Raw genomic sequence first — 136,938 nt, forward strand, 5'->3', positions numbered from 1 at the left:
AAAGTGATGAGAGCTAATTAAAAAAAAAAGAAAAAAAAAAAGTGGAATTTTGATTTGTTTTTTTGGTGGTTTTGTGATTTGGTGATTTGGAAGGGTCACTAATTAGTAATTATGGTAAAGCTGTCGTCCTTTTCTCGCCTTCCCCATGTGCCCAATAATGTGCTCCTGGGGACCTCCCTTCCATCTTTTTACATATTATTTCTTTTCCAAAATAAACAAATTTCTCATTAATAAAATACCAATCTTTTTATTATTTCTTTTCCTAAATTAAAAATAAAGTTTAATCAAATAAGAAATGAAACTGAGAGTCCATTGGAAAGAAGAAAGATAGGTTTAAAAATCTTACGTGAAAATTTGAAAGGAAAAACTTTAAGAGGGTAAATATCTTCTAGCGTTGGACTTGGACTGTTACAAATAGTATTAGAATCAGACATCGAGCGATGTGCCAACAAGAAGGCCGAGTCCCAAAAAAGATGAATACAAAGTGGTGTGCGAGTGAGAATGAGTTTGAAAAGAAAGGTATGAAAATTAGGTTTGAAATTAGGGAAGAGTATCTTGTTGGGTATTGCAAGTGGGAAATCTGTATGCCCATCTGCTTTTTTTGGTCCACAATTATTTTGGCTTTTTAACTTGCACATAAAAACTACTCCCCTATTATTATATTATTTATTTAAAAAAAGAAAAAAAGAAAAAAAAAGGCAAGTGGTGGGTGTGTGTGAACTAAAAGAAAAGAAGAAAGATTAGATATGTGTAGCTTTCCAAGCTGTAAGTTAGCTGATTTTGGAACATAATTTACTCATTAATTCTCATACCAAACCAACCTCCATTTCCAGGTATGCAAAATAAAAATAATAATACCATACCTTTTATGTCAAAAATTTATTCCAATATGGTACTAATAATCGACCTAAGTTCTCGAAAATAAATGGTTAATTCATTTTTTATTCTTTTTCTAACGCTCTTACTCGATTTGATATAAGCTAAACTACGTGTATTGGGGCAAAATATATTTCCGTGACTTTGCTTTATTTTAAAACATTAATATAGAGTTTTATTGTAAATGCTAATACTTTGTCAAAATATATTTTAAGAAATAAACCAAAATTTTTAACTTCAAGAAATATAGGATGGAATACCCATTGAGCTATTTTTTATAGAGTAAAAAAAAACATTATTTTTAAAATATAGTTATCCAATTTTTTTTTATATATTTTTAAAATAAAAACACTCTTCATTCTTTTTTTTTTTTTTAATTATAAAATTTTGTATGATATTAAATTTTCTTTTGAGTTAACTCATTTGATGACTCCTGACATTCTCTTACATGTGTTGTACACGCCATCCCTACTTTAACCTCTTGCTTTTAGGAGTGAATATTATCCACACATGCCAACCAAAGTTAAAGTTCCTAACATATCATTCAATATAGAATTGATTCAATCAAAACATACTTAATTTTGGAGTCTTTATAATTGAGTCATCGAAAAAAGAAGATCGCGCATCGTTGGAATATGTAGTAACCTTCAATTCTTCTAACTTTTTCTTGGTCATCCTATCTTCAAGATTGCTCCCATTTGGATGTGGTTCCGATTCATTTATATACCTCTCATTTAATTGGATGTAATATAAAATATGAATATTTTTTATTTAAAAAAAAACATAATTTTGGTAGACAATGAACATGTTTTCATAAATGATGGATGACAACTAAAGCCAACAGCTACTTTCATGGTGTTCCACTTTCAAATTTTTTTTTAATGAATGCATGTTTTTTCTCCTTTTATTAATATATATATATATATAATAAAACTTTACAATGTATGATGGTATGAGATGGTGAGTGCAATTTTTTTTCCAAGTGGTAGTCTCCATTTTGAATTTTCTTTCTAATCTAATTTTGACTTTTTGCATCTAAGTTATTGGGGAAATTTTCTCATTTTTTTTTAATGTCGATGTTTTTTTTTTAATTCAACAAACATTTGACTTTGATAGATTTCTTTGTTTTTTTAATATTTTATTTTTTGGATTGTTTCTAAAATTAAAGATTTATTTATCTATTTATTTATTTTTGTTTGAGAATGAATTCAAATATATATTTAGAAGAGATAAAAGTTATTGTAAATAAATAAAGAGAAAAAGTGCAATATTTAAAAGTTAAAAACTAAAAAGTATATTATTATCGAATAAAATTTTAATTTTCATTAATATTTTTAAGTGTTGTATAATAACATTATAATTTTCCAATATTTTGTTTAATTGTTTATTATTCGCTTTATTTTTTTTATTCAACTAAATGTAAATTGGATAATATAATATTTTAGTCCATTTAATTATTGCGATGTGTAATAAATTTATCACAACGAAATTTAGTTATCGTGAGACTTGATTAATTTATTATAATACTCATTATTTATACATTAAAAAAATTCAACAAAATCATTTAAAAAATGTTGCAACTTTTTATATATATATATATAAAATAAATGTATCCTATGTTAGACTTTTATTATTGAGTGTATACTATATTATAATATGAGTAGAACTTTAATTATACGACTTTTATATTGTCAAAATAATTATAATTTAACTAACATAAAATATATACTCTAAATTAAGAGGTTAGAACATGTTCTCAACATAAACCAATGCATACCGTTGATCTAAAAACCTGTCTTATTTGTAAATATATATTTCAAGTATGCTAATTACATAAATACCTTTTTAATTTTAAGAAAACCCTGGTGAGATTAGAGAGGAGAACAAAACATTGATTAGAAGAGTGTGGAAACTTCTCCCTAATAGACGTGTTTTAAAATTATAAGGTTGATGACGATATAGAACAGTTCGGATTGTTGCACTCATGATCCAATCTAATCCATAATTTTTCATTCATTTGTACCAAACTGAATCGAAATAGGTTTATAACACAAATTAAATTAGGTTGAAATGATGTTTAAATAGCATATGGGTTGTACTCTCTTCCTCAATAGATTTGGGAAAAAAAGTGATGAAATGTGGAATAAATGAATATGAAGAGTAGGAAAAATAGGTGGGGAAGGAATTTTGATGGCTCCATTATTCTATGACGAAGGAGACATGTTATGGGCAAATTTCAAATCCCCTTTTCAAACCGAATAGATCCCATTCTTATTTCCCCTTCAAAGCTAAGAAGGGAAGAAAAATGGGACCAATTTATCCGACTCCCTTTTTAAGTCCTCCTCAAATTTATAAGCCATTCAATGCGAAAGACTTTTCGAACCCATAAAGAATGGCTCACAACAATGGAAATGACTCGCCTACCTAATTGTTTTCAGCTAAATATGTTTAACTTTGGAGTTCCTGTGATGAACTACCGAAAAATATATTAGTATGCGTGATACCTTTCAATTTTTTAGTCATCTTATTTTTAGTATCGCTCTTATTTAGATGTGGTATTGTTTATTCATTTACCCATTTTTGCTCAAATGTCACACTCATAGACTCATTGGTACATATTTAGGAATCAAACTTGCTATCGAACTAATTTAATGCTCTAACACGTTTTAAATTTAATTTTTTCAAGGAGTCTTTTCGTTCCTAAAGAAAAAATATTAGATAATTGATTTAGAGTCAATATTGATTATTGTATCGTACATGACGCTTTTAGTATTTGGTGTTAACTTTCAAACAATTATTTTAAAATAATTGTGATGTAATTTTCAATTAATTGTAATTGTGATGGAAATAAAATGAAAACTAAGTTAATTGAAATTAATTAATACAAAATTAGAACTAAGTATTAAAAGTAGGCATAAGCTTAGCTTGGATCCAATGAATAAACGAATTGGAGTCTAAACTTAAAAACTAAGAAATAAAAGATAAACAGTTTGAAAATTAAGAACCAAATGAAAATTATAATAAGTTAAATTTATTTAGTAAATCTGCAACAAATGGAATAGAATTTACTAGAAATTGTTCGGTTGGAATCTTAGGCCTCAAACTAAAAGATCGTCCGGTTGGAATTTACTAGTAAACTAGTCCTAAAAGGAAACTCGAAGTTATTTGACTCGTGATAATTGCCCCTAGTGAATGTAGTAACGGCTCCAAACCCCAACAAGACTTATGGCATATAAGAGAGCCGCTCAAAATTTTGAGGTTTTCCTAGAAACTCAGATACCTGAACGAGACCCACACATTCTAGACCCGTGCTAACTTACTAGGATAAATGTTATCGCATTTTTCATATTTTATTTTATTTTTCTGTTATTTTATTTACATTTGTCTTGCCTTTTTAGTCACAGTTCGAGATTTGAAGTCTCGGGAATCAAGTCATAATAGGCCTATAACATTGGAATCTTACTTCTAATCTTGTTAACTTATTTGAGCTCTAATGTGTAGTCTTATTTCAAGTTCATATATTACCAATCATTTGAGCTTATCTTAATTATAAGGTTCACCCGGTTTTGGTTATAGTTATGTTTTTTTACTATTCTCTCAAATCATTTGGAAAAAAAAAAAAAACAAACAAACATATATACACGTGAGTCATAACCTCGTAATTGTTCCAACTCATTTATACTATATACTATAATCATACATGAGGGAGCAACTCATTTACCTACTAACTACTACAATACTATATACTATACGAACCCTTGTCAATCTAGATAAGTTCATTGTTATAGGATAATTGGGGACCCTCTAATAGTCCCCACACATTAACGCTAAATCATATGCATCCAAGGCACAACCCTATATTTACCAATATGGATTCAAATGTGCCTAAGCATTTTAAAAGCTATTCTTACTTACCTCTAATAAACCTCGAAATGTGTGAATGGTATGTTTCCTCTTTTACCATTCTTAAAATATCTTAGACCTAAAATCATATTAAAATTAATAGAGTCAAAATGGCTCGAAAAATGAAGAAGATAGTATGAACGGGTCAAATTGGACAAAATTGGTCTAGTTGAACTAAACTAACCGATCAGATCAGTCTAATTGAATCGGTCATCTTCAATCTCTTACTTTGTAGTGCATATTTCTCACTTTGGATAAGCTAGTTTCATTCCCCAGTAGTTATAATTCCAATGACGATCAATCACGGTCACCATAGAACGTTCTATAATCAGGGAGATATTAAAGATAAGAGAAAATTGTTCAACAGAAAATAAAAATCAATGTTACTTTACATGAAATCAGATATAATGTTGGAATGAAAATAATTTTAATAACTTCATTTATTAGTAAAAACATTAAACTATAAGAAGGATAGAAAGCCAAAAATTCTCAATACTAGAGGATAGTTTACATATATATTATATTTAATATTTTATTATAAGATAAATATCTACGTATTTGCTTGTCATAAATAGTTATTTACTCTTTTCCTGACTGACACGCCATTTAGGTGAGGTGAATTAAGTAAATATTCTCAGTTTATATGGACAATTTTAGATAGGAAGAAAAAGACTTACTGTTAAAATATAATCTAAACTAATAATAATAAAAAAAATACATTTAAAATTTTTATTTTTTTCAAAATATCTCAAAACTTTTTTTAAAAAATCTAAAAATTATGGTGGTTAGTATTTTATTCTAAAAATACTCCGAACCTTTTAACATGGTTTTAAAAAAAATATTAATACCTTTCACCTCTTTTTAAGGAGTTCAAAATACTTTTACCATTATTACCATGCTTAAAAAATACTCATAAAATTTTAAAAGTCACATTTACCCTTTTTACTTTTACGCAAAGAAGTTCAAAAATGCTTACACTCGAATCGCCTATCAACAAATTATTTTCAATTGAAAATTTTTAAAAAGTTTATAGTTTTTTTTTATATAGAAATAATTGAGTATAAATAAATAGTTTTTTTTTAATGTTAAAAATATAATGCAAATTTGAATGTTTATATTTTTTTTTAATAATTTCCTTGGGCATAGAACTTATTTTGTTACTAAAATAAAATATTAATGCTAATGGTAATAATATTTTTTATTTAACTTATTTTAATGTCTAAAGCTATTAATGAATTTTTTTTTTAAGGTAATAGAAAATTTTAAAATAAAGTACATCTTTTTTTTATGTCAACTTTAATTTAAAAAAATGTTCCAAACAAGGCCTACAACATTACATACTGTAAATTATATTTTAAATTTAAGGATAGAAATTAAATGGTACTTTTGGATGTTGCTGGCACATCAGCGGCCGACACGTCGTCCAGGTGTCAGTACAATAAAACAAAATCCACACCAATCAAATCGGTTACAAGACGACAAACCTAAAAACAAACGTCTATTATGAACGGCTGGCCGTCTAGGATGTTGTGCCGTCTGACCTGGCAAATCCAAACTCTCATTTTTTAATAATTTCCTTCTTCAAAATATTTTTTTTTTAAATAAACCAAATTGATTTAATAACATAACATTTTTAGGTAAACTAAAGTTTGTAGGGTACAAATAATGCTCGTGTTATCCATGTCCACGTCACCCTTGCAACCATACGGTGAAGGACTTTGTTGGATGATGAAAGTCCTACATTGACTAATTTAAGAAATGATCATGGGTTTATACAAAAGAATACTTTCTCCATTGGTATGAGGTCTCTTGGGGAAGCTCAAAGCAAAGCCACGAGAGCTTATGCTCAAAGTGGACAATATCATACCATTGTAGAGAGTCGTGTTGTTTCGTAATGAATATATGATGGTTAATGACGAGAGATCAACACGAGATGGTGAATTGTTTCTCGAGTACGTTCTCCAATCGGTTTCATACATGTTACATAATTAATCCTAGTTCCCTCGCCACTAGGAACCTTTGAAAGATTTAAATGATAATATAAGATATAGAATTTATTTGGAATACATTTGGAATAAATAAAAATAAAAATAAAAAATAAAAAGAAAGTTGTCGGTGAAGTAGAGAGACAAGTATTTATTATGGATGTAAATAAAAATAAAAATAAAAATAAAATGGTTGAAAATGGAGAGATGCGTTAAAAAAGCAAAGGGGCAGAGGGTGGGCAGTGGGGGCAGGAAAGAAGGGCAGGGGCAGAGGGTGGGCAGGAAAGAAGGGCAGAGTCCTCGCGAAAAAAGCAATAACCAAAAGAGGAGAGAGAAGGGGTGGGGCCCGCAGGATGAAATGAGATCCCGTGCATCATGTGGCAGCTTTCCATTTATTTATTATTTATTAATTTATGTGGAGTGGTCCCCACTTAACATTCATTATTCACGTGGTCCCCATACCTATCTGTCTTCCCCTTGGATTCTGCCCACCACTGTTCTCATTTACCGGACACCGCGCCCCAAACCCACTCCCCAATTCCTCCCTTTTTCTTCTAATTATACTTTTTATTACTTCCTTATTCAAAAAAATAAATTCTTTTTATATTTTATATTTCCTTCAATAATATTTTTAATTTTTTAACAAATAAAAAAAAAGTGATTTTATACCAAAACTATTAATACTTTATCTTTTAGAAAAATAAAAATTTTAAAATATATAGTTTGAAAAATAGTTAATCTTTATAGTAAAAACTTTTTAAACTTTTTTAAAAGTGTTACTTTTGATAATTCTATTAATGGTAAATATATATTTTTTAAGTTATAAAAGTTTACAGATTTTTTTTTTAATATTTTTTAAACAAAATTGTGATATTTAAAGTTAAACAATGGAAGAATATTTTTAAAATAAAATGAAAAATGAAATATATTATTAAAATAAAAAATCATTAAAATTAGATAAAATTTGGAAATAACCAAAGATAGTGGGACTCTGCTTATGTTAAAATTTTTATTTGATACACTTTCAAATCACAATTTCTACTTATTGTTGTCAATAATATTTTTAACATATATACATTTTAAAATTAATATCGCATATAATGTGTATTTTCTTTTTTAAATAAATAAAGAGATGCTATTTTTATTTATTTCTTTTGTAATTTAACCTACTCTATTTTTCACAAGCAACTATCGGATATTGTTTTTTCTTTTTCATCTCTCAATTTTACATTAAAAAAAATATATTTAGTTCTCAACTTAAAAAAAGAAAAAATAAAAATAACCTTAATTTTTAACAAAAATTCAAAACTATCCTTACTGGTAATTTTATATATAAGCCATTAATAAATCCAACTTTTAAAAGGTTTCATTAATATTTTTAAATTTTTTAAAAATATTTAAAAATATTTTTACGGTTAATAACGTGTTTCAGAAATACCCATAAACTCGATACGTTAAAATATTTGAAACAATATAAAAAAAAATTTAAGAAGAAGATGGAAGGTTGAGGTAGATCTAAACCCTATTGAATAAAAGATATTGTTTTTGTTGTTTGGAGGGGTGGGGGGTGATGGTGCAGGGTAACGTTATCATGGCACTTAAAGAAAGTGGGTGGGATTCCCCACTTGGCAGCCCAAGTGGTTTTTTTTTTTTTTTCTTTTTTTTAGAGAGGAAAAAAAAATAAAAAAGCTGTACTTTTTGTAGTCCCGACTCGCCTCCGCTCAGGTACTTCGTACGGCTCTTCATTCTATACACTCCCCTCTCAATATTATTTTTACCTTTTCCTTTCTTTATTATAAATTAATTTTCTTTATATTAATATAAATATATTTTTTTAATTTGTCAACTTAACTTTTGCTATTTCATCATATTCACCCATTTTACGCCACTTTCAGGTTTTTCTAAACAATAATAAAATAAATTCAGCCTAAAACTTTTAAATTTCTTATATTTTTATAATTATATTAAATGTTGACTATATTATTTAAGAATTATGCACTTATTCTTTTTTTTAATAGATTAATAAAACAAATTTAAATGTGAATCTATTTAAAATGTACAAAGGGGAACAGTTTGGGAACGCCTGTGCATTATTTAATATAATTTTAAAACTATATGACAGAGTATTTATGATAAATCTAGAAGATATGACGTGGCTCTGTTTGATTGGCTAGGATGACTGGCCAGCTTTTTTTTATCATAGTCAAAGTCAAAGGTATTAACAAGCAATCTAATGTTACAGTCAGAGATTAGGAAAGGCAGTGTGTCAACCATATTAAACTACACTTCGCCAATTAAATACTGCCACGTTGATAGTTGTACTTTTTTGGTCATTTTATTAATTTATTTCCAACTTTAGCTTAGTTTATGTTATTTGGTTTCAATTCAAATATATGTAAGAGAAAAATGTTACATTAAACAAGATGACATTATTTTCTCGAATTATTATTATTAATTCATTTATTTTGTTTTATTTCGGTAAGAACTGGCATCAGATTCCACATAAATGCACTTTTAAATATACTTTTTAAAGCTAATTACAATTTTTTTTTTAAACGTGTGAATGAACGTGTATTTCCAAAGTTTCATTTATAAATGACTTTACCAAAGATAAAAAGGAAATTAAGATAAGATTCTTACGTAATCACTTTTAATTTATGTTTCAGAATCAATTCCAATCTCAAACTACTTTTAAAACGTTTTAAAATTTGAGTTTAAATCTTTTAGTAAATTATACGAATAAATCTTAATGACATTAATTCCTACGTCACTCCCTTCCCACATTCTTACATCTTATGGAAAAAGAAATTAAAAAAACAAAGTAAGTAAACTCTTATAATTTACTATGTTAAAAATAAAATATATAATAAGTATCATAAATTCTATTCATTTTTTTTTGGTTAAATTAAAATATGTATAATATGATATATAATTTACAATAAGATATTAAATAATAATTATACAAAATATTAAAAAAAATTAAGCTTTATAGTTTTATAAATCACGTATGAATATGTTAGATTGATAAGTTGGACGATATAAATATGTATTTATTGAGATTTATTATTAAATTTAAAAAAAAAATGTTTAGAAAACTATTTGCATTTTGAATGCTTTTGACGTATTCTGACATTAAATTTCGGAGCAATTGGAAGGCAAAAAGGAAAAGAAAATAAAGTTCATGTTATCCAAGTAAGTTTTATTATTTTTGGTTTGTATTGACGTGTCGGAGTTTCATTGGTGAGGACACGTGGATTGTACTACTTCTTGTGTCACAAGAAAAGAACGAATCCCTTGGACCACGTGTATTTTTTTTTTCCCTTCCAAAATATTTTATTTTTTTTAAGGATATTTTGTAAATATATTTTTTAAAATTGTATGGAACTTGGCCATTCCCAAAGGATGCATGGTGGTTGGCCCATAGATGTGTAACCTTTTCATTAATATCTCAAAAATTAAAATAGAGGTTTAATTAAAGAAAATAAAAATTGAGGACCGGGTGGAAAGGTGGAAGGTAAAAAGGTAAAAGGTAAAAATAGAATATAGACATTTTTCAAAAATAAAAGTAAAATAAAAAGAATACGATGCCATATGGAAACCCAGCTACTTGCACAGAGGACAATGGTGTGGAGACGACCCGGAAAAAGAAAAAAACGGAAATAAAAAAAAAACCGTATTATTTATGGTCGACTGACTAGGCCGGTGGGTCCGGTTTACCGGACTTGAAGATGTTATACAATCCAATTAATTCCTATAAAATTATTTTCTTTTAAAAAAGATAAAGCCAAAAAGTTGATTGAAAAAAATAAATAGAAAAAGAAGACGAGGCGTCCGTGATGTAGACTACGCATTCTCTACCACGCGCCTGGTGTCACTATCATAACCCAAACTCTCTCTCTCTCTCCTTCTTTCTCTCTCTTCTCTGTCTCCTTTATATATCCATCTTCGCCGCTCTGCCGCCGCACCCTCACCTCTGCTAGTACCCTCTCTCTTCCATTCTCCGATTACCGTTTCCATGGAGGATCCTTCCTCAAACAAACGTCTCCGAGTCGACTCGGAGTCCGACTCTCCGGAGGTCAAGCGTCTTAAAGACGACCTCCTCGATCTCCTCGACGGCGCTGATCCCGATCCCGTCGTTCAGGATCTCGATTCCGTCATCCAGAGTTTCGCCGACGAGATCTCCCCGGTTTCTTCTCCGCCGCCGTTGCCGGCGGCTCCCGGTGAGTCGTTGCCTGAGCTCGGGTACCTTCTCTTAGCCTCCGACGATGAACTCGGTCTCCCACCTTCCGACGCCTCCACCAGTCAAGGCGGTGAGTCGGAGGTCGCCGAACTGACACGTGCGTCGTCGGAGTCGTCCGGGATGGGAGAGATTTGGGGATTTGAAGATGCGATTCCGAGCTTCGAGTTGGGGGAAGGAGAGAGATTCTACAGTGACAGTGAATATGTGGCGTTCGATGGACTGTTTGAACATTCCGATGTGTACTCCGTTTTCTCGTGACGGCGAATTAGGAGGGAAAGAGAAAGAAAACCAGAAATTACTCTCATCTCTGAAAATCAATATAAAACCACAAACCGTTTGTAAATCTTTTTTTTTTCCATTAATTCTATCACAGGAAAACAAAATAGGAGAAGGTTCATTTTAAAAAACCACCACATAAATTATTATTATTATTATTATTGCTACAGATAAAACTATTCATTGTTAAAAAAAAAAAAATGACGATTGGGCTCTGGATGTGGTTCCGAATTTTGATGTCCCCAATTTTATTATACAACATTTCTTTATTTTACTTAAATTAAAAATATAAATATGTAATAAATTTAATTTTAAAATGTTAAAATGTGAATTTTCAATTTTGAATTTGGTTTTACAGTCAAATTATTATTATTATATGTATGATTTTTAATAATTCAAGGATTATAAGTTAAAAAGAGCAATAGGGGCGGAGATTAAATCAAGTTTGTGGAATAAACTTGATTTGTATTGATTTTTGAATTGAAACATTTGAATTGAAACATTTGAATTTTAGGGTTTGGACCTAATCCTTTGAATTTAATCGATATTGAAGTGGTTTGGTGTTGGGTCCAATTTCAAGGTGGGCTACACTTACTTATCAAACCCTCAAAGTATAGACGAGATTGGTTTTTGTACAAATTATTACAAAATTCAATCAATTATTTATTCTCTAACAACTCTTTTAACATTTTTAGATAGGTTTTAAAATTCATCAATTATTTATTCGTAACCATTAATACGACCAATTAAGAGGAGATTGCAACACATTTTGTATAAATTATTATACTCTACTTTGTGTGTTAGGATTGATACCATTTGTTAGAATCACTCAACCACGAACACACTCAATAAAGATGAACATTGAACACAAAAAACAAGAGAGAAAATATAAAGAGGAATATTGGCTAAAGCTTTTTTTTATTGACGGTATGTACAACAAGATAGAATACAGAGAAAAGTATCTTTTGAGAGCACGGGGATATATATAGTTTCAATTTACTAAATATAGCTTTATAAAATTTAAACCTACGAGATATAATCTAACCAATATATCTCTAATCAAAATTTTAACTAAATATCTTTCAAATATATATGTAGGCATCAGGGCTTCATATCCCAACATTGTGTACACTAAATATTTTTTATTCCACCGTATCTAAATATTTTTCCTAAAATATATAAATATCTTTATTTCTAAAATATCTATAAATCTAAAATAACTAGAAATCTTTATTCCTAAAATATCGAAATAAAAATATCTAAATAATTATTGTTAACCCTATTTATAATAAAATTCAACACTTTGGAATTTACTGAATAAGTTTTCAAATTTTAATATGATCTACTAGACATAAAAATTGATAGGTTATAAATTTTTTTATAGACATTTTAAAGTACTATTAAATTTATAAAAGAAAAAAATTAGAAACTGATTAGACTTACATAGGTGCATTTATAAAACACTACTGATTTGGAAATTAGGTTTATAATTAAACATAAGGTAGGAGACCCAGTTGTTGATCATAAGTTTGTCCAGTGATGTGTTTGATTTATTGAATTACAATCTGATATGAAAACTCATAAAACCACCGACCAGTGATGTGGGAAAGAGTGGAGGTCTTGTCCTTAGGAGGAGCATGGAGCATGGAGCAATCAAGATCACGTGCATTTCTTTTTTGTTTTTCCTATGATTTCACCTCAATCATAACCCTCTTCTTCCATGTCTCTCTTCTCACTCTCTTTTGCTGGCTACCACAAATTTCCCCTATTTAAATACAAATAAAAATTGTAACACAAATTCCCCTGAGGCTCGACTCATTTCTTTGGAGTCCTCGAACTAAGCTTAGGGCACTGACAATTCTATTGTCATGACTAAGCTTAGGGCATGACTTTGAAAGCATGTTAGGAATCACGAATTTTCACAATGGTATGATATTGTCCATAGTTGTTTAGAACATAGCTAACTTTATTTAATACTAATTTCTCTACCGTAGTTGTTTCAATAAAACTATGGTTAAGTGACGATTAGTGTAAATTATTTTTCACGACTTTATAATTTTAATTAATATTTATGAATACCTTTAATTTTTCTATAAAAAAAAAGAAAATAAGGATGTACCAAGTGAATAAAAAAAGTTACTTTTAGACTATTTCTCTTTTACTATTTTCGTACCAATTTTTTACTCATAAATACATGATAAATATAAATATAATAAAAAAGTGGGTACAAGTGTGAAAGAATATATATATATATATTTTATAATAGAATGTTTAAACTTATTCTCGATAAAGTTTAGAGTTTAAATTGATACCATTATTAATTTCGAGTTTTAAATGTTAACTGACAATCCAACTCAAAAATATAGGACCCAAAATTTTGAATTGGTCCAAAAGATTTTATCCATCATGTTCCAAGGGCCGGACCTAACTGCGTTCCATGTGGCATCTTTATCCATCACATCTGCGTCTCACTTATTTGATTCCAACTGCTTTGATTTCACTTTAATTTCTCAATAATGAAAATACGGAATTTATTATTGGACTAAACAAATCTTCAAAAATAAATAATTGAGATTCTTCCCCCTCCCATAAAGTGATTCTTGGAGGTGTCTCATTCATTTACTTTGACCCTTATTATATTAACATCTATCACATTTAATATTTTAATCTTCATTCATCGTATGTTTCCACACAAAAGAAGAGTCGACAGAAAAGTAAAGGGTATATAAAGAGTTTTTAGATTTTTTTTTTTTTTTTTTCAAAATAGTAATAACAATAAAATATTTTTAAAATGGTAAATTACCAAAATACCTCTGAAGTTCGAGTTAATTACGAAAATGCCTCGTACCAACGGAGATTGTATTCCTTACTTGTAAACCCATGATTTCCACTAAATTAAACAATGTGGGACTCACTCCCAATAATCCTCAACAATCCTCCTCTCGAACAAAGTACATTACAAGCCTCCCCTGAGGCATATGGAGCTCTCGAATAGCCTCTCCTTAATCGAGACTTGACTCCTTTTTTTGGATCTCTCGAATAAAATACACCATTTGTTTGACACTTCAGTCACTTTTGACTACATCTTTGAGGCTCACAATTCTTTGTTCGATATTTGAGAATTCTATTAACATGGCTAAGTTTAGGGCATGACTCTGATACCAACTCACGCAATATCTACCACTCAAAAGTGTGAATAGATTTGAAAATATTATTGCTCAACTAAACAATACAAAGTTAAGTATGAAAAAATAGAATTGGGATCGTAAAATTTAATTATATTCACAACCTTTAAATATGATACAAAATACTAATTAATACCTACAAAAATATAAACTAACTAAAAGTGAGAATAAAATAAAATATAGTAGTAATCAAATTTAACTGGAATATCCTATATTTCTTAATTAATATATTCTTGAAATATTAAATGATTACGAATATCATATATTCCATAACTAATTCAAACTAGAAATAAGTGACAAGTTCTGACCCTTTGAGATACCTTAACTTTCAATATTATAAACTCGAACGTCACATGTTTTATAAGATTTTTCTCACAAATCAACTCGAGGTTGGAAAGAAAAACATATCAATATGAAACATGTGGTTTTGATATCATCATGCCAAACCGCGAAAAGAAAAGTAGTAGTGGAGGAAATGACAAGTGTTGTTGAACATATGAACACGCAACGTAAGCACTAGAGAAAGAGAGAGGGAGGTAAGGGGAAGGCGAGGGAGGGTGGGCGCGCGAGGCATCACTTTATGGCCGCCCCACTAACGCACTACAAAGGGTCGTACCCAATGCCATGCCATACCACATGGACACGCAGCGCTATCAAATTCAGAAACAGAACGAAACCTCAGTCCACAATCAAAGCTATCATGTGGTTCCACTTCAACAAAAGAACTCTTTTCACAAATACATTAAATGTCGTGAGAAACACATACTAATTAATATGGATTATATGTACAAACGAACTATAAATAATAAAACATTATTTAGGAAATTGAAATAATTGGAGAGAAAGGCACTTGAAATGGAAAGTATTTGGTTTTTCATTTTTTATAAGAACAAAAATTCCTGTTAAATCCAAAAAGCTTAACGCCTAATTTTGATGGGAGATGACAGATATTTTCCCAAAGTGGAACATGATCTCTAAACAAAATCCTATGGTCCCTTCATAAGATTTTGTGTCCTTTTTCACTTTTCACATCATCAACCTTTGTCATCTCCTTCCATACTTTACTTTTACTTTTCTTTGCTTCATTCAAATGAATTTCATATTTTTAGTTTTTTTTTTTTGGTACCCATGACATTACCTACTTATTTTGAATGTCCTTACAAACAAACACCAGTTATTAATTTGTCCTCACTCACATGTAGTAACTAGTAATTTTAATAATCAAATTTTTAGAATTGCTCTCGATATGATGTCAGTTTACTGATGTATCTCTACCTTAGGCATCGCAAAAACATATTTTCAAACGCCTAAAAATATTATTTTTATTTTCTTACTTAGTTTTCATTCTTTAAATAGTAGAAAACATAAAGTAAATGGTTAGATTATAACTCATTCAAAAAGGGTATGACCATACCTAAAATATGGAAAATGTGTTAAGGTTATGTAGCTTAGTTATAAATATATATATAGTAAAACTATATTAAGTTAAAGTGCGTGTAAGTTGTCATAAATAGTAAATAAATATTTAGGGTAAATAAATGAAGCTATATATATATAGTAGATAGTTATATACGTTTATATTATATATAATAAACTAAACTATATATATATACTTGGGCAGAGCTTTGAAAATATGTATTTTACTGTACATGCTTGGATTCATCCATACTTTAGTCAATATTCTCTTACATTTTCTCTATTTTGTTCTGTCTGTATTTTATGTTCTTTGTGTTCTTTGTATTTTTGTACTCTCTCACGATACATACTTGGAGTCATCAATACAAATTCTTAGCAATATTCTCCTCACATTTTCTCTATCCTATTCTTTGTTGAGTGTGTACGTTGTTGTGCTGTTGTGCGATCTTAACAAAATCAACCTGCAATTTTGACGCCAAAATTTTGGCAACTTGTTGATGACCAGAAACAACAATGAGGGACGGCCAATCGATGTCCCTAGTGATATGATTAATGCAGAGCCTAAATAGATAATTGCCACAATAAACACACGAATTATAGACTAATCATCTACATGTACATACATATCTAACCATGTACATACATATCTAACTGTTTCAAAACTTTAAAAAAACAACCATTTATTTACTCAAACTTTAGTCTAAATCTTATAACAAAGTATCAAAATTAAAATCACTCAACCTAATTAAGAATTTAGCATATTATTTAAGGCTAGGTATCTCATCCTCAACCCGTAATTAATATCTAACTTTAAAAGGTTAAAAGCTTATCCCCATCATTTATTGCATAAAGATATTGAACCAATACACAAAAAAACTCATTTTCCTAACTCGATCAGATCTAATGTAAAATAACCACAACCAAACACGAATGGAGAAAAACTGATATGAATTGAAAAGTCATATGCATCGTGCAATAAATCAATAATGCCAATAATGAGTTATTAAAAGTTCATTAACTAGAAGTTCAAGTATTTCTATTAGAAATATGAAAATCATAATACAAAAATGGAAAGAAAACAAATATAATTTTCAAAAATAGAAAATTAAAACTCAAAATCTTAACTAAAGAGTCGTACATTAATTGATCACATGATTATCTAAAAATTGAGAGGGACATTAAACCAAAAAATAAAAAAAATACAAAAAGGATAAGTTTTAAATTTGGAGTAATTACTATTAACATTTGCATTTAAACAAGGTTAATTAAAAGTAATTAAGTGGTGTCGCTTTCAAGTTTCAAACATGATTAAAAGAGATGGATGAATGATCATTTGTTCATTATGACATGTTTGAAAAATGAATTTGAAATTTCCAAGGTACCCCACAAATTTATGAGTCAGAAAAGGATTTATACTTTTAAATTTAAATATTTTTTTTATTTACTTATTGATAGTGAGGTTGAATTTAACCCATTAAATTATTACATTTTTGTATTTTTGTGGGGGAAGTCATTAACTCTCCAATATTTTGCCAAAATTTCTACCTAAAGTTTATATATTTTAAATAAATAATATATCAAACAGTCTGGAGAAAAAAAAAACTTTTTAAGTATGAAGTACTACGTGCATGATTACATTGTATCATGATTTTAGATGTAGGACCTTATGTATGTTGTGATACTTGAGTAAAGAAGGAGTAAACTACATCTTAAATGAAAGTTATTATCTATACCAACAATGTGTACCTTCCTTTTCGGTGGTTCAATTATAGGAAATTTATGCTTAAACGTGCTCTACTTGGAGCAATTTTATATTGAGTGACCTTATTGGAGTTTTCTTGAGATGCATATGAGTGAAGATAAAACATGCTGGAATGGTTTGTGTTAGTTTGTGAGTATATGTATGGTATGTTCTCAGCGGTTGAAGACTTAGTACCCCCCTGCAAGCGAACGAGGCAAGGGTAGAGGGAGTCTAGTTCGCAAGGGATCTGTGATTTGGACGTATGCAGTAGTGCCACCCCCAGTGACGCCTACAGCTAGAGTAGACCCCACAACGGCTTCAGCTGAAATGATGTTTTATGAAATGATAGATTCAAAACATGATTACATGTAATTGCATTTCCTGACATTAGTTGTGGGGTCACTTATTGACTTAAAGTCATGTGTTACTTTTACTTTTTAGTTAAAGGCAAGATACATATGCATGGATAACACGTCGCAGTGAAAACCATGGAACTGAAGCCAAGGTAGATACATTCATATTGTTTCCATTTCTATTTCAATTATGCTTTTACTATGTTTGTAATATTTATAAACCTAAAGTCCACGAAAACTTTTAAGATGAAATGTTTTAAATAGTTTGCCACACATAATAGTCATAACATACATGTAGTAACGATTTTATTTTAAAAGAAAAAGTAAGGTCGTTACAAATCAAGTTCTAGTTTTAGCGATAGGTCCCAGCTACAATATTCCAAGTTAAAATTTTTGTCAATCTTAACAAATTTTCAATCAAATAATAATTTTGAAACGTTCTTTGTAATTTAACCAAAATATAATAATAATGAATTAATATGAAAGAGATAAACAGGAAATCAAGACGGAATCATTTTTGTCCCTTCAATCATGCACAACAATAATAATATTAACAAATTTGAGCGCCCAATACCGCCACCGGCCGCCGTTTCTTATCAAAGAGTTCCCGGCCACCGCTTCTCTCCCTTTCTAAAACATACGTAGTAGGTGAACTCACTGGTTTCACTTTTCGCTTTAGGTAATCTTCCTATTAATGCTGTAACTTGTAAGCAATCATACATAAGGAGCCATTTAACTAACACACATTTATTTCATTTCTTTTAAAAAATAAATAATAAATTGAAGAAAATTCCCGAAATACTACTTGTGGCCAGAATTAGTCACAGGAGCTGCAAAATTTGTCTTCATCTCTGTTATGAAGATTTGTGAAGAGTGTAAAATGTTGTGATAACGATGAGGTGCCTATAAACAGGGAGAGCTCCCCATAAGCCATTTCCACCACCACTGCCCCAACGCCTTCGAGGAAGGAAGAACCCAACAATGGAGGAGCATCAAAGCACTAGAAACCATGTGGAAAGGAAGAAGGGCGGCCTTATTACTATGCCCTTCATCTTCGGTACTCTTCTTCTTCTTCCTCTTCGGTTAATTAATTGTTGTTTAAAGTGGGGTTTTGATTTTGGATTTTGTGGGTTTATTGTGGTGAATTAGCTAATGAGATCTGCGAGAAGATTGCTGTGGTTGGTTTTAATACCAACATGATTAGCTACTTGACCAAGCAGCTCCATATGCCATTAACCAAAGGAGCCAATACCATCACCAACTTCAATGGAACCGCCAGCTTGACGCCCCTCATCGGAGCCTTCATCGCCGACTCATACGTCGGCCGCTTCTGGACCATCACTGTCGCCTCTATCCTCTACCAGATAGTAACTCCTCTGTTTCCACTCCATATTTTGCTCTGTTTTTCTTCTTACAAACCCATATCATTTTTGTGGATTATTTATTTATTTATTTCTTGACAAAATTTATAGACATGGGAAATAAAAAAAAAACGTCAATTTTTAGTGAAAATCAATCAAAATATTCCATTTTTTAAGTTCAACTCAATTAGAAGTTATTAGTTTTGTTGTGCATTAATACTCTGCTTTATTAGTTAGAATTATGTCTATACTAAGTAGCGAAACTAAGATAATGTTTGTGGGTGTAGGGAATGATAAGCCTGACGACGTCGGCGGTGGTGCCTGGACTGAAGCCGCCGCCGTGCAAGGGCGGAGAAATCTGCGAAGAAGCCAGCGGCAAGCAGTTGGGTATACTATACTTTTCTCTGCTGCTAACGGCGCTGGGGTCAGGGGGGATCCGGCCGTGCGTGGTGTCGTTTGGGGCAGACCAGTTCGATGAGTCGGATCCAAAGCAGGGGAAGAAGACGTACAAATACTTCAATTGGTATTATTTCGCGATGGGGGCTTCGATGCTGGTGGCGGTGACGGTGCTGGTGTACGTGCAGGACAACATAGGGTGGGGTTGGGGATTTGGAATTCCCACCATCGCTATGTTCCTTTCCATTATCACGTTCGTTTTGGGGTACTCGATTTACAGGCACTTGGACCCCTCTGGCAGCCCCTTTACACGGCTGCTCCAAGTGAGCGTTGCAGCGTTTAGGAAAAGGAAACTGGAAATGGTTCCTAATTCAACCTTGCTTTATCAAAATCATGACATTGACGACCCAATTTCTCGTGATGGCAAGCTTCTCCATACCAATCATATGCGGTAATTCTTGTTTTTCTCCATAACAACCATATGGGTTAATTCCGTAGATTAACATGTGAAAAACGATGCAGATTTCTGGACAAAGCAGCCATAGTGACAGAACAAGACAAGGTGAAAGTGGGGGAAAAACCCAATCTTTGGAATCTAAACACAGTCCACCGAGTGGAAGAGCTGAAATCCGTAATCCGAATGGGTCCAATTTGGGCTTCTGGAATCATTCTAATCACAGCCTATTCCCAACAGTACACATTTTCACTCCAACAGGGCACAACCATGGACAGACGACTCACAGATTCCTTCAAAATCCCAGCCGGCTCTATGAGCGTTTTCACTCTTCTCACAATGCTCATAACCATCGCCTTATACGACCGCATCTTCATCCCCATCGCACGCCGCTTCACAGGCCTCGACCGCGGCATTACCTTCCTCAAGCGCATGGGCATCGGTCTTGTAATCTCAATCTTCGCCACATTGGTAGCCGGCTTCGTTGAGAGAAAGCGCAAGCATGTGGCCTTAATTCATGGCCTTCAAGATCACCCCTCCTCCACCATCCCCATTTCCATCTTCTGGCTTGTCCCCCAATACAGCCTTCATGGCATGGCCGAGGCTTTCATGTCCATTGGCCATCTCGAGTTCTTCTATGATCAGTCCCCTGAGAGCATGAGGAGCACTGCTATGGCTCTGTTTTGGACATCCATTTCGGCTGGGAATTATTTGAGCACCCTTTTGGTTACGTTGGTGCATAAGTACACGGCTGGCCCCAATGGGTACAATTGGCTAAGAAATGATAATATTAACAAGGGGAAGTTGGAAAATTTCTATTGGTTGGTTACCCTTTTGCAGGTTTTTAATCTTGTTTATTACATAGTTTGTGCTAAGATGTATACTTTTAAGCCTTTGGAGGTTCAAAGGAAGGTCGTGGATAGCTCTAAGGTGGATGAAGTTCAACTTGTGAACCCAGATGTTGAATAGTCGTTGCTAGTGTTATTGCATAGTACGTGCTCTAGTGGAGAAAATATATATGTTTCATGCTTTCAACGATTTTAGCGTTATGTCATATAGTCAATAGTATAGTGAATAAGACACTAACAATCATTTCGAAGAATTATAATTTGATCTACACTAATTTGCTAAATACATATTTGTAAAAATATTGGCCATTCAAGCAATCTGAGTACACAAGAATGACGTACACAAGAATGACAGGGCATCAACTTCTACCGGTCCTTATTTTTCTTCCGTGGGTCACTCCTCACTTCACACTACTAAAAGGCATCACAATCATTTGCTAAAACATCTACCATATCTTGAGTAGCTAAAGATCTCAATCCGAAGAACACGAAGAACCAAAGAGCAAAAATGTAATGAGAAAATATACGTGGTCAAAAGGTAAACTCCTGGACAACTAGGAGTTGGTGACTAGGAGTTGGACAACCTGGACCAACCCAACCTGAACTATAAGGGTTGGGTTGGGTTGTATTAGTATTTCGGGTAGGGTTGAATTCATTTTCTGAACCCAAACTGAATCGGTTCGGTTTCGGGTCCATGGGTAAATCTCGAACCAAATACAAATATATAAAATATATTAAGAATTTTTTCATACTAATGAGTTTATCATAATGGTACTGAGTCTAGTTCAAAGACACTCACGACCGAGTTTGACCTTAGCTAAATATTTTTTATTTCTTTCTTTTATTATTTTTAATTTTATTGTATTTTTTATTTCTTTCTTTAATTTTATTGTTTTGTTTATATTATTTTTTTATTTTTATTTTCTTTTTTTAGTTTCTTTTATACATATACATTTTGTTTAATATTTTTATTTTTAATGATTTCTTTATTTTGTTATTTTATTATTTTTAATTTTTATTGTTTGAAATATTTTTAAAATTTCTAAAATAACATATAACTATTATTACAATTTTTTTTTTAACACTTTATTCTAAAGTAACATATAACTATTAATACATTTTACCTATAATATAAATGTTTTTTTTTTAATTTCTTTGTTTAGTTTCTTTTATATATATATTTTAAAAATATCTTAATATTTCATACTTTTTTAAAACACTTTAAAATAAGATAACATATAACTATTAATACATTTTATACCTACTATACAAATGAGTTATAATACATTTTATACATATAATACAAATAATACAAATGAGTTATAATACATTTTATACCTATAATACAAATATTTATTAATTATGATTTATATTTTATATTTATTATCTATTTGTTGCAACATTATTATATTACAATGTATAATATTTTTATTTTTCTAATAGTGGAAGGTAACATATAAATAAGCATATTTCAATTAAAATATTTTTAAATATTTTTTATTTTTGTTATATACAGTACTCTTAAACTAATTATTTTTATTGTTTATTTAATTTCATGATCTATGTGGGTATTTTTGTTATATACAGTATTCTTAAACTGATTCTAAAAAATGTAGGTATTTAATTATCTTTCGTTTTATGCCAATTATGTTAATAGGTTACAATTTTCGCTGTTGTTTTTTATTATTTTTTTTGTCAACCATTATAGATGAATTTGTGTTTGTTTGTGAACTTTTAATATATTTTATCCAATATCGGAATAATTATAAATTGTGGATAAATAAAATTTAAAAAAATTTGACAACCCAACTCAAGAATAGAGGGTTGAGTTGGGTTGCGAAAAGTTTCGGGTTGGATTGGGTTACTAATCCAACAAACCCGAACTTTTGGGTTGGGTCAAAAAAATCTCCCAACCCGATCCAACCTAGACCATATACACCTCTACTTTCTTAGATCTTCGGGAACTACTGATCACAGCAACAACAATATCTTAAGACTCGGATAAATATGACATCAAAATTAATGTTTTAATTCTATCGGCAAAATTAATTTTTACATAACTCAATTGACTTACAATCATATTAAATTCATTTATATGATCGGTAACAAATCTACCTCAAACATTTATAAATTGAACAATCTATGCATCAAATATACCTTGTTTATAGCTGACTATTTTTTTTTTTTACATATTCGACAGTGACTTCAACAAATCCGATGTTGTCTTTCTTGTTGATGATGTTAACACCACGTTTCTAGGCAACATCAACTGAATCAACCCTAGAGCTTGCCGATCTTTGAGCTTTCATTACTTCGTGGTCATGAAATCTGGCTTCACCCCGGATAAGGGTTCATGATCTTTCTAGTAGAAATAATCTTCCATTATCATCTTCCAAAAATCAAAACCGGATCCATCAAACTTCTCTATTCCAATCTTCGAGTTTCCATCGTCATAAACTGGGATGAATCTCTCCTAACTCTGATATCAATTGTTAGGATCATGCAACTCACCCTCAATTCTATATAAAAAAACGAAGAATAAGAGAGATAAAATACAAAAAAAAACATGGTAACACCAAAATGGTAAACGTCATGACGGCTAGTAATTTAAATGAATGATTTCAAGCACGTGCCGTTACAAAGAATATCTTCTAAAACACTATTTAGAAAATATATATGAAATCAGTTTATTCAGGTGTTTATCTCGAAAGAACTTCATTCGAATATAAGTCTAACCGTTAAAAAGACAATATTTTAAATTAGTTTGTGCTTAGTTGGCATCTTTTTTAATAATTTTCTCTGAATTTTTAGATTATACATATTAACCCATCTTTAAATTTTTTATTTTGCGTTTATTTTATATTTTAAGGAAATAATACAAACTTATAAAATTAATTAATTATTTAATATAGAATTAAAAATTCAATAATGGGAGGACGTTTTATCCACGAATTGGAAATTTGATCGATTATTAAATATAGACTTCTAATTAATTTTTAAATAAATATCTAAGAACACAAAAAAAGGAAACCCGGCGGCTCGGCGCCCAAGGGTGGGGCCGGCTTAGCTGTCTTTGGCGGCATTTTGGAACCACTCACGTCATCATTTTTGCCTTTATTCCCTAGCCCCTCACTTTTCTCTTATTCTTCTTTCCACCCCCTCCATTTTCTTTATTATTCTTTTACTGCCCATTTCGTTTTTAAATACTTCTTTGACATTTCCAATGGCAGGAGATATACTTGTCTGCTTCCACGTCTATTGCTCTTCATGTGGATTCTTTACGCGGTTTCTGACGTGGCCTGAACGTGTGTGGGCCCTGCTTTCTACCACGTCATCACTCTTATCTCTCAACCCGTTTCTTCCTTTATTCTTTTTATTTTAATTTTTTATAAAGGGAATTGACCGTTCGTTGCGGTCGATTGCGTAACGTTGCAAATTACAATTACTATTCATTGGTTGCCATATTATTGGCCTTATCTTTTCCTTTAAAAGTTTTTTTTTTAATGCTTTTAAACTAATTTCATATTTAATAATAGACTGGAGCCCGAAATGGTTCTAATAAATTATCTTTTTTTGCACAGAGAAAAGAAATATATATGCTCTAGCGACTCTCCTATCTAAATCGACTCAATTATAGTATATACACTTGAAATGAAAGCGGTTATTGTCGAAAGAAATCGCAGTCATACATTACTTTAGTTGAAACAAAAGAGGTTATAGTTCACCATACCTCTTTTACATCAGCTCTCTTTACGTATAAAGAGATTTTTCTATGCTCTAGGTAACAAGATGTGGTCGGTCTCTTGGTCAACTCATATAGGTCATTCTAGTGGGTCTTCAATCAAACCTTAGGTGGTTCGACCCTTAAGCTTGTGAGTGATGGACTTGAGCCAATTGGCCTTATCAATTGAGTTGGACCACTCGCTTCATCTTTGTGCATGTCCAATTACATCAAATTTAACGTCCAATACTCAACTAGAGAGCGTAGTAGTGCAATATAAGCATAATTTTCTAATTACTTTTTAAATTTTAAATTTAAATTTGTTGTACTAAAAAAAACTTTTAGAAATAAAATATTGTTTATTTTTTGAGTTCAACATTTTGAGATTTAGATCCAACTTTTTCCAAAGTCATATAGCTCTAATTAGTTTTGGCCTTGGAAACTCATGTGTCATTTAAAAACGTATTAAAATTATAGATTTTTATAATAGAGTATTTATTAAGCTTTATTCATCCAATTATATTTACCCTCAAACGTAACAATTATTCACCTAAGCTTAATTGATTTAACTGTGCAAATTAGTTAGAACCCGACCATACCAATTAACCCAACCAAGCTGCATCCCATAGTAAAATTAACTACTTAGTTGACCTGAACTGAATTTAATAAACCTTTTTAATTCTACTCCTTAAATTCTAATTTCACTTGAAGCGGTTCCACAGCATCATAATTTATAACATTATTATGGAAATTAGCTCATCTAATGGTATGAACTAATCCAAACTTGCATTCAAATATCAACGAGTGAAATAGAATACCTAATAAATTGATAGTTATAATTAAGTGAATGACGATGACATGAATATTGCTAAAAGTGCTATTTGATTGCTATAGCGTTTATGTAATTAAAAGTATTTGAAAAGTCTTTTTGAATTATTTGTATTTATGTTTCTATTGGGTTCATAGGTTGAATTTGAAGTTTTAAAAGATAGAATTACATTAAAAAAAATATATAGTTTTTATGATATTTTATTTTTGTTTGGTTATGGATGAAGGTGACTTACTACTAAAAACATGCATCAAATGGACTTTTAAAATACAGCGGAAGCTCAAGTAAACTAAAAAGAAAAGTACATTTAAAACTATCAATGTCCTGTCAATTTTAACTCCTCAATCTAAAAAGTCGCAATCGTTGAAAGAGAAGCTTGATCGCTATTTATATCCTATGTCGGAACTGTTGGATATGGAAGTCCCCCACATCGACTAATTTAGGGATTGATCATGGGTTTATAAGTGAGGAATACTAACTCTATTAGCATGAGACCTTCTCAACTCCAATTTAGCGGCAACAAAATCATTTACTCGGTCAACCTTCAAAAAACCGGTCCTATATTTCTCAAGCTACATCTGTTCGCACCGTTGTAAAACCCTCCTAACCGCACGTGACACCACACCTCAGACACGCTTCGGCTCTCATCGTAAATCGCCTCACTTCGCAGGGGTGTTTTCGGCATTCGTAAGATGAAAGTAATACGCGCGATTTCTTTGAGCCATCCTCGTCGATTCAATCTTAGCCGTTCATCGCTATCCCTAAATCCGCAATCTCGAAACCCTAGCTTCTGCCATTTATACTATTTCGATAAATTTTCAATCTTTTAATTTCGCTTCTCCAATCCCTCTCCTTCTTATATATATTTCGAAGGGAGCCCTGCCTCAGGATTCTTTAATTTTATACAAGAATTTAGGAAGAAGAGGATACAATCAGAGTGATATCCCAATTCTTCTTTCTGGGTTTTTGCCCCATCCCCTGTTCTATCTATTTCAAGGTTTTAATCGGGGATTTTCAGATTCTACCAAGGTGTCTATTTTTGTGGGTTTTGATTTCTCGAGCTGGTTCCTTCACCGTTTTTCTGTTTGTAAAGAGGTTGTCGGCGGTGGGTTCAGTTGCTTCACTGCCGGAGAGGACAACAATGGCGTCGGTGGCGTGTGGGTTTGTGAGCTGGTATGAGGTCTTCGTGTCGAGTGATAGAGGGAGAAGAGAGGTTCATTATTATCTGAAGCGAGGCGATGGGGGTTCAGATCTGGCCGTCGTGGGGAAGGAGAAGAGTTTGAGGCACATGTCTTATCACTATGCATTGCGGGATCGCTTCCTTAGTTCTTCGCTCACCAAGCTTAAGTCTCGCAGAGAGGTCGTTGAATGGCTAAGCTCTGTTGTTTCTGGTACTACCGCGTCTCTCTCTGGAATTTCCATCACGGGGTTCCTAAAGTTCTTCTCCTCGACCCTTTTTTTTTTTCTTCCCTTTTCCATTTTAGCTTACTGTCTTCCATTTTTTTGTTCTGTTTTGATTATTTTGTTTTGAGTTGGTCAGGGGTTTTTGGTTTGTGGAGGGCGTTATTCAGATCTAGATAATCTATAACGGATTCTTGAAGGGTTTGTCTATTTATTCATTTTCGACCCTCAAATTCGTTATCTTTCTCCATATTTGAGCTAGAGGATGTCGTAAGATCTTGGGGGAAAGATTAATTTTTTCCAGAACACAAAACAGAGGGGGTCAGTTCATTTGTGGGTTCTCTGGAACCTCTCTTTATATCACCATGTCGAATGGCTTGGTGCTATGAAGAGAGGAAATTTTGTAGTTTCTTGTCCTCCAATTTCCCGATCTATCAAAATCTTGACATGGTCGGGCCATGGTTTACTTGTTCGTCTTCGACTTTGTTGAATGCTCAGGAGGTTTCTCCATTGGGGTTTTCATTCCTTACGAAATTCTTGAAACTATGCATTTCACAGTTAAGATTATGTCTTCCTGTATGGTTGGGATCCAGCGGGTTGCGTTTGTTTTTGAGCTTTTAGCAGCATTTCGATGAGCCACTCTGAATCCATCTCTCCTAAAATCGCCTTTGTTTTGATTTTCCTTCTGGCCTCATCGGATCTCTTTTTCCTTTTCCCTTTCTCATGTGTCTACTTTTGATTCGTCAATACCGTTGTTATTTCTTCCATGGATTTCTGGTGTTCGTGTTCATGTGAACTGACAGTTATCTGGGCTGCAGGCACACTTACTCAAATTTTAAAGGGCTGATTGAAGCAACGGAATACTTTTGGCCTCATAATTATAGGTTATGATCTTTCATGGCCAAAATTGTTATGTGTTTTTGATTGCTAATATTCCATTTTCGTTATCTGGGTTTTCCCCCGTGAACCTTTCTGTTTTCTGCCTGAAAAGATTTTAAATTCCGAGCACCGTAATTCTTCTCGTCTTTTTGATTCCAGTTCATCCATCTTCATGTCTAGTCTTCCCCTGTTATTTGAAATTTTCATGCCTTCTTTATCATTTTTGTTATGAGTTAGCAAAATCTGTGCATAGTTTAATCAATGCAATTATTTATTTTTACCAGATTTGCAACGTAAAACATCACAACCATCCGATCGTTTAATGGACATAGAAGGTGAAGATGCTTGCCCGTCGACTGTTGTTTCTCAGAAGGTAGTACTTTAAGAGGGTCTATTTCTTTGTTTAACCAGTTGATGGTTCCATGTTCTATTCATTTATGTGTTCTGGCTTCCAAGTATTTGAAAATTGGCAAGTTATTTAGCATTCTCCAGTTCTATTGTTTTCTTATTGCTAGTTCTCTTCTCAGGACATTCAACAGATAAAATTGGATCAATATACCAGAGATTTTTCATGGCTAGGATCTCCATGGACCTGTAAGCGAAAGCGATGGCACTATCCATCTTTCAGTCGCAATGGTTTTAAGATCTCGGTGAGTAGTTCTGTTTGTTCTCTGACATCCCTTTTTGTCTATCCGAATGGTGAATCAAGTTTCTGTTCATTTGTTATTGCCTTGTATTAATCTTGCATTTTCTTTTTCATAATCTTTTAGGTTCATGACTTTGTATACGTCTTAGCCGAGGAAGGCAAACGTCTTGTTGCATATTTGGAGGATATGTATGAAGACTCTCGAAGCAACAGGATGGTTGTGGTACGATGGTTTCACAAAATTGATGAGGTTGATATTGTTTTGCCACACAATTTTAGTGACAGAGAGATTTACTTTTCTCTTTGTCTTCAAGATCTCAGTGTTGAATGCATAGATGGGGCGGCGACTGTTCTCAGTCCCCAGCATTTTCAGAAGTTCCAGAACGAGGCGAAACATACTTTATTGGAGCCGTATGTATGTGAGAAGCAATTCGATAATGATGATATCAAACCCTTTGATATTACACAGATCAAAGGCTATTGGAAGCAAGAAATACTCAGATACATGTACGCTCTTTCTTCTTCGAAAGCCCACACGCACTCTCAGCAGTCAGAAGATGACACGAGTGCTGAGATGAGGCCTCGAAAGAGGTATCGACGCTTGAGAAAAGATGATGCGCAAAATACTGAGAAGAGAAAGCCTGGAAACATATCTTCTTCTCTTGACGTGCGCAGGAACAGTGGTGTTGTTTTCAGTCCCAAATGGGGTTGTGCTTCTAAAACTTTTATAGGCAAGGAGTTGAACAACGCTTCTTCTGGCCAGTTATCTGTAGGATCTGAGATTGAAGTTCTCTCACACGACAGCGGTATTCGAGGGTGTTGGTTTAGAGCTTCAATAGTAAAAAAGCGCAGAGACAAGGTCAAGGTGCAATATCACAATCTTCAGGATGCCGATGACGAGTCGAACAAGCTTGTGGTATGCTTTCCTTTGGGTGATTACGGTTCTCTTTGGCTTCTCGTTTTCTGATTTTTAATATGAGCTTGATGGTCATTGCTTGCAGGAATGGCTTTCAGCATCCAGAGTTGCAGCTAGTGATCAATTGGGTTTACGCATCAATGGACGATTAGTTATTCGTCCACAGCCCAGTAAGGATAGCAAAGCTGCCTTGGTTTACAATGTCGGGACAATCGTTGATGTATGGTGGCACGACGGTTGGTGGGAAGGAATTATAATTCAGAAGGAATCCGAAGACAAGTTTCGAGTTTACTTGCCAGGTTCGCATTTGTTTGAGTGAAAAATGATATCCATGAAAAAGAATCCTCCTCACTAAATTGCATTTTCAATATATACGTTCAGGTGAAAAGCAAGAATTGGTTCTTGGGCGAGACGATTTGAGGCATTCTCGAGAATGGATAGGAAACCGGTGGATGCATATGCAAGAAAGGCCAGATATCGCAACTTCGATTCTGTCCTGTCCAGCAAATGATGGCTTCCCTAACAAGACGTTGACCTTGTTGAGCCAAGATGCTGTTTGTGACAGCAAACAACCAGGAGAAGATCGAAGTCAATCAAGCGATCGAGTGAAGACTAAAGAATTGAGCACAGTTCCAGATCTGTCGAAGGACGGTTTACTTGCCAAATTACGGTGGACGGGTTCGAAAAAAAGAAGCCAACCCAGTGGGAGCGGTTCATTGGCGAGTAGATCAGTTTCTTCTCCATCAACTTCTTCCAGTCCATGTGAAAGAGGTGCAACTCCAAACTCCATGAAAGTGGATCATGAGAACTGCAAATACCTGGGGGATTCTCTGTTCACTTCATCAGTCGTGCCTGCTCTCTCAAGCTTGGTAATGTCGAGATGATGATGATTTCTTTTTTGATATTTTGTTTGTTAATAAGTTGAAATTTATTTGAGTTTTGTTAAGTGGGTGGGTGATGCTGCATCTATTGGATGCTTATTTTTGCCTTGTAATTTGGTAGCTTAGAAATGTTAACCATAGGGAGAGGGGTCAGTCTTTGTATCAAATCGCTATCTAAATGTTATTTTGTATGTATAACACAAAAGATAACCTAATGCTATCACAAAGCTCTCCCCCTCCATGTTGAGAGCATCAAATTTTGTATCTAAATGTTATTTTCCATAATTTCTAAAAGAAAAAGGAAAATAATAAATATGATTGAAGAAGAATGTGGCATGAAGGCAATGCAAAGAGAAAGGCAGAAGAAGGAAGCAATGCTAAGTTTGCACAAAAAGTAAAAATATGGAAGTCAAGAACTATAAGACATCAACAAACCCTAAACCCCAAAACAGAATCAGATTCCATTGTATAATCTCCACAAATATAAATCAAATCCAAACAAAACAACTCCACCTTTTCCAATTCAACATAAGAACATCCCTCCAATTCATGTCTCACCCAAAGGCAAGCAAATCCATTTCTCCTCCTCCTTTCTTGTGCTTTTCTTATAAATTTCCCATTGTTTTGCAGCAATTCTGTATGGTTATGAAAATCAACGTCGATTGCAATGCTTGCTGCCGGAAACTTCGAAGGATTATCTTGAAAATGAAAGGTATTAATAAGAGAAACTAAAATTTTAAAAAATGTTCATCAAAATTACTATGAAATTGACCCTTCTTCTTGTTGATTTCGATGGCTAAGCGATCGAGAAGCATTTGATAGAGAAGGATAGTCACAGACTGATCGTGTTTGGCAGATTCAGGCCGTCCGACATTGCCATTAAGATCCGGAGGAAGATGAATCGCAGAGTCGAGATTCTCGACTACGAAGAAATGGAACCCGAACCCATTGCCGATCAAAACCCACCGCCACCGGTGGAGCAAGCTCAAGTAGTCCCCGGAACCATTACCGGCCACAATCCCAACCCCATGTTTCCTTCGTTGGAGCATGATGATTGGAGGCCGCCCGTGTTTCCATCTCTCGCCGCCCACCAATACCGTTCTTTTTCATCTTCTCGTCCTGATTTCGCCGTAGCTTACTTGCCGGAGCCGGAGATGGAGGACCGTTTCTGGCATTATGGTCATGACTATGAAGTTGTTGGAGATAGAGATCACACCTTCTCTTGTCACGATTACTACCATTACTAGCTAGTTTGTCTCCTTTTTTTTAGAGTTCTATTATACGTAATATTAATTAAAATGATTAATTTATTCCTATGAAAATTATATGAAATATAATTACATTAGCACGAGCATTAGAATCCCGAGCCCAACCTCTCATTCTTTTCACACCCTCCGAGCATGAATCCCACCCGTCAAGGTAGCACCATGGCTACCTATGACCAGTCAAGCTGCTTTGCCCTATGGTTGCCAGTTGGAGCTGTCATAGCTTATGACTAGAGCCATAGAAAGCCCAACAAAGATAAGAGTAAGGATAACGAGCACGAAGCCCGCCAAGCATTGTCATCAAACATATCCTTATTATAGTAGTTTATCCATAGTCGTAAACTAGTTTCTTATAGTTTATAATTGTGGCCTTAACCATTGCGGACGTAGACCATTCGCAACTAAAAAGAGAGAACCAAGATGATAAGGAATCATTTGCAGCTAGAGTGGAGCCTAAACTCTCGTAGCTTTGAACGACAAAACAAAAAAAATTAATAATTAATATAGATATGATTACATTAATCTGTATATAACCGTACCAAATTAAGCATCCAGAAAATTATATGGAAAAGAAAACAAAAAAAACAGGACACTTATTTGGTAACAGAACAAAGTGAAAACCAAGTGGGTCAAAAAAGGTTTCAACTTGCAGCCCATAATCCCTTAATATTGATAAAACACAATAAGATTGTTAGAACAGTTCTCAAAGTTTGATGATTCTGTTCCAAGAAGCCATGTTCTTGCCGTAGATTGCCCTTCGTCTCATGTCGATATGGCTAAGCTAGATATCACTCTCTTGGTCGTGCTAACCATAGTGAACTGAGAGCTCGAAGACGTGAAATGTAATCACTGATAACAAGAAGCGCTCGTGCAGCTTGACGAGTAGTTAATATCCTATGCATCTGTTGGAGCGTTTGTTGCCTCAACAGATCAGCCTAAAAGAGAAGACATGAAGGATTCCTTAATTAACTGCATACATACTCGTTTGTCTATTATCATTCTAAAAGTTGACTTAACGGTTGGAAGCGTTAATAACCTGATGTAGAAAGTTCTCGAGCGTCGTTAGCTTGCTCATTGCAATCGCCATTTGACCCATGTAATCAGCAACATTCCCTGAACTGGCTGGACCTATAGAAGCAGTGGAAAGAGTTTCTACAAGAGATTGTTGCAAAGCTTCTATCCCTTGTGACAATGCATCTTCAGCTTGTTGGGATGATTGCTGCAAATTGCATATACCCATCAGCTGCTGATCTGTTAGAGGCTCCAAATGGCTCCCAACTATCTGAATTCATTCAAATCCAAGAGCAGTGAGTTAAACTAAAACACGACTCGGTCGATTCGTGCGTCGGAACAATCTCAAGCTTACGAAACAGTTTTACCTTTAGAAGCTCGGACGAACGGAATCCTCCCAGCCACATGAAACACCTCTCAGCAGGAGTCTTCCACATGCCTGAAAGAATGTGAAAAACGTCGGCCTTGGCGCCTATGCTCTTCAGCCTGAAGAGCTCATCATAATGTGCCATCACCCCATCAACAAGAAATCTCAATTCCTCATCTCCCAATTGAGAATTTGCAGATGCTCTTAGATCATTGACCAGCCGTTGATGCTCGTCGAGCCACCGCGCGTAGTCGAGATCAAAAGCCAAGGCACCTAAGGATGATATTATGAAACAACGCAACTAGTTCATCCAGGAGTTCATATTACAAACTAGCATACTGTAATCACCATCGTTTCATCTTTGCTTACCATTTCCTGCCATTGATAAACAATGGTCTCCAGCCCCAGAAGCCACAAACGTGCCCTGCTATCAATCAAACACAAAATTGTAAGGAATGATTCGTTTAATCTCACAATCCACTCCTTTGTGGGCCCAGCGTCCTCGCTGGCACACAGTTCGGTGTTTGGCTCTGATACCATTTGTAACAGAACAAACACACCACTGTCAGATATTGTCATCTTTGGACTTTTCTTCCTAAGCTTCCCCTCAAGATTTTAAAATGCGTTAGAGGTTTCCACACCCTTACAAGGAATGTTTAGTTCTCCTCTCCCGTTAATGTGGGATCTCACATTAATCATTTAACTCGGGAAATCTCAGTCACCCAAACACCTGTTGGCGCGCTCGATGAAGCTCCTGCTCTAGCTGCGCAAGCCTCTGTCGACTACTTTCCAGCTGCTGGACATATGCCTATCCAAAACCAAAACCTATAAATGTTCCAAATATATTCCCTTCATCAACTTAAGACATCAAAATTCTAACTTTAACAACAGCACAACAATGACGACAACGACATCATACAACTTTCAGCCACTCAAAAAGCAAAAACGCATTACTTTCTTCCTCAATCGACTCTTCCGAGCTGCTTCTCGATTCTGAGCAAGCCTACGAAGCGTCTGTGAGCAAATTCAATAGTTACATATTGAAGTTTTCAAGCACTAAATTGTGAAAAATGTAAAACAGGGTAGGGAAAGAGCTTCATGAGAGGACCTTCTGATCTACAGATTTAGCTCTAGATTGACCCATGGAGTCCGCCATGAGAGTTCCATGTGCAACTACCTGAAGCTAAACAAGAAGCAGACATAAAAACCATTCACTGCAAGAAACTGGAAAGAGATAAAGAACGAGTTCTTTTCCTCTGTTTCTTCTTCCAATTTATGCACCTGGTTTCTTTCATCGGTGTCGATGTCTGTGGAAGTGTCAGTCTGTTGGCTAGTATCTGCCATGGCTGACTCGCCCCAGTTGTCAAAGCTCCCAGCCGCCATCGTCTGCGGCGGAGCCAGCTTCTTCAACCGCATCGATTGCTGTCCCGTGTCTAAATACCCTGTTCCTCCTATTGAACCCACATCCGTCCTCTTCACAACCATTCAACAAAAACCCACAAACCCATTAACCCTCAAAAGCTTCATAGATATACAACGACAAAAAAGAGATGATTGAAATACCCCGTACGGTAGGTGGATTGGAAAAGCTGTATTGTGGGTCGATTTTAAACCGAAAACAGAGCCTAGAGAAAAAGAATATATATTAAAAGACAAGAAAAGAAACCAAATCATTTTAAAATCAGAAGGTAGTTAGAGGAGAGAGAATACTTGGGCTTAAATCAACAGCATCATCTTGATGAAAAGCAGCAACAGCAACAGCGGATTGTTGAAGCTCCATATCCGGAAGAAAACGCGTGTGGAATCGTCCATTGTCATCTCCCCTGTTTTAACAACAAAAAAAACAGAGAGCCACCATGGACGTTAAAAAAAACATCATCAAACCCCCCAAAAACCAAAACCCATTAATGTCGTTGAAGATCCATTCTACACTACCAGAGAACAACGGAAGAAGAAGAAGAATGGACATAGAACTGATCTGGGTTTTCAAAGCTCTGCATTTTTACTAGAAATAACAACACCCTTTACTTTCCCTGTCTTTCTCAGGAAACAAACAAGAAAAAAAGGGTAGCAAAAGCAGAGGAATTGAAAGCAAATTCAGGGTAGAGAAGAAGAAAGAAAGCAATCGCTGTGCAGTGGAAGAAAATCTGTTGATGTATGTTTGTAAGAACAGAATAGCGTATCAGTCCTACAATTACAGAGAGAGAGAGAGAGAGAAAGAATAAGACTTTTCATTATTGCTATCTGAGTTGGGATTTTAGTTTCCCAATACTCTGTTTCCAGAGGTAAAACAGAATTCACTTTCTCTCTCCCATCTCTGTACGTAACCTTCGTTTCTATCTCTAACGTCCAATCCCCCATTTTCGACCCTTTTTTCCTTTTACCCATTTCTTCTTCCTCGACTTTACGCAGTGCAACAATGGCGTTTAAAGACAGAGCCTTTGTTGAAGATCATGGCACTGAAGAAAGATGAAATTGGAAGAGGCAAACACAGAGAGAAAGCGATGGGTTTCAGAATGCAAGCTCTTTTTAACTCTCTTGTTTTATTTTCAGTACAAGTTGTAAGAGCATTGTTGAGATTTCAATGTTTTTGTTTTTTGGGTTTGATTTTGTGATGGCTAACCATGGATTACCAGACATTACGAGTTTAATAAAATATAGATTATCATTTAGTTTATCAGAACTTATTGCTCTTATATTACAAACTTCACCTACAAAATTAATTAAGAGAAGCATAGTTTCACGAGTGTTGAAATAATATTAGATTTACCCTAATTTTTCCCATTGTTATTTAGATTTACATTTTCAAGTTTAGGGCTATGGCGCAACCAACGTTGAGATGGCCGAGTTGGTCTAAGGGACTAGGGTAAGGTTCTGGTCCGAAAGGGCGTGGGTTCAAATCCCACTCTCAACAACTTTTTGATCCTAATATAGTTTTTATTAACTCCATATGCACGGAGCCTTGTGTCATCATAGGATACATAGTATTGTTGTGACCCTTTGATGTGACCCTCACAATTCAGATAAGATAAGGTGGGATACGAATGTGGTGTCCAATCATCTAGAAGGATACATGCCATGTGCAACCGAGGATGGTGCATCATCTAACACACCACATAGATGTGCATTAAAGATAAGTCGAGGCATAGGCAAGGTAAAGGCAACGATGTCAACATAAGTGTTAGAGATGAGCTTGTTGAAGGGTGGGTCTAGGACCTTAACCTCGAAAGTCGAAATTTTGGAGGGAATTTGGGCTAGTGGTTCTTGAGTCAAATCCGTGCATATGAAAACACTGACAGATGCTCCACGACACCGTATGATTGTTCACCAAAATGACATCTACCAAAGGAAGATTGAAAATGCCTCAAATGTACCCTAGGGGGAGGTATGATGTCAGCTATCCATCACCTTTGTCCCCTATGGCCTAAGCGAGGTACCTTGTGGCACATACGTGTGTCACAGTAAGGGCAAGCGTTGCGAGACAAGTGTCTCGGACGACTTTGGTGTCAATCGAATACCAAAATATTTCATGAGGTCTATCTTAGGGTTCTAAGTTATCTTGATTAGTTATTTACTAGTCCACTTCCATCATCATCCACCTTCATATCATAGGTACTCAATGCACAAACTTGTTCTCGTTCTAACTCATGGTTTTTTTTTTCAGATCATTATGGACATTGTCCATCGAGACTGATTCTCCATTATGGGTGTAGTTGATGTCTCCTTTCTAGGATCTGTAATGTCCCTATCATCGAAGAGGGGGTGACCCTCGTGCCTACCAACGCCCATTTACCGATGTAGTTCCGTACCCTTATCTAAATAAGATCATGTCTAAACAAAGTTGAAAATCTCCTAATTGGCCCCACACAGAACTCATATGGTTCTAAAAGGTTGGATTGTTTCAAGATTCAACTATATTGTACAAACTAATAGTCTTATAGGTACTAAAGTAGACCCTTGTCATTTAGGAACCATGCACTACCAAAAGTTAACTTACAACCCCTAACAGTTCTCACAAAATACAAATTATTGTGTAGACTCTCGACAATTGAGTCGAGTTCATAATTATGGGTTAGTTGGTGAATTCTTAATCATCCACGCATAGCAACATACACACATCATGCATGATTTACTTCATCAAAAGAGACATAGCAAAATAAACTAATCATGGATCCTAGGATTTTCAACTTCTCCTTGAATTTCCTTTTGTCGTCGATTGTACCACAATGGTTGACGATTTCTTTTTTTTTTTTTCAATTACTATTTTATTTATTGTTGCATTGTCATCGGTCGTATCACAGTGACAACAATAAATATGGAAATGAGAACTTAAACTAGACCATTGAGAAAAAAATAAATATAATATTGAATTATACTCGTATCCACAAAAAAAATCAACAAATATGTTAGATAGTATATTCTTATTTTTACGTACTAAATGTATTATTAACCGTACATTCTATAATTCATAAATAAATAGCACACTACAAATTTATATTCTGAACATTCTTTTATAGCCCGAAAAAATCAACATCAATGAGATAAAAAAAATGTACCAGCTGGATCAGTAATGCTTAAATCAACTAGAAATTTATGGTGAAACGGATGTGAAATAATTAAAACAAATACGAATGGAGAAAATAATAGCATCCAACAACCAATTTGAAGAGGAGAAGAAAAATACATATATAACAAAGAGTTTATCAACTACTCTAAATGTCTAGGGTGAAAATATTTGCTAAAACCACCACATCTAAATGGTGTGAAAGTTCTTTATTTATAATCAAATAAATTACCACAATTCCGAGCCTTGAATAGCTTTTTCGACCCAGTGTTCTCGAACTCTCCAAGAATGAGTAGAAATCGTAATTGAACATTTTTCCTCTAAAAGGTCTCTCCCAACTTGATTGGAAAATGATGAATTTACAAAAGCCCTAGTCCCAACATCAAGATGCTTGAAACATCATCTATCATTGTCCCTAAAAATTACAAAATTACCCTCAACAAAAAAAATAGACGTGTTTTTCTCTTATTTCTTCATATTTTGGAGCGCCTTGACGATGTGCTCTAGGATGAACCGTTACAAAAATTCTTTTTGCTTGATTTTCTTCGATTCTCGAATTATTTTCACTTGGACTCTTGAATTCTTGTCCTATATAACGGTCTAATTAGCTCACTAATTCTTGTCCTTAAATGTATGCCTTTTATTACGATGGTTTAAAAAAAATAATTAAAATTGTTTAGTTAAAAGGCATCCCAATAATATTAAGTTTTATAAGCTTAAGATGTAATTTGTACCAATTTTAGGATTAAAAGCCCCGCCAAAATATCATTTAATTTAGGATTTGTTTTGTTTTTGGTAATCTAGCCTTACAACAAAAGTTTGGTGAGAGAAAAAGTCAACAACATAGTATTGAATATAACCTTTACCAAAATAAAGAAAAAGGTTAAATTATAAAAAATATCTCCCAACATTTTAAAACCCTTCTGATAGGAGTTTGGTTTAGGTTCGTTCTCTAATTAATATGGGATCTCATAATTCAACTCTTTGGGGTCCAACATTCTCGCTGGTGCACCAATCGATGCTTGACTCTATACTATTTGTAACAACTCAATCCTACTACCAGTAGATATTGTCCGTTTTAGTCGGGTAACAACTCCATTTTAATTTTTGAAATTTGAATTTTTTTTTTTTTCGTTTCGAAAAGAAAGTCTTGAAAATAATTTTGGAGATTTGGATTCCATAAATATTTAGAAACCAAAGAGAAAAATTAGGAAAAAGATGACAAAATGAACTGTTTGCATTTGCTTTATTTATTGTTTATATATTAGTGTTTAAATAGGATTGTTTTGAAATAATCTTAAACATAAAGGGTTAAAATGAAATTTTCAAAAGTTGGGGGGTATAATTCTATTATTTTTTTAGTAATTTAATTATAATATATATAAAAAAGATTTAATAATTTCCGCGGTTGTTAAACGCAAGCGCAACCATTAGTCTTTAATCTCTATCATTTTAAATTCTGAAAAAAGAAAAAAGCCAAAAAAAGAATCATTAAATTGGGAATCCACGCCACACGCCCTTCTTCCTCGCCACTCCCTCCTTCTCCGAGCCAATTCCGAACTTCCGACCCCAGCGACGACGTCACATCCACCGCTTCATTTCACTGCCGTTTGGGGACTCGGAGCCCGTCGGAGAATCCACTCTCTGACGCTCCTCTCCTTTTGCCTCTTCGATCCCTTCTTTTCCTAATTCCTCTTCCTTTATCCACCCATGGCCACCTCCGTCATCCAGGTCTTTGATCTGTTTTTTTCTTGATTTTTCCGTCGTACTGCTCGGATTTAATTTCATGTTTGTTTCTTTATTTCCTTATGTTTCCAGGGTTTTACCAAGTCGCTTGCCATGACTGTGCTCTCCGAGATCGGCGATAAAACATTCTTCGCGGCTGCGGTTAGTCCGTAATTGTGGATTTCTGTTTTTTTCTTTTTGTTCTTTTCATAAATTTGTCTTTAGTGTCTTCTGGTCTAACTTGTAATTAATGTGTTTTCATCCGAAAGTTGACCTGGAATGGAATATGTATCGTGTATGTTATGCTACTTCGCTTAGTGGATTTTAAAGTACGCTTCAATATCACGTTCTGTAGTTATCGGATTATCTTTTATCGGTCGGAGTGTAGACTTATTTGATTCCCACATAAGGAGGGAATTTTATTTCTTCCTCTTTTTCTTTTTTTCAAGGAGAGATTCTCTACGTAAGGACCTTATAATATTTTCCTTATATAAGACGAGTTAAAGGTGAATTTAGTAGTTTGCGATATGGATCTTCTACTCTAACCGGATGACTTTTCCTCCCTGCTTCCCTGGAGATGGAAATGCGATTCGGTTGATTTTCCTAAACAGTGTTCCTGTTGCTGCCTGTCTCCCCTCGCTTTCACCCAGTTGGTCAAAATTTCTCTTTTGTTACATTCCTTCATGTTTGAGAAATGGACAAAGGAGAATCACGCATCTTATAAATTGTTGTTTTACTAAAAAATTCTTATTACTTTATGACATTTAATAACTATATAAGAGCTACTGAAAATATGAGATGCTTATACCAATACCACGATATTCACCATGTGGAATAATACATTTGGTCTGATCTGTTATGTGAAAGACCTAGGTGATTGGAAGTCGTCATGGAGAACATTGGACATTGAACATCATATAGTTTGTTTTAGAGAAGGGTCCTTGTACTTTATGCCTTGATAATATTTACTGTCGAAATCTATCTACTTCAACTAAGAAAGACCTGTCATTTTTTACTACAATTTTTTTATTTACTATTTTTCAACTTTACGAATGAATATTGTTTTCCTAATAGTTTTCTAAGGGACGAACAGTGATTTTTTTCCTACTTAAATTTCTATTCACTTTCTCATGGTTTAATCCTCTGTTTAAAGATCATGGCAATGCGGCATCCAAGGAGACTTGTCTTGTCTGGTTGTCTGTCAGCTTTGATTGTAAGTATGTTTTTTCAAGTTACTCAACATTGTTTCTTCATCGCATGTGCCTCCACCACCTTCCCGGTCAACATCAATGCCTCTAGCTTAGTAGTTTTACTGTTTTTTAGGTGATGACCATTCTTTCTGCTCTGGTTGGCTGGGCTGCCCCTAATTTGGTAAGAAGATTGATTGCTCGAAATGAATGCCTTATTCTTGCCTGTTATTTATTTTATCTGCTAGGGCTTGGTTAAGTGGCAACATCAAGCGCATTTTTTGTATGCATGTGATGTAGATGTTAATTTTGCATTTGCTATTTGATTATCTTTGCTAAATATTGTGAGATGCAACAATACTAGATTTGCAATGTTCAAGTTAAACCAATAAATCTGCATGCTTGCACTTTGCTTTATTTTTGGTTTCCTCTTCCCACGGAGCATATTTGTGCCACTGAATGATGAGGGAACTTCTTGAGAATTTCTTTCATGGTAACATTTAATTGCTGGTTTTGTTTTTCTTTTTTGGGATAAACTATAATTGTTTGGTTGTTGATTAAGCAATAATAAGACATGTTTTGAAGAAATCAAGGACATGTTTTGAAGAAATTAACTCAATTAGATCCATATTTTTTTCTCTGATTTGAAAGGTGGTAGTTTTAGATGAACGCAGTTAGGAATCAGTTCTTTGTATTTTATGTTGTATTGGTAAGTTGGAGTACGAAATCATTTCATCTGAATGAATTTCTTTTCAACAAAAGAATTTAAAACTTGAAATGGTAAAGTGCTTCCTTGAGCTTTGATGTCATCCTTTGTTATTTAGCTACAATCTTTCTTATTGTTAGGGCAAAATGCTCTCCTTTGTTTAGTTGTCTTGAACTATTAATCATTTTTGGTTCCTCCCTGGTCATTTTCTTCTCCAGTTATTCTTTGTGTTTTTGAGCAGATCTCACGTAAATGGATTGTGTTTTTTTGCAGATCTCACGTAAATTGACTCATCATGTCACAACTCTTTTGTTCCTTGGTTTTGGGCTGTGGTCTTTATGGGATGTATTTAATAATGGAGGGTAATGGTTTCTTGTTATTTTGTATTTTTCTCCCAATATTAATTTAGTTTTCTTTGTGCACGTAAGTAACCAAATGAACGGCTGATCAATTGACTTCTTTTTTTTGTTATAATTTTTTTATTGACAGGGAGTCTGAAGAACTAGCTGAAGTTGAAGCTAAATTGGTTAGGGTTTTATTTATTTCTTTATATTTTTTAAGTCACTTCTGCACACATAGCTGGGATTCCATTTTTTACCTCAACTGTCACTTGTGCCTAGGATGCTGATTTGAAGGCTAACAAAAAAGGTTCCAAAGATGGCAATAAGGTATATTATACTATCAGAAAGAGACTATACATCCTCTTACCCCTTGTAAACTGTCACCCATTGTAGTCATTTCAAAAAATTTACTCCGTCCTATAGTGTTTATAAAAAGAATTCAAGAATTTCCAGTTTAACAACTTTTAAGGATTTGGGAGAGCTTCTAGATATATGATGTGAACCTGCATGAGGGAATTAATTTTCCTTTTAAATTCTTTATTCCTTTAAGACAATTAAGTGTTCAGAATCCCATTTGCATATCGTTTATATACTTTATTCTCTTCTGAAGTCACTTCCTCTCTCTAAATTGATTATTATTCTTATCATTTTGTTACGGGATAGAATGGGTCGAAGTCCTTGTTAGATTAGGAAGGAGAAGCTGTAGTATTTCTATTTTCATGTTTAGATTGGCATGTTGAAATTACAGATATAAGATGCTTATGTGGTATTTTGGAATCATAAAGCTTAACCTCATGACAGGTTGATGATGAAGTGAAGAAGCACAATCGGTCAATTCTCTTGCAGTTCTTATCACCAATATATCTAAAGGTTATATTTTTGTAACCTCTGATAATTCAGTAAAATGTAAATGTGAGATTACTTAACTCTTTCCCCTGGAATTTCTGCAGGCATTTTCCATTACCTTTTTTGGCGAATGGGGTGACAAGAGTCAGGTTAGTATCATATCAGAACTGAGAATGACCTTTCTATCCAACTTAAGGTGTTGTCTCACACCTATAGTACCGTTATTTTTTACTGCCTCTGTCAGCTAGCGACCATTGGCTTAGCTGCAGATGAAGACCCACTAGGTGTCGTTCTTGGTGGAATTTTGTAAGTTGTGCCTATGAACTTAACCCTTCTATTTGGATTGATTCTTCGTGCATGAGTTTGTTCCCTCCGATTTTTTTTTTTTCTTCAGTTGACAAATTTCCTTTCCACTATTTTCCCAATAGAGACCACACTTTGTCCTATGAGCATAAGACGAGTTTTGGATTCATATATGGAATTCATTGTGCGCATGTTAGGGCCTCATTGCTTATGATATCAGATATCTGTATCTTGCATTATCGTAAGCAAGATTCTTTTGGAAAGTTCTGGTATCTCAACCATCTAATATACATGTGGTTAATATTCCCCGTTAGGTTGTGATCGTTCAAACTTGTAGGAGACTAGGCTCTGGGATAACTGCATTGCATATATTGTTTATTAAATTATGGCAACCTCCTGCCTACTTATGTACAATTGTAAAGGTTCTATCATTATTTCTTGTTAAAAAAAAAGGTAAAGGTTTAATCGTTGCCCGTTTGATGTTGTCCTTTTTGTTAAAGTCTTAACATTCATATTGGACTTGTTCAGGCTGTAGCAATTATTAAAAAATATACTGGCTAATAAGTAATCCGCGATCAGTAGTTTTGTTTGATTTGATTTTCTTAATATGCCCCAAGCTCAATAGATAGGCTGTGGTCTTCGAAGAATATCCTCTAGTTTTGTGCGTCAAATGACAAAATCTTTAAAGTTGATCGACAAACTGCTTTTAACCATAAATGTTGTTATAATGCAAGAATGAACGTTTTATTGCTTATAGAAAGTGATTGGTCTCAGTAGGAACTGATTTTTATCTTCTGGTGATGATAATCGTATTGGATGTGAATGGAAAACAACACAGTTACCTACCTGTTTTTCTAGTTGGAAGTGTCACTAATAACTTTCCTTTCAGGGGACAGGCATTGTGTACAACTGCTGCAGTCCTTGGAGGAAGGAGCTTGGCGTCACAAATCTCTGAGAAAATTGTATTCAACATTTGATTTGCTCTTTTTTCACGCTGAATTATTAGTTACTTAGTGTTATTATTGTTGAACAGCGTAATTAAGTCATATTTTCGTTTCTCCTTTTCAGGTTGCTCTCTCAGGTGGGGTTCTGTTCATTGTTTTTGGAATCCAGTCGTTCCTCTCAACTGTCGAGCCGTAATTTTTATTACAAAGCTTGTTATGGTTAGTAATGATGCTGGCTTCAATTCTGGCATGTTTTAGGGATATTACTTATTTGATTAGTAGGGGGCTCTTTGTCTTTACAAGTATTTATTTATTAATTTATAGCACATGATCAAAAGTAGCTTCCTTTTCTAATTGGAGTTGGTTAACTACGGTAGAAGAAGAGACTTCATATTATATTCTTCCTGCTGCCGTGGTCTTTGTCATGATTGTTCTTCCTTAGTAATGAGAAATTTAGTCAGGAAGATAATAAGAAACTCCAATACGTATCTGTTTTTGTTCCCCTGAAAATGGGACTTGATAGTGTTAAAATGATAGAAACCATGCTTTCCCCGCCAAACAGAGGATAGCAACATGGGCCAACAAAAACAAAGGGCCTACAAAAAGGGTAGCTCGAATGGAGCCAAACATGAACGAACCTAACGATGTAAGAAATGTCTCCAATTTGATGAAAAGGAATGATTCTTATTTCATTATGTCTAATCTCTATGCGGCTAGCAATTTTGACATCACTACCATCAATCAAGTTCAATCTTCCTATGGTCTCTAAACCAGGTTTCACGCACACGGTGTAGCGAAGGATAAGGATCCTATTTATGGCGTGGGTGACCTAACGAGTAATTAAGAGTATTTAGACACAAGCACTCAAAGTAAGGTGTTAAACTTGGCTTGGACCAAACTCTCTTTCAAGATCTCTCCAGGCCGTTCAAGACTTCTTTCAATCCAAATACTCCAGAAAATTGCATAAAATCAGCCCTTAGGAGAACGCTACCACCTTCTCCCTGAAGGGAAGATGAATCCGAACCTCTTCCATCATAAGACATCAATTCCTTTATTGGCCAAAATCCCGAAAACATTGAACAGGTAGTCTCAAGAACGAGTGAACTGATAACTCCAAAGCAGATAGCTCAAATCCTTAGACGCCTTCCTATTGAGAATGCATTAATGCTGGCCCAATTGAAGAGTTCCTTTGAATTCAATCCATACTGTTAACCCCTCGTGTAAGACCTGCCAAGCATGCGTTGACATGTCGGGAATATTAGCCTTCCTTAACAAGGAGAATAAAACAGAGGAAGAGGGGCAAGGACTAGAAAAAGGGCTAGAAAGAGAACAAGAGAATCTTTTGGAAGGGTTAGGAGCCTAACAACGAGTATCCAACCCTTCAGTTGATGAGGGTATTATCCGGAAATTAAAACAGCTACATTGTAGAGTTTCTATATGTCAGCCTGTTTGTCTTCCTGTCAGACAAAGGCTGACGAAAATGCAAACTTTGGTTACTGTTCTTGCAGCATAAGATGCTGCCTTAGAATAAGTTTGAATCTGGCTTTTGAGGTTGAATTACTTTTGCTATAAATATTTTTTTTGTTTGTGTTTTTTTTTAATATAATTTTCAAAAGTACCTCTTATGACTACGTAACCAAATACAAAATCATTTTGAACTTACCCTTATCATTAAAAATTTGGCACATTTTATATCTGAGTCTTTGTTTCCACTTGCAGGTAGGAGATTGGATGAAATATTGCACAGCATATTCTTCTTGATTGGACGAAATTGAGAACAATTTGAAGAGCCTGCATGTTTCACCAGAGATACTGTATAAGTGGTAGCTTTGACGAACACGGGCTGCAATGCAATAGTAGTTCTTATTTCTAAAATATTGAAGATGTGGGCTATCCAATTGGAACAGATCCCAGAAAGTTTGAACTGTTTTAGATGATCAGATAATTCCTTTGCAGTACTCACATTGCAGTACTCACATTGTTAACACAGTTCAAAACAAAAAGATGTACTGGTTGATTTGACACTTCAGTGGTTCATGACAATATTTTTTATGTTAATGTTTAGTTCACAGAAGACTTCACTTTCCATTCAACTCTAGTTATGCATTTATGTCATAATCTGGGAAGTGCACAGGGAGAGGTAGCTGTTGAAGCCATTGGGTACGAATGGGTACGAAGACTTCCAAGAACAGTTTGTGCAATGGCGAGTGGGAGTGATAAAGGAATGGATGAGCAGGGAACAAGTGATTGTCAATCCTAGAAGAAACTGGCGCAAACAACCGGCCTGCTTCAGGGGTTGAATTGAATGCACAGCAGAGGTGGTAGAGAAATACAATTTATGTATGATAAAAAAGAGGCATTTCCCGAATTGGCTTCTCATTCAACCAAGGGACCATTTTCCCACTCTGCCTTAACAAAAAAAATTAGTCAAATGTATTGAAAGATTGTAAGTCTTATACTATGGGATAATGCTTTATAACTTAAATGCTTTAATTGCCCACTTTCTACTTTCCCAGGATAAACTTCTATATTATGTGTGTTTCATTTTCCTTCTGTCTTACGATAATATTGGAATATTCTAATAAGATCTATTTAGAACATCAAAATAAAAAAAAGCGAACTTGGAAATTAAATCAATAAATATTTGTTGGGTTTGGCCTTTGCAGGATACAATTTTAGTGGGATGACTATGGGCTTGTAGCATTATTTTGGCTAAATTAATAAAATCTTTCTAAATTTTGTTTTTTTTTTTTTTTACATTCACAACTACCTATTTAAAAAATACTTATGTATTAATGAAACTTTTGAAAAATTCATTAATATTTTTGAAATACTTTTAAAAAATAAAAGGGTGCTCTTGCAATATTTTTAAAAGTTCAAGAGTAATTTTAAAATAAAATATAAATATTTTCACTCTAGTAGACTAGTTTTGAAATTTTTTAAAGGGGTATTTTTGAACTTGAAAATTAAAAAATAATAATATTTGAGTATTTATAATTTTAATAATTATGTATATTTAAAAGGATGTCTAATAATTTTATTATTAAAAAAAATATTATAACAATAATTGCATAAAATGAGATGATTAATGGAGAAATATATATGGATACTTCAATTCATTTTCCCTCAACCAATGGATATTACTGTTTCATAGGTTAGTTAAAAAAGTGGACACCAAATTTTTGTTGGCTTTCATATCTTCATTTTCTGATTAATTTTTTTTAGAAAAAAAAGAAACAAAGACCGTTGAATTTATACATTAATTTTAAATTATTTAATAATGTCCAAGTTTAGTAACTTCCCGACTATTTTTCAAATACCCACTATGAGAAGTTAGGGTCATTATTGACAAGTAATTCGTCACTATTGTAAATATCCACTAAAATGAGTTATGACTGACAAATTTGGTAACTCTCGATTACTTACTTACAGGAAGTTATAAAATTAAAATAATAAGTAAAATTTTCAAAGAAATTATCATTCAAAGTGTTATTTATGGCAATCTCATACTTAGACTCCCAAATGTTGACTGACAAAACTCTAAATGATTTTTTTATCACTTAAATCAGTTTGTAACACAAAAAATAGAAGTTGAACCGAGTCTATCCAATTTTATAGATAAATAATGAATACTTATTAAATCTTTTCGGTCTATCCAATTTAATTCAATTTCTTTTATTTAAGCATTTAAATATTCACTCACAAGATCATTTAAATTAATTCATAAACCAATAATTTTGGAGTCATATTAGTTTGGTTTTATTTATTTATTTATTTATTTATTTTGTCAAACATAGATTTACTATGTTTTCTAGTGATAGATTTTTTTTTGTTGGTGAGATTAAAATTTTAATTATTTTTTTTTGTAGATAAGAGACCCTATATTTGAATAAATATATATTTAAAAGAAAAAAAAAGGATTAATTATTCATACCAGAATCACTTCTTAAATTTGGAACCAAATAATAAAGTTATTTATAATTTTAGAAATTAAATATAAATAAATCCCTTTACCTAAGAAAACCAATTGAAACAAGTAATTCCAAGCATGTACTCAATTATCTTTATATGAATTATTATTTTCTTGGGTTTTGTAGACGCCATAATTCTTTTAAAGATCCAATAAAAATGCTTTGATTTTTTTTTTCTTCTCATTTTTCAGATCAAACTTTTAATTATTGTTTGATTTTTGTAATGATTTTATATTTGAATATTTTTTTTTTTATAAATACTTAATTTTTATTTTGTATTTAGAAAACTTCCAATAATTTAATTCTTTTAATTGAATTAAACTGTTAATTTTTAAAAATACAATTTAGACTTAATTTCATAATAATTTTTAAGTATTATCTAAATTAAATCTTTGAAAATAAATAAATAGATTTTTTACCAATAAAAATTATTTGAGTTACCTCTAAAAAAAATGTTGTAACAAAACTTTTACACATCAAAAGAAGTGTAGAAAAAAAGTAAAAAGAAAAAAAAAACAAAATTTCAACCCTTCGAAGCTCAAGAAGCAGGAGAAACTGAAGTACGAGTAGAGGAAGATGTAGTAGAAGAATTACATTCGGCGGCGGCGGTGGCGGCGGCGGAGGAGGAAGGAATCATGGGCCTGGGGTTGGGCTTTTGAACTGTACTGGGTAATGGTTGCGGCGCCGCTGCTGCAACCACCGGTGCATATATTCCGTTGGCGGTAGCGGCGCTGACTGCTTCTCTGGAGGAAGTGGTGGCGTAGTCGGACGCCGGTACCCATATGCCGCCGACCACCAGGAACTGGGGCGGTTGGACGGTCTCGTTGTTGTGGATTGTCGGAGTGGGGCATTTGGTGTGCAGACGATACTTCTGTAGATGACTTTTGACTTCGCCGTTGGTAAGACCATCCACCTTCATCAATTCCCTTATTTGCTTCGGCGTCGCTACTGCCATTTTAATTCAAACCATATAAATTAATTCAATTCAATTCCTTAACAATAAACTCAATTTTCATGTTCTTCCTTACCATGGGAGCCTCCGAGCTGCTGAAGCGCATGAAGGAACCGCCGGTGCAGCTCCGGAGACCAGCAACGTCTCTGTTTCCTCTGATTCTGTGCTTCCTTCTCTTCCCGTCGGCTGCTTCCGCCTAACCCCGTCTCCACAGCCGGAACCGGATCTGAAGACGACGACATCATCCCTCCGCCACCTCCGGTTTTCTCCTTCTGAAATGGCTGGAAAGCACCTCCATTTCTGTTTACCTCAACAACCGTCGTGTCCTGCACCACCAGACCCAATAACGCATAAATTTCCGACGAGACTTAATTTAAAATCCGTTCGAAATGGGGGAAAATTTTACCTGACTCAGAGGAGGAGGATCTGAGGTTTGATTCCAAAGCTGAGCAGATCTGAGCCAATCGGAGGGAGGCAAATTCAAATTGTTTAAATCAGAGTCGTTCATCTTGTTGTTCTCTGTTTGAGCTTCATGGAGGTGTCGTGGTTGTTCAGAATCAAAAACCCCATTAATCGGAATGAACTCCTCAAGAACAAGACCCATGTCGCTGGAAGTCTGGTCGGAGCACTCGGATTGACGATTCTCCGTCGTCGTCTCCGATAGGTGCTGCCTGCAGCAATCAATGGCTGCAAAAAACCCAAATCAGAACAGAAGAAGAAGAAGAAGAAGAAGAAGAAGAAGAAGAAACAGAGAAGGGGTTTAATGGGTTTATACCATGGGAAACGATCTGCAAACAGAGAGGGAGCTCGCGCTGAAACATGAGTACTTTGGTGCGTTCTTGTTCCAAAGTATCGGCGAAATCGGAGAGCGTGAAACCCATTGTGGATGCAATTTCTTGCATTTTGTAGGAGTAAACCATAATTCTCACACCTCTGTTTCTGGTGGAAAATGGGAAAGAAAATGAAATCGAAAGAGAGAGAGAAAGAGCAATGGGGCTTGAAAAAGGGATCTAAAAGAGAATCATTGGGAGGAAGAAACTTGGTGCTCAAGCTCCATGATCGTCAAACTAACAAACAAAACAAAGAACCAGAGAGACAGAGAGACAGAGAGAATTGGAAAATTCAACGGAGAATTTATGGGAGGCGACACAGAGGAGGCAGAGACTAAAATATCATGGTCGGGCCGTCGCGTAGTGTAACCAATATATACTCTTTCATGGACCTTCTCAATAACCCAACGCCCCCCTTTTTTTTCTTTATTTATTTTTAGTTAATAAAAAAATAATTAAATACTTCAGTTTACAAAATATAAGTTAAAATCAAGATAAGTTAGAACCCTTAGTCCTATAACAAAGGTGAACACACGATGACATGGACTCCATGACTCTAAATGATGCTCCGTCACTCTATTCATATATCCTTAACATTGCCAGAAAAACGTTTTGAGATAAAACCTTGTATAAAAAATATTTATTATCCCTCTTATGAGGTCGAACATGTGTAGACACAACAAAAAATTATATAATTATAGAATCTAAATCTAAAGTATATAAGCACGTTGTTATCTTTCATGTAGTTAAGTGGACAATTAACTGATGTTATGATATCGGGCAATGCATAAACAAACTTAATTCGAACTCTTAGGTGGGCAAAATATGCTTGCAAAAAATAAAAATAAAACAAAACAAAATTTAACTTTAGACATTACAAACTTAAGAAAAAAATAATTAAATTTATTAGAGCTTAAACTTATGATTCCAATTACTGTTCTTGATTTCATGAGAATAAAATTTAATTGTTGAATTAAAAAAGAATTAATTAGACATTAATTATTATTTCTGACTTTTAAATTGTTGAATTAATAAAAAAAAAAAAACAATTAATTAAGATAAGGGAAGTACAGGTGTGAGCATTGAATTGGTTTACGCTTTCGTCACCAATGAATGTGCTGTGAGTGTCGGTGACGTAACGCGTGCCACCCATACATCTGCTTCCTTAATATTTTTTTTTAAAGTATATATATATAAAGTTTCCCCCAATAGAATATTCCAGAAGATTCCAAGAAGGATAGAGGAATCTGAGGCTAGGCTGTGATCCGGTACGGTCGTGCACACCCATTCATTTTGGCCCTTTGTCCCCCATTTTCCTTATTGTGACCTTTCATGCTCTCCCAAAGCCACTCTCTACCAATTTCTTTCTTTACCCTTAAGAAAAATCAAATTCAAAACTCTCTCTCTCTCTCTTTTATTGGGTTACGCTTGCTATTATTATCCTTATTCCCCAAGACTTTGCACCATTTTTCTTCTCCTCCGTCTCATTTTATATCTTATATTCTATTCGATAATAGTTGAAATTCGAATCTGGCGAATGAGACTCGGGTTTTCAATTTGGATAAGGATGAAAATTTTAAATTCAACACCTCACGAACCTTCTTAGTATATGCAAGTATATGATATAGTATAGTCGTGAAAATCTTCTGAAATTGATAGGTCTTATCGTAACAAAAAAAAAAAAAAAAGAAAAGATATTTTCAATAACATATTCATTAATAAAATTGTTATATTTTCTGTGGATACGAACACGACTCTCCACAAAGGCCTTACACTAATGAAGAGAGTATTATTTGATTATAAACCCATGATCATTCCCTAAATTAGCCAATGTGGAGCTCATCATCTAACAGGAATGACGAGAGTCATGTATCGGGGTATTAGTAACCTTTATTTATGATATGTTATTTTACTTATTACCTTATTTTCTTTTCATGAGAGCAATTTTATATGCGTGTCAAGCTGTTGGGCTTGTGAGGGTGTCTGTGGGTCGAATTGTCTACATCGAGTGGGTTGGGCAGCACTTGATTGGGCTGAGGTGCGAAGGTACTGGGTGGCGTCTGTGGGCTGAAGAGCTGTAGGGCGTCCGAGCATGGCAAAGTTCGATCAATGAATTTGTGATTTGGGTGAATTTGGTCACTGAAGCTGTGGTTCGAACTCAGGTTTGGATCTGTGTTTGAGGTCTAGATCTGAAGCTACTTCTGATTTGAAAATTTTGTTTGATTCTATGCTGTTTGATCATTGAACTAGCCCTTTGAAGTTTGAATAACTGAATTAAGATTCTTCATTCGAGAAAGATAGCGAAGCTTTTGTTAGATTCAGTTCAGAAGCATCATCCCTACCGGGTCCTTGAAGAACACTTCATTTCTCTGTTACGATCATGTAAGACAGCGGCGCTGCTTCAGAAAGTTCAAGCCCAGATAATCACCCACGGTTTCCAACACAATGAATATGTAGCTCCCAATCTGGTATCTGCATGGGCTGGTCTGAAGCGAATGGATTATGCCCGCCATCTGTTCGATCATTTTCCTGACCCAAAACTAGCCCTTTGGAATGCAACTTTCAGAGGGTATGTCCGCAATGAGTTTTACAGGGAAGTGATTTTCTTGTCTGGGAAAATGAAGAGCATGGACGTGAGACCCAACTGCTTCACCTTCCCTCTTGTCCTTAAATCATGTGCAAAGATCAGTGCGTTTGTCGAAGGTGAACAGATACATTGTGAGGTGATTAAGGGAGGGTTTGAAGGGAACCAATTCGTGGCAACTACGCTGATCGATGTGTACTCTGTTGGGAGGGCGATTGGGTCTGCGTACAAGGTGTTTGTTGGAATGCTTGAGAGAAATGTAGTTGCTTGGACTTCCATGATTAGTGGCTACATTTTGTGTAATGATGTGGTGTTTGCTCGCCGACTTTTCGACTTGGCACCAGAACGGGATGTCGTGCTTTGGAACATCATGGTTTCTGGTTATATTGAAATAGGGGACATGGGGGCTGCCAGAAAGCTGTTTGATGCAATGCCATACCGAGATGTGATGTCTTGGAATACAATGTTGAATGGGTATGCAAATAATGGAGACATTGAGGCTTGTGAGCAGCTGTTTGAAGAAATGCCTGAGCGGAATGTTTTCTCCTGGAATGGATTGATTGGGGCATATGCTCATAAGGGGTGTTTCTTTGAAGTATTGGGTTGTTTCAAACGAATGCTAATCGATGGCCTTGTTGTTCCCAACGATGCCACCCTCGTCACTGTGCTGTCCGCTTGTGCAAGATTAGGGGCTCTTGACTTGGGGAAGTGGGTGCATGTATATGCTGCAACAATCGGGTTTAAGGGGAGTATTTATGTTGGAAATGCATTAATAGACATGTATTCAAAATGCGGTGTAATCGAGAATGCAATGGAGGTTTTTGGAAGCATGGATTCAAAAGACGTTATTACTTGGAACTCTGTAATTTGTGGCTTGGCAACTCATGGATGTGGGGCGGATGCATTAAACTTGTTTCACCAGATGAAGATCACTGGCGTGAAGCCTGATGGAATCACGTTCATTGGGGTGCTGTGCTCCTGCACCCATCTTGGGTTAGTTGAAGAAGGCATCTCATATTTCAACTCAATGGTCCACGACTACTCAATTGTGCCTCAGATTGAGCATTATGGTTGTATGGTTGATCTATTTGGGCGAGCTGGACTTTTGGACCGAGCGATCGAGTTCGTGAAGAGGATGCCGATGGAAGCAGATGCTGTCATCTGGGCTGCTCTTCTAGGTGCATGCAGGATTCACAAAAACATTGATCTGGGTGAGTTAGCTCTTCAGAAACTCATTCAGCTTGAACCCAAGAACCCTGCAAACTATGTGATGCTATCAAATATATATGGAGATGTTGGGAGATGGAAAGACGTTGCCCGGTTGAAGATATTAATGAGGGACACCGGGTCCAAAAAATTGCCTGGATGCAGCTTGATTGAGGTGAATGATAGCGTAGTTGAGTTTTATTCCTTGGATGAGAGGCATTCCGAGAGCGAGGAAATCTATGGTGTGTTGAAGGGATTGATGAAATTGTTAAGATCATTTGGGTATGAACCAAATATTATGGAACTCCTGCAGGGATGATGAGAACCGAAGTGCCAAACTAATCTTAGTTACATGGAATGGATTGATAGATGAATCTAGAGACATGGGGTTGTTTGTTTTTGTTTTTGGAAATGAAATTCTTGGTTCCCAAGGCGAAGAGATGAGACATTAATGAATGTGGTAAGAAATGAAGTAAGAAGAGTGGCAGCAAAAGCATAGGGAATGGAATAGGGATACCCAAAAAGCCCTCACCAGTCTGCTCTTAATGTGCCTGTCATACTCTTCACCCTAAACCCCATTCATTCATTCAATTTCTTTTCTTTCTTTTTTTTTTTCTTTAAATAAATGAAAGCTTAAATTATTACTCTTTTATATTTTCCATACATTTTATAATTAGAGTTTATATTATTATCTTTTTAAATTAAGAAAAAAAATTAAGAGGGAAGGCTATCCCCAACCGACTAACATGTTTTATTTTTATTCACATGCATTTTAGAAAAATTTGTATAAAATCGCCCGACAAAACTCAGTTAACTTTTAAATCAATGTCCACCTTATTGGTATAGATAATAATTTTTAATTATTTTATGTATATTTTTTAATTATCATATTTTTAACTTGGCTCTCGTTCAAATATAATCTCGTGACATTATTCTATTTTTTTTTGTACTAAAAAAATGTATGAAAATATGTGTTTTGTCATATAATTAAAATGACGAAATTGGGAATATAAAAAGTATGGGTTTTTATGAAAGGGGGTGAACGGTGAGAGTCAAGGAAGCTTCTGAATTTCAATTATGGAAACTTCTTCTCTGTCCTTAAAAAGAGGCTTCCAATATTGCCCTCCACGTACACCACGCATCATTTTATTTATTTATGGTTTGAATATTATTGTGTACTTTCACTTTTATTTTTGGTTTTATTCTGTAAATATTTTTAAAAATTACAAAAACCAAAATAAAATGAAATTCATAGTATTTATTTATTTTGTTAAATTAAAAGTTTAATCTTTCAAATTTAATGGATGAATCTAAATAAAAAAATCAGTTAAATAAGAAAAAAAGAAAAAAAAAGAAAATGAATGTTTAGGGTAAAAAAGACATAAAATAAGTCTCTCTCTCTAACCCAAATTATCACAAAAAGGCTAAGTTTGTAGCATATGATCTCAATTGTTTACAACAACATTCACTTTCTCAAAATTTGATTTAAAATTTTTATTTTTATTTTTATTTTTTTGTTGTTTCCTTTTATAGAAAATGTAGGAGAGAGAAAGAGAGATGGGGGCAAAAGTGGAACAAAAAAAGAAATAGTAACTGCCATAGCTGGAAAAAGCTGCAAAACCTACTACGCAATGAACCTCTTCACAATCTTTACGCTTGCTTCCACTACCTCTGCCTCCCATATTTCTGACCGTTTCTCCGCCGCTTCCGACCCCAGCACCGCCACAACCGCCGCTGTAGCGTCCACTCTTTTCAGGTCCCACCCCGCTCTTCTCAGCCGTCCGATCTTCCCTAACTGCCTCTTCGTTAGCTTCCACGTGTTTTCCTTTATTTTCCTTACCGCCTCTTTGTATGCGCTCGCCACCACTGGATCCCTCCCCTCTTTGTACTCTCTCCCTTTCGGGTGATGCCGCCGGAAAAACTCCTCGAATTCCGCCACTCCGATCGCCTTCCTCAGCCCCACTCGGGTCTCTGAATCGGCAATTTCCGGGTCGTAAAACTCCGCCAACTCCCTTACCATCCCGGCCTCTAACATCTCATCAACCCTCTTCGACAAGTACCGTTTCAGAACCGGAAACGACACGTCCACCCACAGAAAGCAGCACCGGTACCGGAACTCCGTAGACACCCGATTCCGAGAGCAGCCGAAGACGTCGTGGCTTGGATCGAAATCCGCCGTGACAAGCGCGTGAATGAAGGAGTTGGAACCGCCGACGACGAGAGGAAGGTTCCCTCGGGAGATTACGCCGGAGATGACGGCCGCGGCGTGGGAGCGGAATGCCGATGCGGAGACTTCGCCGGCGAGTGGGTCGAAGTCGCCGAGAAGATGGTGGGGGACGGCGCGGCGGTCGGAGAGGGGGAGCTTGTTAGTGGTGATGTCGAGGCCTGTGTAGAGTTGCATTTTGTCAGAATTAATTATCTCGGAGGGGAAGCGGGAGGCGAGGTCAATGGAGAGGGAGGACTTGCCGGAGCCGGTGGCGCCGAGGAGGAGGATGAGATTATGGGAGGGGGAGGAGGAGGAGAGGACAAGTGGGGATCGGGGGCGGCGGGAAGAACAGGAAAAAGGGGCATTAAAATGGGAATGGAGAGAGGAGTGGGAGAAGGAGAGGGAAAGTGTCATAGGAAGTGAATGATGAGGTAAACAGACATAGAGGGAACGGAGGAGGAGGGAGGTGCGTGGCGGAGCAGACGACTGTGTTAATGGCGGGGAATCATCACACACAGGGGATCCTGTTTTCCTCCCCATTTTCCAGTATTATAATATCCATTTTGAATTTTTTAAAATTATATTAAATACAATATTATATTTTCATCTAAAAAAATATTAGAATGTTTTTAGAAATTATATTAAAAAGTTATTTATTCAAATAAATAGCAAATTTTTCGGTGTAATCCCAGTCGATCCAAAAGAGAAACGGAAAGTCCATAAAACACAATATGTGCTAGCAAACGGTGGACTTAGACGGTTAGATTTTCAAAAGAAGGATAATTGAAAATTAAGGTTTCATTTAAGAATATCAAATAAATTACAAATAACGGTAATAAAAGGTCAAATATAATATTATGCTAAATATACTTATATGGAATACTCATTTAAGAAAAAGCATAGGCAAGGCTATTTTTGTGTAATGGTGTAAAACTAGTATATTCTAAGCTTCCTAATTTGTAGAAGAAGATGGGTATACGTAATCCTTTAGAATCTTGGTAAATCTGAAGCTTAATATTCACATGATTTACTTATTTTGAACGTTTCCAACTTGATTTCTTCTTTCCTTTTAATATCATATTCCATAATCCAATATCTCATAACATAATAGAGGAGAATCGCTGCAGAATGGGCATGGTTGTTTGGGTGGCAATGGCCTGAACTCTTGGTTGTAGGTGAAGCCTACAACCTAGTAGTGCCCCTATCGGGCGGTAGGTATTCAAGAATCTGTACCATCGAGCTTGACCTTGATCAGTTAAATAGGATAGTGTGTTGAGTCGACAAAGGTGTCTCTATCTCGTGTGAAAACGGATCAAGGGTCTCCTGAACAAGGTCACGACTCTATAAACCCATCTTGAGCGGATACAAGGGACCACACATGTAGATTCAATAACTAGTCGGTACATGGGTCACTCTCCTAGACTATTTAACTTTATGGTTCCTGTGGAAGGGTCGTTAGTTAACCATACACAAATATGTTCAGAGAAATGATATCATACTGTTCCAGTCACTTCTGTGGGAGTGTAGGCTAGCTAAGTTTGAAGAACAAAAAAGTAGGTTCACCCAAACGATCAGATATGTTGTACAAAGATCCATGATGTTAAAATTTTTTATCAAATGTCTAGACTCCCAAATGGGTTAGTGGCGAGTAACTTCAAGGCCTCCTCAAAAACTTAGATAGCTATAGATAATAGGCTCAATCTTACTAGGAAGAACGCAATTAGAGTATTGAAGTAGGTTGCTTGTTCATTATGTTTTATTCTTCTTTTTTAGGTGACTGCTACTAGCTAGTCAAGATATGGGAGTGTTGATGATAGAAGAGGATCATTCTGAAGTGCCAGTCATATGTATTAAGAGGTGTTGTCTATATATTTTGTGTATCTCATTCCCTAGTCTCTATTTTATAAGTTTAATCTCTTAATTAAAAAAATTCATTTTTTACAAGATCTTATGCAACTCCATTTTAATCTTAAACGAGTTATGAACTCTTACCTATGAGGACTTGTCCTTTGATTTGTATAAGTGAGAATAATTTTTGTAGCCAATTCAATATATCTACCATATTTAGGATTTGATGGAATAGAGAACTAAAACATAATCTTGAGAGATGTTTCTAGACGTAGATAATCTTGAGAGATGAATTTCACTCCTTTCTATAAGTAGAAGAGTAGTTCTTTTAGACTTGAACAATCGGACCCAACCTGGTCCTCTCGCAGGCTCAAAAGGATCGATGGTACTTGAGTGAAAAATATAATTATCAAAGTAAACAAAATTTTGACCATGTTGTAATAACAAAATAACTTGTAAAAGATCAATTTACCTATAGTGATTATATCAATGAATACAACTTAACTTATCTTACCATGCATAAGAGTTTAAGGGACGAAAAACAAAACAAAAAGGAGCACAGTTCTTCCATATTTGAAAAGTTGTGAACATTTTTAAAGTTGTTCCATTAAAATGTGAAATGAGGCTGTACAAACATATATCCAGCTAATAAGCAAGCTTCAAATTCCCCTAAATGAGAATAACTCGTGGAAACGGAATGAATGGAGAACGTTCTCCCCGGATCAAATAAACGTAGTGGTAGTGCTACAATTTGATCTTACAAACGCTTAGGACTATGATCTTACTTCCAATCTTCAAAATTGTTATAAAAAGATTTCGGACGCAATCAAATATATGAAACCAACATACAATTGCTACTTAAATTTCTTATAATCGAAAAGTGTGCAATGAACTTGGTGGTGGTGTGAATAGGTTGACAGAAAGTCTGGCAGTACACAGAGATGGAATTGGGTAGATTCAGAATTCACAAATATGGGTACTAATCTATGATCACAATTAGCAGAAAAGATGAACATAGAACTCAATTTCCAGAGCAAAAATGAGTCAGTTCCATTACCTACAAAATTGATGGCCACACACAACACAATTCATAGCCGCATAAACACAACACAGCATTACAAAGGATTTCACAATTTGCACAATTACAAAGTGCACAAGAAGAAGATTCGGAACTCAACTCAAAAAATTTCCCAACAAGAACCAGACAAATCTAAACTCCATAGATGCAAAGAAACCACTGAAATCAACTGAAACAAAACAAAAGGTTTAGGCCAGCAGATTTTTTGGGGGGGTCAATGGGGGTTTTGTTTGACATTGAAAAAAACAACGAAGGGATTTTCAGATTAGCAAACGCAAATCCCAATTGAAAGGGAGCAAAACACACCAAATCGGAGGGAAAATTACCTGAAAGAGAACGAGCAAAAGAGAGTTGCGAATTCCCAAGATCCCCAAGTTATGGAAAATGGTAGTGAACTCTCTAGTGTGACGCTTTCCAGAATGGCCACCCTCCCTTGTCTCAGCTGATTTCCCTCGTCGTCCAAATGGGAGAAAGTGAAAGACTCCCACTTAGCTGGAACATAAAAGAGAAATTGAGAAGTGAACATCTGGCAGTACACTATCCACTGCAAAACCGAAAATGAAATTTTCAAGAAACAAACAGAACCCACACAGGAAAAGGAAAGAAGGGATGAAACTATAGATGGGGGGAGGGAGAACTGACCTCGGCAGGCGGTGAGCCGGAGGAGGCATTCAATCACTGTATAGATGAGTAGAAAATGAGACATGGGAGGGGATTTGTACCTTTTTTTTCTCTTTTATAGTAGAAAAGGCTATATCAAAAGCTTTTAAAAAAAAAAGGCATTTTTCGTGCAGTCAGACAAACCAAACAGGAAAAGGGGCTAAAAAAAGAGAAGGCGTATGTGACGGCTTAGGAACCGTAGCGAGTAGCACTGTAAACTCATTCTACAGATCATCAATGGTTCTATTGTTTCAAACTTAATCAAACAATAATCCTGACAAATGAAACCAAATCAATAATAATTATAATACGCAGTGTTATGATTTTCAGAACAAGTTAGCCTTTTATCTTATGAGTCAGCCAGCAGCTGCAGCAGTCATTTCACTTCCAACACCTTTGATAACCAACTGTTTTTTTTTTTCTCTTTGAATTTCGACATTGCTAGCTCAAGCCACAGCATCACTTGATGCTGAACTACCGTTGGATATTTCATGCCCATCGATCAGATTTCTAAATCGTCCACCAACATCCATGTTGTAGACGTGCCCCATTTTGGCACGCTTCGTCTCTAGGTATCTTTTGTTGTCCTTTGTAATTGGGGTTATCAGGGGAACTCTACCTGAGACTTCTAAGCCATAACCCTTTAGGCCTTTGTACTTTGTTGGGTTGTTTGTCATTAGTTTCATTGTTCTCACCCCAAGATCCCTTAGAATCTGCAAGCCACGAAGAGAACGATTAGATTTTGTTAAAATAAAGAATTTACTCATGTGATCCAATCAAATCATTTCGTCGTTCTGGGTAAATCTATATGTACCTGTGCACCTATGCCATATTCACGAGAATCCACAGGCAATCCTAGTTCCTCGTTGGCTTCGACAGTATCTCGCCCAGCGTCTTGCAAGTTATATGCACGAAGTTTGTGGCCCAAACCTATGCCCCGTCCTTCATGTCCACGAAGGTAAACCAAGACACCCCTGCCTTCTGCCTCGATCAGTTGCATCGCTAGAGCAAGCTGGTTCCCACAGTCGCATCTAGCTGATCCGAAAATATCTCCAGTGAGGCATTCCGAGTGTACCCTCACTAGGATATCTTGTCCATCACCAATATCACCCTGCACAAAGCAAGTAGGCCGTAAATTTATACATTATGACACTGAAAATCCATATTAGAATACACCATGCATCCACACACACTCGAGCTTGGTACTTGGCTGAATTTAGGAACTAAAAGGTAGACCATCTCAAGAGACTCGAATAATATTACTTCTTCAAATAGTATGGGGCAGGATCACCGTGTACACTAACAAAAGCGTTATATAGTTCCACCAGTAATAGCAAATGTTTTAATAAAGCTTTGCCCTTTGAAACAGAAGTAGTTAGTTACCTTAACCATTGCAATATGCTCAATTCCATCCAAAATAGATCTGTAGCAATATGCCTGAAATGGACCCCATGTAGTCGGCATGCGAGCAGCATCCCCAGCACGTTCAACTAATCTATCCCTCTTCCTCCTAAATCTGTCAATACCTTCATATATTATATTTGATTTGTAGGATTACTAAACAGGGCACAAAATAAATGAGGGAAAAAAAAAAAACAACCCAACAATGATTGTTTTGTTGTTAGCTGGGAATGAAGATTGTGATCATTAACCAAGCAAGAAACTTGTTTTCGTATGAAGAGTATTTAAAAATATAGAAAAACTAAACACAAGCTAACACAATCAAAGCTTTAGCAAGAAAGATATCAATTTACCTGACTAAATCAGCAATGGAGATGATTTTCAAGTTTTCCTGTTTGGCGAACTCACGAAGTTTTGGTAACCTAGCCATAGAACCGTCTTCATCAACTACCTCACAAAGGATACCAACCGGTTCTAATCCAGCGAGCATTGCAAGATCGACAGATGCTTCAGTATGCCCAGCTCTCTTCAAAACACCACCTTCCCTGTACTTGAGGGGAAATATATGGCCTGGCCGCTTAAAATCATAAGGTTTTGAATCTCTTGATGCAAGTGCCAATACTGTTGCTGCCCTATCAGTAGCTGAGACTCCAGTGGTTGTACCTTCTCTTGCATCCTGAAGAAACAATTGTAAGAAATTTCAAGCATTAAATCTATAGGAAATAACCACGCTACATGGACAAACTGATTAAAAAATATTAAGCAGAAGAAAGAGGCCATAAAACTGTAATTTTGAGCACTCTTACTGGATTACATATATTAAATTGAACGATTATAAGAAATGCCAAGTGAAGAATTCATACCACTGTCACAGTAAAAGCAGTACAAAGTTTCTCCTCGTTCTCCTTTTCGTTCACCATAAGTGGAATCTGTAACCTCTCCAGATCGTCACCTTTCATGGCCACACAAACAATTCCTGTTCCATGCTTTACAATGAAAGCCATGGCCTCAGGAGTTGCAGCTTGTGCTGCCATTATCAGATCTCCCTCGTTTTCTCTATCCTCATCATCAACGACAAGCACCATCTGCAACATTACATTCCATGTCACTAAGATGAAGAGGTGAAAATCAAGGGAGAAAAATAAATGCTCCCATGCCATGTGACGTGCCAAAAAGTTGAAGAAAAAGAAAAACTAGAACAATTCACAACCTTTCCCTGGCGAATATCTTCAACGGCATCGGCTACAGAAGCAAAACCTTCTGTTGGACGATCAAAATCATATTCATCTTCATCAATGGGAAAACTATTGGTATTGTTCGCCACAACAGCATTGCCATTGGAAGAAGACAAAATTCCTCCTTCTCCAGATATCACTGTGGCTCTTGTTTGGAATGAACCCCTGGTGCCCAAAAATAGTTTACTAGCTTTGCAGTTTGAGGCTAACTCAGAAACAAGGCCAGTTGACGAGTATGGTTTAACGTGGTTTATTCCACCAAAGGACTGCAAGTCTTGAAATCTTCTACATAAGTAAAAGAGGGACAAGAAACAAGCTCCAATCAATGTTCTTAAACTTCATAACTAAAAATTAATAGCTAGCCGCAATTTATTGTAGAATGGTGAGAAATCTTTCATGCCAAACTGGAAGATTAACTCTAAGAGAGCATAAGCCTAGTATATTCAATTTGAAACAAAAAGATTGAATGCATGAAAAATGATTGGGACTGCTGAGTCAGCTTGGGAGAGTAAGAAATTCAATTTGAAACGACAAGGAAGTATTTATTTTATTCATTTTTTAGTTTGGTTTATTAAATTCACTAATTGGTCACACGGTCAGCATGAAAAATGGGCGTGCGAATTTGTGGTGGGAAGATGGGATCAAGAGATTGAATGCATAACATGATTATTTTTTTGTCACTTCAAGAAAGATAAATGAAGCTGACTCTGGATAAATCGAAAACAAAACACAAATAATGCAACAATTAAAGAAAAACCCAAATGGAAAATCACTTGAAGAAATCAGAATACAAAGAGTAGCTTACTGAACATGAGAAATGGGAGCTGTAGATGGGAACGAGACGCTTCCAAAAGCCATTGGCGCTGAAATCTCTTACCCTGTGTTCGGACCCTGGATTGCAAGGATTTCAAATCAGAATTTTCAATGTTCGAATGAATCCAGAGAATAGAATTTGAAATCTGGTTTTGATTCGAAAAAAACATCCCTATCCAAAGTAGGTCAGCAGGATTTAAAATCATAATTGGCCTGATTCCAACTTTATCCTATTCGGTAGAATCGAAAAGAACAAATAAAACAAAAAAGAAAAAAGAATCGAACCAGGTAGAATTCGACCGATTGATGGAGAGCTGCAGCAGAAGACGTGGTTGTCGTGGGGGCGTGCCGGCAATCCAGAACGGCAATACAGAGAGGAAGATAGGATAGAAGAAGAGAAATCAGAAATGGAGGTCGGTGTGTAGGTGCCGTTTGGTGGAGCAAGGGAGATAAGAGAGAAGAAGAAGAAGAAGAACGATAGAGCAGCCGGTGGCTATCGGACGTGCGACTGCGGCGACGATGGAAGAAGGAGAAAGAAATATGGAGAAGGAATACTTTTTCTTCTTACTAATTAATATAAATGTATAATATATATATATATATATATATATAAATATATATAATTATTAAAAAAAAAATTAGGAGAAAAATAAATAAATAAATAAATAAATCGGTTTGAGAATAGATAAGATTATTTGTTGTTTTAAAATGGAGGCTTTCTGGGGACACCAAAGGGAACGAATATTAACTTTTTCTTTTTTCTTTTTGCTTTTTTTTTTCTTAGGACCATTTTTGGGTCTTATCTTGTTTCTGGCAGCCTCCAATCCACTGCGGTTGGGCCCACTTTTCCACTTGCCTTTGGACACATGTCAAAATTGTATTACTTCGGGTCATCGGGTTACCCGAATCAAATGAGTGGACATGGTAGTGCGTCTTAATTTTTAAATCATGCCTTTTTTTTATTATTATTTCTTTTGAAATATTATATACTTTACACATAAAGAAAAAAAAGGTTTAATTGAAAGTTTTGTTTAAGAGGTTTAGAAATTAGATAGGTAAATAAATAATATTTATATTTGTTCCTACCATTATTTTCAACAACTTTATTAGTAATTTTAAATGATTAATTGTGCTTGGTTATTCTATTTTTATTAACAAAACCAATAAAAAAAACTTTAACTAATTTATTTTTTATTCAGTTATATTGACATAATTGTAAAAATTCAATATATATATATATATATATATATATATTGAAAAAAAATAAAAGGAAAAGAAAACCAGAATAAAAATTGGAAAAGAAGCTGAGAGAAATAAAAAAAAAAGTGTGGCTTTTATAAAGTATTTATTATTATTATTATTATTATTCTGTATAGTCAATACATTAATCTTATTGGAAATAAGTTTGGGCGACGTCCCAACCTTTCTTCCGTAGACCTAGTTTATTCATGTCATCACAACGGACCCTATGCGTGGCTCAAGGACCAAGGAAAGATAAACACATGGGTTAAGGCTCACTAATAAATCATACATATTCTCTAGGACACATAACATCTAGTCCATAAAATAAATTAGGATATAAGTAGGTATTCCAACCTCGTAACATGCTTTTAGGGGTGTAAATGGTATCAAATCACAAAATCATACGTATCCATGCAAACTACATGCACAATCAATCATAGTTTGCCATAGTCGTGACAAAACATTTAAATTAATCAAAGGTAAACTATGTATATGTCACGACCCAAAATAAATAACCTGACTAACAATGACTATGACGTGTAGTGTGTAAGCGAGAAATTCAAGGAAAACATTATTTCGAAAGTATTTCATTTATTTCGTAAGAAAAACGTTTCATTACCAAAAGGACTTATGTGTCTAGGTAAAAACAAGAAGAGAATCATGAAAGACACGATGTACTATTCATTTAAACTAGACTGACGTCTGGGGACACGCTTCCTCTGTGACAACCCACATCAATCAACGCGCCCTCTCTTGACTTGACGCCTCACGTACCTGAAAAAAAAGTACAGCAAGAATGAGTATAAAATTATACTCAATAAGCCACCTACTTGTAGGCTCTAATCGCATTCTAATCTTAACAAACCCCCACGGACTCTACTTTAGCTCTAGGACATTTGGTTTTCGTTTTAACACCTTGGGACTTGCCCCTCGAGACTTCTTGGTCCTTTGTCCTTTCGTTTAAAGATTCTTAAGAACTCCCTTATGCTGACCTGTGTAATGACTGGTGCCCTACGAGTAGCTACCTCGGCATGGCTCTGAGACTATCTGGAAACTTACCTAGGAAGTGAGCTGCAACCCCCTAAGCCCATGACAGTCCCCCTGGTCGGGGAGAGTTACCCCCCTTAACCCATCCAGCTAAATGGTCTATACGACGTGGGCACACGTTTTCCATGCTAAAACGGCTAAGAGCAGTCGGATTCTGATCAGGAACCCCCTGGTCCCCCACAAAGCTATGACACCAATCACACACCAGTAGCCTAAGAGTACTCTAGTGTGGCTTTGTACGCTGTGGTGGTCTGTTCCTCTACTAGGGAAAGGATTATATCTATACCTTAGTGTCTTGTTACTCTAACCAAGAATTCCTAGACTTAATCATAAATGCGAGTCATGAAAACTAACTGAGTACGTACATAACTATCATCCAAAGTCATCAAACATGTTTCATGCAAAGTAAACATACAAGCTCAACGGGGCAATAACATTCATCTACTCCCGGAGCGCAGAGTTCACAATTTCTCATCCTCTTTTCAGCATGAAAATATACATATACATAATAAGCGGAAACTTAAAGTATAACAACAGTACTCAAGTAATTCTCATAATAATTCACAATGTACATCTTACTTTTAATAATCGATTACCTACGATCAATAACGGAAAGCTACAACCTAAGATAATTAAACTAGCATGCATGCATTCCAAGTGACTCCCACAAGTATTACTTCCTAAAATTCCGTGTGGTGACTTACTTGGATGATGCATGCCCTAACGCAGCGTTTCCACACAATTGGCGTATCAAAAGTAGTGATTTTCCTCAATTAGGTCCAATTTCATATAAAATGGAGTTAGGATTGGAATCAGGAGGAAAATAAGGGAAACAGAAGTCGAACGGGTAAAAAATGAGCTTACACGCGCCGGGATGCAACCACTCGCAGGTTCCACGCGCGAGTGTCACGCGCCTAGGGTTTTTTGTAGTCGCAGGTCGTCAGTTCGATTCAAAAACAGTGGTTCGGGTGGATCGCGGGTCGTCGGTTCGGTTCATTTTGCCGCGCGGGTACCGGGTCAGTCGAGGAACGCATATCGGGTTGCGTTGTCGGGGACGCGTGTCGCAGGAAGGCTGGAGCCACGTTTTCCCAAGCGGCGTTCGACGCGTGTCTGAAGGTGGTTGGCGCATGCTATCCTCTAGCCGGTTGACACGTGGCACGCCGACGACTTCTCTCTCCTCCTAGCAGAAAATCAAGGTTTCCGATTAGTTTTTCCGACGTACTTCCCATTTTGTATCTCTCAATTCTTAATCCAGACAATAATGACTTCTTCAACAAAGTTTTAGATCATACTTCAACCTAGGTGCCAATATTTTTTTCTTGATTTTTACTTAATCATACGACGAGTTATGAGAGTCAGAAAGAGGTCCGGTAACATCCTTACCGTTTTTTAAAAGATTCTCAGATCTCGATGTTTCGTCTGATTTCCTCACAAAATCAGTGGCGGATCTTCCCTGGATGAAGGTAGTAAACTTAAACACTCTACTCCCAAACAAAGATCTTAGATCTGAAGAGTATCGTTCGAGATCTTACCTTGCGGGTTTTCTTTCGGATCTTGACGAAAGAGGAGGAAATCTCAACAACGCGAGTCTGGATTCTCTTCAAGAAGAACTCCAGAATGTAGATCTTAGTAGGGAATGGATTTCGTCGGTGATTCTCAGATGAAACTCCAACGACTCTCTTTTCTCTCTCAAGCTTACTCTCAACCTTCTTTCTCACACTTCTCTCTTTTGCAGGTTTTATGTGGAGAACCCTCCAGACCCTTATAATGGACTGAGGGGTAAAATGCCCATTTTGCCCATTGGACTTCGACCGATTTTTTTTTTTTTTTGGAGCATTACAAACTCTCCCCTCCTTAAAAACTTTCGTCCCCGAAAGTTGGTATCTCTTGGAAAATTCAGGATAGGCTCTCCTTGCATCATCTTCTTGTAACCAGGTTGCCTCCTTGTTTCGATGGTTACCCCATGCAACTTTCACCCGGGGGATAACTTTGTTGCGCAATCGCTTAGTGTCTCGAGCCAGAATTTTGCTGGGCCTTTCCTCGTAGGACAGACCTTTCCGAAGAGGAAGAGTTTCGTGTTCAATCACATGAGTACGGTCTGGGGTGTACTTTCGCAGCATAGACACGTGGAACATGTTGTGAACGGCGACAATGTTTGGCAGTAGAGCAATCTTATAAGCCACGACCCCAACTCTCTCTAGAATCTCAAAAGGGCCTATAAACCTTGGGCTTAGCTTTCCCTTCTTTCCAAACCTCATCACCCCCCTCATAGGGGCTACCTTCAAGAACACGTGGTCACCCACCTCGAACTCGAGGTCCCTTCTACGTAAATCTGCGTAGCTCTTCTGTCGACTCTGTGCAGTGAGGATTCTTTGTTTAATTTTCTGCACTGCTGCGTTGGTAACCTAAACCAACTCTGGTCCCAATAGTTGCTGCTTGCCTACTTCTTCCCAAAATACCGGTGTTTGACACCTACGCCCATACAGCGCCTCAAAATGGGCTATCTGGATGGTCACTTGATAACTATTATTATAAGCAAACTCTATCAACGGTAGATATTCATCCCAGCACCCAACGAAATCCATGACACAGGCTCGCAACATATCTTTTAAGATTTAGTTCAGTCTTTCTGTTTGTCCGTTTGTTTGAGGATGGAATGCTGTACTAAACCTTAGCTGAGTCCCCAATGCTTTTTGGAGGCTTTTCCAAAACTGAGAGGTAAACCTAGTGTCCCGATCAGATACTATAGACACCAGTACACCATGCAGGCGTACTATCTCTCTGATATACAGCTGAGCCCATCAATCCACACGATAAGTGGTTTTGCCTGGGATGAAGTGAGTCATTTTCGTAAGTCTATCAACAACTACCCAGATTACGTTGAAGCTCTGCTTGGTCTTGGGCAAGCCTGAGATAAAATCCATGCAAACTGCTTCCCATTTCCACCGAGGGATCTTTAAGGGTTGTAGCAGTCCTGCTGGGCGCTGTCTCAGGACCTTCACCTACTGACAGGTCAAGCATCGGCTTACAAAATCTGTTATCTCCTTTAACATCCCTTAAGATTTTGATACATCTTTGTACTTCCAGGATGGAACGTGTAAGAAGTATTGTGAGCTTCCGTCATAATATCCTTCAGAATTTTCTTGTCATAGGGAACACACAAGCGATTTTTCCACAGCAAACCCCCATCTGAAGAGATTGAGTACCCCAGTGGTCTTTCAGTCTCTGTCTGATTCCACAGTTTCCCAAAGTGTTCATCAGACCTCTGAGCGTCAATAATTCGTTTTCACAAGGTGGGTTGCATGGTCATTTATGTTATCTGAGCAAAACCACCTCTGATTACAACATCAATTCTAGCCCTCTTCATCTTATCCTGTATTCTTTCCTGCTTAGTGATCATTGGGAAGTATGAACCGCCTTTCTGCTTAATGCGTCCACCACGACATTGGCCTTGCTTGGATGATACAGGATCTCGATGTCATAATCCTTTACTAGTTCCAACCATCTCCTCTGTCTCATGTTAAGCTTCTTCTGCATAAATAGGTACTTGAGACTCTTATGATTAGTGAATACTTGGATTTTCTCTCCATACAGATAATGTCGCCACGTTTTCAGTGCAAACACCACTGCTGCTAACTCGAGGTCATGAGTGGGATAATTTCGTTCATATTCCTTCAGTTGTCTAGAAGCGTAAGCTATCACTTTACTCTTCTGCATGAGCACGCATCCTAAACCTTTACACGATGCGTCGCTGTACACCACTAAATTCCCTGATCCATCTGGAACTGTGAGGACTGGTGCTGTCACCAACCTCTCCTTGAGTTCCTAGAAGCTCTGTTTGCAAGTTGATGTCCACACAAAAGACTTGCCCTTCTTAGTTAACTGAGTTAGCGCCGAAGATATTTTGGAGAAATCCTAGACGAACCTTCTGTAATAACCAGCTAGTCCTAGAAAACTCCATACTTCAGTGACTGTGGTCGGTCTTGACCACTTCATCATTGCCTCTATCTTAGCTGGGTCCACTGTGATTCCTCTACTTAACACCACATGTCCCAAAAACGCTACCTCAAACAGCCAAAACTCACACTTGAAAAACTTGGCGTACAGTCGCTGTGTTCTCAATACGGTCAGAACTTTTCTCAAATTCCCTTCGTGCTCTGCTTTTGACTAAGAGTACACCAAAATGTCATCATGATATGAACCAAGAGACATCAATCATACAATATACTTCAATGAAGATGTGAAGAAAAGGTTGTCAAAATTATTAAAAAGATGTTTCAATTCATGCTACATTGAAGAAGAATGAAGTTTGATTGTTGTAAATTTTGGGTGGGTTACAATTTAGAGTAATTTAGAGTTATTGTATTTTAAGACTTGTTATTTAATTTCGGTTACATTTACATAATGGCTAATTATGGCCATAAAGTAGGAATGTTACAACTTTTGAAATACCTTTAGTAGTTTCATTTTTTAGCCTATATAAAGACATGTATGTTGTATTTGTAAGGCAGACTTGGAAAATATAGTAAAAGAAGCATTTGTGCTCTTCTTTAGCCAATGGCTAAGTTTCTTTGCAATTCTATGTAGTTTAGGTTGCATGTAGAATCATTCAAGCTCGACATGATCAATCTTGCTTGTGGAGTGATTCGAATCTCAATCAAGTGTTCTTGTCTTGAGATATTTGATCAACAAGAATCATTGAAGCTAGACATGATCGATCTTGCTTCTGGAGTGATTCGAATCTCAAACAAAGTGTTCTTGGCTTGAGATATTCGATCAACAAGGTAATCCGAATCTTATTCCCCTTGTAGTTGATTCCTTATCTTATCACATCAATAAATACTATAACAAAAGTGTCTAAGAATTCTTTAAACACCCTGTTCATTGATTCCATGAAGACAACTGGTGCATTGGTAAGTCCAAAGGACATGACGAGAAATTCATAATGTCTATAGTGACTTCTGAAAGCTGTTTTGGGTATATCTTCTTCTCTTATTCTCAATTGATGATATCCTGACCTCAAGTCAATTTTGGAGAATACCGTTGCTCCCTGCAATTGATCAAACAAGTCGTCGATCCTCGGGAGGGGGTACTTATTCTTTATGGTGACCTTATTCAGTTCTCTATAGTCTATACACAGGCGCAGGGATCCATCCTTCTTCTTGACAAACAGAACAAGGGCTCCCCAGGGCGATATACTGGGTCGTATGAAACCCTTATCCAATAGCTCCTGTAACTGTTTCTTCAATTCCCTGAGTTCAGCAGATGCCATTCTGTAAGGAGCCTTGGAGATCTGCGCAGTTCCTGGCTCTAGGTCGATCCCGAAGTCAACTTCCCTAATAGGGGGAAAACTTGACAAATCCTCAGGAAAAATATCAATGAATTCCCTGACAATGTGTACTGACGAGACTGTCTGTTCATTTCTACTGTCTAGGGTCACACTGGCTAAAAATGCGATTGCACCACTACGGATCATCTTTCTAGCCTTTAGTGTACAACACTTGGGGTTCTTTTGGAAGTGACTCCCTTATATGTAAAACTATCTCCTGATGAGAGTCTGAAAGTAACTATTTGAGTTTCACAATCAATTAGAGCGCTATTTTCTCCTAGCCAATCCATACCCAAAATGACATCGAAGTCTTGCATGCTTAATACTATTAAAGTAGCTTCTATGACTTGTCCCGACACTGTCACACTACCCCCTTTAACTCTATGAGTAGCCATTAATAACTCGTGAGCAGGGGTGGACACTGATAGAATGGTCTCTAAGGCTTCTTTTTCTAGGTACGCTAAGTCAACGAATTCCTCATAGACAAATGAGTGTGTAGAACCCGAATCAAATAGTACAAAAGCCAAATGACCAAAGACGGGTAGTGTACCTGTAACGACTGCGTCAGGTGCGTCGGCCTGCCTACCTGTGGTTGCATGGGCTACAGCTTGCCCCTGCCGCTATTGGGCACCCCGGCCCCTTTGATTTTGTATTGCAGGTCGATTAGTGTTTTGATCTCTCGTTTGAGGACAGTTCGTTGCATAGTGCCCTGTTTGGCCACAACTGAAACATGCATTAGTTCCAACACGATATCCCCCTTGTGAGGGTGCTGATACTGAGGGCAATTAGTCATGTTCTGTGCTGGGGCTCTCTTGCGATTGGCAGTGCCACCACGGGTGGTCTGCCAGTCCTGGGATAATTCCAGTTTATCTGTTTCCCCTGGACTGCGATCTGGGATTTTTGGGCTGACCCTGCCTGTAATTTGTCAGTATGAGGCGCATCAATGAGGGTTGCCGTCTTGAGAGCTACTGCATAGTCTGTGAATTCCTATGGTACCACATAACCTCTAATGTTCTCCCTTAGACCGGCGACGAAATGTTCAGCCTTAAGCTCTTCAGTACTGACATATATAGGAGAGAATCTAGCCAATCTATTGAATTCCATATCATAATCCTCCACATATAGGTCACCCTGTTTGAGTTCATGAAATGCTGCATGTAGCTTCATTCTAGCAGCAACTCAATAGTATTTGTGGAGGTAGGCCTCTTTAAACTGACACCAAGAAATAGGCTCTCCAAGCGGTGCAATCATTTTTTTAGCACCCTTCCACCAAAAATGAGCCTCTCCTTCCAACAAATACGTTCTGCAATGAACCTGATATTCTAGCGGACAGTTCATGTAAAAGAAGGCTTTTTCCATAGCCTCGAACCAATTTTCTACTGCAATGGGATCTATTTTGCCACCTTCAAAGGAAGGCGGGTTTTGCCTCTGGAAGTCTTTAAGATAATGAGCCTCCACAGTCATAATCTCAGAGTCTCTGGTCCCTATCAATGCTGTTGCACTGCTGTCTGTTGCAGCGTTGCCTGTTGTATTGCCTGTTGCATTGTAGCCTGGTTAGTGACTAGTGTTTGCATCATCTGAGCCTGGTTTTTCATAGAAGTTAACATAAATGAACCATTTGAGCCTGGTTTTCCATAGAGATTAACATAAATGACTATAGAACATCTGTAGTGAGGTTAGTTGTTGGCTGCCTAGGTGGAACCTCTACGTTATTGGTGGGCACTGGTGGGATCGCTTCAGGAGGAGGAGCAGTAGAGTCTACATCAGGTAATTCTTGAGTCACTTCTTTCTTTTGACTCATTCCTGACCTTGGTGCCCGTGGTATAGGACATTCAAACCATTGGGGCATTTCATCAACCTCCACTTGAGGTTCAGGTACAGGTTGTTCCGCCTCAGGTGACGAGACATTAATGTCTTTAGCGACTCTTCTTCTTCCCCTTCTAGGTCCAGGCCCGAGATAGGTTTTACTCCTCTTAGATGCCATTTAGCTACCACAATAGAAAATTTGCGGTTACATTTCATTCAAGGTTCAACCTCTAGGAAATGTGCAGTACAACACAAGAGAACAGTCATGAAAAATTATCTACTTAACATCTTATCTCTTAATTTCGCAATTCAAATTCGTGAGACTGTCTGGTCGCGAGAGGCACGTGATTGATGGGCGCGTCACAGAAGATACGACTCTCTAACCTAAGTGTCTACAGGACCTATGTCCTGGTGCTCTGATACCAAATTTGTCACGACCCAAAATAAATAACCTCAAGTCGTGACTAACAATGACTATGACGTGTAATGTGTAAGTGAGAAATTCAAGGAAAACATTATTTCAAAAGTATTTTATTTATTTCGTAAGAAAAACGTTTCATTACCAAAAGGACTTACGTGTCTAGGTAAAAACAAAAAGATAATCATGAAAGACAAGGTGTACTATTCAGTAAAACTAGACTGACGCCCCGGGACACGCTTCCTCTATGACAACTCACATCAATCAACGCACCCTCTCTTGACTTGACGCCTCACGTACCTGAAAAAAAAGTACGGCAAGAATGAGTATAAAATTATACCCAGTAAGCCACCTACTTGTAGGCTCTAATCGCATCATAATCTTAACAAACTCCCACGGACTCTACTTTAGCTCTAGGACATCTGGTTTTAGTTTTAACACCTGGGGACTTGCCCCTCGTGACTTCTTGGTCCTTTGTCCTTTTGTTTAAAGATTCTTAAGAACTCCCTTATGTTGACCTGTGTAATGACTGGTGCCTTACGAGTAGCTACCTCGGTATGGCTCTAAGACTATCTGGAAACTTACCTAGGAAATGAGTTGCAACCCCCTAGGCCCATGACAGTCCCCCTGGTCGGGGAGAGCTACCCCCCTTAATCCATCTAGCTAAACGGTCTATACGACATGGGCACACGTTTTCCATGCTAAAACGGCTAAGAGCAGTCGGATTCTGATCAGGAACCCCCTGGTCCCCCACGAAGCTATGACACCAATCACACACCAGTAGCCTAAGGGTACTCTAGTGTGGCTTCGTACGCCGTGGTGGTTTGTTGCTCTACTAGGGAAAGGATTAGATCTATACCTTAGTGTCTTGTTACTCTAACCAAGAATTCCTAGACTTAATCATAAATGCGAGTCATGAAAACTAACTGAGTACATACATAACTATCATCCAAAGTCATCAAACATGTTTTATGCAAAGTAAACATACAAACTCAACGGGGCGATAACATCCATCAACTCCCGAAGTGCAGAGTTCACAATTTTCCATCCTCCTTTCAGCATGAAAATATACATATACATAATAAGCGGAAACTTAAAGCATAACAACAGTACTCAGGTAATTCTCATAATAATTCACAACATACATCTTACTTTTAATAATCGATTACCTACGATCAATAGCGGAAAGCTACGACCTAAGATAATTAAACTAGCATGCATGCATTCCAAGCGACTCCTACAAGTATTACTTCCTAAAATTCCATGGTAACTTACTTGGATGATGCGTGCCCTAATGCAGCATTTCCACACAATTGGCGTATCAAAAGGTAGTGATTTTTCTCAATTAGGTTCTATTTCATATAAAATGGAGTTAGGATTGGAATCAGGAGGAAAAAAGGAAAAACAAAAGTCAAAAGGGTCGAAAATGAGCTTACACGCGCTTCCACGCGCCGGGATGCAACCACTCGCAGGTTCCATGCGCGAGTGTCACGCACCCAGAGTTTTCTGTAGTCGTGGGTCGTCGGTTCGGTTCGGAAACAATGGTTCGGGTGGACCGCGGGTTGTGGGTTCGGTTCGTTTCGCGGCGCGGGTACCGGGTAAGCCGAGGAACGCGGGTCAGGTTGCGTTGCTGGGGACGCGTGTCACAGGAAGGTTGGAGCTGCGTTTTCCCAGGCGACGTTCAACGCGTGTCCAAAGGTGGTTGGCGCACGCGGTCCTCTAGCCGGTTGACACTGGCACGCCGGCGGCTTCTCTCTCCTCTTAGCAGAAAATCAAGGTTTCCAATTAGTTTTTCCGACGTCCTTCCCATTTTCTATCTCTCGATTCTTAATCCAGACAGTAATGACTTCTTCAACAAAGTTTTAGAGCATACCTCAACCTACGTGCCAATATTTTTTTTCTTGATTTTTACTTAATCATACGACGAGTTATGAAGTCGGAAAGAGGTCCGGTAACATCCTTACCGTTTTTTAAAAGATTCTTAGATCTCGATGTTTCGTCCGATTTCCTCACAAAATCAGTGGCGGATCTTCCCTAGATGAAGGTAGTAAACTTAAACACTCTACTCCCAAACAAAGATCTTAGATCTGAAGAGTATCGTTTGAGATCTTACCTTGCGAGTTTTCTTTTGGATCTTGACGAAAGAGGAGGAAATCTCAACAACGCGAGTCTAGATTCTCTCCAAGAAGAACTCCAGAGTATAGATCTTAGTAGGGAATGGATTTCGTTGGTGATTCTGGGACGAAACTCATGACTCTCTTTTCTCTCTCAAGCTTACTCTCAACCTTCTTTTTCACACTTCTCTCCTTTGCAGGTTTTAAATGGAGAACCCTCCAGATCCCTATAATGGGCTGAGGGGTAAAATGCTCATTTTGCCCCTTGGATTTCGACCGTTTTTTTTTTTTCAAAGCATTACAGTATAGCAAAAGTCCTATAACGTGCGTTCTAGCTAAACCGTTCAAAATTCATAATTCCAGGCTCTACTATCTATTCTCATACTCATTTCATTCATAAACCATGTTAATAGTCCATATGCTCGAGTTCTAATTGATTCCTACGAGTATTTCTTGCCAAAAAAGATCTAAATTGTTACTTACATGGTTGGCCAATTTTTCAATGCCGATCTAACTTGTAAAAAATCTAAATTTCTCAAAGTTCATCAAAACTTATTATATTAATTCAAGAGAATAAAACAAGTGAAAACAACTCAAAGAATAAATTCGGGGAGGCTTAAAAATCATTAAAAGAAGGAGGATGTCAAAACTAACCATTGACTTTTGACTGCTAGCCATTGACCATACTTTCAAGGTTGTCGTCATTGTTGTCGCATGCTGCCATCTGACATCTCGCCATCGTATTGTATTTTCTCTTTTCCAAATTTAAGTTTTTTTTGTTGGCCCTATTTGCTTTCTTTCGTTTTAGATGTTTAGTTACTTGTTTCAAGTTACTCACTTCAACAAACTTGTAGGTCTACCATCCACATCAATCTATAATAAGTAATTTAATTTTATGAATTATTTTGTATAACTTTTCTATTGCTTCTATAATGAAAAAAAAAAAAAAAAAAACATAATCATTGTATTCACAACAACCACATCAGTCATGTGTGGAGCTAAACTAAAATCAAAATTTTTATTGCATTAAACAAATTTAATATCTACAAAAGTGTCAATCGAACTACGGTCTCACTCGCCCTCGTAACCACCAATTTCTCTCACGAAACTATAAACGGCGTCTATGTTCTGACTCCCACCAGCCGCCGTTGTCGACCGCCGACGAATTCTCCGACACTGACCTAACTTTTCTAACATCACCGACCACTATTCTATCACCTCCGTTATCTCTAAGATAGACTTTGTCTACATCCTCAAAATAGACGTCGACAACCTTTTCCGACGGCGAATTCCACTCCGCCGCCAGCACTGACGTCCGGCTCCGGCAACGTGTATCCCAAAGCTTAAGTGACACGCTCGACGATATGCTCTCTCCGGCGGCCACCACCATTCTCCCCGGCGATAAAGCCGCCACTTGCAGCGGAGCTCCGTCGCTGAAAATGGAGCAGATCTCCGTCTCTTCATTCTCATCGTACAACGAAATCACACTCCCACTTAACTTCTCAAACTCGCATTTCAATTTCACATCACCCCATTGCCTCACTACGCTCTGTTCCGACCCAAAACACGGCCACGACCACGGAACCGAATCTCCATCGCCTCCGCCGCCGTACCGTCGCCGGAGACGAGAACAACGAGCCGTCCCTTTGACTCGAAAATCCGACCCGTCGTCCGGTTCCCGGTCCGCCTCTTTCTCATCTGCCGATTCCGAGCTTGAAAGCAGGGAAGATCTGAGATTCTCCGAAACTAAACCAGCGGTCTCCCCGCCGTGGAGAGATCGGGAGAGAGGCTCGCAAATCGGAGTGGTTCGACTGCTCCGACGAATGACAATGATTAAAATCTTGAGCCGATTGATTATTCCACTAAAAGTGGCCAACAAAGTTATAAGAACAGCACCCCATTTCCAAAAATGTGGGGATGGGAAAAAGGAAGTGAAAATTCGAAGCAAGCCCAGATCTGAGCCTAATTCAGCAATCCTGTTCAGCACAGGAACTTCCATTGTTCTTGATTTCTCGAAGAGAAAAGGAAAAACAGAGTAATTTTCTCGGAGGGAAAAGAAAAACAGAGTAATTTTCTGGGCTGCCAAACAGATTTAGTAGAGGGAAAGTAGAACATACGCAGGGATAGGCGGAGTTTATAAAGGGCGAATATGAAAGATAAAATGTAAGATTTGAATGGGGACGTGGCGGGTCATGATTGGGGAGTTGGAATATTTTTTTAATCCACGTCACCAATAGGTGGATGGAAACAAAAAGATTGGGACTGCTGAGTCAGCTTGGGAGAGTAAGAAATTCAATTTGAAACGACAAGGAAGTATTTATTTTATTTATTTTTTAGCTTCGTTTATTAAATCCACTAATTGGTCACACGGTCAGCATGAAAAATGGGCGTGCCAATTTGTGGTGGGAAGATGGGTGACGGTTGCGCCATTAGGACGGTGACACGCGTCGGAGTTTGAGTGACTGTTTCTGCGATTTCTGAAGTGAGTGGGGGGAGGTTAGAGTCCAAATTTGTGTGATTTGCCAATGGTGGTGGGCCTTAGGGTTTTGTTTGGGATGGGTACCTTCCGTCCCGTAAGAATATGCGGTTAAGAATATCCTTACCCATTTGTCTCTAACTGCCCGGTGCTTTTCAAAATTATGGTAGCTATGTGGATTTTTTTTTGGTGCAATTATTACGAAGAGTGTTCACACCGTGAGGATGGATCCATGGGTTAACATTTTTTTGGTTTGGTAAATAATGTTGGTCATGCACTGTGGCTCGTAAAAATATTTCATATTTAAATTTTATAAGATTTTAGTTATTAAGGTAAGATATACGGTATATAAATAGATTTTTTTTTAAATAATTAAAAAAATAAAAATAAATCGACAATCTAATAGAATTGAGATGTGAACACTACTCAAATGTTGGTGGGCCTCCAAATTTTGTTCTAAGATAGATACCTTTTGTGTTGTAAGAATATGCGGTTAAGAATATCCTTTTCAACAGTGTCTCTCAAAGGCGACCTGTTTAGATTTAACTTATTAAAGATAATTTTAAATAACCGAATTTTTTTTAAAAAAATTATTATTTATTTAGATAATCTTAATTTTAACCAAAATTAAAACATGAAACAAATAAAAATGGTCATAAACTTAAATTGTAATAATATAGTTTGGGGTGATTAAAATTTGATAATGTTTTGAAAACATTTTAAAAACCATTTTTTAATTTTGGAAATGATATTTAAAAACCAAATCTAGAGATCATAAATATTTGTGGTTAGTTTTAGGAAAATACAAATTTATAAAATAATAATAATAATAATAATAAATTTACCAATTTAAATTCTAAAAAAAAATAATTCTTAGACGATATGTTAAAAGTTAATTAATATTTTTTTAATACATATAAAAATTATTTAAATGAATAATTTTTTAAAAAAGCTAAAAGTCATAAATACACATTTAAAAAATAATAATAAAGACTTTGGTCTTATAGAACTCAAAAGCTTTGCTAATATGCATATTTACCAATATTGTCCTCACCTTCAATTAGTATTATGGTTGAACCTATGGACAAATATGACAATTAGTATTATAAACTTTTTTTTTTTTTAATTATTTCGTGAAATAAATTTAAAATGTGGAATTGTTGGGAGTCGGAACATCGATGTCCTTTGCTTAATAAATAAAATAAGTTTATGATTTTAATTATTAACTGAGTGAGTATTTAATATGGTCAGAATCTAATGACTTGTAATACAATCATACAATTGTGACCAACAACTTCAATCATATTATTTAATTATTAGATATAAGTTTGGTTATCCTATTGTGATTAATTAATTATTAACTTAAAGTGGTCGGAGATTAGGTAGCTTAATCTACCACTATGATTAAATAAATAATAAAAGTATAGAGTTTTTAAAATTTTGATTTAAATATTTATATGTACGCACATAATCTATTAAGCTCATCTCTCGACTTTTCTGAATATGCACCACCTCCACTGTGTACATAAGTGGTATCAATTTTATATGCATCGACCCTAAATTAAATGCTAAGGTAGGTAGTGACCTAAAAAGAGTCATAAAAAGAAGTAAACACGAAAATATAATGTTTTTTTTATGCCAATATGAATCACACACATACATGAGGTCCTACGAGTATAAAACATTAATTTTAATACACGAACATTCTTTTCATAAAACATTTTCGTCGTTCGTAAGATTAGCATAAATTCTTCATGTAAAATCATAGCTAGCATTCGTTCCTTTATACAACATTTTCATTATTATATATACATCATTTGAAATCATAGCTTTATATATAACATACAACAACTAATTCATTTGACCGAACACGTCATGAACAGTAAAATTACTTACGTTAGTTGCAAGCTCAACGAGCTATCAACTCCATGCTAAAGTAAGTTTTAAAGAAATTAATAAATCGAATACATGATGAGATGAACTCGTAGATTTAAAACGAGAATTACTTAAATGATCCTCCTTTAAAGCCTTAATTGCTTAAACTCAAATCATCCAAAACTAAGTTTCAACCTTAAAACTTGATTAAACACTTAATTGAAACATGAAAAACATAAGAACAATCATTACTAATCAAAACTTACCCAGTTAGCGAATTGCAATAATTTTAAATTTATGTTAGTTAATAAACGCTTTGGATTTAACCTAGTGAAGTTCCGTATCACCAGCCATTATCCCTTCCATAATCCTTAAAACTCACGAAATCCTACTAGACAGACAATTCAAATCGAATGGAGAACATTAAACTTGGCTTAAATTGAAGAAATTGACCTGAATTGGACACAAATATTGATAAACTGGTATGAAACAGTGAGAAAGACAGCTGAATCAAGCTAAACCGAAGAGAACCGCTATGAACTAGGCTCGAAATTCACTAAACAATAAAAAAATTTAATTGAATCGAGTTGAGCCAAGTCAAAAGCAACCTTAATTGGTCTAAAACATGTTAAATTGGACCGAAAATCGTGAAATGTTTATCATATCTATACTTTTGGAACATTAAAACAACCTTAATTAAATGGAAACGATACGTTTAGTTTATATTTAATGTCACGCTTACATATTATAGTATAATGTTTGGATTGGAACAAATTATAAAACATTATAAGTTGAATAAATAAAAGTTATGGTTTGCGAGTAAAGATTGTATTGAAGTTAGAGAGGTGGCAAAGTAGAGTGGTGGTAAAAGGACCCTCCATTCCCTTCTTCTTCTCTAACTACAACCCTCCCGCCCATCTCTTCCATGTAACCACACCCATTTGTTGCCTGCAAAACTCTCTCAAATATAAGCTTCTTTTTTAACTCCAAATCCCGAATGAAACAAAACTCGAAAGTACATGAACCTTTGTCAATAGTTCGTACCTGCATTATCTCAATCTCATCGGTCTCGGAGCTGTTGTTGAAGTCATAGTACCGACTAGCAACCGAAAGCTTCATTGAGAGGAACTTGAAAAAAAAAAAAAACACAAAGAATATGGATTAACCTAATGTTCAAGATTCATGCAATGATATCATATTTAATCGAAGGTTATAAACACTTTTTTCCCGAGTTTTACATATAAATTTAATTATTTTGTCGGGTTTGGAAAATAATTTTTATTTTTTAAATTGAAGTTTAAACTTTAAAAACTAATCATTTAAACTTACCTCTATTTGATTCTGCAGAGATTGGATGTAGTTTATGATCACATCTAACATGACTGCCATTCCCATTGTCTGAAAAAATATATATATTTTTTTTTTTTAAAAAGTAAAAAAAAAAAATAAATATATATTTTATGTTAGTTGTCGGATTACCTTGTAGCATCCTGGAACCAAGTCCTGTAAGAATCTCAGCCTCTGGTTTATTTTCTCTCTTCTTACCTATATTTGCAATTAATAAATCTTTAATTAATTTTCCTAAATATAAAATATTGGTTGTTTATAATAAAACATCGCTGGAACTGATCAATCATTGGTCCAAGTGAATAACTAAATAAAATAGATAGATCCTTCTCTTTTATCTTAGGTCCGATCTTCTTCATTGAAAGATCCCCTATATGGATAATACACATTCCAGTTCAACGAGCCTAATTCTAATTGTTTTGTTTTGAAGCAAACCATGGGGCGGTTCGTCTTATTCAGTATTCACGACCAAGAAATACTAGATTCTCTTTCGAGTAGGCCTTGAAAGGAGAAGAAGGTTGGAATGTCAACATGCGTCTATTATTGAATTCACCCGACTCGATAGTACGCCATTTTTGGAACGTCTAGTGCCAAAGCCATTGAATGGGTAAGTCGTCACTCCCTAAAATGGACTATGTAATGTACTTTATTTGTTATGGGTGGGCATTTTACTAGAGGTTTCTATTCTATCAATCTACATTGTTTAATTCCTGTTGAAGCATATACTTGGGTCTGTAGAGATCGAAAAGAACATAGATGGTGAAAACACTCTACTGGGCGACCCACACAAAAGGTGTTACAATTTGGGATTATTTCGAAAAGGGGTTAAGTGAAATAGACATGCTCATAAAGGTGTAGACTATTGACGACACTAGAACAAAAAATAGCTTACCCTTTCCGCTAAGCTGTGACTGTCGGTAGCTTGGCCTCGTTTTGCTCTCACATGAATCACTCCTTTAGGCTTCTCCTCATCCCGTTCATTTTCCCTTTTCCTCTTTCTTCCTCCCGTGCTCTGTGTTCAATCCCAAACCAAACTCTTAGAAACTGAGAATATTTGTTAAAACCGTTGGGAAAGAATCAAATAAACTACAAGGATATGGAAAGAATAATAAAGAGAAAGAACAACAAACGAAAAGATATCTATGGTAAGCTGTACTAGAAGACAAATATCTAACTTATCATAAAAAATATCAAATATAATGTATATGGTAAACTATAATTCAATGCTATATATTCTTAATCGAAACCATTTATTTGTGTTCAAAATTTATCCTAGATTAAAAAAAAAAGCCTCGTTCTTACCTTGGAACCATCTGTGTGAAGCGCAGGAAACGAAGAGTAATTTGGAGGCACGGAGGAGCAAAGAGCAGCAGCTGGGGCAACACAGCTCGGAATTTCATTAAAATGATCAAACTTTTCAAAACAAAAGGTGTCAGTGAAAAAAGGGTTAGCGGAGCTCATGATTGTTCCTTGATAATGATCACTTTCATTCGAGCTCTCGACTGTGAAATGGTTACTTATCATCTCTAAATCATTGTAACCCATGGCTCTACCAAAACAAGCTTTATAAAGGGTTTGTTTTTGCAAAGGAAGAAGCCGCCATTGGTGACCTTTCATAGACCTCACAACCAAAGCTTTCGTTTATGGAAATGTACTCTTTTTTTGTTTTGGTTGGTTGGTTGAGATTGAAGTGTAATGAAATCCTTTGATGTGAATGCACGGTCTTTGATTGAAGGATGGGTTCATATTCATGGTACATTCATCAACTAATAATGTAACCTTATTCTTGGAAATGAAATGAGCGATGTCGATATCAGTTACCGAACGTCGTTTTGTTTTTCTTGATTTCCTCGTTGTGAAAGAAGTAATGAAAGGAGAACCCTAGTTGTGGCTCGTTGGTAAGGCGAGAGCTTGTATGCTAGTTTCTAATTTATAACCTTAGTTCTTTGGTTGGGTCAACCCGACCACAACAAAGGGTTACAACTCAATCCCACTTTATTTTTAAAAGGAATAAGAATATTTAACTTTGTAATCTGTGACTCGTGAATATTTGACGTTTAAACTTTTATGTAATTTTAGTTATTAATGTAACATGTAGGGTGAATATGTAGAACTTTTTAAATAATTAAAAACAAAAAAAGAATCTCACAACGTCCAAAATATAAAGGGTTTTACTCAGGTTGCTCGAGTGACCAACCCAGCCATCTCGATATTTTTGGTTGGTCAAGAAGATTTTTCCGATGCATCTCAACCTAATCCGATTCATGTAACTCTTTCATATTTTCGACTCAAGGATAAAACGCGGATTAAAATCTTCTACCCATCATGGGTAAAGATTCAAATTTCTTTTGTAGGAAATCTTACAACCCTATACTTTTGTGTACAATTTTGACTAAATTTTACCCACTTTTGGAACTCTAAATCAAACCCATTTGTCAAAATTGTAGTAATAAATAAATAAAATTACCCATTTTCCAGCCTAAGAGAGAATTGATATTAGAATTATTATTAGAAAAGATAGTAAAAAAAAGATGAAACAAGTGTGCATGGGGTTGCTCAAATGATCTTAGATATACAAGCGTGTTAGCAAAACATAGACTAGAAGGCACATATCATTAATAAAATACATATCAATGAGGACAAACACCCAACATTATGGACCTTCAATTCTTTTGCCTTCAATTACCTCATGCCTAATTTTTATATGTGGTTAAAAATTCATTGTGCAAAAGTTAGAGCATGCTAGCTTTTTGGTAGTACAAGAATTCAAGTTGGAATAACTATTTTTGTTTATTATCGAGTATGTTAGCTCTTCCTCTGAGATTCTACATTGATTGGAGACAGAAACGAGTGTCAGCGAGAATGCTCGCTGGGTTCTAAAGAGGGGTGGATTGTGAGATTCTACCTCGATTGGAGAGAGGAATCAGCGTCAATGAGGATGTTGGGTCTTGAAGGGGTGGATTGTGAGACCCCACATCGGTTGGGGAGGAAAACAAAAATTTTTTATAAGGGTGTGGAAACTTCTCTAGCATATGCATTTTAAAAAACTTGAGGAGAAACCCAAAAGGGAAAACCTAAAAGGAACAATATGGTAATCTTGGGTTGTTACACTTTCCATATCACGTGACAAAAAAAGTTGAATTAGACATAAACGATTTGGATCAATTTATTTCTAAGAACTATATTAAGATAAGACACACGACTTTATTCATATTATATAATCGAAAGTGACTCAAACTACAGTTAGCGAGTGATGTGCTCTTATTGGAGATAAAAGGTTGATGAAATGGTGCTTAAAACTCATGAATTTCCTTTACTAAACAATATTGTTAGCAGATTGAGAGCATTTTTTTTTTTTTTTGGAGCATATAAACAATATTCTCAGCTAATTTGATCTAATTTATTCTGAAATTATTGTAATTTGAGCAGAGGGAGATGGAAGAGAGATGGTGAAGGACTGAAGTGTACAAACAAATTTGCCATCCATAGGTTAGTAGTTTGTTGTTTAGGTTAGTAGCTGGGTAAGTGAGAAGATTAGAGATGATCACTTCCCAAGACTCCAAATACAACAAGTTTAACTTATATACGTTCATGTTCATGTGAGTTAATATAAGAAATTCAGGCCATAATAGACAGATCTTGGAATTAATTTGGTGTGATTTGATTTAAATAAATTATTACTTCAACATTTCACCTTATGAAAATGTAAGACTAAGCCTCTAAATTAAATACCCTACTTTTTTTTTTCTAAGTTTTAACTTTTTAGATTTTAAGCTTAAAATCTAAATTTTGAGATATCTTATTCATATATTGGTTCGATTCACTTTTTTCGCAGTCATTCTTGTTAGAGTATTATAGGAGTTTGATGGTATGTACCACCTCCAACTAGAGTGCTCTAAAAAGACAACTTCAAAATCGATGGGACTTTTAAATGCATTTTTAATACTAAAATAATTTTAAAAAAACACGTTCTTAGGGAGCTTAACTCGTCCTATTCACCTCTAAAAACACTTTGAAAGTTGATCCCAACTCATCTTGTACATCTTCTAAAATTTGATGCCCAAATCAATAACAGAAATCCAACAATATCGACACTGATTTTATTGATTAGTATCCATTATCCAATACCTATTCAAAAGAAGGTTTTAGTAAACTCGAGTTCATATGACATGAGATTAACCTGCAGGATTAACAAACTTATAGATTGGAATGAGGCAAGTCTATCAAACCTGGCCTACTAAATAGAATAACCTCCAAAGCCCCTAATATTTCCTACCAAAGCAAGGCACTTTCAGAATGAAGAACCAGATGAAGCTGAAGACTAACTGATTAAGGCTATTTGGAGATGTAAAACAGGTATGTGTATAGAATGCCACAACATCTATATAAACGTGAGTGATGGACAAATGTAACGTTGGTACGTATACGATCGTTAAAGTGATAACTTTACCAGCTAAAACACCTTTCTTTCTTTTTTTTTCCTCTACTTTTTTCATTGCATTTCTTTCTCTTTTCAACTCACTTGCTGCTCTTATAGCTATCTCTCAGCGTGACTGTCCGATTGAATACGAGTTTCTCAGGAGTTGAGTCTTTATCAACCGCAAAATACCCTGACAAAATGTAGAAAATAGAAGGATTGGAAAGTCAAAACAGAAGCACAACACGAAAAAATCAATAAGAAAAATTCTCTTAAGCAGCCTATCCAATTCTCCTTGTGTCTCTTATGAGGATTAGGATTACATATTATATCCAGAGGTCTCCACTGTTATATTTATAGGAAAAGAAAATGCAAGCAAACAAGAACTTTTCCTGCAAGAATCCTCAATATTAAAGATTTCCCTGAACCCGCCTGATCCCTAAAATTTAAAATTTAAAAAAAAAAAAAAAAATGTCGGGGGACAAGGTACATGTAGTGCTACCATCCCTACAATTTGGAGCTAGGTTATCTGCAAACAAGCAACAGAAGTTTCGAACTATGTTCTTTGGAAATCTACTTTTGCCGAAAATGTGCGGAGGCATAGTTTCCTACCGTCTTTTGAGATGGCATGGTTCTCTAATCAAGGATTGTAGGGTTATGACAAAGGACTTCCTCCAGCATTCTTCATTTTGAGAATACTGGAAACCTTTGAGGCAGGCCAGCTTCTTATTTATTTATTTACTTTTTTCCTTTTTAATCGTACGTTCTTGGCTTCAGAGGAGTAGAAGAGTACGTTCTTGGCTTGAGAGGATAGAAGAGTAGGAGGTTTTATTAGTAGGATTCTTTAAAGAGATATGAAAATTTTCGCACTTCAATACCTCCTCTGGTTTTCTCCAAATAGAGTTTTTTTTAGTTGCTTTTGGCCAATATTTTCTGTTTGATCTTTCTTTTTGTTCTTTCATCATTCTTAATAGAACTCTCGCACAAATTTAAAATAATAAATAAAAGAACAATAATGAAAATAAAAAATAATAATTAATTATTCAACTAAAGCATAAACCATATTTGAGCAGTCAAAAAACTTACCAAGCCTTTCAAATTGGAATGTGTCCCCAACAACAGCATTCCTAAGTTCTGGTACAGCATATGCACTTGGGATGACTACTTTAGAATGTGGGTTCAAATCAGCAAGCCAATCATCAAGTTCAGCAGGGTTCTGATATCGAAGAAACCCCGAAATTAGAAATAAAAATACAAAAAATGCATGGAAACAAACACGCATGGAGAAAAGCCATAGGCAATTCCAACCTCAGAAAGGAATAGCTTGTCAAACAATCTAACTTCTACATTGAGTGGATTAACTCCTGGAGAAGGTTGTGCAACCCAATGTAGGACCCCCTGCATAAAAAGATAGGTCGGAAACATGATTACTACACTGCAAGCTTTAAAGAACATCTAAAACTCTACAATAAAAAACTTTGGCCTAACAAAAGAAACCTTTGGCTTTGATTTCTTGGAAGCATCATATTCTGCTCGAATCTCAAGTACAGTTTCCTTATCATCCGCAAGGATAACATCCGCACATTTAATAGGATATGCATACCTGAAACCAAAGAAGAAAATTATCATTTTCTGGCATGTGTTTGTATGCAAATATAATGGCGAAACAAAATAGCAAGCATTAAATACCTCAGAAGGACAGACTTTCCAGGTGCAAGACCATAGTAATCTTTTGAATCTTTCAACCGGAAATCTGATTGTTCTATGTACACAATATTGGAAAAGGGAACCTAATGCAATAACAGAACGATAAAAGTTGAGATATTAACTGAAAACAAAGTTGAGTTATCCACAATGAAAGAAATGAAAATTACAAGAAATCGAACATAATTATTAATAAGGTTCACATTTTAAGGATCACCTTAGTATGATTGATAAAAAATGCTTCTTAGTAAGCTGAAATAGCGCCAATTTTAAAATTGTTGGGCAGATGAAACAGGTCTTGAGATTTTTTTATTTATAAATCAACACCAGACGCATATAGAACAGTATAAAGAGAAAAAGCAAGTGCACCTTATAAAAGGCCGATGCCTCATCTGCTTGAGCTTCAGGCCATTTCTTGGCATCAAGATCCAAAATTGATCCATTTTCTAAGTTTGTAATAACAACCTGAGAGCATAAAAATTTCATCAAAAAACACCGAACAAGAAATATATTACAAGAAATCTAATAACAACCAAAGATGGGAACCTTAAGTGGCTGCAAGACAACCATTGCTCGTGCAGCAGTTTTATTTAGCTCTTCTCTAATGTGATATTCAAGACGATTAAACTGAATCAAAGAACAGTCACTGCAATGAAAACATCAAATAGTTATGGCAACAATAGAAAATAAATGCAGCATCAAATGCAACTGACTTCTTTTTACATGTACATATACTAGGACAACTACAAATTCCAACCTTCTTGTAATTCCCATTCCTCGAACAAACGCATTAATTGCAGTTGATGTAACACCTCTGCGCCTAAGACCAGCAAGTGTCAATAGGCGAGGATCATCCCAACCATCAACCCATTTTTCGGTCACCAGTCGATTTAACTGCAAAGGACAACATGTGGTTAGTGAGGAAGCAAAAGATTAAATATCTAAGTTGTTCAAAAATAAATTTAAAAACATGCCACACCCACCTTACGCTTAGACAACACATTATTTGAAACATTGAGGCGAGAATATTCCCACACATACGGTTGATAAAGGTCCAGTGCATGCAATAACCAGTAGTACGAAGCACGACGTGTTTCAAATTCCAAGGTACACAGCTGAGAAAAGACAACAGAATAAAATAATGTACAGAGATCATAATCTGACCATCAATTACGTAAATGATGAACAAACATCACTATGCAAACAAGCTGCATAATAAGAATAAAACTCTGACAGGAATCCTTAATTTACATAAGAATTCTCAACTGAGAACATACAACTATGACCAATTCAAAAGGTTCAGAGTCTCTTCCACACTTTGACTGACTTCAAAAGACAAGAACACAACCTTCAATGTTTACAAAACCACCTATATAAGAAAGACAACATAACCAACAGAGGAAGCTATAACTTCCTAACACACAAAATTCATATATCATAACAAACAATCGCATAATAATAACTACTCCTTATCCTTGTGGATGGTGACAAAATTTCCTTTTTTCCCCCCTTCTAGCATAAGCATTCGCAATTGGAGGTTTAACAAACTCAAGTTTAAGATCCAGATACAGTGGGAGGGGGAAAGTTATAAGAATGCAAGATAAAAAGTTTCCAGGGGTTTTAGGAGTCTAACAACTAAGCTAAGTAGTGGCACATTCTACCTTTTACCCCAAGCAACAAGGGATTGAAAAAATCTTCTCAAAACAACCTTGGAATAGAAAAAAAAGAAACAAGTTGTAGATGCACTCTATGCTAACGAATGGAGACGTTCTTCATGCATCTCAATACATTTCCCTTGAATGCACCGATGTTTTATGAGGAACAAGACTGTTTTAAATACAGTACATAGGCACTATTTATAAACAGTGCTACAAGGAACCTACGATCTCAGCAAACTGAGCTAATCAGAGAAAACATTCCATTTTCCATGTTCCCATAACCACTCCCAGAACCAGGTACAAGCCACAAGAGACAAGCTCCAGAAAATTTAAAAATCACCCGCCACTGGCCAATTTAAAGATCTCCAATATTATAAGAACTAATAAACGAACAATATACTTGTTCAAGCATCCAAATATATTTCCCACTAAGAACGCCAATATTATTTTCAAACAAATAAGCTGCCTAAAGATATTTTCTTTTGAAGAGGCAACGCAAATGCCTAACAAAAATTATAAGTGAATATAAAATTCAAAGCAATGAAAAAATATAATATAGTTAATTAAAAGAATTAAATTATTTTATAAAAATGAATTAATAGCCAATTGGGATCGAAACAGGAACAAAATGACACTAATATAATTTTTGGAGAAAAGGTAAATCATACAACTGAACTTTCTAGGTTAGGTTGAATCAATTGAAATCCTAAACTAACAATTTTATCCATTAAAACCCTCAACTTTCAGAAGTGAATCAATTTAGACCTTCTGTTATTGATTCTGAACTATTTGCACTTAATTTATCTTCTAAAAACAATTCACTTAATTACATTTATAACAATTCAAAAACACCTAAATAAGATTATTCTCCTCCTAAAATCCTACCATAGTAGCAAGAAAAATTATTGCATAGTTATTCCTACCAAACAGAGAAAAATCTCAATCATATTGACGAAAGCAACTACTATTTATGTGATTCTAGCTTTTCCTCCTAAAATTAAGTTAATCCCTACATTGAAAAAAGCCATGTGCACGTATGAGAATTATGCTCTAACAATTTAAAATAAAATCTAAATTAATTAACTTAGGAAAGTTGGGGGCTTAAAGGAAAACAATTATTAGTTTGGGGTTTTAATTGATTTAACCGAATGTAAATTAACTTTTTCTCTTTCTTTTATACCTAAAATATTAGAAATTATACAGTGATCTAATATAACTCAGTCCTCAGACCACTGTGTAAAAATGACATTTATTAAGGTATTCTACCAATAAGTAATATACTCTTGCAGGAGGTGGAGGAAGGAGAGCCCAAGGTTCCAAATAAAATATCAAGAAATATGCACGAGAAATGAAAATACTCGGGACGCAAGCTGTATGCATGCTGTTCCTGGGATCCACTATTTGGAGGGGCTTCCCCACTTCAAAAAGGAGGGCTGACTACATTGATCAATAGTCTTGTCAAACACCCCCTCTTATTTGAGGTCAATCTTCAGAATCCCTTCAGAATCCATGTGGCTATTCGAAGAAACATTGAAAAGATTTTCATAAAGTCCCTTTGGAAGAGGGCTGACAAAGTCCAAGGGTGTCATCTTATTAGTTGGGACCAACTTTTGACTTCTCGTTTTCTTGGAGGTCTGGGTTTGGTAAATCTTAAATCAAAGAATTTCTGTCCTTACAAATTGGCTATGTAAGTTTGAGAAAGAAAACAATGCCCTACAGAGAATGGCGATGAAGAACAAATTTTGTGTGGAATCAACTAGAGACTTTATCAACAATGTAAAAGGAATGGTTCCTTCAGCCATGGAAGGAAATTGCAAAGATCAGTAGTTTTTTCTGGAAAATGAAAGTTACATGATGGGAGATGGCTGCGAAATTCTACCTTGGGAAGGCAAGTGGATCAAAAATCGGCCTCTAAAGGTGATGTTCCCCACATGTATTTCAAAAGCTAAAACCAGTAAAGGCCATCGGCTGTGGAACTCCATGGACCGAAACTGGGAATTGATGTTGAGGAGGGGTGTTTTGACAGAGAGCTTGAAGAGAGAAGCAACCTGTCTTCCATTTTGGAGCGTTGTAGGCCGACTAACATCCATGGTTAGTTGTAGTGGTGTCTAGAAAGTAGAAACTGGTGGAGTGTTCACAGTGAAGTCAGCTTATTTGGCATTTCAAGAGAACAGAATGGTTAAGTTCTTTTTGTGGATCTCAGCTCACGGAAGTATAAATACTATGACAAGGTTCAAATGAGATTTCCCTACCCATCTATCTCCCCGAATATGTTTGTTTTATGCCAGAGGAACACATTTGATCACCTTCTTCTACATTGCAATTTTGCTAGCAAGGCCTGGGATTACCATAACTTGTATGGTTTGAATTGGTGCAAGTCTCAGCGAATAGATGTCTGGATGGTGGAATCCCTGAAGGATGGGGTTTAAAAGATAAGGCTAAAGTGCTTTGGAACAACATTATTCTGAAGGGTGTTTTGTAGTTGATATGGAAGGGAAGAAGGCTACAATCTTAAGAAATGGTAGAATCTTTTTAGAAAAGTTCAATCTTTTGATTCTTATCGTGACCTTGTTTAGTTCAGTCTCTGATCGAGTAGCCAACATAAGCTATTTTGTAATTACTCCACTTTCTTCATCAACCTAGATTGGAAGGTTTTTATGTAGTTGGTCTCTTGTTGGGAAGGGGGCTCCTTGAGTCTTTGTCTGATAGGTTAAGTTTTGGCGGTTGAATGATGAGCTTATCATTTCTCATATAAAAATAAATAAAAATAAAAATGAAAACATATCAAGGTAAACATACCGAATGTGTTATATTCTCAAGAGAATCCACAGTGCAGTGTGCATAATCGTAGCTTGGATAAATACACCACTTGTCTCCAGCATGTGGATGAGGAGTAAACTGGATGAGAAAGTTGCAACATAAAGTATCAGTGTCTAATGAATTCAGGTGTGTCAACGAGCTAAAGAAGAGACTCACCTTAATACGATATGCAATAAGATCATACATATTAAAATTATCACTCTGCATGTCTTGTTTCATTCTAAGAGTCGCCTTGCCTTCCTCAATCAGACCTTGCTTCATTTCGTCAAACAATTTCAATGACTCAGCCACAGGCCTATCCCTCCAGGGACTATTCATCTTTTTCTCTCTGTACTCCTTTATTTCGTCAGGAGTCTAAAACCAACAATTGAAAATATACTTCAGTCAAACAGATGTCAATGTTTTCATGTATCAATAAACACTGACACAAGCACGAAAGTTAAGGTAGCTGATTAACTCATGATAATTATCAATATTGAGGCCTCACAAATGGTATCTTAAAAGGAAGCAAGCACTGCCACTGCAATTCAAATGAAAAAAGAAAAGGTACACAATTTGCATAATGACCTGGTGATCCACATAAGCATGACCCCTACGTATCAGCTCCACAGCTAACTCATACAGATCTTGGAAGTAATCACTAGTATAAGTAATCTGGTAAAGAAACAAGTAAATGGTATCAAGATAAAGAACAGATGAAATAAATAATTGACCAAAGTGGACTAAAATTACACCTTGAAAGGCTCCCAACCCATCCACTTGACAATCTCTTCTATATGATCAATATATTCCTTCTTCTCAGCTTCTGGATTCGTGTCGTCATACCTACAAGCACACATTTTGGAACAGCAGCAAACATATAACAGCCAACCATATTGTTCAAACTATGATATCGAAAGCAACGATCAGAAATTGTTGAACGAAGATTTAAGGTAAAAGAATGTTGAACTTAGTTGCATATAAAAAAGATATATGAAGATTGTTGAAAATACAAGAAAAGAAATTTAACCTCAAATAACAACCTCCACCTCGCTCTTTTGCCAGGCCAAAATCAACAAACATTGCCTGATAGATCATAATGATAATGACAAATAGAGGAAAGTTTCTGGTCAAAGTCTGAAGACAGCAATTGAAAAAAAGACAAAAGCATATAAAAGAACAGCTGATACTACCTTGGCATGACCAATATGAAGATAACCATTTGGTTCAGGAGGAAAGCGAGTCAAAACTCTTCCCCCTGTTGCTTTTAGGTGCTTTTCAAGCAGCTCCTTGGTGTTGCAACATCTTAGGATAGTTCCATTACTGAAAAATACTTCAGTATGAACCTTTCAATTTGTAAAGAAAGAAACTTGTGTTAAGAAGTGTACTAGTTTCCAGGAAATCCTTCACAAGCATATTTACTAATTCAGTTCATGCAAATCTATTTTGTATGGAGAGATGAGAATAGCTGATGAGATTTCTAAGAGAAAAGTATAAAAAATTATTTAGAAAAAAAAGAGACATAATCCATTATAGAAAACCAAGTATCAATTTAATTTACCTTATAATTATCCTCTGGCCGGGGGAATATTAAATATGGGTTAAGATCTTCCTCAGATGGAGGCTGTTCCACTGAAACAATAGCAACAGGTTTATCCTGCAAGAGAGTCGAGAGTTATAATAGAAAATAAGGTAAAAAAGGACTAGTCATCACACAAAGAGATACAGGAACTACACAGTACAGAGGATGTACACACGTCTACTTTAGCAGGCTTCTCTTTTTTCTTTTTCACTATCTTTTCATTATCTGCCGCAGTCCTTTCACCGAGTAATTCAAATAATTTGGAATCAATATATTGCTGTCACCATAAAGTAAACGGGTAAAGGAAAAACAACGTTAGAGAAACAGAAAAAAAAAATATATAATAGGAATAAATTAAATGGGCACAATCATATGTAGTTATAGTACAAACTCATAAAAACGAAGTTCTCATAAGTTAGAAGCACCTTTACAATCTTTGGATCAGCCCAAGGATGCTTCTTCCGTACCTGCCCAAACAAGTCACCCACTGCAACCAAAAGAAATACGTAAATATAGTTCAACCAACTTGAATAACTTTTGTAAATATAAACTATCTATATGCATGCAATGCCATGGAACTTTCCATCCTAAATAAAACAGGCAGCATACAAATACCAACTGGCATGCAATCAGGCAGTTACACACTGCAGAAGGGTACAGAGACAACCCACAGAACCTATGTGCAATTTCGCCCCTAGAATAAATTTTCCATCCCTGACCCTTACTTTCATCCCATACACGTGTGCTTACTGCTTACGACAATTCCATTCTCTAAATTTAGAGAGTAAAAGAGGAAATGATTCAATAAATTCATGGAAAACCTAGCCTACAAATTTGGCATTAGAAAAGTCAAATGGATGTTAGATATCCTAAGTAGCTTACAAAGCATAAATCTATAAGCTTAAATATATACGGGTTTACAGCCCCTCTCTTTGACCATTAGGACCATTGGGCTAACCGGTGGTTTGTTTTTCATTGCATGGTCAGATGTCACCTCTAAAGGAGCTAGATCTGTGCCGGGATATGCCTTTTGATAAAAGCAACACACATAAAAATAATAATATAATGATACATAAATGATCAGAAAAGTGAAAAGGAAACCCTGAGATACAACTGAATACACATATATTCAGATTGATGCAATCTATTACAAGCGTGGAAGGAAAGTTTTATGTGGCCATTAATGTTGTCTGATAGTAAAGCATATACATAACAATTAAGAATGAATAGAAGTGCAAAACAAAGAAGAATTTATCCGATGAAAAAAGCAACACTTAGCTTAAGAATGTTGGATTAAAAAACAACACCAATAAAGCACAGACGCTTTGCAGTACAGCATAACAATATGAAGCATTGAATCAAAACAAATTATTAACAAGAGAAATTAGTATTGGTCAAACAGGTTCATTTTCATGGAAAAAAATGAAAAGAGACTGATGCTCAAAAGATACAAAACTCTACACAGGAATGAAAAGAAACCACTAAGAAGGATTACAAAAAAGAATGTCAGGCTGCGAGCAAAAGAGACTGAAGAAGGAAGAAGAAAGAAAGAGATTTGAAACCTAAGAATAATTTTTCATTCATATTAGATCTTAAGTCAAATTACAAAAAGAAGATAAAATATCTGTCAACGAAGCACAAACTCAAATGCACCCAACCGCACAAAACTCCAAACCACCATAATAAATATCTCCATAATCTTCCAAAACAAAGCTTCATAAAAACAATCAACAACCTTCAAACTCCAAAATGAATAAAAAAAATTGAAATTGAACACGATCTTCAAGATAGCACGAAAAGCAAACAGTCCTCAAAGCCTCCGGATTACCAATAAGTAATTTCCATTGCTATGTAATCAAAATAGTGAGTGAAACACAACTGGATCTTAATTTCTGGTGACTGAAGAGTTATTTCTTCCATCTATAAAGAAATAGAATTTGGGAGGGATTAATGATGTTGATTGCGAAATTTCAACTAAATTCATTTTATCTCTAATTTGGAAGGATAAAGAAAAAGATTTTTCAAATGCTTCTGCAAAAGAGTCTTTGACAAAAATTCATCAATCTCTGTACCGACTAAATGTGCTTCAAAATCCTCATTGCTCATACTATCATCAAATATTGCATTAGATTTGCTATCATGAACAGTTGGAGTGGAGACAGGATCCTTAGTGGTGAGTGAAATAGTGACATCTTTGGTTAAAGTGACATTTGATCCAGGAGGAGTGATCACTAAAAGTATAAAGGAGTTAGAGGTTGTGAAAGGGGCTATTTAAACTTTGGAGAGAAAGTTAGGAGTCGAACACAAACTTCTTCCAAAATGTCCAAATTAATAGTTGAATTTTTAGGTATGCCAAAGTCATCTTTCTTCCGAGTACAATGGAAAGGGTATGCTTCAATAAGTCTATTTTTTATTTTAGAAGCATGAAGTGTAGGTTTGAAAATGATGGAAACCTAAATAGATGATTGAGAAGACCAAACGTTATTTGTAGAATGTTTTGTATCCTAAAGGTTATCTTGAAAAAAAAATTCATCCAACTTCTACGGTTGAACATGCAATGGAATAGAATTCAACTCAACATCTTTGGCCAAAAAAACATCAATAGAATAGTAAAGTGTTCATCCATCATAACTTGATTCCACTAAATTTGCAAAAATTGGGAATTGACAAGTCCCCATGATATATGTCCCCAAAATGAAGAGAAAAAATGTTGACCAATTACTTCAAAACAAGAATGCTTCCAAAAAGGTAAAGGTAAATTCTACAAAGATATCTAGCAAAAATATCCATCAATAAGCTTTGGATGAGAGTGTTCTTGAGACCATTTCTCAATTTTCAGGTGAAGATGTCCAATTTGCCTCTACGTGCCATCAAACTACAACTAAAAAAAATCAATACTCAATTTCAACCACACCTTATCTGCCATGAAGGGACTAATAGCAATCTTGGATTAAAAATATGCCACTAAAGTACTGTGAATTTTCAAGAGTTGAAGGCTAACAATCTAGAAACTACCAAGATAGAATTGAAGTTCATTTCTACCACTTTTTTTTTTCTTTCCTTACCAAAAATGTAGAAGCATCTGATCTCTTCTTTTGTACCACTTCCGCGTAACTTTTGAGGAGTTGATTAAAGTTGACTAGCTCTGACTACAATATTTATCCTTTTTCAACATGATTTGTATAAATGAAAGCTGAGTAGTGATTTTTCTCAACTTTTAAGAGAAAATCTCTAATCATTTCCCAAAAAACTACCCAACCTTTCTTTTCGACACCGACAAGTACTTGTAATTTCTTTCTACCTCTACAACTTCCTAAGATGCCACCATGTTTAGAAGCATATCTAGCAATCATCATCAAAAGAGAAGGGTAAGGAAGTTGGAGGACTTTGAAGAGCACAAAGGCGTCAAGGGTGGAAAGAGGGGAGAGAGAAACCCTAGGAGAAAGAACCAAAAAAAAAAAAAAAAAAAAAAAAANAGTTGGAGGACTTTGAAGAGCACAAAGGCGTCAAGGGTGGAAAGAGGGGAGAGAGAAACCCTAGGAGAAAGAACCAAAAAAAAAAAAAAAAGGCATAAAATGGTCTATACTCGTCTCACAACTTTTCCACACTCTTCTCCATATCCACATATCTTCAAAGAGAAGCTTAAGAAACCAAATAATAATGAAAATAAAAAAACTCTGAGGCAACACACTTCGAATCTCTAATATGAGAAAAGTACTAACCATTCGTTCGATAACGTTGCTCCAGAATTTCATTTTTATGTTCTTCAAAAACCTCATACACAGTCTTCTCAATTTCTTCAGCTGAAACTTCTACACCTGCATGAACATATAATATAATCAAGTTATTAACACATATCACAGAACCATGGAGAGAAACCAACGATAAGTGTGCACTCTACTAAAGGATCAAGCTGAATAAAAAGTAATATTATCATACCAACACCACATTTATCTTCAAATTCATTTAATTTAATATCTTCTTGGCCTGCAGCAGAAAAAAATGAAAATGCCGCTTCCAATTGAGCCGGCATCTTTATCTGTAAAGTAACATAAGATATTAAAAGAGCACGTATTGTTGTATGGTTACAATTATCCAGCAACTTAAACAAGCAGCTCAAGAAATGACACAATAAGAAGGTATTTCAAGGATGTTCGAGATGGTTATTTCGTTAAGAAAGAAAACCTTATTTGAGGTAACATATTTCAGCAATATTGGTCGATGAACAAGTGCATTTGTAGGATACTTTGTCGCAACCTGAACATAAATGCAACGCCAAGCTATTAAATAATTCAGGGAAGTTTGTTTCCTTTAGAGGATATAATAAGTACAAACAAATATTTACAGAAGTACTGAAACAATTAAATGAATCAAGTATTCTTCAAGAAAACCCTCCAGCTAACATTTCCCAAGAACTTAGAAGTAGTTGGGAGAATCTTACGGTATATAATAGATTTCCAACAGCCTTATCGCATCCTTCAAGCACGCCAGCCTGAAAATGAGGGATGAAAAGTGATGAAAAACAACCTTACATTAATTTTCGCGACCTCAAACCTCAATTACGTCAAATCAAGACAACATATAGCAGAACTATTAAGTTTAAAAAAAAAAAAAAAAAAACAATAAATCCGTCTCTTTTAATGATCGATCCACTACACATTACACATCGCTTTCTTTCATTTCCTTAAGATTTCACTTGTTTCATCGAATAATCACAAAAACCGACAGGGATAATAAGAGACAAGTGATAATACCTCATGAATAACGGCATTGAGATTGGCAGTGACCTTATTGTTGGCAACGGTGTTTCGTGCAGTACGCTCATCCAATCCGATTCTCAGAAACTGCTCCAGCAACTTGTCCTTGTCGAGATTCTCGTTTTTCACCGTCATTTCGGACGCAAATGGAAGACGGAGGAGGGAGAGAGGGGAGAGGAGTGGAGTTAATGGAGATAAACCCTAACAAAACTAAGGGGGAATAAAAAGGAAACAGTGAGCTGTGTGGGGTGGAAAGGTTCTGCCGTTGGATTCTAATTTTAGGACACGATTCTGCATTGACCTAGTGGATACAAAAAGTAAAATCCAACATTTGAAAGCCCCAAGTTGCAAAATAAAATACTTGGCCTTCAAGCGATCCTTTTTTATCCAATTACAAAAAAAACGTTGATATTGAAAAATAAATAAATAACTAAAATTCATGGTAGGACAAATATTCTAACTAAACTAAAATAAAATAAAATACTTGACCTTCACGCAATCCTTTTCATTTATCAAATTGGGTCAGATAGATTTTTTTTTTTTTTTTAATTTTACTAATTTTTTATTAAATAATGAACCAAATTATTTATTTAAATTTTTATTTTTTTAATAAAAATAACATGTTAGTTTATAATGTAAAGATTTATAATAGAAATTAGGATATTTAAAGAAGTTTAAAGCAAAAGTTGCTACGTTTATCATAGGTTAATGTGCAATTCAAACCCTATTACATTTGTCAAAATAATAGAAAAAGGAAAAACATAATTGGCAAGATTATAATCCAAATAATTGTTTTAGTTAAAATTTAAAATTAATAATTAACTGGGAGGCCAAAGCTCACATGATTTCTAAGGATGCCCTAGAATCACTTCGGCGCACCCACCACCTTACCTAATTGAGCTTGAGTTCCCTCTTAAGAGATCATGATACCGGTTGAAGAAGTACGACCGTGACACACCGCATACTTAAGAGATCATGATACCAGTTAAAGAAGTACGACCATGACACACCGCATACCCCCACATAATTTCTTGTCATCCTCAATAACCACTCCTACCATAATGGCAGGATTCGAACCTACGTAAGGCAAAGCTCACATGATTTCTAGTTATGCTCGATAACCACTCTGGCACACCCACCTATAATAATCTATAGTCTTGCCTAATAACCTCTCGGGCAACCCCACCAACAGAGCACATAATTTTAGGATCGTTTTAGTTAAAATCTAAAAGTATAGCCATGCCCAAGTGCCACTCAGGTCAACACAAGAGGTGTGTGGTTGAACAAACTTTGATAACAAACAAGTAATGTTAAGTTGACGAAGGTAAACCTTGCCGAAGGTTCAACAAAACTGCAAAGCGTGGTGAAAAATTTAAATGGGGCTTGAGGCACAAGCAGTGTGTGGTCGAACAAATTTGGATTCCGCACAAGTGATGTTCGATTGACGAAAATGAGGCATGAGCAGTGTGTGGTCGAACAAGTTTGGATTCCGCACAAGTGATGTTCAGTTGACGAAAATGTGGCACAAGCAGTGCGTGGTCGAACAAGTTTGGATTCCGCACAAGTGATGTTCGGTTGACGAAAATAAATCTCGTCGAAGGTTTGACGAAACCACAAAGCCGGATGAAAATTACTGCATACCCCACATGATTTCTAGTCCGTGACACACTGAAATAAGAAGAAAATTCATTCGTGAGTGGCAGGATTCAAATTTGCGCGAGTAAAGCCCACATGATTTCTAGTGCGGTCGAACAAGCTTAGATTCTGTACAAATGATGTTTGGTTGGCAAAGGTAAATCTCGTTGAAAGTCTAACGAAACCACAAAGCACAAAATCGGATGAAAAATTTGAATGGGGCTTGAGTTCGGGATCATCACGCCCGTTGAAGAAGAACGACTGTGACACACTGCATACCCCACATGATTTCTAGTCCATGACACACTGAAAGACGAAAAAAAGAAGAAAAAAATTCATTCTAGAGTGGCAGGATTCAAACCTGCGCGAGCAAAGCCCACATGATTTCTAGTCATGCCCGATAACCACTCTGGAACACCCACCCTACCATAATCTATAGTCATGCCTAATAACCACTCGAGCAACCCCGAGCAGGAACAAGGCGTGTGGTCGAACAAGCTTAGATTCTATACAAGTGATGTTTGGTTGACAAAGGTAACTCTCGTTGAAGGTCTGACGAAACCACAAAGCACAAACCTGGATGAAAATTTTGGATGGGATCATCATGCCAGTTGAAGAAGTACGACCGTGACACACTAAAAGAAGAAAAAAAATTCATTTGTGAGTGGTAGGATTCAAACCTAGCACAGCTCACATGATTTCTAGTCATGCCCGATAACCACTCCAGCACACCCACCCTGCCATAATCTGTAATCACTTGCAACGGAGTCATGCTCATTTACCACTCGAGAAGAATAACGTGTGTGGTCAAACAAGCTTAGATTCTATACCAGTGATGTTTGGTTGGCAAAGGTAGAATGGAGCTTGAGTTCAGGATCATCACGCAACCTGTGCAGGCAAAGCCCACATGATTTATAGTCATGCCCAATAACCACTCCGACAAACCCTAGTATTCATTCGTGAGTGGCAGGATTCAAACCTGTGCAGGCAAAGCCCACATGATTTCTAACCATGATAACCACTCCGGCACACCCACCCTACCATAATCTGTAGTCATGCCTAATAACCACTCGGGCAACCCCTGCAATGTAGCACATAATTTTAAGATTGTTTTAGTTAAAGTCAAAAATTATAGTCATGCCCAATAACCACTCGAGCAGCACGAACGACGCGTGTGGTTGAATAAGCTTAGATTCTGTACAAGTGATGTTTGGTTACAAAGGCGGATGAAAATTTTGAATGGGGCTTGAGTTCGGGATCATCACACCGGTTGAAGAAGTACAACCATGACACACTGAAAGAAGGGATAAAAAAGAGAAAAAAAATTCATTCGTGAGTGGAAGGATTCAAACCTGCACAAACAAAGGTCACATGATTTCTAGTTATGCCCGATAACCTCTCCGGCACACCCACCCTGCCATAATCTATAGTCATGCCTAATAACCACTCGGGCAACCCCTGCAACGAGGACACAATTTTAAGATTGTTTTAGTTAAAATCTAAAATTATAGTCATGTTGAATAACAACTCGAGCAGCACGAAAGACGCGTGTGGTCGAACAAGCTTAGATTCTGTACAAGTGATGTTTGGTTGGCAAAAGTAAATCTTGTTGAAGGTTTGACCAAACCACAAAGCACAAAGCCGATGAAAATTTTAAATGGGACTTGACACCCACCCTACCATAATCTGTAGTCAAGCCTAATAACCACTCGGGCAGCCTCTGCAACGAGCACACAATTTTAAGATTGTTTTAGCTAAAATAAAAAATTATAGTCGTGTCGAATAACTACTCGAGTAGCACGAACGACACGTGTGGTCGAACAAGTTTAGATTCTTTACAAGTGATGTTTGGTTGGCAAAGGTAAATCTCGTTGAAGGTCTGACGAAAACACAAAGCACAAAGCTGGATGAAAAAATTTGAATGGGCATTGAGTTCGGGATCATCACGAGGTTGAAGAAGTACGACCGTGATTTCTAGTCCGTGACACACTGAAAGAAAAAAAGATGTTAAAAATTCTCATTCGTGAGTGGCAGGATTCGAACCTACGCGGGCAAAGCCCAAATGATTTCTAGTCATACCCGATAACCACTCCAGCACACCCACCCTACTATAATCTGTAGTCATGCCTAATAACCACTCGGACAACCCCTGCAACGGAGTCATGCCCATTAACCACTCGAGCAACATGAATGACGCGTATGGTCGAACAAGCTTAGATTTTTTACAAGTGATGTTTGGTTGGCAAAGGTAAATCTCGTTAAAGATGTGACGAAAACACAAAGCACAAAGACGGATGAAAAATTTGAATAGGGCATGAGTTCGGGATCATCACGAGGTTGAATAAGTACGATCGTGATTTCTAGTCCGTGACACACTGAAAGAAAAAAAAGATGTTAAAAATTCTCATTCGTGAGTGGCAGGATTCAAACCTGCACGGGCAAAGCCCACATGATTTCTAGTCATGCCCGATAACCACTCCGGCACACTCACCCTCCTATAATCCATAGTCATGCCTAATAACCACTCGAACAGCCCCTGCAACGGAGTCATGCCCATTAACCACTCGAGCAACACGAACGACGCGTGTGGTCGAACAAGCTTAGATTCTGTACAAGTGATGTTTGGTTGGCAAAGGTAAATCTCGTTAAAGATCTGACGAAAACACAAAGCACAAAGCGGGATGAAAAATTTGAATGAGGCTTGAGTTCGGGATCATCAAGAGGTTGAAGAAGTACGACCGTGATTTCTAGTTCGTGACACACTAAAAGAAAAAAAAGATGTTAAAAATTCTCATTCGTGAGTGGCAGGATTCAAACCTACACGGGCAAAGCCCACATGATTTCTAGTCATGCCCGATAACCACTCCGGCACACTCACCCTCCTATAATCCATAGTCATGCCTAATAACCACTCGAACAGCCCCTGCAACGGAGTCATGCCCATTAACCACTCGAGCAACACGAACGACGCGTGTGGTCGAACAAGCTTAGATTCTGTACAAGTGATGTTTGGTTGGCAAAGGTAAATCTCGTTAAAGATCTGACGAAAACACAAAGCACAAAGCGGGATGAAAAATTTGAATGAGGCTTGAGTTCGGGATCATCAAGAGGTTGAAGAAGTACGACCGTGATTTCTAGTTCGTGACACACTAAAAGAAAAAAAAGATGTTAAAAATTCTCATTCGTGAGTGGCAGGATTCAAACCTGCACGGGCAAAGCCCACATGATTTCTAGTCATGCCCGATAACCACTCCGGCACACTCACCCTCCTATAATCCATAGTCATGCCTAATAACCACTCGAACAGCCCCTGCAACGGAGTCATGCCCATTAACCACTCGAGCAACACGAACGACGCGTGTGGTCGAACAAGCTTAGATTCTGTACAAGTGATGTTTGGTTGGCAAAGGTAAATCTCGTTAAAGATCTGACGAAAACACAAAGCACAAAGCGGGATGAAAAATTTGAATGAGGCTTGAGTTCGGGATCATCAAGAGGTTGAAGAAGTACGACCGTGATTTCTAGTAAAATTTGAATGAGGCTTGAGTTCGGGATCATCAAGAGGTTGAAGAAGTACGACCGTGATTTCTAGTTCGTGACACACTAAAAGAAAAAAAAGATGTTAAAAATTCTCATTCGTGAGTGGCAGGATTCAAACCTACACGGGCAAAGCCCACATGATTTCTAGTCATGCCCGATAACCACTCCGGCACACTCACCCTCCTATAATCCATAGTCATGCCTAATAACCACTCGAACAGCCCCTGCAACGGAGTCATGCCCATTAACCACTCGAGCAACACGAACGACGCGTGTGGTCGAACAAGCTTAGATTCTGTACAAGTGATGTTTGGTTGGCAAAGGTAAATCTCGTTGAAGATCTGACGAAAACACAAAGCACAAAGCCGGATGAAAAATTTGAATGAGGCTTGAGTTCGGGATCATCAAGAGGTTGAAGAAGTACGACCGTGATTTCTAGTCCGTGACACACTAAAAGAAAAAAAAGATGTTAAAAATTCTCATTCGTGAGTGGCAGGATTCAAACCTGCACGGGCAAAGCCCACATGATTTCTAGTCATGCCCGATAACCACTCCGGCACACTCACCCTACTATAATCTGTAGTCATGCCTAATAACCACTCAAACAGCCCCTGCAACGGGGTCATGCCCATTAACCACTCGAGCAACACGAACGACGCGTGTGGTCGAACAAGCTTAGATTCTGTACAAGTGATGTTTGGTTGGCAAAGGTAAATCTCGTTAAAGATCTGACGAAAACACAAAGCACAAAGCGGGATGAAAAATTTGAATGAGGCTTGAGTTCGGGATCATCAAGAGGTTGAAGAAGTACGACCGTGATTTCTAGTCCGTGACACACTAAAAGAAAAAAAAGATGTTAAAAATTCTCATTCGTGAGTGGCAGGATTCAAACCTGCACGGGCAAAGCCCACATGATTTCTAGTCATGCCCGATAACCACTCCGGCACACTCACCCTCCTATAATCCATAGTCATGCCTAATAACCACTCAAACAGCCCCTGCAACGGGGTCATGCCCATTAACCACTCGAGCAACACGAACGACGCGTGTGGTCGAACAAGCTTAGATTCTGTACAAGTGATGTTTGGTTGGCAAAGGTAAATCTCGTTGAAGATCTGACGAAAACACAAAGCACAAAGCCCAAAACCGGATGAAAAATTTGAATGGGGCTTGAGTTCAGGATCATCACGAGGTTGAAGAAGTACGACCGTGATTTCTAGTCCGTGACACACTAAAAGAAAAAAAAGATGTTAAAAATTCTCATAGAAGTACGACCGTGATTTCTAGTCCGTGACACACTAAAAGAAAAAAAAGATGTTAAAAATTCTCATTCGTGAGTGGCAGGATTCGAACCTGCGCGAGCAAAGCCCACATGATTTCTAGTCATGCCCGATAACCACTCCGGCACACTCACCCTGCTATAATTTGTATTCATGCCTAATAACCACTCGAACAGCCCCTGCAACGGGGTCATGCCCATTAACCACTCGAGCAACACGAACGACGCGTGTGGTCGAACAAGCTTAGATTCTGTACAAGTGATGTTTGGTTGGCAAAGGTAAATCTCGTTGAAGATCTGACGAAAACACAAAGCACAAAGCCCAAAACCGGATGAAAAATTTGAATGGGGCTTGAGTTCAGGATCATCACGAGGTTGAAGAAGTACGACCGTGATTTCTAGTCCGTGACACACTAAAAGAAAAAAAAGATGTTAAAAATTCTCATACGTGAGTGGCAGGATTCGAACCTGCGCGAGCAAAGCCCACATGATTTCTAGTCATGCCCGATAACCACTCCGGCACACTCACCCTACTATAATTTGTATTCATGCCTAATAACCACTCGAACAGCCCCTACAACGGGGTCATGCCCATTAACCACTCGAGCAACACGAACGACGTGTGTGGTCGAACAAGCTTAGATTCTGTACAAGTGATGTTTGGTTGGCAAAGGTAAATCTCGTTGAAGATCTGACGAAAACACAAAGTACAAAGCCGGATGAAAAATTTGAATGGGGCTTGAGTTCGGGATCATCACGAGGTTGAAGAAGTACGACCGTGATTTCTAGTCCGTGACACACTGAATGAAAAAAAAGATGTTAAAAATTCTCATTCGAGAGTGGCAGGATTCGGACCTGCGCGGGCAAAGCCCACATGATTTCTAGTCATGCCTGATAACCACTCCGGCACACCCACCCTACCATAATTTGTAGTAATGCCTAATAACAAGGCGGGCAAACCCTACAAGTACGACCATGACACACGTGAATGGCAGGATTCGAACCTGGCGTGCAAAGCTCACATGATTTCTAGTCATGCCCGATAACCACTCCAGCACACCCACCCTGCAATAATTTGTAGTGATGCCTAATAACCACTTCGACAATCCCTGCAATGGAGTCATGCCAATTAACCACTCGAGCACGACGCGTGTGGACCGATTCTGTACAAGTGATGTTTGGTTGGCAAAGGTAAATCTCATCGAAAACACAAAGCCCAAAGGCAGATAAAATTTTTTTATGGGGCTTGAATTCAGGATCATCATGCCGATTGAAGAAGTACGACCGTGACACACTTAAAGACGAAAAAATGATGAAAAAAATTCATTCGTGAGTGGCGGGATTCGAACCTATGCGAGCAATGCTCGCATGATTTCAAGTCATGCCCAATAACCACTCCAGCACACCCACCCTACTAAAATCTGTAGTCATGTCTAATAACCACTCGGACAACCCCTGCAACGGAGTCATGCTCATTAACCACTCGAGCAGCACGAATGACGCGTGTGGTCAAACAAGCTTAGATTCTGTACAAGTGATGTTTGGATGGCAAAGGTAAATCTCATTGAAGGTTTGACGAAACCACAAAGTCGAATGAAAAATTTGAATGGGGCTTGAGTTCGGGATCATCACGAGGTTGAAGAAGTACGACCGTGATTTCTAGTCCGTGACACACTGGGCTTGAGTTCGGGATCATCACGAGGTTGAAGAAGTACGACCGTGATTTCTAGTCCGTGACACACTGAAAGAAAAAAAAGATGTTAAAAATTCTCATTCATGAGTGGCAGGATTCGAACCGGGCAAAGCCCACAAGATTTCTAGTCACGCCCGATAACCACTCCGGCACACCCCCCACCCTGCTATAGTCTGTAGTCATGTCTAATAACCACTCGGACAGCCCCTGCAACGGGGTCATGCCCATTAACCACTCGAGCAACACGAACGAAGCGTGTGGTCGAACAAGCTTAGATTCTGTACAAGTGATGTTTGGTTAGCAAAGGTAAATCTCGTTGAAGATCTGACGAAAACACAAAGCACAAAGCCGGATGAAAAATTTGAATGGGGCTTGAGTTCGGGATCATCACGAGGTTGAAGAAGTACGACCGTGATTTCTAGTCCGTGACACACTAAAAGAAAAAAAAGATGTTAAAAATTCTCATTCGTGAGTGGCAGGATTCGAACCTGCGCGGGCAAAGCCCACATGATTTCTAGTCATGCCCGATAACCACTCCGGCACACCCACCCTGCTATAATCTGTAGTCATGCCTAATAACCACTCGGACAGCCCCTGCAACGGGGTCATGCCCATTAACCACTCGAGCAACACGAACGACGCGTGTGGTCGAACAAGCTTAGATTTTGTACAAGTGATGTTTGGTTGGCAAAGGTAAATCTCGTTGAAGATCTGACGAAAACACAAAGCACAAAGCCGGATGAAAAATTTGAATGGGGCTTGAGTTCGGGATCATCACGAGGTTGAAGAAGTACGACCGTGATTTCTAGTCCGTGACACACTAAAAGAAAAAAAAGATGTTAAAAATTCTCATTCGTGAGTGGCAGGATTCGAACTTGCGCGGGCAAAGCCTACATGATTTCTAGTCATGCCCGATAACCACTCCGGCACACCCACCCTGCTATAATCTGTAGTCATGCCTAATAACCACTCGGACAGCCCCTGCAACGGGGTCATGCCCATTAACCACTCGAGCAACAGTCATGCCTAATAACCACTCGGACAGCCCCTGCAACGGGGTCATGCCCATTAACCACTCGAGCAACACGAACGACGCGTGTGGTCTCGGACAGCCCCTGCAACGGGGTCATGCCCATTAACCACTCGAGCAACACGAACGACGCGTGTGGTCGAACAAGCTTAGATTTTGTACAAGTGATGTTTGGTTGGCAAAGGTAAATCTCGTTGAAGATCTGACGAAAACACAAAGCACAAAGCCGGATGAAAATTTTGAATGGGGCTTGAGTTCGGGATCATCACGAGGTTGAAGAAGTACGACCGTGATTTCTAGTCCGTGACACACTAAAAGAAAAAAAAGATGTTAAAAATTCTCATTCGTGAGTGGCAGGATTCGAAAGTCCGTGACACACTAAAAGAAAAAAAAGATGTTAAAAATTCTCATTCGTGAGTGGCAGGATTCGAACGTCCGTGACACACTAAAAGAAAAAAAAGATGTTAAAAATTCTCATTCGTGAGTGGCAGGATTCGAACCTGCGCGGGCAAAGCCCACATGATTTCTAGTCATGCCCGATAACCACTCCGGCACACCCACCCTGCTATAATCTGTAGTCATGCCTAATAACCACTCGGACAGCCCCTGCAACGGGGTCATGCCCATTAACCACTCGAGCAACACGAACGACGCGTGTGGTTGAACAAGCTTAGATTTTGTACAAGTGATGTTTGGTTGGCAAAGGTAAATCTCGTTGAAGATCTGACGAAAACACAAAGCACAAAGCCGGATGAAAAATTTGAATGGGGCTTGAGTTCGGGATCATCACGAGGTTGAAGAAGTACGACCGTGATTTCTAGTCCGTGACACACTAAAAGAAAAAAAAGATGTTAAAAATTCTCATTCGTGAGTGGCAGGATTCGAACTTGCGCGGGCAAAGCCTACATGATTTCTAGTCATGCCCGATAACCACTCCGGCACACCCACCCTGCTATAATCTGTAGTCATGCCTAATAACCACTCGGACAGCCCCTGCAACGGGGTCATGCCCATTAACCACTCGAGCAACACGAACGACGCGTGTGGTTGAACAAGCTTAGATTTTGTACAAGTGATGTTTGGTTGGCAAAGGTAAATCTCGTTGAAGATCTGACGAAAACACAAAGCACAAAGCCGGATGAAAAATTTGAATGGGGCTTGAGTTCGGGATCATCACGAGGTTGAAGAAGTACGACCGTGACACACTGAAAGAAAAAAAAGATGTTAAAAATTCTCATCCGTGAGTGGCAAGATGCGAACCTGCGCGAGCAAAGCCCACATGATTTCTAGTCATGCCCAATAACCACTCCGGCACACCCACGCTGCTATAGTCTGTAGTCATGCCTATTAACCACTCGGACAGCCTCTGCAACGGAGTCATGCCCATTAACCACTCGAGCAACACGAACGACGCGTGTGGTCGAACAAGCTTAGATTCTGTACAAGTGATGTTTGGTTGGCAAAGGTAAATCTCGTTGAAGGTCTGACGAAAACACAAAGCACAAAGCTGGATGAAAAATTTGAATGGGGCTTGAGTTCGAGATCATCACGCCGATTGAAGAAGTACGACCGTGACACACTGAAAGAAGGATAAAAAAAGAAAAAAATTCATTCGTAGGTCGTAAGTGGTAAGATTCAAACCTGCACGGGCAAAGCCCACATGATTTCTAGTCATGCTCGATAACCACTCTGGTACACCCACCCTGCCCTAATTTGTAATCATGCCTAATAACCACTCGGGCAACCTGCAAGTACGACCGTGACACTCTGAAAAAAAGGAAAAACCCTGCCCAAAAAATTTATTCGTGAATGGCAGGATTTGAACTAGCACGGGCAAAGCCCATATGATTTCAAATCATGCCCGATAACCACTTCGGCACACCCACCCTGCTTTAATATGTAGTCATGCCCAAATTTGAATGGGGCTTGAGTTCGGGATCAGTGGCAAGATTCGAACCAGCGAGCAAAGCTCACATGATTACAAGTCATGCCCGATAATCACTCCGGCACACCCACCCTACTATAATCTATAGTCATGTCTAATAACCACTCGGACAACCCCTGCAACGGAGTCATGCCCATTAACCACTCGAGCAGCATGAACGACGCCTGTGGTCGAACAAGCTTAGAATCTGTACAAGTGATGTTTGGATGGCAAAGGTAAATCTCGTTGAAGGTCTGACGAAATGAAGAAGTACAAATGTAAAAAATTCATTCGTGAGTGGTAGGATTCGAACCTGCGCGACCAAAGCCCACATGATTTCTAGTCATGTCCGATAACCACTCCGACACACCCACCCCGCCATAATTTATAGTCATGCCTAATAACTACTCGGGCAACCCCTGCAACGGAGTCATGCCCATTAACCACTTTAGCAGCACGAACGACGCGTGTGGTCAAACAAGCTTTGATTCTGTATAAGTGATGTTTGGTTGGCAAAGGTAAATCTCGTTGAAGGTCTGACGAAACCACAAAGCACAAAACTGGATGAAAAATTTGAATGGGGCTTGAGTTCGGGATCATCACGCCGGTTGAAGAAGTTCGATCGTGACACACTAAAAGAAGGAAAAAAAAGAAAACAAATTCATTTGTGGGTCGTGAGTGGCAGGATTCAAACCTGCGCGGGCAAAGCCCACATGATTTCTAGTCATGCCCGATAACCACTCCGGCATGTGCCCACCCTACCATAATTTGTAGTAATGCCTAATAACTAGGCGGGCAAACCCTGCAAGTACGACCATGACACACGTGAATGGCAGGATTCGAACCTGCGCGGGCAAAGCCCACATGATTCCTAGTCATGCCCGATAACCACTCCAACACACCCACCCTGCAATAATTTATAGTGATGCCTAATAACCACTTGGACAACCCCTGCAATGGAGTCATGCCCATTAACCACTCGAGCACGACGCATGTGGATCGATTCTGTACAAGTGATGTTTGGTTGGCAAAGGTAAATCTCGTTGAAGGTCTGACGAAAACACAAAGCCCAAAGGCAGATGAAAATTTTTTATGGGGCTTGAATTCGGGATCATCATGCCGATTGAAGAAGTACGACCGTGACACACTTAAAGACGAAAAAATGATGAAAAAAATTCATTCGTGAGTGGTAGGATTCGAACCTACGCGAGCAAAGCTCACATGATATCAAGTCATGCCTGATAACTACTCCAGCACACCCACCCTACTATAATCTGTAGTCATGTCTAATAACCACTCGGACAACCCCTGCAACAGAGTCATTCTCATTAACCACTCGAGCAGCACGAACGACGCGTGTGGTTGAACAAGTTGGCAAGGGTAAATCTCGTTGAAGGTCTGACGAAACGGGGCTTGAGTTGGGATCATCACGCGGTTGAAGAAGTACAACCGTGACGCACTGCAAGAAGGAAAAAAAAAAGAAAAAAAATCATTCATGGGTCGTGAGTGGCAGGATTCGAACCTACGTGCAAAGCCCACATGATTTCTAGTCATGCCCAATAACCACTCCGGCACACCCACCCTACTATAATTTATAGTCATGCCTAATAACCACTTGGACAACTCCTACAATGGAGTCATGACCATTAACCACTCAAGCAGCACGAACGACGCGTGTGGTCCAACAAGCTTAGATTCTGTAAAGTGATGTTTGGTTGGCAAAGGTAAACCTCGTTGAAGGTCTAACGAAAACACAAAGCACAAAGCTGAATGTAAAATTTGAATGGGGTTTGAGTTCGAGATCATCACGCCGGTTGAAGAAGTATAAACCGCGTCACACTGAAAGAAGAAAAAAAGATGAAAAAAATTCATTCGTGAGTGGCAGGATTCGAACTTGCGTGAGCGCCGGTGGAAGAAGTACGACCGTGACACACTGAAAGAAGAAAAAAAGATGAAAAAAATTCATTTGTGAGTGGCAGGATTCGAACTTACGCAAGCAAAGCCTACATGATTTCAAGTCATGCCCAATAACCACTCCAACACACCCACCCTACTATAATTTTTGTCATGCCTAATAACCACTCGGACAACCCCTGTAACGGAGTCATGCCCATTAACCACTCGAGCAGCACGAACGACGCGTGTGGTCGAACAAGCTTAGATTCTGTACAAGTGATATTTGGATGGCAAAGGTAAATCTCGTTGAAGGTCTGACGAAACCACAAAGCCGGATGAAAATTTTAAATGGGGCTTGAGTTCGGGATTATTGGACGGCAAAGGTAAATCTCGTTGAAGGTCTAACGAAACCACAAAACTGAATGAAAAAATTGAATGGGGCTTGAGTTCAGGATCATCAAGCCGGTTGAAGAAGTACGACCGTGACACACTGAAAGAAGAAAAAAAGAAAAAAAAATCATTCGTGAGTGGCAAGATTCAAACCTGCGCGGGCAAAACTCACATGATTTCTAGTCATGCCCAATAACCACTCCGACACACCCAACCTACCGTAATCTATAATCATGCCTAATAACCACTCAAGCAACCCCTGCAACGTAGTACACAATTTTAAGATTGTTTTAGTTAGAATCTAAAATTATAGTCATGCTCATTAACCACTCGTGCAACAGGAACGACGCGTGTGGTTGAACAAGCTTAGATTCTGTACAAGTGATGTTGGTTGACAAAGGTAAATCTCGTTGAAGGTCTGACGAAACCACAAAGCCGATGAAAAATTTGAATGGGGGTTTAGTTCCACCTTAAGGGATCATGACGCCGATTGATAAAGAAGTACGATCGTGACACGAAAGTAGGCAAAAAAGCAAGAAGAAAAAAATTCATTCATGAGTGGCAGATTTCAAACCTGCGCCGGCAAAGCCCACATGATTTCTAGTCATGCCCGATAACCACTCCGGCACACCCGTCTTCCCATAATTTATAGTCATGCCTAATAACTACTCGGTTAGCCCCTCCAACGGAGCACATAATTTTAAGATTGTTTGTCAAAATCTAAAATTATAGTCATTCCCAAAAATCACTCTAGCAACACGAACGACACGTGTGGTTGAACAAGCTTGGATTCCACACAAGAGATGTTCGGTTGGCGAAGGTAAATCTCGTCGAAGGTCTGACGAAACCACAAAACCGGATGAAAAGTTTGAATTGGGGCTTGAGTTCCACCTTAAGGGATCATGACGCCAGTTGAAGAAGTACGACCGTGACACACTGCATACCCCACATGATTTCTAGTCATGCCCGATAACCACTCCTACCATTCGCCTTAGCCCATCGGAGGTTGAATTATGCACCTGCTATTTGGAACGTATGTCGTAAATGGTTTAGCATGGATATGAGAGAATCCAATGCTCGAGTGAACCCGAATGAATAGATTTTTAGGATGTCCGTATGAGATGATCAACACATGGGTCAGTTCCCAACGAATGTGTCTGATCAAGCCAAGATGAGCGATGTGTCCCGAGACATGGGACGGCATCACGATGATGGATTATGTTGTTGGGAACTGAGATGACAATGAGATATGACATTGTTGTGTCACAATGATTGAATATGCTTGCACTGACAACGTATGACAAAACAAGCTTGGATTCTGCACAAGCGATATTCAATTGGAGAAGGCAAACCTAATCGATGGTTTGACGAAGCCACAAAACTGGGCGAAAAATATGAATGGGACTTGAGTCCCCTTCAAAGCTTGTCGTGAGCGTATCAAGATCACAACGTCTCACGGTTGACAATGTACGACCGTGGCACCCCACATGGGACATGATTTCTATTCATCCTATGAGTGACATGATTCGAACCTACAAGAGCATAACCCACATAATTTCTAGTCAGGCTCGATAACGACTCTGACACATCCACTCAAGCATCTAAAATTAATCATTGTAAACAAAGTAATAGAAAAAGAAAAAAAAAACATGATGACAAATTGGAAGTTGCGCTTACCGAGCCCACATGATTTCTAGTCATGCTCAATAACTACTCCCAACACGTCCCCTTATTCTTTTAGTTAAAATCTAAAATTAATGAAGTGAACAAAATAATAGGAAAAAAAGAAAAAATATATAGAGATATGGGGTATCGATCTCCATACCTTCCCTTGCATACTAAGCTAGTGCTCTACCCCTTCAGAATTCAACATTTAAAATTACATTATATAAAAAAAAATCTAAATTCCCAATTCAAAACTCAAAATTATTATTTCCCCAAAATTCTATCAAAATAGTAAAAATATTTATCATATGATTTTTTAGAAAAAAAAAAACGGAGACGAAAAAGATTATATCATCCGCATTAATGAAAAGTGGTCGTCTATATAATCACAAGTATTTCTTTCTAATATTATATTAATCCATACCATTAAAACAAGTCTTATAAGCATATGAAAACTATAAAAGAATTGTATAAAACCACTGCAAATCACACCCAAATGGCCTACTGCATAACCCCTGTGCCCTCTTGATCTATCCTGAAATGAGGATTGGGAAGGGAGCCTTTGATCTAATATTCCCAAACAAAGAACTTTGAATATCCACTGACACAGCTGATAAACTGACAGGACAGAAATAAATGAAGCAATCTGCAATCATGAAGAACTTGAATATAACTCAATACCCTATTTATACTTCTAACGAATGTATATGCACAACTTTGATGCAATTTAATCAATAAAAATGAGCAGATCACAATGAACAATCAATGCAACAATTCTTCTTATAACCTGTTTTCTTCCTGTATATTCTTGATTTATTCATTTGTACTTGTATAAATCACAAGTCCCCAAAGAATCTGTTGTTGACGCCAGCTCTGTACACATGTAATTCTGTAGCTCCAGATGTTATACTGACCTCCATGTATGCTGGAACGAACAGAACTTCACCCTCTTGTAATGTACTTTCTTCAGAATAGCCTGTGATAATTGTTCCTTTTCCAGATATCACCAGAAAGAGAGATGGTCCTGGGACAGAAGGGAAAGACACAGATGCAGCTTGAGGAAGAATACAGCGATCAACTTCGAATTCATCGAAGGGAGGGGCGTATTTTCTCGTGTATTCGTTCAACGAAACTCCTTGCAAAATTTCAGGAAAACCCTGTATGTTGAATGAAATGATTATGGACAATCTTCTCAGTAAAACTCTAAGGCGTAGGACAGGGCAGATTAGAGGAGGTGAAAACCAAGATCGATATGAATCGAGTCCTTCAAAATTGTATGGCTGAGGCGTTTTTCACTACTGTCTGCTGGTAAGCAAAAATGCCCTGTTGTGATTAGTGGTTACATATTTGTGCATGTAAGACTACAGGTCCAAATCCAAAATGCAGATTAATTAACTTTAACAGGTAAGCCTGCAGCGGGACTTCGAGAAAGAGGACATCGAAAACAAGAACCAAAAGGCGATAATCATTTTAACACATTAGAATTGCAGCATTATAAGACACCAGCTTAACATAAATTCTGTGATTACCTGTTTGTAGTTGAGCATTGAAAGAAGGGCTTGAATGTCTCTTTTCTTCGAGGTAAGGCCAGCCCGGACAACGTTGTCAGAGGTTGCCATACACTCGATGCATTCCCCAGATATATACGCATGGGGTTCGTTTGGACCAACATATAACGCTTCACCCGGTTTTAACTTCACATAGTTGAGAAAAAATGCTGCTAGTATACCAACATCAGCTGGATATTGACCTTCTAGTCTGAGAATCAATTGTTCTTTGGCTGACAATTGTCTCTTCTGATGAACAAACAAAGAGAATGTAATACAATGAGAAGTCGCAAAAAAGAACAAGAAAGAAAACGAATAAAACTCAGCAGAGATCAATGAAGTGAGAAAGAACAGCCTAAGCTTCAATATGAAATGTATCCTTTTCAATCATAGAACTTGCTAATGATGATTTATGTTAACTGAATTACCTTCAAACAGAATGTGATCTTGCTCCTGAGCTGACACTATCTATTAGCAAAAGGCTTAAAGAGATTCACACATCCTACTTTCTACTCAGATTTAACTGCACAAAATGGCAAACATGGGAAACGCTAGCATGCCTGAGATGTACCATCGATTTCTTAACTCATCAATTCGGTTGGCTTGTGCCCAGTGATGAAAACATAGTCAATTGAGCGGTTGCAAATGGCCTTTGTTTGTCATTAGCTTTTACCCTACTACAATACCTCCATCTCTACCACATCAATTCTATAACAGCCGAAACCCACCGTTAGCAGATATTGTCTTCTTTGGGCTTTCCATTTCGGGCTTTTCCACACCCTTATAAAGAATGTTTCGTTCCCCTCTTTGACTGATGTGAGATCTCACAAATTCTGTTGGCTTGTTTATGCCATCACATCAATGGTTTACGATATTTATTGTTCCCCCAAACAACTAACATAAGCTGATTAATTGATTCTACACGGTCTGGATTGTAGAATAATCCAAACGGCGACGATTTAATAGACTCAGTAACACATTCTGACCTAAAACTGTCATGCTAAAAGCCAAACATATGCTGGACAGGCTATCGGAAGGCATGAGGAGTTGATCGATCCTAGGCTGTTCAAGTTTTAGACGTGCCCCATATTATATTATCCCTACCATGTTAAAACATATAAATTAACATCCTCGTAGAAGGTGCAAAACTTAGAAGAAGAGCCCTACGGCTGCAAACCAAAGCTATCATACAGCTATGATTATTGACAAATTGGCAGTGAAAACTAATATTTTCCAAAACAATTGTAGCCAATAGTTAATCTGCAAACTTAGGCTGTCATACAATCTATGTTCAATGGTTATTAAAAGATTGCTACTACATAAGAATCTTTGGGAAAAATTAAATCATTGCATCACAGCCTACAAAATATAAGTTACCAACTTTGCTTATTCAATCATATGTAGAAGTATTCACCAGCCACCTTTAAATTCACATTAGCAGCTTTCTTTCACCAATAAGTTGCATATGCATACAGTCCATAGATGGAAACTTTCCATGTGTTTAATGTTTTAACATCCATACCGCAGGTTATAGGGAAGTGGCAAGCATTGAAATTTTAAACATAACAACTTCTACGATGAAAAATGCCAAGTTTGGTTACCTTTTTCTCGAAACTAAGACGCCTTTTTAATTTACATATAGCCTCGCGAACTATGGCCTTGTTAGATGACATGATCTGACTAAATATGGACTCAAAAAGTTGTTTTACTTTCTCCTTCCCATCTTGCCCACTATCGTGTGAGAACTTCTCTGTATCTCCACATTGGACCAATTCTACTATCTCAGGAACGCTACTCAGCACCCCTTTGAGCTCCTGACACATGATGAAATAAGTAAAATCAAATTACATGAATTTATAAAGAAACTTCATTCATTATCAATTACTTCAATTCTTCGTTTATTTTCCTGAATTCACTCATCTGGAGATACATACACAATGAACCAAAAAGCTGAATCAACTTTTTGATTTGAGTTTCTTTCATCTTTCTAAATCCAATTTGTGTAACAGGACAGAGTAAGAATTATTAAGATGTTTTCATTTAAACAACAGACAAAACAAGGATAAGAAGAATTTCAAAAACCCCAGAAGAACTTCCCTTTGTTACTATGTTGTCGTACCTTAGAGCTGATGAACCCACAAAGGGCTTCAAACCCAGTCAATGCAAGAGCCATTTCAGGCTTGTGATTATCATCTTCATAGATGCTTGGTTGAGCTTCGTGCAAAGCTCTCGCCAACTCTTTATCCGGATGAGCCTGAATGGATAGAGCCTTCTCTACAGACAGCACCTATGCTCCCAATAAGAAATCATCAAGTTGCAGTCCAACTGAACTCAAAACATTGACATCAAGGAAAATAAGAACGGTAATTGAGGTTCCAGAAACTAATTGAACAGACAATTCAAAGAGCTGGAGCACATAATTTTGGCTTATGAAGCATTATGATTATTTAACCTGATTATCTCCCACACCGACACAATTAGAGCATAATTAAAACCCGAAATTTGTGTGCATTTCTGAAATCTTGAAAGAAATCAAGTACATCGACAAAACACATTCCCCAAGGATCTAATGGAAAATAAAGCGGACCTTGAAGAGAAAGGGAAGATCGCCTCCCCATTTCCTCGCAACCTTATCACCCAGCACAGCACCCGGATCGACGGAGATCCAATCCTTGAGACTCACGGCGTTGGATCCAAGCGCAGCGGCGGCATTATTATAATCCCGTCCAAAAACAACAAATGAGGGGCCGGATTTATGCGTTCCAATCCAGAACTCGGCGTAACATTCCCTCGGATCGGGAGTGCCGGAACCTGAATTAAGCGAAAACAGCCTCGCGACTTGGGAATTACACCCAATAACCCCCCAGTCATAGTTTTGGACATAGCATTTTAGGCGAAGGAGGCGCTTCCTCCTGTCGGCGCCTAACAGTCTCTTCTTCTTCCTCTTCTTCAATCTGTTATCATCTTCCTCGTTCATTGCTCATCAGCGAGAGCCACAAAAACGGAGGTAAGTCAAAAAATGAAAACCCAAAAAACAAGAAATCAAATACCAAAGCCCTTGAAGAAGAAATCGAGATTCTCTTGGGATTTTAGGAGATTCGGATTCCGTGTTCGTTATATCTTATAACTGAGAAAGATGGAGAGAGGGAGCCGTTAGCATACCTGGAGCTAGTCAGCCTTTCAGTCCTCCTCTCCCTTCCGAATGCCGTTGATCCCACTCGGGTCGGGTCGGTTCCGGGTTTCCTCCGAATCCAGTTTGTTTGGAAGATCCAACTGATCACGACTACCTCTCCCCCTCCCCATATCATATCATCTCAATATACATATATATTTATATATATAATTTTTATTATAAACAAATTTGATCGTGATTTTTCAACTTTGTCAGATGAATCCCTACCCTTCCAAAAAAATAAAAATAAAAATTCAAAATAATAAATTTAATTTAGTGAGATCTTAAACTATAAAATTTGTTTGATGTGTCAAGGAAATAATTATACACAACTTTAAAAATTATTATACCTATCGAATACAAAATAAAAAATTTATGAATACAGATTTTTCGATTTTATATCTGACAAGTTATTGAATTTTAAATTCACTGTACTTTTCAAAATCCACAAATTTATTAATGAAATTTTATTTAAGTCTAATAAATTCGTAATATTTTTAAAGAAATGTTAAATATATCAGCAATTACACACCAAATTAAGGAAAAAATTCAAGACAAATTTTAATTGGAGGGAGAAAATGGGAAATATATTATAACATGAAATAGAAAAAAGGGTAGAGAAGAATAAGGAGATGGATGGATGTGGAATGAACAAGTCTATTGAAAAAAGGGACCCCTTGTGATTTGACCCAATTGCCCCCCAATTAATTCACACATGCTTCAATTCCTTGGTTGGTTTATCCATATTTTGTCATCTTCTCGATTGTTACTAAATCACGTGACGATTATAATCTTACATTCTTAAAAAAGATTAGGAATTTATACATTAAATAGCAGATTGAATTAGTTAAAAGTTTTTATTATAATGGAAATAATGTCTCATTTATATATATGGATACTGTCATATTCGATTTAAATGAAAAATATGAAAAATAAAAGAGAGAGGAGGCAAAAAGAGACTCTCATGAATAAACGACTGAGTTCTTCACTAATTGTACTGACACTTATCTTGTCTCAACCTTCACTTGGTCGATTGGACCCACTTCTATGTCGCCACCTTGTTTGTCTGCATGTGGGGTTACATCTTATTGTCTTTCATAATATGGTTGTGACATTCTCTCACCTAAAATAGTCATAGTATGATTGTGACACTCTTCATAGTATCATATTGTGGATTGTGACGTTTGCTCCCAACTTAGTCTTTTCTTCGTCCTGATAAAAATTCGGACGTCGGACTGGCTACTAATTGTCTAACTAGAAATAAATGTACTTCAAAATAAATACGAAAGATGCACATCACATATGATTTATTCCATTGATGGACCCTCCCTCGGTCTCTAAGACTTACAACATAAGCACGACAAACTACCCAATGGTTGTGGGCTATTCCACTAAAGACTTACTTCGCCCTTCTCTCAGATTTGATCTAAGACTCACGAGAAAAATCATTGTAAAATTAGTATCGATATATTCTCGCCTGAGCTAGGGAGAACGCTCCCCAAACATGGCCATCTAAGCTTCTCTAAATTGGTGCACCCCTTGGGGTGAGGCTTGCAAACTCAGACACAACATTTTCCCATCGTTGTCATATTCATTATTGAAGCAAAGTTTAGAAGCTTTTAACTAGTTCTTTTGACTTGTTGGCACTACACTTCAGCCAACTTTTTACTTTACCACATTCATGTGGCAAACGCTACACTGACGTTCCTCGTAGTCTTGCTGCAACTTCATTCTTCTATACCTTTTACATCCAACATGATGCTCCTTCTTGAGCAAATGCTCGTCTTGACATTTCCAATTTGTCTGAACTGGAGGCCATCTAAGAGAATATAACTTTAAATGATAGGTCCCAATTCATGTTGCATGTGTTTGCTTTCCCGGACTCCAATAGTGGAATCACTTACTGAGTATTTCTTAAAATACTCAAAGTCATGTGCTACTCTTATATTTCAGGCAAAGGCAAGGCACTCGTATACGATTGATTGCTGCATCGCATCAAAGACCATGAAACTTGCATAGGTAGTTGCATTTATTTTTGGTAGGTCTTAAGTTAGTATAGGACACTGGTCTTTCTAATATTTTCCTTGGTTTTCATTTAATTTGCTTTAAATATTTCTTTTGTGTTGTTTGAAGACTTTTGTGTAAACCTATAAGTCCATGACATTATTTTATGAAACTCTTTTAAATGAATGTTTTCGCATAAAAAAGTTATGTCATGCATCTGATAGCAACTCTATTTCAGTAGAAAATTAGGGTCACAACACTAATGGTATGAGGTCTTTTAATGAAACCAAAAGTAAAACTATGCGAGCTTATGGTCAAAGTGGATACTATCATACCACTGTAGAGGGTCGTTCCTACCCTCAACAATTCTAGATATCGCCTGTCATCTTCTTTATCCTAGCTTCTTCCTCTAATGTCCATTGTTGAAAGCTTTGTGTTATAGTCAAACTGAAAAAAGAAAAGAAAAAAAAAATCTCTAGTTTGCTTTTTCCGCTTGGTTTGGCTCCAATCTTAGATTGTCTCAAAATCGTTTTTGACGTAAATAAGACCAAAAAAAAGTCACTATAGCTACTAGTTTGGTAATTAATAATATTTAAGCTAAATTAATAAAAGTACCCATCTCAAAAATACCTTTAAAAATTTTAATAATATCTTAAACTTTTAAAAATAAGTCTAAAAAAATATCCTGAAACTAAAAAAATAAAATAAAAAAATAGTTAAAAATACCATTGCATTAGTTTTGGATGAAACTCGTTAGGACTATGTATAAAGAATATCATCGAACTTGCAAAATAGTTTAAAAAATACCCATTAACTTTTAAAAATGTTAAAAAAATATTATTAGTTTCAAAATTTTCATTAATACCCTTAAACTTTTTTTTAAAAAACTCAAAAAATATCTTTACGATTATTACCGGGTTTAAAAAATATTCATGAACTTTCCAAAATAATATTAAAACGTTTGTAGCTAATCTATGAAGTGTCCGATAGAAAATTTTCATTCATATATTGACAGTAAATATTTTTTGAACTTTTTTTTTATAAAAGTAAACCGTGTTAATGCTACTATTAAAATTTTATAGGTGCTCTTTAAACACGTTACAACGATTAAGGTAATTTTTAAAGTTCAAATTGAAATAACATATTAATCCATACTTGCAACCGGACTCAATATGCCTCCACGACAAAGTTGAGTCGATAATTTTTTCATTTCACGAAGAAAACAAATTAACAAATTTGAGAGAGAAAATCAATAAAAATAAAAATTATTTGATGAATTAAAATTTTCCACGTGAAGAAAAAAAATAGAAATAGATAACTTTTAATCACTAATTAAAATATGGAGATAGTTGACATTATCATATATAATTTGATGACTTAAAAATATCCAACAAAAGTCAAAATCGTGTGGCTATCATACTTTAGGTGTATTGATTTGATCATTTTTTTGGTTAAAATATATTTAATATGTTTTATTCCTAATTTATTTTTACATTCCAAAATGTAATGATTAAATAAATATTCTTAAAATTAGAGGTAATTTAATAGGACTATTTTCGACTTAAAATTTGATTGGTTCATACATCTTTATTTTTAAAACATATAGATATTTATTTCAATAGATAATTGACCGACATAATTATTGAGTTTGACTTAATTGAGTCACTGATGATATTTTAACACAAGCCACACATGGAAAAGACATAATGGAGAAAGCAACGTCTTTGAAATTGATAAAGTTTAAATAAAATCTTAACCTAAATGCATATATTTATTTAAATTTGAGATTTAAATAAAAAAAATGAAAAATTTATAGTTAAAATCGATAAGGTTTATATTCATAAAATTAAAAATTTATGGTTAAAATTAATATAACTATTCGGTTTACAGTTTAAAATGATTTTTCCTTTAATCCAATTTGATTTTTTTTTTGTCCCAAATAATTTAGATAGATTTTTACTATAGTTTTTCTTAATCAATTTTTTTTTATTAAAAATTAAAGTTATTATATAACATTTGAAATTAATCATATCATCTACCAAACATTTAATTTGAATTATTTAAATTAATATTCACGTGGGGTTGTAGAGTGCACCCTAATTAATATGGCTTTCTATGATGAAGCCTAGTGGTGACAAAATTAATGACACTTAATAATAATAATCCACATCGTTAATATGATGATTAATTATCCAACATTTAAATTGGGTTTATTTCTCATTTTACCCTTCACTTTTCACGATTAAAATTAAGTTAAAAATTATCGAACAATTTCACTCAAAACTAAAATTTAGTCGATATATTTTTAAATTTTGTAACAATTTAATCTCTACAATGAAAAATCTTATAGTCGTTCTAAGTTTTTTTCTTGATCATCAAATTCACACAACCTAACTCGGTAGGTTACATTATCAAACTCCTCTGACCACCCTCAAATCATTAGCACCATGTGATTCTAGCTTGTTTGAGTATTGTAACTTAACAATTAAATCACAAGGGGTAATTATTTTTTTAAGAACGTAAACATATAACATTTTTTTTTTCTTTTTTATAGCATGTAACGGCCCAAGCCCACTGCCAACAGATATTGTCCTCTTTAGGCTTTCCCTTTCGGAGTTATCCTCAAGATTTTTAAAACGCGTCTATTAAGGATAGGTTTTCACACTCTTATAAAGAATGCTTCGTTCTGCTTTTCAACTGATGTGGGGTCTCACAATCCACCTTCCTTTGGGACTCAGCGTTCTCGTTGACACTCTTTCCCCTTTCCAATCGATGTGGGATCTCACAATTCATTCTCTTTCGGGACTCAGCGTCCTCGTTGGCACTCCTTCCTCTTTCCAATCGATTTAGGATCTCACAATCCACCCGCTTTCAACCTAAGCCCTATATGCGAATGAATACGCTAATTTGATGTGTAACCACTCCTATACTTGAACATATGCATCACACCAGCATTAGTTACACCTATTGAAATCAGTGGACATTTATACTCGAAGAGTCACTCCCATACGTAAATGGGTATATCAATTTGATGTGTAACCAACTTCATATTTGAACAACCATATCGGGTTAAACTAAGGGAAGAAAAATTGAATTTCATTAAAAATATAAGGGCAAAAGAGGAAATAAAAGATTATAGTACGAATAAGCTGCATATGTGTGGTACTTTGGTATAAAAGGAAATATGAAATGAAATCATAGTATTTTCTTTTATTAATGAGAAAATCGAATCTTAGCCTATTTATAGCATCACATTCAAAACTTATTCAATTTTGATAATTTTCTTTTTCGTAGTCGTTGTAAATAAATAAATAAATAATATATATATATATAATAATAAATAAATAATAATAAAAATGGTCATGAAACCCCTCTCCGGCTCGCTAGGATTCTTCTTTTTGTAGCCTTTCGGTGCTTAATTTCAACACCTTTCATTCTCTTTGCTTCACTTTCTGTCCTCGTAATTCACACAATTTTGTTGTTCTTCAAATTTCGATTTCGCAGTTCAGACGCATTTTCCTGTTCTCACTCTTCAATTCTCACAATGCCGATTTTCTCCACCGGAAAAGGCTGAAAAATCAAAGGCAAAAAGGCTGCAGGTTCGGACTCTTTTGTTCCCCAAATTCGAATCACAAATCCGTTTTCCCACCATTTCTGTTTTCAATCTGCTGCTATTCAGTCCTGATTTGAATTTGATTTGGATTTGGATTTCGCTAAGCTCTAATGCTAATGGCGATCGAAGTTTGCTCTGAGATTTCCACGGTAGGAATCAGTCCTCGAATCTCGTTTTCGCATGATCTCAACCAGGCCGATTTGTTGCCTTCTTCTTCTGATTGCAATCGCGAGCGTTTGGACTTGACTCTTCTCGAATCCGACTTCGATTTCTGCATCGGCAATCTTCTTAGGCAAGATCTCTCCTCCGCCGACGAACTTTTCTCCAATGGCAAAATTCTCCCCGTCGAAATCAAGAAATCGATCGAGCCAAACAGAGAAGTTCTTAAACCTATCCAATCTCCTCCTCCTCCTCCAGTTCCTCCCGATCCTGCCAGAAATTCTGTCTCCTCCGAGAAGAAGAGCCTCAAAGAGCTTCTCTCCGCCAGTTTCGATGCCGATGAGAAACCGCAATCCAAATCCTTCTGGCAGTTCAAGCGAAGCAGTAGTCTAAATTGCGAAAGCTCCAAGAGTAGGAGTTTGATTCGATCCTTGCATTTCCTCTCGAGAAGCAACTCCACTGGTTCGGCTTTGAATCCGAAATCGCAATCGACTTCGAAGGATCCTCAGAGACCGAATTTGCAGAAACAGCCTTCGATTTCGAGTAGTAGAAGATCATCCACATCCATATCCACATCCGCAAACTCGTATTTCGCAAATTTGTCCTCTCAAAAGCCTTCAATGAGGAAGAATTCGGGACCGAACAATGGCAACGGAGTTCGAATCAGTCCTTTTCTCAATCTTCCTCCGCCATACATTTCCAAAGTAACTGTAAGTTTTTTCGGATTCGGTTCTCTGTTTTGCAATGGTAAGATTAAAAAGAAGAAGAAATGAAAAAAAAAAAACCATCTCTCGATTGTTTGTTCATAAAATTATTCCTGCTCGAAACTGAATCTTCGAGTACAGATTTAGATTGATTTTATGTGTGTATGGTTTCTGTTTCTCAAGCACGTGATCAGTCTCAGCAAACTGAGACAATCAGAGAAATTGCATTATATTATTTTGAAACGAACATGGAGGAATTGAAATTGGATAAATCTTGGAGACTGTAAAAGAAACAGTGATGTTCTTGTTAGAGCAAAAAAGGAACAGTAAAAAGGGTTCAACTTAGGAGACACAAAAACAAGTAGCAATGCCATTCTCATGGCCATAGAACCTATCTCTTTTTTTTTTTTAGGCATCACGACTTTTCACGCCCCTTTTCTCAAACAAAGTATATTATAGAGTCTCCTTCGAGCTTATGAGCCATCGAACAGCCTCCCCTTAATCGAGGCTTGACTCTTCAGAAGTTCTTGAACAAAGTACACAATTTGTTTAATACTTCAGTCACTTTTAACTACACATTTGAGGCTCACAATTTGTTGTTCTAGGTTGGATGATTTTGTTGACATGGCTAAGTTTAGGGCATGGATATGATATTAGGAATCACTACTCCATGAAAAGGCTTATAAGAATGTAGATGTATTCCTTAAACATGATCATTTCTTAAATTAGCTTACGTATGACTCCCTGGCAATAATCCACAATATCTTTCTCTCATTTACCAACCGGTTCTTTCTTTTCTCATTTTCTTCTTCAATAATTAATCGTCCTATTGTTCTGATGATTGAGCCTTCTTTCTTTTCGTTTTTTATGCCTCGTCATAATTTCATGTCGAATCCTCCCTCTCGTAATAATTGGTTTCAACCAGTTTGTTCTTAAAGAATTGGTAAATGGAAAAGTGAGTTTGAAAGGGCTAACGGGCATTCAAATTAGGGTCCCTTTAACTTTAGCTTTAACTTTGTCTTTATTATTTTTTAGATTGCAATGAGACAATTAAAGGCATATTTGTATTACATCATTTTTAACTCTCATTTGTGTCACATTCTATACTGAAAAGATTCTTTTGTTTCTCCCCACAACTATCCTTACAAATCTATTGGCTGCTTTTTTGTATTTTATTATTATTTGTATATGAAAACAAACAAACTAACGTTGATTGGATACGATGTGTTACGACGTCCAGAAATCATATGCATGAATCTATGCAATGTTGTTGCCATTGTTCATATCCCGAAAAAAAAAAAAAAACGTCTTGCTTCAACTTATGTGTGGAAGATTAGCTAAAAACATTTTATATTGAAATTACATGGGTTTAAATGTTTATAAACTTGCAAAAGAGAAAAAAAAATCTCAATGAAAATGCTACTAATTTATAACAATAGAATAAATGTGGAAACTTTCTTTGAAGACGTCATTCAATGTGAGACCCATTCCCTTTAAAATAATCAATAAGTGACTTCTAAAATTAAATTAAGTTAAATAAATAAATTTATTTTTTAACTGCTATTTTTAAAATATATATTGAAAATGAATATATCTTAATTAAATATAAATAGCTGTAAAGTTTAAATTCAAGCTTATTAAGCTAATATTTATTAAAACTAAACGATTTATTAGAGTATAACATTCCAGCCCAAGGAAATTAATCTCATTACTAAATTCATTAGCAATTTCTTGTTACCTTAGTGTGACATAAACAAATATCTATAATTAAACCGAAGTAAATAATTAAATAGAGGTAAATGATGAACGAAATTAATTGGAGACATGACATTACCACCACCATTCTCTTTTAAATGGAGAAACATAAACACGAGATTTATAGAAGTTTCATCAACAACTAAACTTCTTTGGAATCTAAGACCCAAAAATGAAATTATCTTTAACAACAATCAAGGAAGAGATTCCAATGACTAAGGAGGAGAACAAAGCAACCGATAACGAGAAGGGTACAAAATTGAAGGAGAGGAAAAAAACAAAGTATAACATTCAAATCGAAAATACTTCGATCAAAGAATGTGATTTTTGTTAAACGTAGAATAGATTAGATCTGTACTTGTTTGTTACTATTATGAATTAATATTCTCTCGTTTGTTACCAAATCTATAATTTCAAGGTTTATTACAATGTAATTCTTATTACATGAGGTTGTGACCCAGAGATCACATTTAATGTCACAGTGCTATTCAACCTAACAATTTTGAATTTTGAATATGAATGTGACCTTAGTAGATTCAAAATTAAATACAATTTCTATTTTTTTCTTAAACATTTCATAGGCCAAACAACAACATAAAGATAAAAATAAAAGATTCAATTTGAATCCAGATATTTAAAAAAAAAAAATCATTACAATTTAATATAAACTTCTAATTAGTTTAAAATTAGATTTGAGAATGTTTTATTTAGTTCACTAGGCGATAGAGTGGCAAGTCTTGCTTGTTTTTTTGGTTTCAGATTAAATTAATAAAAATATTATTTTTAAAAACCATCCTCAATTTTTAAAAACATTTTTTAACCCATTTAAAATAAATAAAAAATTATTAATATTTTTAAAAATTATGTTAAACTTTCAAACCAATTTAAAAAATATCTTAAATTTTCAAAAATTTCAATAATAACCCATTAAACTAAAAGAAATATCTTTACTAAACAACACAGCAACAATATTTTCATAAACGAAACGTTAAAAATATTTTAAAATTTTATAATAAGAAAGAAAAGGGTGATTATCGTTGTAATGTATTAATTATGTTTAAATAGAAAATTGGAACTTAAAAAGAAAATGAAAATATAAAAAGAGAGGAATAAGGCAACATAATTTAATAATTCTAAAATTACAAATATATATATATATATATATATATATATATATATAAAAAGAGTTGTTGAAGACATTGAGCTCAAATTATAATAAATATACTCATTATTGGAACACTTGCATATTCATTGAAAATTATTGTATATGATTAACACATATTTTGTGGATGATATAACTATGTACCTGAGTTTCGAAAACCATAAGTTGAAATGTTATAAAGTAGATAATAAATGTCCTGATTATTTTTGTTAGCTTTATAAAGAATGTATGTCATGCTAACATGTAAGTATTGTATACATTATCCTATCGAACCATGATTTCTATAGGAGGTCTCATGTATATTGAATTAATTTTGTACACAAAGATTTCAAGTCCTATTTATTTACCGTATTTCTTTTCTTGCAGTAAAATTGAATAACAGATCTTATAAGATATCTCAATATATATTTAAAATCTCATTAAATTTGAGTTTCAAATATATATTTTATTTAAGGTATATTAATTATTTTAATATTGAATATATCAAATATCATAAATATATCTAACATATTAAACATTAATCAGAACATTCTAAATATATATATAATATTAAATATTAATTTAAATATTATTTAATAAAAGTGGTTTGGACTATCAAATAATTAGGTTGAGTCTCCCATTTGAAATGGGCTGAGCTGGCAAATATTGGAGCAATGTTTTAGACTATCTTCTAACTATACCAAATTTATTAGATAGTCTAAATTAATTTAATAAAAAGAAACCCAAATAATCTCATTCCTAAATTGATAAGGATAATTCAAATCCTAAAAATTGGAATGCTATTTATAACTGGTCTTCATTTGTGATTTGAGTTCTCTTAAAACAAATCTTATTGAGTTGGACTAAAATTTGATCAAAGAAGTAAATGACGACTCAAACTAGCATCCATAAGAATTTGGAGGCACCATCGTAGCCACCACTACTCTGGGCAAAACATAAATACTGGAAGATTATTAGCTGCAAAGATCCTAGTTTTATGGCTTCGGAGTTTCAACGAGCCCCAATTTCGACGCCCGACATGGCATCGCCTCGGAAAGTATTGTCGAAACACGAAACAGTTGTATTGAAGATAGAGGAGGAGAACAAGGCAATAGAGAAGGAGAAGGGTACAAAAGTAAAAGAGAAAAAAATTATTAAAACGTTCAAATCGAAGAGGCTTCAATCGAAGAATATGGCTTTGAATATGAATTTACTCTATCCAAATCTGAGATTGAGGAGGATTTTTTTAAAGATGACCGGTAAAAAGCCACCGTTAAAGACTAAGAAGAGGCTTGCAGCTATTCAACGAGATGTAGAGGTACCTTCGTCTTCCTTTCTTATTCAAAAATAAGAAAATATTATAAAAAAAATAAATAAAAAAAATTCTATGAATTTACCATTATCATATCAATTAAATTATATTTTAAAAAGATTAGGAAGGGATATACTCTCTTTTATTGTAGATGAGGTATATCTTGGTACGCAGTTGAAAGAGATCTCAAATGATAGGTACAACCGATAGCTCGAAGTAAAGAATTATTTATGTAATAATTTTTACTGGAAAGTTTGATAGTAGAAGTTCTTTCCTTTTATATTTTATGATTTTGTTAAATTTTTAACGATGATTATGACTCATTTTAACGTTCTTATATTATTTTTTATTTTTATCTTCGATGTCATCTATTTAGTTCATTTGAAAATATAATAATATAAATTTTTATTGAGATAATGTTTTTGAAATAATATTTAAATTGTTATCCAAACAAAATTAGATTTGAAAATATTGTAAAAAAATTTAAATTTCAAAACATTACGGATTATTTTATAATAAATCAGATCTAAAATAGTAATAGATAAAAGTTAAATAAATATTCTTTTTTTCATTAATATTAATAAATTCATTGTTCGATAAAATTGAATATTACAACAATAAAAGTTCTTAATTTGAGGGTAGCTAGAGTGTTATTTGAACAATGAAAGAATACAAGCCAAGCTATCGTAATATATTTAGATTGCAATATATTATACGAAAATGACTATCCATTTGAAATTCTATTTCAAAAAAATTATAAATGAATAAGTCTAAGATTTGATGAAGGAAAGTCGAAGATTTAACCTATACGTAGATCAGGATAGGTCAAAACTAGAGGGTTGAGATTGACCGTATGGATTGACCTTCAGATGCATTGTGCCAACCTAGAGTTCAAATTATAAATACACTAATACTTGGAAAACTTGACTTATTGAAAATTATTGCGTTGGTTATATGGTTAACACGTATTTTGTGGTTGTTTATTACGTGTTATAAAATAATTATATGATTATGCATGTTTTTATCATAATGATATGACTACGTGTATGAGTTTCGAGAACGATAAGTTGAAATGTTATAAAGTAGGTAAGAAATGTCTTTATTATGTTTGTTAGCTTTATAAATAATGTATGTCATGGTAACATGAAGGTATCGTATACATCATACTACCAAAATGATCATTTTTATAGAAGGTCTGATGCAACATGTGTATTGAATTAATTTTGTACCAAAATGATTTTAAGTCATAATATTTATTTTCTGTATTTCTTTCCTTCTATTGTTATAGTAAGATTGAAGAACAATCGATATTATAAGATACTTAATATATATTTAATTCAATCCCAATCAAATATATATTTTTATTTAATGTACATTAATTATTTTAATATTTAATATATCAAATACCATAAATATATCTAATATATTAAACATTAATTTGAGGACGCTAAATAAATAAATAAATATATATATATATATATATATATATATATATATATATATATATAATATTAAATATTAATTTAAATATCATTTAATAGAAGTGATTTGGACTCTCCAAATAATTAGGTTGGTCTCCAATTTGAAATGCGCTGAGCTGGCCGATATTCAGCAACTTTTTAGACTATCTTCAAGCTAGATGTTCTAAATTAATTTAATAAAAAGAAACCCAAGTAATCTCATTCCTACCTTGATAAGGATAATTGAAAGGATAATTGAAATCCTATAAATTGAAATGCTATTTATTACTAGTTCTCAATTTGAGTTCTCTTAAAACAAATGTTATTGAGTTCGACTAAAACTTGATCAAAGAAGTAAATGACGACTCAAACTAGCGTCGATAAGAATTTGGAGGCACCACCGTCGCCACCACTACTCTGGGCAAAACATAAATACCGGAAGATTAGTAGCTGCAAAGATCCTAGTTTTATGGCTTCGGAGTTTCAACGAGCCCCAATTTCGACGCCCGACATGGTGTCGTCTCGAAAAGCATTGTCGAAACATGAAACAGTTGCATTGAAGATAGAAGAGGAGAACAAGGCAACAGAGGAGGAGGGTACAAAGCTAATAGAGAAAAAAATTAGTAAAACGTTCAAATCGAAGAGGCTTCAATTGAAGTATATGGCTTTGAGTATGAATGTGACGCTCTCCAAAACTGAGATCGAGGAGGATTTTTTAAAGATGACTTGTAAAAAGCCACCTTTAAGTACCAAGAAGAGGCCTGCAGCTATTCAACTAGATGTAGAGGTACATTTGTCTTCTTTCTTATTCAAAACAAGAAAATATTATTAAAAAAATCTTTGATTATGAATTTACAATTATCCTAGAAATTAAATTATATTATATTTTAAAAAGATTAGAAACTATAATACTCTTATTTTAATCGACAGGAGATATATCTTGGTATGCAGTTGAAAGAGATAGGTACAATGTTACTTATGGCTCCAAATAAAGAATTATTTATGTAATAATTTTTTTAATTCAAAATTGTATTAAAGTGGAAAGTTTAATGGTAGAAGTTCTTTCATATTTGATGTTGTATGATTTTGTTAAATTTTTAATATGAAGTTTAACATTCTTTATTGTTAATTTTTATGCTCGATAGCATATATTTTAGTTTATTTGAAAATATAATAATATAAATTTTTGTTGAGAAAATGTTTTTAAAATAATATTCTAAATTGTTATCTAAACAAATTTAGATTTTAAAATATTAAAACAAAATTTAAATTTCAAAATATTTACAAGATTATTAAATCTAACATAGTAATAAATAAGAGTAAAATAAATGTTTTTTTTTTAATTATTAATATCAATAAACTCATGGTTGACATACTTACGAATTGATTGGATATCGTTGTGTTTGTGGTAACACAGTATAAACATATAGTAATTATGTTTTCAGCTCAATCGTCTGATAATATGAGGATTCCAACAGGTGCTGAAATTCCAACGCATTCTCGTATTCCCGCATTCTCAAATTTTTCTACATGCACGAGTGGTAACCAATCACTATCACCAAAATGTTTACCAGCGTATTTCTCACACTTTCCTGCTATAAAGTCTCACCTACAAAATTTCTCCGAATTGCCTCTAAGCAAATACAAAATAACACTGATTCCACATCTTATTATAATATTAGATAAACCCTAAATGTGTAATAGTCCAAAATAAATAAATAAATAAAAATAATTATAATTATAATTATAAAAAATATACTTCAAAATAATAATAATCAAGAAATAAATAACTAAAAATAATTAGTTAAAAAATAAAACAAATAAAATAAATCATCTCTCTACTAACCTCTGGTCTCAACCCCATTCTCTCTCCTCAACTCACACACAATATACAGTTGATCAAAAAAATAAAACAGAAAACGTCACAGAGTAAAATGGTTTTCAATAGAGGTAAATATGATACAGTTTTAAAGATTTTAATCTGTTATTACTGTACATCCTACTTAGATTTATTTTGGTTTATATTAGGGTTATAAGAAATTAATTTAGGATGAAATTCTTTACTTTATCAAATATTTTACTATGTAATAATCAAATCTAGTTCTCTCTTTATCCAATTAATTAGATTTCTGTTGGCAGCTCTATCAATCTTAGATTAGTAGACAAACAATCCATCGACCAATAATATCAGTTTGAAAAATAAATATGAGTAGGAGTAATATCTGTTTAGAATGAAAATCTATTTATCCAATCAAAAGATTGAGGAAAGATTTGTTAAATCGAATTTAAAAATACAATCCAAAATATCAAAGATAAAAAACTTTATAAAATTTTATATAGTAACAATATATTCCTTGTAATAATAGAAAATAAGATTTTTAGTAAAACTAGCATTATATCTATATATTCGTCTTCAACTTTAGCTCAATCTATACTACTCTAGATCAGCTGCCAATCGAGTTCATCTCCTACAAAAATTCATTACGAGCACAGGTTAAGATCATCTATTTGATGCAATAACTTAATTAATTATTCTGATGCTTTTCATTATCATCAAACAAAACACATTAAAATCAATTCTTGTTTGATTGATCCGGATATAATTAGTTCACATAGGCTATTAGTTAGTTATTTTATTTATTTATTATTATTCTCATCATATTTTTTCCTATTTAATCTAACAACATATTTAAGATTTGAAAATAATATTCAAACACCAGATTTATAAGAGAAAGTCAGTATAATTTTTTGTTTAGGATATTTTATTTAAAATTTATTATAAATAATTTATAAATAAGTAATTTAGGAAAATCCTAAATAAAATCTTAATTTTTTTTTTTAAATTGAAAAGGAATAATAATTCAATTAGAAATAGGATTTATTTTTTCATATAAATAAACAAATTTAAAATTAAATTAAAGCGTACTTTCTCCTTATTATTTCATATTGGTAAACATTACAGATATATTTGAATTTTAAAGAAAATATAGTTTATAATGTAAACTGATTTAATAAATAAGTTTAAATTATTTACTATAAAGATGATAGGGAAATATAGTCTTAATAGGTTTATTATTTCATATTTTAAACATTACGTGGGGTCTGTTAAAGGTAACCAATTAACATGTTACAGTAAATTGTCTCGACAGACATGTCAATATTTGTATTAAAAAAATTAGTTGTATTAGGGTCGTTGGCTCAGTTATGATGACATTAATAATTAAGATATTAGCTCAAATGAGTTAAACAATGTGATATCGACTGTTGAATTAGTCATGATATATAATTATAGAGACTGAAAACAGATGAGTCGAGTAATGTAAATTCAATTGTTGAGATAGGCACTTTGATGACCTCAAAGAAGCCGACGAATTTTATTCATAATATTCTTTTGATCGATGCTCTACAATTAAGAATTTAGGTTATCACGAATTATTTTAGTAAAAAAAGATATACCATTACAAAACAAGAATGAGCAGTACTTTGTTTGAAATATATATATGTATGTAAATATCGTACAAGAATGATTCAAAATCGGGATGCCTAAACAAACCCATTTACCAATGTTTCTAAACAATAATTAATATCACAATAATACACAATAAATGTTCTTAATTTGAGGGTGGTAGAGTGTTCATTAATTAAGAAAAGGGGATTATGTAGTAACCCAAAAATAATAATAATAATAATAAATAATAAATAAATAAATAAGTAAGTAAATAAATGAATTAATTAAAAAAAAAAAAAAAAGAAAGACAGCAGCAGCTTTGCTGCTGCCATGGAGGAAAAGGAGGAATGGACAGGTGGATTGAGGGAAAAAAAGAAAGATAGATAGATGGGAGTGTTTGGTGGAGGATTCTGCCAAGGCTGCCGCTCAAACACTCCGACCACAACCAGATTTGGAACTCTAGAAACCCAGAAAACAGAGGAAAAGGGGAACAGAAAACAGAGGAATGTTCTAATCCGTGTTTTCCGGCTAAACTTTAAGGTTCTTTGTCGTTTGTTGGGACAACGTGCAAATCTGAGGATGGGGAGACGATTGTGAAGGCTTTTTAGCCATTGAAGCTCTGAACTTAAGCTGATTTAAGCGGTTGTCGCAAAGGTAAATAAAAACCCATTTGTCCGAACTTTTAAATCTCGATATCATGGTCTATACTGCGTAATAAGTTATGAAATAGGGCTTGTTAGAATCGTAATAAGGAGATCTATAAAATTGTAGGGGAATTCGGGACGAAATACGGGCTTTACAGGTGGATTATGGCTTCGGGATATAATAGGCATTAATGGAAAAGCTGGAAAAATTTGCAGAAATGTGAGGAAGAAGAAGAAGCGCGTGCACTACACGCAGGTCACGTGAGGAGCAGCGACTGTGCGTGCTCCTGGCGCGTGGGACAGACACACCAAACTTATATTGGCGCGTGAGGGCGCGTGTGAAGCTATTTTGGCTCCCGGTTTGTCCCGTTCGATTCGTTTTGACCTGTTCTACCTAGATTGATCTATAATTACCTTGAAAATGGTGAAATATAGGTATGATTGGAGTAAATTGTGTTGGAAATACCCTATTAAACGTACGTTCAAGAGAGAGGGATTCGAAACCAGTTAAGTAGCATATCGATCTTTGAACTAGTTCTTAACTTGTTTTTTCAACATGTGAGTATGTTGTTTACCTGATTAAGAGCTTAGTATCTTATGATGAGCTTTGATGATATTAAGTGTTAATTGTATATTGTGACTGCTTGCCTATGATGTAAGCATGATATAAATGATTGCCAGAATATTCTATATATTGAACATGATACATGTATGAAAGCATGCAGTAACTGCGAGTAACTGTGAGTATGTTATGCATGTTAATAAGAAGGTTATGACTCTAAGATATGCTTATTGGTTGTTGAGCTATGACTTATTTATATGAGTATGATTGTCTACTAATTCCCGCGGAGTTATTGGCCAACGCGCTGTGTGCTAAGTCAGGGAGCATGAGTACTCCTAACCGTTAGTATATGAGATAAACAGGCCGTCAGAGAAATTAGTAGACGGGTCGTATTTGACCGAGAGCGAGTCTTACATACGAGTCCGAAAATTCTAGATAAGCATATTAAAAGAGAGTCAGTAACCTAAGCTGGAGGTAGCTGAGATACCTCATTAATGAACAGATGACTCTAGTAAGAGAAACTAGGAGTCAATGATGAATAAAACTTAAAAACACCTCGAAAGATTAGTTATGAATTCATGAAAGATAAAGTTGGCTACTTACTGGGTAATTTAATTACTCATCAATTATTTTTAACTTTTCTTTCCAGATTTAGTTGTTGCAGGCCAACCGAGGATGAGGACGAGACTAGCGGGCTAGAGACTATTTGGAAATCCATGTCTATGTCTGTTTTGTGAACTTATGCTTTCGCTGTCAAGAATTTACTTCGGTTGTTTTAAGTGTTTTACTGGATGTTTTTGGAAATATTTTTGAAATTTATCATTGGTTGTCGGAGTTTATTATCGAGGTTAGTGGTAGTTCCTGTGAATCGCGTTGACGATGAGCGGGTGTTATAGATTATCTTTGTAATGTTCATTAATTATGCTTAAATAGAAAATTGAAAATGAAAAATAAAAAGGAAGAAATAATGAAAAAGGAATAAAAAAAGGCTAGATAATTTAATAATTCTCACATTAAAAAAAAATTATTAAGTGTTTGTATTCTTGCAAAAAAAAAAAATTTTATACCAAAAAAAACTGGCTCAAATTATAAATAAACTAATGGTTGGAATAGATACAGACTCATTGAAAATTATTACATTCGTTATTTGATTAACACGTATTTTGTGGTTGTTTATTACGTGTTATAAGATAATTATATGATTATGCACGTTCTTATCGTAATGATATGACTACGTGCATGAGTTTCGAGAACCATAAGTTGAAATGTTATAAAGTACATAAGAAGTGTCTTTATTATGTTTGTTAGCTTTATAAAGAATGTATGTAATGGTAACATGAAAATATTGTATAAATCATCCTACCAAAATCATGATTTTTATAGGAGGTCTCGTGATGTATGTATATTAAATTAATTTTGTACACTGATTTCAAGTCCTATTTATTTCCGGTATTTCTTTCCTTCTCAGATATTATAAAATATCTCAATATATATTTAACTAAATTTTATTTAAATATATATTTTTATTTAATGTACATTAATTGTTTTAATATATAATGTATCAAATATCATAAATATATCTAATCGATTTAGCATTAATTGGAAAACTCTAAATATATATATATATATATATATATATATATATATATATATTAAATATTAATTTAAACATTATTTAATAAAAGTTGGTTGGACGTATACAAATAATTAGGTTGAGTCTCTAATTTGAAATGGACTGGCCAATATTCCAAACTTTTTAAATTATCTTCAAACTTAGATGTCTAAATTAATTTAATGAAAAGAAACCAAGTAATCCCATTCGTAAATGGATAAGGATAATTCAAAATCCTATAGATTGGAATGCTAGTTCTCATAAAATTTGATCGAAGTAAATGACGACTCAAACTAGCGTCGATAAGAATTTGGAGGCACCACCGTCGCCACCACTATTCTGGGAGAAACATAAATATCGAAAGATTATTAGCTGCAAAGATCCTAGTTTTATGGCTTCGGAGTTTCAACGAGCCCCAATTTCGGCGCCTGACATGGCGTCGTCTCGAAAAGCATTGCCGAAACATGAAACAGTTGCATTGAAGATAGAAGAGGAGAACAAGGCAATAGAGGAGGAGGAGGGTACAAAACTAAAAGAGAAAAAAAATTATTAAAACGTTAAAATCGAAGAGGCTTCAATAAAAGAATATGGCTTTGAGTATGAATGTGACTCTCTCCAAATCTGAGATCGAGGAAGAATTTTTAAAGATGACCGGTAAAAAGCCACTGTTAAGGACTAAGAAGAGGCCTGCAGCTATTGAACGAGATGTAGATGTACGTTTGTCTTCCTTTCTTGTTCAAAATAAGAAAATATTTATAAAAAAAAAATCTCGATTATGAATTTACAATTATCATAGAAATTAAATTAAAATTTTAAAATATTAGGAAACAATAATACCGATAGGAGGTATATGTTGGTACGAAGGTGAAAGAGATCTCAACTAATAGGTATAACGTTACTAATGGTTTGAAGTAAAGAATTATTTATGTAATAATTTTTTTAATTCAAAATTATATTACAAGTCCAAAGTTTGATGGTAGAAGTTCTTTCATTTGATGTTTTATGATTTTGTTAAAATTTTAATATAACTTATTTTAACATTCTTCTACGATTGTTTATTTTTATGTTTGTATATATTTTAGTTTATTTAAAAATATAATAATATAAATTTTTTATTGAGATAATGTTTTTAAAATAATATTTTAAATGGTTATCTAAACAAATTTAAATTTCAAAATATTACAAGATTATTAAATCTAAAATAGTAATAATTATTATTCATATGAATAAAAGGTTGGAATGCTTAACATTCTTCTACGTTTGTTGTAACAGTATAAAAAAAATAGTAATTATGTTTTAAGCGTAATTGTCAAATAATACGAGGAATCAAATGGGTGTCGGGATTACAACGCATTCTCAAATTTTTCTACCTAAATTCATGGGTGGTAACCCGTCACTCTAACCAAAATGTTTACAAATGTATTTCTCACACTTTCACGCTACAAAGTCTCACGTACAAAATTCTTCCAAACTGACTCTAACCAAAACACTGATTCCACATCTCATTACAATGTTAGATAAACCCTTATTATAGGCATAACAATACTAATACTCATACAATCATCACCATGTGAGAGATGAACCGAAGGTGTAATATCCCAAAATAAATAAACAAATAAAATAATTATAATTATAAAATATATATATATAGGTAAAATAATAATAATAATAATCAATAAATAAATAACTAAAAATGATTACTTAAACAATAAATAAAATAAAATAAAACTTACCCACCTTTTCCTCTCTACTAACCTCTCATTCCAATCTCATTCTCTCTCTTCAAAGCACCGCACAATATACAGTTATCCAAAAAAAAAAAAAAAAAAAAT

General features: G+C 35.6%; 15 protein-coding genes, 1 long non-coding RNA gene and 21 other non-coding genes across 43 annotated transcripts; 7 read left to right on the forward strand and 30 right to left on the reverse strand.

Moving 5' to 3' along the window:
• Window positions 1-10,779: 10,779 nt before the first annotated feature.
• Window positions 10,780-11,262, forward strand: LOC111445164. The gene has a single exon (XM_023083401.1). The coding sequence runs from the start codon at window positions 10,780-10,782 to the stop codon at window positions 11,260-11,262; it is 483 nt and encodes a 160-aa protein (XP_022939169.1).
• Window positions 11,263-18,793: 7,531 nt separating this feature from the next.
• Window positions 18,794-21,288, forward strand: LOC111445106 (protein NRT1/ PTR FAMILY 3.1). Its single transcript, XM_023083335.1, has 4 exons — window positions 18,794-19,032; window positions 19,125-19,342; window positions 19,624-20,183; window positions 20,255-21,288. The coding sequence occupies exons 1-4, from the start codon at window positions 18,957-18,959 to the stop codon at window positions 21,153-21,155; spliced, it is 1,755 nt and encodes a 584-aa protein (XP_022939103.1). The 5' UTR covers window positions 18,794-18,956; the 3' UTR covers window positions 21,156-21,288.
• A 5,120-nt stretch (window positions 21,289-26,408) lies between these two features.
• Window positions 26,409-30,577, forward strand: LOC111444747. 2 transcript variants are annotated; one of them, XM_023082773.1, is made up of 7 exons: window positions 26,837-26,975; window positions 27,804-27,869; window positions 28,149-28,237; window positions 28,392-28,514; window positions 28,635-29,426; window positions 29,512-29,725; window positions 29,808-30,577. In XM_023082773.1, exons 3-7 carry the CDS (start codon window positions 28,187-28,189, stop codon window positions 30,308-30,310), a joined length of 1,683 nt encoding a protein of 560 aa, XP_022938541.1. In that variant the 5' UTR covers window positions 26,837-26,975; window positions 27,804-27,869; window positions 28,149-28,186; the 3' UTR covers window positions 30,311-30,577. The 2 variants fall into 2 exon arrangements, with proteins under 2 accessions (XP_022938540.1, XP_022938541.1); XM_023082772.1 differs by lacking the exon at window positions 27,804-27,869 and having other exon boundaries at window positions 26,409-26,975.
• A 207-nt stretch (window positions 30,578-30,784) lies between these two features.
• On the forward strand, window positions 30,785-31,629 carry LOC111444752. The gene is made up of 3 exons (XM_023082779.1): window positions 30,785-30,871; window positions 30,938-31,019; window positions 31,109-31,629. Exons 1-3 carry the CDS (start codon window positions 30,857-30,859, stop codon window positions 31,552-31,554), a joined length of 543 nt encoding a protein of 180 aa, XP_022938547.1. The 5' UTR covers window positions 30,785-30,856; the 3' UTR covers window positions 31,555-31,629.
• Window positions 31,630-32,050: 421 nt separating this feature from the next.
• LOC111444748 (transcription factor HBP-1b(c38)-like) lies at window positions 32,051-35,141 on the reverse strand. 3 transcript variants are annotated; one of them, XM_023082775.1, is made up of 11 exons: window positions 34,886-35,141; window positions 34,661-34,773; window positions 34,514-34,575; window positions 34,232-34,423; window positions 34,059-34,127; window positions 33,905-33,964; window positions 33,681-33,758; window positions 33,320-33,374; window positions 32,952-33,223; window positions 32,609-32,854; window positions 32,051-32,507 (listed from the first exon to the last, which is right to left on the reverse strand). In XM_023082775.1, the coding sequence occupies exons 1-11, from the start codon at window positions 34,948-34,950 to the stop codon at window positions 32,361-32,363; spliced, it is 1,359 nt and encodes a 452-aa protein (XP_022938543.1). In that variant the 5' UTR covers window positions 34,951-35,141; the 3' UTR covers window positions 32,051-32,360. The 3 variants fall into 3 exon arrangements, with proteins under 3 accessions (XP_022938543.1, XP_022938542.1, XP_022938544.1); XM_023082774.1 differs by having other exon boundaries at window positions 34,059-34,133; window positions 34,886-35,138; XM_023082776.1 differs by lacking the exon at window positions 33,681-33,758 and having other exon boundaries at window positions 34,059-34,133; window positions 34,886-35,138.
• A 3,851-nt stretch (window positions 35,142-38,992) lies between these two features.
• On the forward strand, window positions 38,993-45,907 carry LOC111444751 (GDT1-like protein 4). The gene is made up of 13 exons (XM_023082778.1): window positions 38,993-39,245; window positions 39,333-39,401; window positions 40,393-40,452; window positions 40,563-40,610; window positions 41,406-41,494; window positions 41,622-41,658; window positions 41,753-41,800; window positions 42,275-42,343; window positions 42,424-42,468; window positions 42,564-42,625; window positions 43,512-43,584; window positions 43,691-43,785; window positions 45,286-45,907. The coding sequence occupies exons 1-12, from the start codon at window positions 39,225-39,227 to the stop codon at window positions 43,760-43,762; spliced, it is 693 nt and encodes a 230-aa protein (XP_022938546.1). The 5' UTR covers window positions 38,993-39,224; the 3' UTR covers window positions 43,763-43,785; window positions 45,286-45,907.
• A 2,073-nt stretch (window positions 45,908-47,980) lies between these two features.
• LOC111444749 (transcription factor HHO3-like) lies at window positions 47,981-49,409 on the reverse strand. Its single transcript, XM_023082777.1, has 4 exons — window positions 49,265-49,409; window positions 48,896-49,176; window positions 48,566-48,815; window positions 47,981-48,485 (listed from the first exon to the last, which is right to left on the reverse strand). Exons 1-4 carry the CDS (start codon window positions 49,407-49,409, stop codon window positions 48,076-48,078), a joined length of 1,086 nt encoding a protein of 361 aa, XP_022938545.1. The 3' UTR covers window positions 47,981-48,075.
• Window positions 49,410-51,315: 1,906 nt separating this feature from the next.
• LOC111444727 (pentatricopeptide repeat-containing protein At1g08070, chloroplastic-like) lies at window positions 51,316-53,493 on the forward strand. Its single transcript, XM_023082748.1, has one exon. It carries the CDS (start codon window positions 51,815-51,817, stop codon window positions 53,426-53,428), a length of 1,614 nt encoding a protein of 537 aa, XP_022938516.1. The 5' UTR covers window positions 51,316-51,814; the 3' UTR covers window positions 53,429-53,493.
• Window positions 53,494-54,639: 1,146 nt separating this feature from the next.
• LOC111445165 (adenylate isopentenyltransferase-like) lies at window positions 54,640-55,855 on the reverse strand. Its single transcript, XM_023083402.1, has one exon. It carries the CDS (start codon window positions 55,853-55,855, stop codon window positions 54,734-54,736), a length of 1,122 nt encoding a protein of 373 aa, XP_022939170.1. The 3' UTR covers window positions 54,640-54,733.
• A 2,333-nt stretch (window positions 55,856-58,188) lies between these two features.
• On the reverse strand, window positions 58,189-62,913 carry LOC111445086 (bifunctional riboflavin biosynthesis protein RIBA 1, chloroplastic-like). Of its 4 annotated transcripts, XR_002710788.1 has the most exons (9): window positions 62,636-62,913; window positions 62,343-62,428; window positions 61,513-61,822; window positions 61,166-61,387; window positions 60,656-60,978; window positions 60,285-60,417; window positions 59,716-60,012; window positions 58,568-59,614; window positions 58,189-58,410 (listed from the first exon to the last, which is right to left on the reverse strand). XR_002710788.1 is itself a non-coding variant. In XM_023083309.1 (8 exons), exons 2-8 carry the CDS (start codon window positions 62,393-62,395, stop codon window positions 59,348-59,350), a joined length of 1,602 nt encoding a protein of 533 aa, XP_022939077.1. In that variant the 5' UTR covers window positions 62,396-62,428; window positions 62,651-62,913; the 3' UTR covers window positions 59,065-59,347. The 4 variants fall into 4 exon arrangements, 3 of the variants coding, with proteins under 3 accessions (XP_022939077.1, XP_022939075.1, XP_022939076.1); XM_023083309.1 differs by lacking the exon at window positions 58,189-58,410 and having other exon boundaries at window positions 59,065-59,614; window positions 61,513-61,819; window positions 62,651-62,913; XM_023083307.1 differs by lacking the exon at window positions 58,189-58,410 and having other exon boundaries at window positions 59,065-59,614; window positions 62,651-62,913.
• A 9,542-nt stretch (window positions 62,914-72,455) lies between these two features.
• On the reverse strand, window positions 72,456-73,947 carry LOC111444790. The gene is made up of 3 exons (XR_002710741.1): window positions 73,629-73,947; window positions 73,468-73,544; window positions 72,456-72,492 (listed from the first exon to the last, which is right to left on the reverse strand). It is a non-coding gene; the product is annotated as an uncharacterized LOC111444790 (long non-coding RNA).
• A 1,467-nt stretch (window positions 73,948-75,414) lies between these two features.
• LOC111445166 lies at window positions 75,415-76,305 on the reverse strand. Its single transcript, XM_023083403.1, has one exon. It carries the CDS (start codon window positions 76,303-76,305, stop codon window positions 75,415-75,417), a length of 891 nt encoding a protein of 296 aa, XP_022939171.1.
• A 2,985-nt stretch (window positions 76,306-79,290) lies between these two features.
• LOC111445183 (transcription factor BEE 3-like) lies at window positions 79,291-81,770 on the reverse strand. The gene is made up of 6 exons (XM_023083420.1): window positions 81,307-81,770; window positions 80,897-81,016; window positions 80,137-80,202; window positions 79,987-80,055; window positions 79,702-79,785; window positions 79,291-79,605 (listed from the first exon to the last, which is right to left on the reverse strand). Exons 1-6 carry the CDS (start codon window positions 81,619-81,621, stop codon window positions 79,495-79,497), a joined length of 765 nt encoding a protein of 254 aa, XP_022939188.1. The 5' UTR covers window positions 81,622-81,770; the 3' UTR covers window positions 79,291-79,494.
• A 2,543-nt stretch (window positions 81,771-84,313) lies between these two features.
• On the reverse strand, window positions 84,314-97,202 carry LOC111445182 (glutamine--tRNA ligase). Its single transcript, XM_023083419.1, has 23 exons — window positions 96,919-97,202; window positions 96,606-96,656; window positions 96,350-96,421; window positions 96,104-96,203; window positions 95,887-95,982; window positions 92,590-92,651; window positions 92,340-92,441; window positions 92,144-92,239; window positions 91,776-91,928; window positions 91,613-91,668; window positions 91,338-91,428; window positions 91,171-91,257; window positions 90,760-90,957; window positions 90,583-90,681; window positions 87,109-87,240; window positions 86,883-87,019; window positions 86,672-86,771; window positions 86,495-86,590; window positions 86,111-86,211; window positions 85,919-86,024; window positions 85,730-85,819; window positions 85,508-85,637; window positions 84,314-84,614 (listed from the first exon to the last, which is right to left on the reverse strand). Exons 1-23 carry the CDS (start codon window positions 97,054-97,056, stop codon window positions 84,523-84,525), a joined length of 2,385 nt encoding a protein of 794 aa, XP_022939187.1. The 5' UTR covers window positions 97,057-97,202; the 3' UTR covers window positions 84,314-84,522.
• Window positions 97,203-100,578: 3,376 nt separating this feature from the next.
• TRNAS-AGA lies at window positions 100,579-100,660 on the reverse strand. Its single transcript has one exon. It is a non-coding gene; the product is annotated as a tRNA-Ser (tRNA).
• Window positions 100,661-100,965: 305 nt separating this feature from the next.
• Window positions 100,966-101,047, reverse strand: TRNAS-AGA. The gene has a single exon. It is a non-coding gene; the product is annotated as a tRNA-Ser (tRNA).
• A 305-nt stretch (window positions 101,048-101,352) lies between these two features.
• TRNAS-AGA lies at window positions 101,353-101,434 on the reverse strand. The gene has a single exon. It is a non-coding gene; the product is annotated as a tRNA-Ser (tRNA).
• A 305-nt stretch (window positions 101,435-101,739) lies between these two features.
• TRNAS-AGA lies at window positions 101,740-101,821 on the reverse strand. Its single transcript has one exon. It is a non-coding gene; the product is annotated as a tRNA-Ser (tRNA).
• Window positions 101,822-102,193: 372 nt separating this feature from the next.
• On the reverse strand, window positions 102,194-102,275 carry TRNAS-AGA. The gene has a single exon. It is a non-coding gene; the product is annotated as a tRNA-Ser (tRNA).
• Window positions 102,276-102,580: 305 nt separating this feature from the next.
• On the reverse strand, window positions 102,581-102,662 carry TRNAS-AGA. Its single transcript has one exon. It is a non-coding gene; the product is annotated as a tRNA-Ser (tRNA).
• A 305-nt stretch (window positions 102,663-102,967) lies between these two features.
• Window positions 102,968-103,049, reverse strand: TRNAS-AGA. The gene has a single exon. It is a non-coding gene; the product is annotated as a tRNA-Ser (tRNA).
• A 379-nt stretch (window positions 103,050-103,428) lies between these two features.
• TRNAS-AGA lies at window positions 103,429-103,510 on the reverse strand. The gene has a single exon. It is a non-coding gene; the product is annotated as a tRNA-Ser (tRNA).
• A 312-nt stretch (window positions 103,511-103,822) lies between these two features.
• TRNAS-AGA lies at window positions 103,823-103,904 on the reverse strand. Its single transcript has one exon. It is a non-coding gene; the product is annotated as a tRNA-Ser (tRNA).
• A 305-nt stretch (window positions 103,905-104,209) lies between these two features.
• Window positions 104,210-104,291, reverse strand: TRNAS-AGA. The gene has a single exon. It is a non-coding gene; the product is annotated as a tRNA-Ser (tRNA).
• A 67-nt stretch (window positions 104,292-104,358) lies between these two features.
• TRNAS-AGA lies at window positions 104,359-104,439 on the reverse strand. Its single transcript has one exon. It is a non-coding gene; the product is annotated as a tRNA-Ser (tRNA).
• A 1,096-nt stretch (window positions 104,440-105,535) lies between these two features.
• TRNAS-AGA lies at window positions 105,536-105,617 on the reverse strand. Its single transcript has one exon. It is a non-coding gene; the product is annotated as a tRNA-Ser (tRNA).
• A 305-nt stretch (window positions 105,618-105,922) lies between these two features.
• TRNAS-AGA lies at window positions 105,923-106,004 on the reverse strand. The gene has a single exon. It is a non-coding gene; the product is annotated as a tRNA-Ser (tRNA).
• A 573-nt stretch (window positions 106,005-106,577) lies between these two features.
• Window positions 106,578-106,659, reverse strand: TRNAS-AGA. The gene has a single exon. It is a non-coding gene; the product is annotated as a tRNA-Ser (tRNA).
• Window positions 106,660-106,964: 305 nt separating this feature from the next.
• TRNAS-AGA lies at window positions 106,965-107,046 on the reverse strand. The gene has a single exon. It is a non-coding gene; the product is annotated as a tRNA-Ser (tRNA).
• Window positions 107,047-107,337: 291 nt separating this feature from the next.
• TRNAS-AGA lies at window positions 107,338-107,419 on the reverse strand. Its single transcript has one exon. It is a non-coding gene; the product is annotated as a tRNA-Ser (tRNA).
• A 483-nt stretch (window positions 107,420-107,902) lies between these two features.
• TRNAS-UGA lies at window positions 107,903-107,984 on the reverse strand. Its single transcript has one exon. It is a non-coding gene; the product is annotated as a tRNA-Ser (tRNA).
• A 330-nt stretch (window positions 107,985-108,314) lies between these two features.
• On the reverse strand, window positions 108,315-108,396 carry TRNAS-AGA. The gene has a single exon. It is a non-coding gene; the product is annotated as a tRNA-Ser (tRNA).
• Window positions 108,397-108,846: 450 nt separating this feature from the next.
• On the reverse strand, window positions 108,847-108,928 carry TRNAP-AGG. Its single transcript has one exon. It is a non-coding gene; the product is annotated as a tRNA-Pro (tRNA).
• A 275-nt stretch (window positions 108,929-109,203) lies between these two features.
• On the reverse strand, window positions 109,204-109,285 carry TRNAS-UGA. The gene has a single exon. It is a non-coding gene; the product is annotated as a tRNA-Ser (tRNA).
• A 238-nt stretch (window positions 109,286-109,523) lies between these two features.
• Window positions 109,524-109,603, reverse strand: TRNAS-AGA. The gene has a single exon. It is a non-coding gene; the product is annotated as a tRNA-Ser (tRNA).
• A 2,919-nt stretch (window positions 109,604-112,522) lies between these two features.
• Window positions 112,523-116,777, reverse strand: LOC111444656 (mannose-6-phosphate isomerase 1-like). Its single transcript, XM_023082622.1, has 5 exons — window positions 116,108-116,777; window positions 115,640-115,807; window positions 115,122-115,334; window positions 113,503-113,769; window positions 112,523-113,130 (listed from the first exon to the last, which is right to left on the reverse strand). Exons 1-5 carry the CDS (start codon window positions 116,495-116,497, stop codon window positions 112,810-112,812), a joined length of 1,359 nt encoding a protein of 452 aa, XP_022938390.1. The 5' UTR covers window positions 116,498-116,777; the 3' UTR covers window positions 112,523-112,809.
• A 5,648-nt stretch (window positions 116,778-122,425) lies between these two features.
• On the forward strand, window positions 122,426-123,241 carry LOC111445167. Its single transcript, XM_023083405.1, has one exon. It carries the CDS (start codon window positions 122,426-122,428, stop codon window positions 123,239-123,241), a length of 816 nt encoding a protein of 271 aa, XP_022939173.1.
• Window positions 123,242-136,938: the final 13,697 nt, after the last annotated feature.

This window comes from Cucurbita moschata, unplaced genomic scaffold (genome assembly GCF_002738365.1).
Source record: "Cucurbita moschata cultivar Rifu unplaced genomic scaffold, Cmos_1.0 Cmo_Scf00007, whole genome shotgun sequence".
Lineage (NCBI taxonomy): Eukaryota > Viridiplantae > Streptophyta > Magnoliopsida > Cucurbitales > Cucurbitaceae > Cucurbita > Cucurbita moschata.

Excerpts from the sequence above, each read along its gene's own strand:
- LOC111444656 (XM_023082622.1), bottom strand. The coding sequence starts at position 116,497 with ATGAACGAGGAAGATGATAACAGATTGAAGAAGAGGAAGAAGAAGAGA. Across the intron at positions 115,335-115,639 it reads GTGGGTTCATCAGCTCTAAG|GAGCTCAAAGGGGTGCTGAG; the intron begins GTACGACAACAT and ends ATCATGTGTCAG. Across the intron at positions 113,770-115,121 it reads GTCTTAGTTTCGAGAAAAAG|AAGAGACAATTGTCAGCCAA; the intron begins GTAACCAAACTT and ends TTTGTTCATCAG.
- LOC111445166 (XM_023083403.1), bottom strand. The coding sequence starts at position 76,305 with ATGGAAGTTCCTGTGCTGAACAGGATTGCTGAATTAGGCTCAGATCTG.
- LOC111445165 (XM_023083402.1), bottom strand. The coding sequence starts at position 55,855 with ATGGGGAGGAAAACAGGATCCCCTGTGTGTGATGATTCCCCGCCATTA.
- LOC111445106 (XM_023083335.1), top strand. The coding sequence starts at position 18,957 with ATGGAGGAGCATCAAAGCACTAGAAACCATGTGGAAAGGAAGAAGGGC. Across the intron at positions 19,033-19,124 it reads TACTATGCCCTTCATCTTCG|CTAATGAGATCTGCGAGAAG; the intron begins GTACTCTTCTTC and ends GTGGTGAATTAG. Across the intron at positions 19,343-19,623 it reads CCTCTATCCTCTACCAGATA|GGAATGATAAGCCTGACGAC; the intron begins GTAACTCCTCTG and ends TTGTGGGTGTAG.
- LOC111445183 (XM_023083420.1), bottom strand. The coding sequence starts at position 81,621 with ATGAAAGGTCACCAATGGCGGCTTCTTCCTTTGCAAAAACAAACCCTT. Across the intron at positions 81,017-81,306 it reads TTCACACAGATGGTTCCAAG|AGCACGGGAGGAAGAAAGAG; the intron begins GTAAGAACGAGG and ends GATTGAACACAG. Across the intron at positions 79,786-79,986 it reads CTCTGCAGAATCAAATAGAG|TTCCTCTCAATGAAGCTTTC; the intron begins GTAAGTTTAAAT and ends TTTTTTTTCAAG.
- LOC111445164 (XM_023083401.1), top strand. The coding sequence starts at position 10,780 with ATGGAGGATCCTTCCTCAAACAAACGTCTCCGAGTCGACTCGGAGTCC.
- LOC111444751 (XM_023082778.1), top strand. The coding sequence starts at position 39,225 with ATGGCCACCTCCGTCATCCAG. Across the intron at positions 41,801-42,274 it reads GTTCCAAAGATGGCAATAAG|GTTGATGATGAAGTGAAGAA; the intron begins GTATATTATACT and ends ACCTCATGACAG. Across the intron at positions 42,344-42,423 it reads TATCACCAATATATCTAAAG|GCATTTTCCATTACCTTTTT; the intron begins GTTATATTTTTG and ends GAATTTCTGCAG.
- LOC111444748 (XM_023082774.1), bottom strand. The coding sequence starts at position 34,950 with ATGCAGAGCTTTGAAAACCCAGATCAGTTCTATGTCCATTCTTCTTCT. Across the intron at positions 33,965-34,058 it reads CTAAATCTGTAGATCAGAAG|ACGCTTCGTAGGCTTGCTCA; the intron begins GTCCTCTCATGA and ends ATTTGCTCACAG. Across the intron at positions 33,759-33,904 it reads AGAGTCGATTGAGGAAGAAA|GCATATGTCCAGCAGCTGGA; the intron begins GTAATGCGTTTT and ends GGTTTTGGATAG.
- LOC111445182 (XM_023083419.1), bottom strand. The coding sequence starts at position 97,056 with ATGACGGTGAAAAACGAGAATCTCGACAAGGACAAGTTGCTGGAGCAG. Across the intron at positions 92,442-92,589 it reads CTGATCCAAAGATTGTAAAG|CAATATATTGATTCCAAATT; the intron begins GTGCTTCTAACT and ends TTATGGTGACAG. Across the intron at positions 91,429-91,612 it reads GGTGGAGGTTGTTATTTGAG|GTATGACGACACGAATCCAG; the intron begins GTTAAATTTCTT and ends GTGTGCTTGTAG.
- LOC111445086 (XM_023083307.1), bottom strand. The coding sequence starts at position 62,395 with ATGGCTTTTGGAAGCGTCTCGTTCCCATCTACAGCTCCCATTTCTCAT. Across the intron at positions 60,979-61,165 it reads CTGCTTTTACTGTGACAGTG|GATGCAAGAGAAGGTACAAC; the intron begins GTATGAATTCTT and ends TTGTTTCTTCAG. Across the intron at positions 59,615-59,715 it reads AATATGGCATAGGTGCACAG|ATTCTAAGGGATCTTGGGGT; the intron begins GTACATATAGAT and ends CGTGGCTTGCAG.
- LOC111444749 (XM_023082777.1), bottom strand. The coding sequence starts at position 49,409 with ATGGTTTACTCCTACAAAATGCAAGAAATTGCATCCACAATGGGTTTC. Across the intron at positions 49,177-49,264 it reads TTTGCAGATCGTTTCCCATG|CCATTGATTGCTGCAGGCAG; the intron begins GTATAAACCCAT and ends GGTTTTTTGCAG. Across the intron at positions 48,816-48,895 it reads ATCCTCCTCCTCTGAGTCAG|GACACGACGGTTGTTGAGGT; the intron begins GTAAAATTTTCC and ends CTGGTGGTGCAG.
- LOC111444747 (XM_023082772.1), top strand. The coding sequence starts at position 26,726 with ATGGCGTCGGTGGCGTGTGGGTTTGTGAGCTGGTATGAGGTCTTCGTG. Across the intron at positions 28,238-28,391 it reads CGACTGTTGTTTCTCAGAAG|GACATTCAACAGATAAAATT; the intron begins GTAGTACTTTAA and ends TTCTCTTCTCAG. Across the intron at positions 28,515-28,634 it reads GCAATGGTTTTAAGATCTCG|GTTCATGACTTTGTATACGT; the intron begins GTGAGTAGTTCT and ends ATAATCTTTTAG.
- LOC111444727 (XM_023082748.1), top strand. The coding sequence starts at position 51,815 with ATGGATTATGCCCGCCATCTGTTCGATCATTTTCCTGACCCAAAACTA.
- LOC111445167 (XM_023083405.1), top strand. The coding sequence starts at position 122,426 with ATGGCGATCGAAGTTTGCTCTGAGATTTCCACGGTAGGAATCAGTCCT.
- LOC111444752 (XM_023082779.1), top strand. Across the intron at positions 31,020-31,108 it reads GATTATCTTGAAAATGAAAG|CGATCGAGAAGCATTTGATA; the intron begins GTATTAATAAGA and ends TCGATGGCTAAG.